Raw genomic sequence first — 107942 nt, 5'->3', positions numbered from 1 at the left:
GTAGTCTTCAGAGTTTTAGGTGGTTTTCTTGCCAAAAAGTGTCCTGACCTCACCCTAAGTAGCATAAAATGGAAATACTTAAGTAAAATACCTCAAAATACTTCAATAAATGTGCTGCTGTTAGAGTGTCTGACAGGTGTTTTCACTGATGGACATCCTTTGGAATGTGAGGATCTTGTCTCCATGTCCAGACCTCTGCTGTCTGAGCTGCATGTGAATGGCACGCAGAGGCAGCAGTGGAGGTGACATTTCTGAGAGGGTCTCTGAGGGTGTTGTGTGTGCGATTAGAGCCGGGGCGGGGCGGGGTGGAGCAGTGTGTGTGTGTGTATGTGTGAGGGGGGGTGTACATGAGATCAGAAGTGTCTCTGCCATTTAGAGTCACCAGCTCTTGTCAGGAATGTCCGTCCCCTGCGCGCACAGATCATGTACTGGATGCGCCCACTTTATTTTTAACCCGGCAGGGTGGGTCAGTCGCTGGCTTTCGGGAATGACCGTGGAGCGCGCGGCGCCTACAGCCCCTTTCCCTCGTCCCCCCGTGCAGGACCGTGCCCTCCTCGCGCTGTGGAGACCTCCGTCCACTCTGACCAGGACCCCCGCTGCTTCAATGGGATTATAATTGCTTTATTGGCAGGGAGAAGACTCAGCATAAACACTTTGGGACAGGACAACATCCAGAAGCAAGTAAGTGGAAACTGAAAGCAGAGCTAGTTGCGCCATTGTTAAATGAAATTATTGATCTTTGGCCAAAATAGTTTTTGTCGCGGGTCACTGAATGGCGCTCATTGCACTAACACTGTTTGCACTTGTTTGTAGTGGAGTTAAAAGTTTCCTCTGAGCCACCTGTTGGACCAGGCTGCCATGTTAAAGAGTGACGTCGTTTCCAAAAAGCTCCCAGACTAAATACTTTAAATACATGTGCTCTGCTATTAAAACTAACCGCCTTTAAAAAGTGAAGCTACATCTTGAGTTATCAGTGTGTTATCTGTCAGTGTAGACTTTAAGCAGACGCAGTGAGAAGTTGGAAGTGCGCACAATGACGTCAGTGGCGCAAGCAGACATTTTTCATAGGGGTGGCCAAATGGGGCCCTCTGAAAAATGTTGTCCAAAGACCAAAAAAACATAGTTGGATATCAAGTCATTTTATCATAGTATACATGCAATTTAAGAACAATATTTTTAATATTTATTTTTATATTTATTATTTGCACCAGCACTTTTGCTGCTGATGTATAGTTACATTCATATTTTATTCAAAATGTTGTTCTTATGTGCACTGTTGACAGTGTGGATTTGAATCACAAGTCTATCTGTCTATCTATCTATCTATCTATCTATCTATCTAGACTGATACCACTAAAGTTAACGTTTAGAGTTCCTTAACAATCCTTTGTTAATGTGTTGTGTATCTGTACATGTTAGGTGATGTTTGACTGGTTGTCCTTTCCCTTAACAACAAATTTACAGCTTTAATTTAAAGGAGCACATTGATTTGAAGGAACAAAACATTTACTACAAACAAGCCTGCTCAAGTTCGTGGGCGACTCTCAAGTTCGGCTCGTGGGCACCCATAGAACACATTTTCATTTAGATATCTTGAGGTGAGAGTTCAAGGGAACCCTGTAAAAGTGGCCGAGCCGGTTGTTCCCTCCATAAAAATAACCAAAATTTGGAACATTATTTAACACCTTTCCCGACAGGCTATAGGATGACATGGTTGGTACCAATGGACGCCTTGGGTTGTCTAGTCGATAAATCAATTAGTTGATTGAAAGAAAGTAGCTCACCAACTATTTTGATAATCAGTTATTTGTTTTAGTCATTTTTCAAGCTAAAATTTCCAAAATGTTGTAGTTCTAGTTTCTGTTTTTCTTCGTCATTTACAACAGTAAGTAAAGAGTCGAGGGTTTGGACTGGTTGGACAGAAGTAGCAATTTAACGACGTCACTTTGGGCTCCTGGAAATTGTGATGAGCATTTCTCACTTTGTTTGACATTTTATAGACTAAACAATTAGTTAATGCATCATGATAACTACCGGCACATTAATAAATAACAAAAGTAATCATAAGTTGAAGCCTAACTTTGCGTTCTATCTTAAAAAATGAGCACGCCACAGCCCCTGAAGCTTCACTGGTGGGTGGGGGGGTGGGCGGTCAGTGGAGGGGCCAGCAATCGTATCAGCAGGGCCATGGCAACTAGAGTTAAAATGGTGGTATTGTACTACTATGTACTATGTACTATTTTATATACTTTGGGGATAGTCTAATCTGTACATGTGCTTCATATTGTATAACCCTGCCATATGATTCTTATGTAAAATCTTAATCTGTGAAGTAGCCCTGGACGGATTATGAGACGCTGGCCCCTGGACACAGATATGCAAAAGGCTCCACCACCTCTCCTATATGGGAGCAGCACACTTAGAGTTTGTGGTGGTTTTACCTCTTTTTATTGTAGTTTTGTGTCTCTTGTATCTCTTTGAGGTGACCTTCTGTCTCGTTGTAGTTGTTTTGTGTCTCTCTGAGGAAACTTTGTGTCTCTTTGTGATTGTTTTACCTCTCGTTGTAGTTGTTTTGTGTCTCTTTGAGGAGCTTTTGCCTCTTTTTTATTGTGCATCTTTTTGTGTCTTTTTGCAGTTGTTTTGTATCTCCTTGAGGTGACCTTCTGTCTCATTGTAGTTGCTTTGTGTCTCTTTGTGATTGTTTTATCTCTCTTTGTAGTTATTTTGTGTCTCTTTACAGTTTCTTTGCATCTCCTTGTGGTCTTTTGTGTCCCTCTGGGGTCACTTTGAGTGTCTTCCTGGTTGGCACGTGTCATTTCGGGGGGCCCTGACACCTTGGGCCCCTGTTCAGTAATATAATTTAGCATAAAATGGTCATACTCAAGAACAGGTACCTCAGATTTGTTTCTTAGCTTCAGGAGTTGAGTAAATGTGTTAACCTCAGCCCGGGCACTTCCCGCAACTGCACATTTCCTCTCCTTTTCTATCTTAAAGCACCTATCCAAGCTTCTTCCCTCCTTGATCGGAAACAGTGCGGTGGCTTCTGAAAAAACAAAGAAATAAAATGTTCCCTGAGCAAAAGAGACGTTCCCCCTCATTCCCCTTAAAAGGACAAGTGTGTGTGAGTGTGTGTCGCCATGTCTGGACGGGCTGGGACTTTTGTGTAAACACACTCCAGAAATAGTTTACTATCGATTCCCTTATAACCAGGCTCACTATTGTTGCAGTCAAAACAATATTGACCACAACAAAGGAACTTTCTCTCACAGCTTGTGCACAGAATCAATGTACAGTATGGATTATGCTAATCAGAGTGTTTTTATGCTCAGTTTCCCTCCATGTTTGTCCTTATATCTTGTTAAAGTACATTAGTAATAGTTTAATGTTGTTATCGGCAGTTTGATGACGATTTTAGAGCTGCAGATTTTGGTGGTCACTCTGTCCTCCCTCCTCTTCTCCTCGTCCTCTCCCTCCATATTGATCTCTGTCCACTTTGTGTTTATGTCTCAGATTTACCCTCCGCCGGACCACAGGCCTCCGTCTCCTCAGTCCAGTTGCTGCTGCTGCTACAGTTTCACACACACACTGTAGGTCACACATCATGACCACACCCCATCTCTTATTTCATCCTCTCCATCTGACTCAGAATAATGTGCATGCTCCCAGCCAGCTAATGTGTTGTGCTCCTCAGAGTGCATGCTGCTTACTTACAGCTGGGAGTTTCAGAGTTATTATTCATCTCAGGTTCTGATTTGATGTTTACGTCGTACATATTTGTTTACCATGTAGTTTTGCAGCAGCAACAGAGGAGGGAAGCTGGCGCAGTCAATTAAAAATCACAAACAGCGGAAAGGTTATTATGAAAAAGTTTATTTCACACCTTTAGAAACAAGCAGTTGTTTTGTTTATGTCAAACTCAGCAAGTCTTGAGAGTACAAATCTCATTCGCACCTTTTAACAATTTCCACAAAACTTTACATGCAGAGCTGAATCCACAGATATCAAAACTCATGTTGCGCTTTGATAAAAAAGAAATGTTAACATGTTTTTTTTCTGAGGTCAAGCAGCACTTGAATATCTGGAGAAATTCCAGCCGACATTTTAATCATCCCTCTTGACATTTATACTGCTTTTGAGAAATTATCCAGCGCCTCTTAGTCACCGGCTCACGATGTGCAGCCAGAAAAATGATGAAATACTGGGCCGTGTGCTGAGGTCTTAATCTAAAGGTGATAGAAAGCAATATGAGGGCGCTGCCGAAGTGTTATGTAATTTGTCCTAACAGCCAATAATAACTTAAAAGTTTATTTGTGTCAACCTCATATCGAATGTGTATCCAATACCTCATAGTGGTGACAATGATTATAGAAAGATTACATCGTTTATGTGTTAATGATGTTAGCTTCGGTGAATTCAGACATTTTAGTGCTGAATCAATTCATTATTATATGCCAAAATATAATTGTTAGAATGCTGATCATTGATTTATCATCTAAAAGGAGTCATTTAACAAGTTTAAAGCCTGCTAGATGGGAGGATTTGCAGCTTTTTCTGCCTGATATAACTTCAAATTGCTTATAATTTAATTTTGGATTGTTAATTAGACATAGCAAACAACTTTTTAATCATTATTTGACATCTTACAGTGACAAATTAGTCAATTAATTAGGGCTGCAGCTGCAGGCAATTATCATTAAATGTCTACAAAATGTCAAAAAAGATATTTGTGAAAAATCATCAGACCAATCAGAATTTTCTGCGACTACAGATGAAGTCGTAAAGTTTCTTATTTTGTCTAACCAACAGTTCAGAACTGAGACATTTAATTTAATTTCACTTAAGACAAAGAAAGAGAGAAGAAAATAAAATTTTAATGTTTAGAAGCCGGAACCAGCAATTCTTTTTGGCATTTTTGCTTTAAAATTGATTATAGTTTATAGTTGTTGTTTTTTTTTTGCACAATTAAAACACAAAAAAGGCAAGAAAACTGACTAGCGAAATACAGTGCAGGGAGAGGAAAAAAACATCCAGATGGTGTATTTGAAGCCTGCACCTGATAACATTCTCACAAGGTTATTCAAAAAGTGATAACAAACTACTGATAGCAAAATATGTTTGATTGCAACAACAAAAAAACAACAATAATAGTGTCCATTTAAGAGCAGAAAATATGATGCGGGGGCGTTGGTGGCTTAGTGGGTAGAGCAGGCGCCCCATGTACAAGGCTGTTGCCGCAGCGGCCCGGTTCGAGTCCAGCCTGTGGCCCTTTGCTGCATGTCATCCCCCCTCTCTCTCCCCCTTCAAACTTACCTGTCCTGTCCATTAAAGGCAAAAAATGCCCTAGAAAATATGATATGTGATGTGTTGTGCGTGATTAAAACAATTAATCAGTTATCACAGAATGAGTTTCTGCTGATCAGCTAATCAATCAGTCGGCTACTCGTTAGCTATAAGTTAAAACTAACTGACAGATTAGTCCTGGGGTCGGCAACCTTTACTGTCAATAGAGACAACTTTGAGCCACATTTGAGCCTTATTATGAAGATAGTCGTCGAGATCAGGCGCTTGGGCAGTGACTTGGGGCGTCAAGCACAGACAAAAAAAAACGTCCTTTGTTGTCACCATGATACACAGCCGGTTGCTGTTATAGTTAATGCTGCTTGGCGGCATCAGGGGGAAAAGGTGGGACAAGGATGAAAGTTATCCAAGTAGGGTGGGTGTAAGGGTTGGTGGATGAGTCCAACAAACACTTATTTCACCTTGGAGAGCAGTGTTCGTACCCCATAACATTCTAAGGCCAAACCCTGTTCTTTTTTCCTAAACCCAACCATGTGCTTTAGTTGTTGGACGAAAAACAACGTGAAGTGGTGTCTTTGAACCAATGTAGTGCTTTTATTTTGAAAGAGACTGTATGTAAACGGTAAATTTCCTGTGAAAACAGAAGTGTATTTTGAAAGAAGACAATGCATGTAACAGGCAGAACTTGACACGGTGTCCCAGAACGTCAACAACCAACGCACCCAGGATACCTTGCACGTCGTATCTGGACGTGGGAGGTCCATGACCAACTGTCAATTTGTGACGAGGTCAGAGTGAGAATGTGTGTTGAGCAGCCTATTAAGTCTAAATTAACGAACAATAACATAATTAACATTATTAATAGGTCCAAATGAGCATTCGTTATTTTGTTTTACCACAGTGTGGCTACTCTGCGGTCGTCTATTTATGATCATCTTCAACTCATTTTGGGCATGCCCGAGGATGGGACAATTTTGGGACATGATTTTTGAGACATTTTCGTTCATGTGTAATAAAACTACAGACCCAGAGCCACAGTTGGCAATATTTGGTGTGGCCCGAAGAGATCTGGCCCAGACTCATGCTTTGGCCTTTTCATCAGAGCCAGATGTCATTCTGTACGACTGGAAGTTTAATCTGGAGCTGCAGGTTAGTCAGTTATAAAAACAACTGTAAGTTTCAGCTGTCGTCCAAACTGTAGTTACAGTGATGAATACTGGTTTTTAGACATCTGCATGTGCACTAATTACTGTAGGCATTTGCATACTCCTGCACAGCACTCTAATTATACTGATTTCATCTTTTTTTCTTTTTTTTTAGCGTAACTTATAGCTGACAGGGTGACCTGCTGTGAGTGAGGTATATAAAGAGCTCTGTCTCCTGCTCAAGGACACCACGAGAGGACACCTCCCTATTGACAGACACACACTGGCGGTGGCAGGCGGTGAACTCTCTGTCACAGGACTGTCTATAAGTGAGAGGCCAGCCTGCCTTCAATGCAGCTCTAAATGGAGCCTGCTGCAGTCTCACTGAGTCCCGGCTCACACTCTTAATTTGCTGCAGTTTGTGTTTGGAGGCGAGCAGTCAGTCAGCTCCTTCGACACGATTAGAGTCTTATAGGTTTTTGTAAACAGCTGACGGTTTGTGGATACGGGTTTGTACGGCGTGTAAAGAGGGGTTTGTGCAGTGTGACTGTGTTGGTGTCCAGGTTGTGTGTGAGGTGATAAGGGGATCCCTAGTGGTGGGTGGAGCATCCTGATAAGAGCCCTCTGCACAAGACTGATACTGAGCAGGAGGAGGAGGGAGACTTGTAGGGCGCCATCATTGTGCATCAATGTGTGAGGGCCTCTTCAGTAAAAAGGGACCAGTAAGGTCATGTCAGCAGTGATAGAAAGTAACTAAGTACATTTACTCCAATTCTTTACCCACAAAATGATCATTTTTACATCCGTTACATCCTGTTACATCCACAGTGGAGGAGTAAGTGGAGTAAAAGGGGAGCTGTGTTTAACAACAGCAAAACTATATCAAAACATCTCTTAACAGTCTCACACAACTTGTGCAGTATAATCCAAGTCATATTTATCCAGTCATATCCTCAGTACCTCCCAAACACATGCATTTTCGCTAACACATTACGATTTAAAACCAACTCAGTCCAACTCCTGTCTTGTCAAACACCAACGTTTGGCCAGTGGTTCATCAGTGTTAGACATTGCGACACAGAGGCGCCGTTAGTAGCAGTTGATGCTCTGGGCAGCTACTGTAGCAAAAGGAGCAGGAAAGTCTGCATCAAGTTCGTTAGAGTTGAGGTGGGTGGGTCAAACCAACTCTGGACTTTCACCCGGGAGACTGTTGTTTGTAGCCTCTGAGTTGTTTTAATAACGACACAATGTGCTAATACGTTTAGCATACTATTCTCATGATGTATATCACACATGATGTTATATTAGTAAGAAGCATACTTATTTTGAGCCAAACCATGATGTTTTTTTGTCTGAATGTAATCACGTTCTTTTGTGGCCTTAACCAAAGAAAGTAAACCTAAAAACGGTTTGTTTTTTCTGAACGTACGGAATAACTTTATCCTGAAAAAGACTGCACGCATTTAACGAGCAGAGACTGCACATTTTCTGTGAAAAAGGAGGTATATTTTGAAAAGAGATGATGCATGTAACGAGCATAAGTTGACACGTTATCCTTAAACCTCAAAAACTGAAGCAGGAAGGGTACCTATCCATCCATCCATTTTTAACCACTTATCCTGTTCCGGGTTGTGGGTAGAGGTGGGGGAAAACATCGATACAGCAAAGTATCACAACATTTTTGTGAGGCAATATCGTATTGTTACACAATGCCATGTACTGATTTTTAATGAATTATATGAATTATTAATATTACAAATTAAACTTAAGGTAGCCTGCTAGAGTAATATAATCAATTGCTTTTTCAGTCCACTGCTGCAAAAAACAAAAAAAAAACAGATGATGAAAAAGTTTTTCTTTGTGTACATGATTTACAGTTCAAAAAAGGTAATATATTGTAATATATTTTAGCGCAATACTCAGCATATTGCAACATATTTAGCTGTGGACCTTTCTTTGTGTCCTTAAGAGAGTCATCATTATTATTATTAGTGGTACAGTATTTAAAATCACAATAATATTGTATCGTGATAATATCGTATTGTGGATCCGAACCCCCAGTCGTGGGGGCAGCAAGCTGAGCAAAGCACTACCCTTGCATTGCTGAGGATGTCCCTCTCCCCGGCAACACTCGCGGTACCTAGCGTGTCATATATTGATGTTACGGGTCACTGACCAAGCGTCTGCATTTGATGAGTTTGGAGTGAGCCTGTGACAGTCTCATGCGTTGATGAGTGGCACACCTACGCTGTTTATACAGAAGGGTTTTAAATAGTAAGGTTTTAGTGTAAATGCATGTGTTTGGGAATCACTGAGCATACGTTAACATCTAACATCTAACATCGTTAACACATGTTTTGATATAGTTGCTGTTGTTGAATGTGGTCAGTTTTGGGATTCTCCATTCACGGAGGAGGCATGCGAAATAATCCTTTAAGTACAGTTATGAGGCACCTGTACTTTACTTGAGTATTTCTGTCTTCTGCTACGTTGTACTCCACTATAATTCTAATACAAATATTCTAATATTAGTGATTTTCCACCTCTGTAGATATACAGTAGAATAAACGCACATTGTTTGGCTTATCTCCAACTGTAGTTAAATGTCATCCCTCAAATCTCTGGTATAAAAAATATGTGGTTTTCAGCGGCTGTTGTACTTCGTCAGTGCCACATGAGGACACTGTCATGTCCCTTTTCCTCCATCTCTGTGTGCTACAGTATCAACACAAGTTGTACTCCACTCCTCATTTCACCTCACATGCTTATTTTCAAAAAAACACCCACCAACGAAAACACACACAAACATGCGCAGTTCAAACTAAGTTGGCTGCATCATTCAAAAGAAACTGGTTTCGTCATGTTCTGTGGTACAGAGGGGGTTACCCTCCCCCTGTGTGACACGATAAGAGAGCTATGCTGCTCCCAGATAGAGCTATCTGAGCTGTTACCCTTCAACCCGCCATTCCACATGAAGAATACACAGACACACCGACGGTTGAGCAAAGTGACACGCACAAAATGGAGAATGTGAGAGGGGCACTGTGGGGCCAATTTAAAAGCTTTGATAGGCGGGTAAAAATGTACCTGTACCACATCTGAGATCACATAGATTTCTACAAATTGTCAAAATGACATTCTCATGCCAGGTATAGATGCTGTCCCTCCCCAGTGGGGTTAATAAACTGAAGCTTAACATCAAAATACAAACTGAAATACAGCTAGGCAGGAAAAGCTGTAAGGAGCATGCCTCTCGTGCATGAGTAGATGCACACTTCCTTCTGCGTGGTGATACGGTTGGGAGGGTGTAGTTCGGTGGAAAGAAAATAGTTCCTACATGAAACTGCTCACAACAAGGTCTGTGAATTATCTTGAGTAACCAGGTCATGATTTCTGGAAAGACACATTGCTGTTGAGTTTTTCAAACTTATTTTTTTTTGCCGCTTTGAGCACCACAAACTGAGTGCCATCTAGTTCCATTATATCCTCCTGAGACCCTGCATGCTCATATGAGGACATCACATTCTGGGTTTGCTGCACCTTTTACTACATTCTGCTTAACTTAGATCTGTTGTCCTCGTTTGTGGACATTGTTTTGGTTCATCTAGTGGTAGCAAAAGCACAATACACTAATCCATGTAAAAACAAGATGGCAGCCATCTTTGCCAAGTCAGTCTGCAGCCGATCCCGACACAAAAGTGAGCAAGGTCCAAAACCTGATCACGTTTTATGGCTGAAACTTGTTTGTAGTTCGAGATGGCAACAAAGTTGGCCAATTTTAGCAACAAGCTAACAAGCTTCTATAATCGTCTCATTTGAGTACACTGGGACTTAATTATTGTCTCGTCTGAGGACATTGGGACCAATTAGGTGTGACAGACTGTTCCTACAGACAAAAGGACATTCCTAGCTCCGAGAATGGATCAAGGAAAATTCATGCAGAGTTTCTAAATGAACAAATCACAAGACTTTTAGATAAGTTGCATTATTTGTAATTTAGTTTTTCCACAACAATGTTGGTGAAGGTGAACAGTTTAATACTTTATCACACACTTGTGATTATTAAGATAAACCCATCATCCCCATATGACGACATCACTGTTTCTCTCCAAAACAACTTCCCATTCAAAGACAACATTTAGTTTTTTATACTTATCAGGTCTGACGGATCCCAAATAGCTAGGAGACATTAAAAATGCAGACCAAACAGAAGCTGAAATCTCAGGAGGATATTAGAGAGAAAGCAGACATCTCTACGGCTGATATCTCCAACACTCAGCAACTCGCACTAAAGCTATCTAGATTGATAAATAGCACTACAGGTTAAAGGAAAATATGTTTTTTTCAAAATATTTTGGGGTGAACTGTCCCTTTAAGACACATAAGAATACAGCTGGAAATAATAATGTGTGTCTGACATAAATTCTTAAAATGACATCCGCTCTTTCTCCATTACTTGAAACATTCAGAATCTATGAAAATGTAAATGTTAAATTTGTCATCATAATCACTCATAATCTCACCTCTGCTGTCTGTCTTTCCTCTCTGTTTCAGACTACCTCCTTTATTTGAGGTCCATCATATCATTTCATCCCCTCCATTTATTCCCCTACACACCCAGTTCACCTGAGGACGCCGCTTGCCGTCCCCTCACCCGCTTGCCACACTGGCTACCGCCATGACTTCCACCACGGACTTTGACAATGCGGAGATCACACAGCAGTACAGCCGCATCAACACCCGTTTCGATGTCACCGACGAGGAGCTGGACAATGACAACAGCTCCGCCAGGCTGTTTGAGCGCTCGCGCATCAAGGCCCTCGCAGGTGAGTGTGTGCATAGTAAACAGGCTGTGTCCTCTCTGAGGCGTTTGTGTGACACATTTTTGGGATGACGGTCTTTTTAAGAGTGTGGGGAGGGCAGGAAGGGCGAGCTATAATGAGCATCTGAATGTGTCACTGACCTTCACTTGGATTTAGCCCAAAAAGACAAAATACTCCTGGTGCTCCTTAATTTTCCTCCAAAGCTCTCAGTTTGAGCTCTGCAGGTGTTGTGTGTATGTTTGTGTGTACACGTCTCTCGTGGTGTCACCCCCCCCCCCACCCCAGCAGCTGAACCCTGACTCCACTCCACCCCTCTGCAAGTAACTGGCTTGCACATTCCCTGAATGTCCAGCGTCTGACTGATCTGGACAGCTGCCCTGTCCCTCTGCCTCCCCATAGCACACATCTCTGGCATTTCAGGCTAAGCTAGTAAGCTGCGGACCCACCTGTGAGGCGGCTGCTCGGGGTTTTAAAATAGCAGTGTTTCTGTGGTGGAAGGAAGCGTAACAGAAATGCAGAGCTGAGGGTCACACCACGTTTATTTCCGTGAAGCCGGAGACACAAGAGAGGTCAGCCACAAGGTGGTGAAACATGAATTCATTTCTGCGGAGAGGGCTTCTGGTGAGCACTGATTATCATCTCAAATCTTGTAATGACTTTGGGGATATAATGCCTGAAACACTACTGCTATTACAAACCTTTTTTAATTTAGCAAAAGAAGCTTGAATCTCTAAACACAAGCAGCTGCACAAGAACTGGTGTTCTTCTATATTTTTCTTATTGTTAATAAATCACATGAACTATCAATGAACTGATCGAACAGAAAAATATGGCATGTGTAGTCAAAACCTGATCTGGATCATTCCTCTGTGCCACAGAGCTCCATTATCATCCCAAAGAACACATCAATAAACCACACTGTTACACTGTGTGACATGTTCCTTCATTACCATAAACGTGGGCACTGTAGTTTATTTTGAGCCAATGCCAGGTGCACCTGCTGACACAAATACTGGCCACAGCACCTATGCTGTTTTTCCACACGTCTGCTTGGCTGTCTCGGTGTGACTCGGCATGTCAGCCCAGCGTGGCAGGGATTTGCGTCTCCATTACAACAGTGCTAAGTGAAGGTGTGTCTTAAGCTGATGACGGCTTGTCCTGAGTGATGACGCTGAGAAGCAGTGGGCAGCTCCACGGCTAAAGTCCCCCATTATTTTGTAGTGAGTGTTCTCCGCAGGTAAAGGAGTTGATCTGTTGGAAGTGAGCTGTTTGCAGAGGTGCAGTAAGAGCCTGTGGCTGTCTCTGCTTTGCTCTTCCTCTCTGTGGTATTAACAGAGTTGTTTCTATTGAAGAAAAGCTGCTAATAAAGTTCCACTAGTTTGGTGATAAACACATTTGATTTACTATTGATTCTTCACAATAAAAGTCCCTGTTATTTTGTTAGGTAAAAGCTTTAATTGTTGAGGAGCAAAATAATAATATAATAATGGTAGGATTTCATCAGCAGTAACTTACCAGGAATTCTGTCCAGCTGGTAGCGAACATGAAACAGTAAAATAAAGCAGATATCTGGAGTACAAACAGGACGCAGGAGATAAGCCAAACTCCAAACCACAGAGATTCAGCCTTGTCTTACTTTGTTCAGACATCAGTTGAGTGTCACAGCACATGCTTGTTTGATGGTGACTTTGAGGGAGAAGGTCGGTCGTCAGGGGTTTGCTACAGTTGGCGAGACGTCACTGCGAACCACTTAGAGGCGGTCAAGCGCGCTTTTGGCTGGACCCTGAAGACGGTCCATCTCGAGTGTGGCTCAACATGTTTTAACTGACAATGGAAAGGCAAAGCGATGCAGCATTGTTTGACTTGGCGCTGCCAAAAGTGCCAACAGAAACATGTATTCATCCCTAGCTGAAAATAGTCCCCAACAAAATCACAGTTTACTCCCATGTGAGTAAATGAGATGTTTAAAGGTTATTTTGTAATGCTGTTACAGGTCCGGCCAACTTTAGATCAAGTTGGGATGTATGTGGTCCGTGAACTAAAATGAGTTTGTTCCGTTAATGTAATGATTCTTACTTTCAGGTGATCATACACTAAAAAAACTTACTTACTATGTTACATTTCTGCCAATATATCCCCCTAAGTCCTACACATTGTACCTTTTTTGGCATTTTTCTACTTAAAAAATGTAATTTGATTTAATTTAATTGAAAGAAACTTTCACAGGGAACGTATTTGTCGATGTTCACACATGGCAATTAGAAGTGTGTGACACATTACATTATCTTACATGATCTTACATCACCATTTAATGGTGTGTTTGTGTAGATGTAATTTTAAAAAGTTTAAAATCGTTTTGTAAATAAACATTTCATGAGTAGTAGTTGTTGTCAATTGTTATTTGATTTTAGTAACTAAAAACAAACACAGCCCTGTGATAGTCTGGCGACCTGTCCAGGGTGTACCCTGCCTCTCGCCTGATGTCATCTGGAATAGGCTCCAGCCCCCCCGCGACCCTCAAGAGGATGAAGCGGTTAGAAGATGAATGAATGAATGAAAACAAACATTTATGTCGTGATAGAGTGATAACACACATTATGGTGAAATGGTAGTGCCTTTCTAGTCATCTGACCACTCAAAGCGCTTTTTACACTATGAGTCACATTCACCCATTCAAACACATACACACACACACACCACACACTGGTGGCCGAAGCTACCGTACAAGTTGTCACCTGCTAACCTGCTTTTAACACACTCACACACTGATGGAGCAGCCATTGGGAGCAATTTGGGGTTCAGTATCTTGCTCAAGGATACTTAAACATCCAGACTGGAGAAGCCTAGGATCGAACCGAAACATTTGATGCCAGCTTTCAGTACTCAAGGTCATGCTTATATTTCGGGCTGTAAAGACACGATACAAAGACGTATTGAGACTCGATATCCAGCCGTACATCTCAACATCTGGGTGGCCGAAATATTTTAAGTCGTGTCTGGACTGTTTACCGGGCAGTGCTCTCACCACTTTTCCTGCTGTCTCCTTCTGTCTCTTTAAGTGATGAAGGCTTCTGTGTGGGTGTTGGTGATATTGTGTTAGAGTGCTGCTGCACTGATGTTTCTGTAATGCAATCAGTGTTTCCTGTCAGAGAGGGAGAGAGGGAGGAAAGTCAAGAGAGAAAGGCAGGAGATGAGAGAGGCTCTGAATGACGCCCATTGCTGATTTACAGCTTGTGAACTCAGAAACTTGCATCCCAGCACGCCTTCAAAGCACATACATAACGTACTGAATATCCAGCCGTTTACACTGCTCCTTACATGAACCTAAAAATAAGACGCGCTCCTCTGAGATGGACAGTTTTATGCTGGATTATTGGCAGAGGAAATACACTTCACATTCAGTGATGTCATGACTGTGTGGGAGCTCTGGGTAGAGGGAGGGAGGCTTGTGAGCATGTGGACGTATTGAAACATATTGTATGCATGGATGGGGCTGGAGAAACCACTCTGAACTGAACCGAAGGCTGCCTGAGCCCTTGTGCCGCCTGAGAGTGGAGGCATAGCATCATCACGGCAGCAGCGAGGAGAGAGTGAGAAAGGAGGAAGAGAAAGGAGGGAGGGAGGGAGGGAGTGAGGGAGCAGGAGTGAACACGAGAGGGATCTGGAAAGGAGGACAGAGAGCCAAGAGACAGAGAAGAGGAGAGACGTGGAGTGCCAAGCTCCTCTGCTGGCTCCAGGCTGTGTTGTTGTTGTTGTCGTTTGGGGGTCAAGATGAGCAGCCCGTGCCTGCTGCGCGCTGCCCCTATAAGCCAACCCCGGCTCAGAGAGGTCAAGATCAGCCTGAAGGCCAGCAGCAGGGAGACCACAGCCATCCGGAGCAGCAGCAGCAGCAGTGGCGGAGGGACCAAGGAGGCTGCCAGCCGGCCCTTTGCCCCAGCGGAGAAGGAGGCCCCTGTTCGGGTCGGCATGAGCATGAGCCGGAGCAGGAGCACCCCGCCGGTCCACAGGGCCCAGCGACCTGAGAGCAGGAAGACGGCGAGGGTAAGCAGCAGCAGCAGCAGCAGCAGGAAGCAGCAGGAGCCCGAACACCACCCGGAGAGGAATGGCACTCTCCTGCACCTCCCACTGGCAGTTGCGCCTGCGGGACTGTCCCCCTTCTCCTCATCCTCCTCCTCATCCTCCTCCTGCACCCCCAGACGTCAGAGGCCTTCTCACCCCCACCCTCCCCCCGCCCTCCTCTCCTCCTCCTCTTCCTCCTCAGCTAAAAGTATGAAGCGGGCTCGCTGGCTGAGTTACAGCACCTCCAACATCTGTTTCAACTCCATCCTGGATGGACGCTTCAGGCAGTTGCAAGGTACAAGGTCCTGATGGAAGAGCGGTGTGTGTTTGTGCATCTGTGTGTGTTTGAGAGCCACCCTCACCCACCTCACTGATGAGATGGAGGGAGATAACACTTTCCCAACCATGCCCCTCCCTTCCCCAACTTGTGTTTGTGCTCAGGCCAGGACGGGAGCGCGGGGAGGTTGGGCTGTGATGTGAGCAAGTGTGAGGTTAATTTGTCATCCTGTTGTGAGAACTGGAAAAAGGTGGCGGCAACAAAAAAATCTGAGCTTCCAAAGTGGTGGCCTTTTTATTGAATGTATAGGGTAGTAATTTATTTATTTTCAGGAAGCCGTGGCTCTGCCCCAATTGTTCACTGACTTGGCTTTGAATAATTCATAGGCAAACTCCTAAAAAGCTTGTGATGTTTTCCCCCTCGAAAGGTGCACTCTTATGTGCTCCATTTTCTTAAAAATAACAAACATATTCATCATTTTTCGCTTGTCACCTCCTCTCCATATGACCCTAACCCTTCACAAACTGTTCCAAAGAACAAAGCACAAGTGTCTTTTGATCCCAACCTCCTTTTTTCCCTGCACGACTGCGTTGGCGGTGTTAAAAAATAATCAATTTCTCTGGCGGTTTAACTTCTCCCTGCCTGTGTTATTAAGGTTTTAAGAGAGAGGTTTGCTGTCACTGTGGATTTTTGTTAGCTTGCACTATGCTATCCAACTCCCTGATGACAGGAGTGCATTAGTGAGAGGAAGAAAATGGAGGAGACGATGCCGGAGCAGAGAGGGAAACATGCTTTTTTTATCTGCCTCTGCTAGATTTCAAGTATAGACTGATTCTGAAGACTGCAGAGTCAACTGATACGTGGAGCGGCAAACTTCTGAGGCTCTCCCAGATGAGAGTGGTTGTTCAGAGCCAAGCGTATTGATCCCCCAGTTGCATTCCATGAAATTTTATTTAGCCGTTATAGGTGGATCTGGTCAAGACCTCAGCAGGATGAAGTTGGACAGAACAATAATAACAGAAAAACAAAAGTAATAAACAGAGAAAGAGGAGAAACAGTCTGAGCTTTGCATTTATTGATTTTAAGCATTCGTCCGTTTTCTTGTGTCTTTTTTAGTGTTTGACACACTCAGTGGTGTCGAGTTTTTGTGCAGCTCTGGTTGCAGAAAAATAGTTTTTTCTCCCCATATTGGCTATTTGTTTTTTGTGACAAGTTGACCTTTAACGTCTTAGCTTTCTTCTTCAGTCTTCTTCAGCCCTCGATCTTCTCTCGGTACAACTCACCATCAGTTTGACCCTCATCTTATTGTAATACATGTTCTTTACACAGTGGTAAGGACACAGTTCACCCCAAAATCAAGAAAACATATTTTTCCTTTTACCTGTAGTGCCATTTATCAGTTTAGATTGTTTTGGTGTGAATTGCAGAGTGTTGGAGATATCGGCTGTGGAGATGTCTGCCTTCTCTCCAACATAATGGAGCTAGCACTCAGCTTGTGGTGCTCAAAGTGCCAACAAACTATATTTAAAAAAAATCAACATCAGTGTCTCTTTCCAGAAATCATGACCTGGTTACTCAAGATAATCCACAGACCTTGTTGTGAGCATATAAGAACTATTTTCTTTCTACCAAACTGCATCTACGTGCATCTACTCACAGATGAGAGGCTCGTACTCATGACAGCACGAGATGTAAACATCAGTGGTGTCTTTCTTGGCTGAGCTGCAACATAAGCTAGCTCAGTGGTGCTAGGTGAGCTAGCAGTACATCTACTGCTAGGTGCATGCTTCCCTCTGCCTAGTAATACTGCTGGTGGGTACCCGTAGTGCTATTTATCAATCTAGATAGTTTTGGTATGAGTTGCCGAGTGTTGGAAATATAAACCGGCATTCAGCTTGTGGTGCTCAGAATCAAGCAATTACATTTGAAAAACTCAACAGCAATGTCTCTGTCCAGAAATTATGACCTGGTTTCGCAAGATAATCACAGATGTTGTTGTGAGCAGTTTCATGTGGGAACTATTTTCTTTCTACTGAACTACACCCACCAACTGTATCCCTACACAGAAGGAAGTGTGCATCTACTGCTACCTCACCTAGCCCCACTGAGCTAGCTAACATTACAGCTCAGACGAAGAGGAAGCCATTAATGTTTACATCTTGTGCTGTCATGAGCACGAGCCTCTCTTCCATGAGCAGATGTACGCTTCCTTCTGCATGGTTTTACAGCTGTAAGAAAATAGTTCCACATGAAACTGCTCACAACAAGGTCTGTAGATTATCTTGAGTAACCAGGTATTGATTCCTGAACAGACATTCTGTTGAGTCTTTTAAATGTATTTTGTTGGCGCTTTGCTGGCACCACAAGCTGAGTACCATCGAGGAGAGAAGACAGACAGCTCTCCGACATTCACACCAAAACAATCTAGATTAATAAATAGCACTACGGGTAAGAGGAAAAATAATTATTTTTATTTTGGGGTGGACTGTCCCTTTAAGTTTTTCAGTTCATGTGCTCCTTTCGCATCTTCTTATAAAAGAGTATTCCGCTCATTTAACACTTTACTCCTGTAAGCTTGTCGTACCCGTGTATCAAAATTGATAAAGCAGAACTAGATATATGTTTCTTCATTCCATGCGTTCTACTACTTCCTCGTCCCACCCTGGCGCCTACATTACCCATAATTCAGCTCAATTGTTGACAGTTTGGTCTGAGACTCTGGTGTGTTCTGCTAGCAGTGGCTAACATAGCCTGAAGCAGAGATGAGAGGCGGGCTACAAAAGTCTAGTAAACTCACTATTTTCTGACACTACACCAGCAGATTTTTGTCATTTTCAAACTTGTAGTCTTCAGCCACCACTGACGCTGACTCAAGTGACATTCCTTGAGGCAAATATATCAGGGGCATGTTCCAGCTGAAAATGGTGTGAACCATTTTTCCTGGTTTCCTGGATGAATTACATATTTCCTTGAAACAGTGCGCGACACACTTTGGGGTCCATTTTCTCTCGGTGGGTGTATCAGAGTTATTGCCCAATCAGCAGCGAGGTGTGTATAAACCTAATTCCAGCAGATCTTTACTTATTGTGTGTACATTTTTTTATTTCACACATGCTTTGTCAATGTAAACTGAAGTTTACCCATGCCAGTAAAACCCTTTGAATTGGATTCAAACTTGCTGTATATGGACACTGCGCTTGTGTAACGGGATGTCCAATGCACCACCGTTTCCATTTAAATAAACATTTTGCTACATTTTGCTACATTTTGTACGCGCTGAACGTGGCCAACATTTCACACACACAAAAGGCTTTATACAACTTTTTTCCACATTGGCAACAGAACTCTTCAACACCTGACCTTCCTGCAGCTTCCCTTTAATCCTCTTAAGTCAAAATGCTGCCATGTTTTGCCCTTTACAACATCAAGAAACTCTGACAGTCTCTAATGTGCATTAATCTGGTGTTTAGCTGCTGCAGAACGTGAGTCCATTTAGCAAAAGCTCCAACAATTCATCTTGTCTTGAGGAGGCGTGTAATCAAAGCGAACAGGGGAGGCGTTTCGTCTAAACTCCTTGACGGGCCCGTTAATAAAGTCCTGGTGTCATGGCTGCAGGACAGGTAGCACTGGCAGTGTCGTGACTCAGGCATGTAGCAGGGTGCTGTTGGACCCGCTGGCCACATCCAGTAAGAGCTGACTGTGGGAAAAAGACGGATCGGGCCGTAAACAGGGAAAATCCATCAGCATGAATAAGTCATTGGGCTCTCACTGGAGTCAAAGAGTGGATGAGAGGTTACACAGTAAAAGCATGTGAAACAGAGGAATGTTTAGTAAGACTGGTACTGATATGCAGGAAGAGGAAAGTGGGAAGTTAGAAAATGAACGTAGCATAGCAGTGACAAGACGCTGCTGCTGTCCAGTCAGTCAAAAAACTGAGTCAGGGAAGTTGGATACTGTATGCTGCACTTAAAATATTTAATTCATGTAAAAAGACTGTGACAATAGAAGCTTCTGTTACAGCACCAGAAAGTAAAACCAGACATTAAACATACAGTAAAGTTGTGGTCGGCCCTTCGTATGAACTATTACAGCTACTTTCCTTTTTATGAAGTGTACCTAAATGTGCAATGGGCAAATATGTTGCAAAATGCTAAAGCTTGTCGAACAAAAATCTGAACTTGTATATTTAATTTTCACCTGTAAAAATACAGAAGACAATTCAGAGGTCTTCAGTAGATGACACTTCAAGTTCTGTTTCTTTGTGACTTCAGATTCAACTCACATGGGTGTGAATATTTTTTACAAGTGAAAATTTAAACATACAAGCCCAGATTTTTGTTTTTCAAGTTCCCACATCAAGTCTTTGCCTTTCGCGACATATTTACCTTCATAGCATACCAACTTTGACACAAAAACTTCCCACAACACTAGAGAAAGTTAGCTAATGCTTGTGTGCGTATTTATTTTCGTGAGGACGTATTCAGTAGGTCTTGCTTTTCTCCGTTTATTATTTTGTATCTACATAATTTAACGTTAACTACATTCATATATTGTTTACATATTTTATTTTGCTCTTTACGTCAAACTGGGAACTATTTAATATCACATACCTTACATGCAGGTAATTAGAGTTACGATTAAGTTTGGCGGAGTGATATATATAAATATAAGATGTGAGATGCCGCTATTGTTGTTGAAGTTCAGTTGTCCTACGTTCTTTTTTGGACATTAAAGTGAATCAAGTTACACAGAGAAGCTGTCTCTGTGCCCTTACTTCACCTACGACCCTTTGATAGTTAATTCAGTAACTAGTAAGTTTATAGTGAAGACAGTAGAGAGAAACCTGCCTTACACTCATATAGATATATATATTTTGCTTTATAACTGAGACTACTGGGTGATTTTGCTGACTTTATGACACTTCTCTACATGTGTTACTGTTAAAGTTAAGTTATAAAATGCCACAGATCAATAGTTATATCACAAAATACTGAATATTAAACGCACATACCTCACTGGGAGACTTATTGTGGTCTTGTTCGACTTGTTCTCAGTCAGGTTGCTCTATTTTGTGATCTTTAAAGAAACTGACACATGAGAATCTTTGTACATTAAAAGAAATCCCTTGAATGTGTTTAAATAGACATGAATATCCTCGTCATGAGGCTTATCCTGATTCTGATCATATTCAGGATGGTGTTCATGTGAGCACAGAGAAATCAGGTTACACATGTTCCCTGTATACATGAAAAATGCTACTAACCCAGTTACTGATTACTGAGTCTATTTGTGTTGGCACTGTGATGATTACACAGATAAACTGACAACAGGAGATGAGAGCGGAAGGAGATATTAAACACTACATTGTATATTAACTTCCTTATGACAACTTAACTGATAATTTTTCTCTGATCTGATTGCTAACAGCTGTCTGCTCTGAGTGCCAACCATGGGCTCTTTCTCTTTCTCTTTCTCTTTCTCTTTCTCTTTCTCTTTCTCTTTCACATACACACACACACTCCTTAGTAACTCACCTAAGATTATTCCTGAAAGCAGCTACGCTACTCTTGTGTCACTGTCCTCCACACTGGAGCTAGGCCGTCACTGTCACTGTGTACAGGACAGGAGACAGTTTATGAAGATTTGCAGCCTGAAGCTACACCTGTGCAGGTAGTTGGAGCCTATCAATAACCTGGATATGGTTTCTGTCAGAGTACTCCAGCTAGCATATTCAGGTTTCCCATTAACAGGATAAGGTCTAATCCCGGTTTCTGAAAACTGCATGTGGTGTTTGCATGCTCAAACATATAAATGGAATGCTGCTTATTAAGATCTGAACCTCGGGATATTATGTGATGTGTTCCATGGTTATGACTGTTTGGTGTGATTTTATGGGTGTGTGTTGTTTGTGTAGTTGTATGTCTTATTTGTGGGTGAACTTCTCGAGCAGAGCTGTCTGAGGATGCAAAATGAATTTCAGTATAAACCGACAATACATTGCTATAATATTGTATCGTATCGCATCGTACCGTATTGTACCGCACCATATGGTATGGTGTGGTATTGTATCGTATTGTACCGTAATGTGCTGTACTACATTGTTTCGTATCATATCATATTGTTTCACATTGTGTCATATCGCATTGCATCACATCATATCATATTGTATCGTACCATACCATATCGTATTGTACTGTATTGTACTGTTCCATACTGTACATTACCATACCGTATCATATTGTATCGTACCATGTCATATCGTATTGTATCGTATCGTATCGTATCGTATCCTGAATTATGATCATAATTGTTTTCCTCATGCCCATATAAGTACACTCAGTGTGTTCTGCTTAAAAGTTTGAATGCAGAACATTTGTTTTCCTCCTCTGGCAGAGTAATTACACAAACACTGTCGATATATCGCTTATGATCTGTGCCTGCAGGTGAGCTTGCTGCATGTTCACCGCCTTCATCGAAACACCCTTTTTCTAAAAAAAATTTTTTTCCCAAAGCATCCTATCGCCCCCAGAGGACACTCTCTGTATTTCTCAGTATACCTAAGTTGTGTCTGTGGTGACTTGCCCACATTGGTGAAACATAATTGATGCATTTACATCAACCAGTCAGAGCTAAAGGGGGCAGGAAACGGGGTGAGACCCTAGCGACGGAGCCGGAGCTGGGAGTATGGCAGAAGATATGGTGCAAAACACTAGGAAGCGTTCAAGAAAAGTTCCTGGAGTGGCTTTATCAGCACTGTGTGAACTTGTTTGGTAGATGCTTGAATCTAACGGCCATTCATTCATATTTTAAAGTCCCGCACTCCAGCCTCCAGTGGATAAAGGATATTTTATATAATTTTACATCACAAAAGCAATGTGCTATATCATATGTGTGTATACATATATATTATCATTGTCAGGAAATTCAATTTAGAAACAGCATAAATAACTAGATTGGAGTCAGCATTATGCAACAAACCCAAATAATGACACTCTGAGCAAATACCTCAATATCAATATATATAAATCCCATAGAAGAAGAAGAATAATTCACAGTTTGTGTTACTGGACTCTCACTCACACACAAGACAATGAAATCCCAGCAGATACTGAATCTCATATCACCAACTGTTAGATGTTGTATTGATTTTCTGCCCGGCTCTACAACACTGCTGCTGGAATTTTGAGGTTAAACAGAACTTAGTTTTCAGACTAGCGCTGAAGGCTCTGTTCAGCGGCGAGTGCACACACAGTGCTGTTGTCATATCGAGCTTGTTGAACTACTCATCTGGAGACGGCCTGGCGAGATGCATGCAAGCAACCATCCTGCTTCCCTCCTCCTCCTCCTCCTCCTCCCTCTGTTGTCCCATACTTCCTAAATGGCCAGGAGCATCACTGTGCACTCCTCTCAAGGTCTCATGATGTGAGACGATACGGGAAAAGCACATGCACGTTTCTGGGATGTGCTCGTCTTACTGCGTCCACTGTTAAACCCCTTCGGGAGCAGCACCCTAAATAGTTCAGAAAGCATTTGTCACAGGTTTTACTGCACATAGAGTCGCCTTGTTGTTTTGTTGTCTCTGCTGACAGATAATGATGTGACAGTTTGTGCCAAATCAACGCTGACACTCCTGCTGGAGCTCTGAGTTATTTGCATGTTTTAATTCCCATTACTTTTTAATGCGGTGGTAATCCGTGACGACGTAGCGGAGTGGTGCGTGCTGTTGTTCTGCTGAGGGGAGCAGAAAAGGCATGATTTATTTACTGTACTCTGCTGCACCATGTGTTTTACATACAACAAACCCTGATTTCTCCTCTTTGATGGTGCTAAGAATGGAGCTGGAGCTTGTGTGGTGCTTACTAGGTCATTTTTAGACACTGTAGGTAATGTATCTTGTTCTATTTTCCTTGTTGGGTCTCTGCAGATTAAAGCCTGCACCTCAGTCACTCTCTCCATTACTTGTTGGCCGATCCGTGTTAGCCTCCATCGCCTGGCCCCCTTTTTCTCTTCCTGCTCTCCTTTTGCGCCACTCTCCTCCTCCTTCACTCTGTTTTATTGTCTCCTTCTTAACCTTTAATCCACTACCTTTAACTCCTTCTCTCTTTCCTCCCTCTTCTTCTTCTTTGGCTTGTTCTTCGCTTGCTCTCAGCCTCGGGGTCTGAATCATTTATCACACCAGTCATTAAGGATGCAGTCCTTTGCACTCCTTAGTTTGCAGTCATATTTGGGTTCAGGGATAAACAGGGCAAACTGTAGCAGGCAGACAGAGGAGAGGTCACGTGTTGCAGGATGGGACGACAGAGGGGAAAATGTCTCATCACCGGTGCTGACCTGATAAACTTTAAGGAGCTGTGTGTGTATTTACAGTGTGTATACAGTGGGTTTTTGTTTCTGCTGGGAAGCTGAGGGTGCAATCAAGGTGACTGTAGTCAGCTTGCATCGTCCTTCCTAACTCCTTGCTCCAGATAACTCTGAAATACTCTCTCAACTACATATCCACCAGGGCTGCAGCTAATGATTAGTCACTGCTAGATCGATTGTTTGGCCTACAAATGTTAGAAAATACTAAAAAAATACCCAAGTTACCACAGATAGAGACAGATGATGTCCTTTAATGTTCTGTTTTTTCTGATCAATACTCCAAGAAGACTCAGAAAACCAAAAATATTCATATTTTATAAGCAGGAGCCTTTAGATTCTGTTGTCTAAATGAATGATTCCCAGCTAATTTGAAATAAAACTGCAACATAGCTTTAGCTAGATGTCCTGAATACATTACATCTGTTGCATTACTTTTCCCCAGTGGTGAAGAGTAACTAAGTACATTAACTCAAGTACAGTTTTGAGGTACTTTTTCTTTACTTGAGTATTTCCAATTTCTGTGCCTTTATACTTATACACTACATCTCAGAGGGAAATATTCCACTTTTTACTCCACTGCATGTATCTGAGAGCTTAAGTTCAATAATTAAAAATATATTTAACAAATAAATTATGATGTATTACATACTGCCAGCTGGCAGTATGTAGTATAGCAAAAACATAGGCTCCACATTTCTGGCTGCAACATTAAAGTGATGTCCACACTGAAGAAGTATTTCACTGCTGGAAAGATGGCCTTTTAATAAAATCAGGATGTTTCTGCAGTAGACAGACACAAATATTTTTGAAATTGGTGCCACAGAACCAGAGAAAACAGAGCAAGAGGGCGCTTTTGCTCAAGAGGAAGAAAACCTACAACTACCAGAATGCACTGCGCCACACCAGACAAATAAACACTCCTGCTGGTGGGTGATGTAAAGCGAACACGATCGTTTGAGACAGTGGCAGCATAGTATTACATGTAAACAAGTTATTTATTGTTTTATGATTGTTATTATTATGACATTTACCTTAATGATATTGCGAGGCCCTTGAGTCATCTACAAACTAAACATATTGGTTAATCCATAAGAGGATGCAAGTTTTCCAAAGCTTTTGTTCAATACGTTGGAATGAAACCTTAAAGAAATATTTTAAAAGCTAATGTAACTGTAAAATGTCCTGCTCAGTTAATGTATATATCTTGGTAACAATTCTTGTTTTGTTTTATATTCTGATCTTCACATGTAATAATAGAAGGTTTAAAATTACACAGGGCATTTCATATGCTTAACTAGATGCAGATACAACCCCCAGTCACAAGCACACACACCCTCACAGCGCCCCCGCTCCCATTCACACTGAGTGTGTCCACAAACAAAATAAACAAGAGTGTAGTACATTGGGTAATGCCGACATATGGTCCCATCAAAACTGGTTTTATTTTTGCTGCTGAGTAGGAGGCACATCTGCCGCACGCTGAGATATGATTTTAAGTGTGAGCCCGGCAAGATGTGTCACCATGTGGGCAGCGTTCATCCTCCCAAAAACCTGTCCAAGTCTGACGCTCGTACTCTCTGCCTCTCTCCGCCCTGTCAGCCCTGAGTTTTCAGGCAAAATTGCAGTAGAGGAATTTCGGTATAAATACTGTACACCTACGCTTAACTATGCAGAGGACTTTGTGTTTACTTTTCGTGCATGTGTGTGATGTTATTATGCAGCACCACTTCTCTATCCGCACTCCAACGAGGATCAGGAGATGTAGATGGTTAAAGTAAAGCTTTTCCTCAGGGAGCACCCTCCTGTGATGGCGTGCATCACAATTGCAGTGGGCCTGTTTACAAAAATACTGAAGTCACATCAGCACTACTAACTAATGAATTATGGATTATTTACAGATTAAAGGGTGACTTTGGTATTTTTTTTTAACCTTGACCTGATTGTTCCATGTTTTTGTGTCTAAATTTGGAACAACAATTTTTGAATTTCGGTCCAGCACTGAGTGAGAGCACTGCAGCTGGCAGCTGTGACACAGGCTGCAATGTAACCGTTTGGGGCATTTGGGCTCCTTAATTCACCCAGTTTTTGCCACTGACAGGCTCAGATTGCTACTCTAAATGTCTGACAACATTATGGAAATGATCCCTACAGAGATAAACCTTCAGTTTAATGAAATCATCATCAAACCCACCAGACTCCATTTAAATAAACAGTGATTTTATCATCCTGAAACACACGTCACTCCAAGTCAACAGAAACAAAATAAATCTCACACAAACTGCCTTGGTTCATCTTCCTATTGTTCCAACAATCCTTAACTCTTTATTGGTTGAAATAAACCCTTAATTCACCCAGTTTGACGTGAAAATATGCTGACTCTATACAGGCTAAAATGTTTTTTTAAATGGAGTCTGGTTGGTTTGGCCACAGCAATTTCATGGCTGTTTCTGGTTAAATAAAAGGAACTTTCTCTATAACAAAAAGGTCTATCTCTGTAGGGATTATTATTATTTTTTTAAAGATATTTTTGGGGCTTTTTGGCCTTTAATGGATGGGACAGATAAGCATGAAGGGGGGAGGAAGAGGGGGAGCGACACGCAGCAAAGGGCCACAGGCTGGAGTTGAATCCGGGCCGCCGCGGCAACGGCCCTGCACATGGGGCGCCAGCTCCACCACCAAGCCACCGGCGCCCCGCTCTGTAGGGATTATTATTATAACAATCTGAGCCTGTCTGTGGTAAAAAAAGTTCTTTTAGTGGATGTAAATTGACGGTGTGCACATATGTTGCTTGCTTGCACAATTTTTGCTTTGCAGCCTGTATCACAGCTGCCAGAGCCAGCGGTCTCACTTAATACTGGACCAGTTTAGAAAAATGTTCTTCCCACTTGTCACATAGACCCAAAAATATGGAAGAACAAAGTCAAGGTTAAAAAGAATACGTAGCAGATAAACAGCTATCCAGCAATTTATAAAGTAGTTAAATTAACTCTACCAAATTGGGCAAATTGGCTTGATTTCTTACAAACAAACAAACAAATAAGGAAAGTTAAAAATAAACAAACAAGGAAATAACCTGGAAAGATTAAATTAATTATTAATAATTCTGTGACATAGTTTTAAAATGATAATAATTATATATCATTATAACAAAAACAATAAATATACTGTAATTTTTCCTAGCTTCTTTCTTTTTTCTCTGTTTTTTTTTTTTTTTAAATATTTTTCAATTTGTTTTTTTTAATTTGTGGGCATTTTTTCACGTTTTGAAAGAAATCACACCAAATTTCTCAGGGTTCAAAGGTTTAAATACTTGCGAAAGGCATCTGAAAGCAGCACAAGAAAAGTGATGTCGCTCCAGGTTTCAAGGGGTTAATGCATCTCTAATTGTAATCCAGTGATACAATACTATATTAGTCTGAAATAGGCCATTCTGCATAATGAGAACCTTTACTTTTGGTAACTTTTGATACTAATACTGTTGCATTTTTGTGTCTTTTCTTTCTTTTACGTGTGAATATTTTTACCCTGTGTTATTGCTATTTGACTGCAGTAAGCCATCTGAAAACTTCTTCCATTACTGTCAGTGGTCATGTTGAACATTTCCGTTGTGTATCGCAAAAACAGGAGTGACCAATAATGAGTCCTCCTGCTCTAGTAACTGAACAGAAGGTAAAAACTTACAGCATTTTAACAACATTTTACTGACTTACATACTGCTCTAATTCCAATAAATAAGATGAACTGTACAAATATACAGTGGGAATTATGTGGCTAGTGTGGCCTAATTTTTTAACGTGTCCCCATTTGACATTAAGTGTTAACAGTGAAGCTGTCTCTGGCAGCACTGTGATGAGGCTGACTATTTAATTGACTTTAATTCATGTTTTGGTTTTGGACACTGATAGATTACTGAACAGTCCTTTAGGGCACTCGTCTAGGTCAGTGGTTCCCAACTGGTGGGTCGCGGTCCAAAAGTGGGTCACTGGCTCATTCTGAATGGACCGCAAGTGACTCGCAAATGTGTCAAGTTTGAAAAAAACACACTTTGTTTTAGAGTACACTGAATTTCCAGCACAAAGCTTTTATCTTGACGTGCCATTTCCTGCTGTAGATTGAGTGACTAACGGTGAGTTACTTGATAGAGACAGACAACTAGCTTGACGACATGGCCAAAGACAAGTATGTCGCTTAATCAGAACAATAGAAGAACATTTCAGAAAATAGAACTCGACCATCATGTGGTTTCCTTTCATATCTTATTATACTTAGTATATTGCTCTGTAGTGTTTTCTATAATATGTGTGCAGAGGAGTGTCAGTGTGTGTCTGCTGTGGCGAGAGCCTTTGGACAGGAGTCAGACAGCCTCTTCATTTCCTGCATGAACTGAATACTTCTGGTTCACCTGCAGAATATCAGGCTGTCACATCAGTCTCCTGTCTGTGCCGAGGGCCCCTCTGTCTCATAATAGCTCCATGGTTATGGAAATCATCTTTCTTGGAGGCAGAGCCGATGTGAAGTTAGAAATACTATTATTTGGTAGATTAAATTAGTGGAGCCAAAGAGTCATTTTTTACAGTAAGTGCATGTTTTTGCCGCAGATAAAGCTCACTAGCTAATATAGATAACTGGGTGTGTCCAGGCTTTACTTTCCCAGTAAGTGCACAGCTTAACTCTGCACAGAGGATTAATTTAACCAGTAAGATTTCCCTGTTTCCAAAGCAGACTCGACTTCATCTATCTGAAGAGCCCTTGAGCAGGACGAGTTAATCCCCACCAGCTCCATTGGTGCTGTTCTGTAGATTTGAAGTTATTTCATTATTCATGGAGCTCATGTTCTTTCTTTTAACTTTGTGCTCCCATCAGATGAGCGTGAGGCAGTTCAGAAGAAGACCTTCACTAAATGGGTCAACTCGATCTTGTCCCGGGTTGGCTGTCGCATCTCTGACCTCTACCTGGACCTGCGGGACGGACGCATGCTCATTAAACTGCTGGAGGTGCTGTCCGGCGAACGACTGGTAGGAAGCTCCCTTGTCAAATCTTACATTTTATATTTTTCTCTGCTTTTTTTACTCTTTGTATTATGCCTCTCCCTCTCTTGTGGTCTGTCTTACCTTTATCATTCTTCCTTTTCAATGTTTTGCCTTTCTTTCTTATATCTGTCTTCAGCCAAAACCCACTAAGGGCCGAATGCGTATCCACTGTTTGGAAAATGTGGACAAGGCACTGCAGTTCCTCAAAGAGCAGAGGGTCCACCTGGAGAACATGGGCTCCCACGACATCGTCGACGGCAACCATCGCCTCATCCTCGGCCTTATCTGGACCATCATCCTTCGCTTCCAGGTAAACTAAGACCTTGGCTCAAATTTAACATTATTACCTTATTTTATTTGCTGATTTCAATCACTTGTCACTCTTGTCTTTTTACATCATTTATCGACTCAATCCCAAGAAAAAAAATTGGCGTTGTATGTGTCTGTAAACCACATATGTTACATTTGTATGTTATTATGTAGTGAATATGTTGAAATTTTAAGTTTCTTTAGGTCTCAGAAACACTGCAGTTAACATCTTGTTAGGTTTAGGCACAAAAATCACTTAGCTGTGGTTAGAAAAAGATGATGTTTTGGCTTAAAATACAGTTTTGTTGGCACAATCCCCACTGGAAATACAGTAATATCTCTGTAAAAAACAACCACTTATGCTACATTATCAGTCAGAAATGCATTTTTTGTGGCACAATACCCGGTGGAAAAACAGCAAAGAGACGCTTAAATACCCCTACATTTGGTGGCTAAAACGCCGCTGGAAACACAACGATGACTTACTAGAACTCAACTGATTTTGTTGTTTGTTGGTCTTGAATAGCAGGCTGCAGTGTCCACCTCCTGATGCCACTTCAGAAATGCTGAAATGATACACATGAAGCGTACAAATGTAACATATCTTAAAATACCCAGTTTTGGTGGCACAGTCCCCGCTAGAAATACTGTGTATGTGATGTATCTGCAAAAAACAGCTGCTTTTCATAGCACTATCCCGGCAGATAATGCAGAGATGTCTCGCTAAGAAACACCCACTTTATGCTGCATTATCTCAGCCAAAAATGCAGTGACGTCTCAGTAAAAAACAACCAGTTTTAGTGGCTCTATACCTGGTGGAAAGTCATCGAAGGTTCGTTATAATACCCTCACGTTTGGTGGCAAAAACGCCGCTGGAAACGCAACTCGCTAGAATACAACCAATTTTGTTGTTCGGTGGTCTCGTATAGTAGGCTGCAGTTTCCACCTCCCAGTGACAAAGTCAACTCATATGCTACGCCACTTTAGAAAAGTTAATATGACGCATATGAAAGGTACAAATGTAATGCATCTGTGGTTTGCAGAATTGACAATGCCAACATTTCCTTCTGCCGACTGTGCTGCAGTTGTATAAAAAGTTGTATTGTTCATAATTCAGGTCATGTGTAAATGTAAAAGCACAAGAACAGCTTCCTTAGTGTATCTTAGTCTACTTTAATGACTGCCCCATAACACTGGATAATTAAATATTCAGTACATCACTTCACTCTCCCTGTTAGAGACTGTGTGAGACGTGTTTTGCAGTTCTCATCAAAACACAAAAATGATGTTCCTCATTACAACAAGATATGACTTATTGATCCCGAGAGGGGAAATTCATGTTACAGCAATATGAGAAACAGGCTGAAGAGGTAGGAAACAGATCTGAAAATCCAAATAATAATGATGATAGACAGTACAATACTTATGTGTGCAGAAGTAAAAAGTCCAGTGCAACTCTGTAGCGTTATTAAAGTAGAAATGTGACTTCTTAAGAGTCACACTGAGATATTGTTTGTATTATACATAAATGTATATGTTGTGGTATATAGATATAAAAGTAAAAGTAAAATACATGAAATATACACTCACTGGCCACTTTATTAGGCACACCTGTACACCACAGTATGTAGGGTATATTGCACCCTAAATGTACAATATAGCATACACCACAAAATAAAATATGTGATAGAATATATAGCAACAGATACTGTACTCTAGTCTGTATTCACTCCTCATAATAAGATAATAATAGTCACCAACACAATAAAGATCAATATAGAGAGTTATTCTGCACAATAAATCACATGATATTAATGTTTTGTTAAATATGTATCACAGTCTTCACATAGTATGTTGCGCTGGTCACATGTGCAGCCCGACTACAGCTCAAACATGACTCTAGTTAATAAATATGCAGCCATAGATTAAAATATGAATAAAATCAGAGTACATTAACGCTTGTTTTTATTGCATTTAAATGTAACCACAGTCTACAACCTGCTGTGTCTGACAGAGAACTCTCTGATTAATTGATTAGCTGTATTTGGGTGTGTACGCATGCAGCACAGAAACAGTTTCAGCCGGCAGCCTTGGGATGTTTTTGACTTTTTCTTTTTCCTGGAATGAGATGCCTTCAGGTGGCAGAGCCATTATTATCTGCTGTAAGAAGCACTCCACAACATCAGAACATGTCTGTTTGACTCGTTTTATCTTTTCGGAGGGGGGCATATATTTATTTTTAATTTGACAGCAACACTGTTATTTTTAGACACGTTAGTTCAAACAATATGGCCTCCTGCATTATTCAGACTTTCAAACCAAAGAGAAAAAAAAAAGAAACAGGAAAAGAAAAAGAGTTGACTTGGTCCTGTCGTTTTTTTTTTCAGTCTGCACAAACCAAGGAGAACCAAAGCTGGCTAAATTTAGCCCTCTCTCAGGGCCTGTCTCTCAGATCACATCACTGCTCTAATTACTGGCCCACTGTGTGGGAAAATAAGAACTTCAATAATTACCACCCCTCCTTCTATCAACTGGACCCTCGGTTTAGATGTGTGAGAATCCAGTCGGCTGATAACATCGATGATATATCACTTGAGATGTTGTTGAACACAAATAAAAACCTCCTCGTATTTCTGTAAGCTGTAATAAATGATGTATATCAAAGGAGTATTTGTGCCACTTTGCCAAAATGTTTCCCTGCTGCTGCGCCCTGTTAGCGACATGTTATTATCAGTTAAGTTTCTGTTCTCTGCTGTGAATTGTTCTTGTTTGATTGCAAACCTCACAGTCATTAGTTACGTTCCATTATTTATCATCCAGCTGCGCATGTTGTTTTTAATCAGATCCAGGACATTATTGTGGAAACGGGCCAGGAGGACCAGAAGGAGACGCGCTCGGCCAAGGACGCTCTTCTTCTGTGGTGTCAGATGAAAACGGCAGGGTAAGTGGGATGTGTGACCTTTAGCATCACCAAGCTGTTGTGAATATCCTTTGGGAATCCACGTCTGTGCACAGCTGTAAATCTGTTGTGTTCAAAGATATTTTTGTGCAGGGTGTCTAGGTGTTAGACACTTAAATTTAATGTGTTTTTAAGACCTTTTTAAGACATTTTTTAACCAAATTTAAGACAGATTTTCATCTTCCTTCTCTTATGCAAGCATTGTAGTAAGTACAAAGGTAAGTTGTACAAATATGGTGATGTGCAGAAGTAGGTTTTATGTAGGGTTATGGTAATTAGTGTAATTTAGGTTGATCTAAATTTCCATTTTAATCTAAAACAGGTAAGTGCAACTATAAAGTATTAGGTTCAGTGATAGGTTGGAAAATTTGTAACATCAGAAATGTGAACTCTGACAAAAAGAAATTTAAAGATGAATAAATGAAATTAGATGATGCTTATGGCAATGGAGAACTCAAACATTCAAATTTGAGACTATTTGTTGACATTTAGGGCTTCATTTTCACAGAAATATAGTTTTTACATTGGGTATTTAGTAGTATGACAGTCCCTGTCACCATTATTTTCAGTTCTATCATAATGTATAATAAAAAAAAAATGAAGCACTGTTTAGTTTTTACTTTGATTTGAAGACGTAATTTTTATTTTAATCAACCTTTATACAATATATTTAACCATTAAACCATAAATTAAGATCTTCTAGAAATACTTATTGATATATGATATTTTGGAGAGTACAATTCACTTATTTCCACTTTGCTAAATATAAAGTTACTGCTAGGAGACCGTTAGCTTAACTTAGCATAAAGACTGCTGGAAATGGGGAAACAGCTAGCCTGGCCCTGTCCAATGGTGTTAATCTGCTCATCTCACACTCAGCAAGAAACAGAGTAATTCTTGAAATTTAAATCATTTATTTAATTAGATAGCCTTACAAATGCTGGTAGCGAATTTTGTCACCTTTGGACGGACTCAGGCTAGCTGTTACATCTAGTTCGCTTATGCTAAGTTAAGCTAACCGGCTGCTTTCTGTAGCTTCATATTTAGCATACAGAAAAGAGAGTGGTATCAATTTGCTCATCTCACACTCAGCAAGAAACAAATACTCATATTTGTCAAAATTTCAAAGTAGTTTTTTAATGAGTGAGCTTAATAGGAGCTGGTAGGGTGAAATTCTTACCCCTACCAGACTCAGGCTAGCTAGCATGTCCTGTTTCTAGTCTTTAAGCTAAGCTAAGCTAACTGGCTGCTGGTTGTGGCTTCATATTTATCATATAGATATGACAGTGGCATTAATTTTCTTATCTAACTCTCTACAAGAAAGCAAATTACCATTTTCCAAAATATCCAAGTATTTCTTTTTATTAGTGAGCTTTAGGCAAACTTGGGCTAGCTGGTTTATTCAGTTTCCTTATGCTAAGTAAGGCCAACTGGCTGCTGTCTGTAGCTTTATACTTATCAAACAGACATTAGAGTGGTATCAATTTATTTGTTTCACGCTCAGCAAGAAGCAAATAGGTGTATTTCTTAAAATTTCAAAAATATTTCTTTGATAAGATAGCTTTAGAGGTGCCGGTAGGTGGATTTTGTAACCTTTGGACAGAATAAGGCTAGTTGTTTCAACCTGTTACCAGTCTCTATGCTAAGCTAACTGGCTGCTTGGCTTGATATACTGTATAGAAATGAGTGTAGTTTCAAATTACCCATCTCACACTAAGCAAGACACAAATAAGCATATTTGTAAGTATAGTTCTTTAATTAGTGAGCTTTAGTGGTGCTGGTAGGGGAAAAAAGTTAACATTGGACAGACTCAAACTAACTGTGTCATCCTATCTACAGTCTTTACGATAAGCTAAGCTAACTGGCTGCTGTCTGTAGCTTTATACATACCAAACAGACATAAGAGTGGTATCAATTTACTGATCTCACACTCAGAATAATAAGAAAGTGAATAAGAGAATTTCCCAAAAGGTTTAACTGTGTTTTAAGGTTAGTCTTCATTTTAAGGTTAAATTCTATCATATTTCAGAATAGGCCTACTTGTCTCTTAATTTCCTTCCTCTTAGGATTCTTGAATAAATGTTATGATCTCTTGAGCAAATCACAAAATACCACTGGTCTGAGTCTGCTCAGGCGTTATGCCACACAAATATGTGGTTCATATTTACACGCATGGAGAAGCAGAACAGATCCCAGACGCTGATTTAAAACAGGAGCTTCTCAGCTATGTCCCTTATGTTCAGTCAATGACGTCCCTTGGCTGTTGTTTTGCAGATATCCCAACGTCAACATCACAAACTTCACCACCAGCTGGAAAGACGGCATGGCCTTCAACGCGCTCATACACAAACACCGGTAAGGAGAGATGAATGGCCAAATCCACTCTCACCAGCTCTGAAATGTAAACACGCAGGAAGCCCGTCTGCTCAGTGTCTCTCCTGTTCATTCTGCTTCATCTCTTTCACTGTCTCATTTTCCTCTTTTGCTATTCTTACTCTCTCCATCTTTCTCTCTCAGGCCAGATCTGGTGGACTATGGCAATCTGAAAAGGTCCAACCCGACTCATAACCTCCAGAGCGCCTTCAACGTAGCAGAGCAGCAGCTTGGCGTGACCAAACTGTTAGACCCTGAAGGCGAGTGACTGACGGAGGCTGAGCCTTCATGTAGAACTAAATGTTTATGAGCTTTAAGCCTGGTGGAAAAAAAGACCTCGGGACCAGAGATGGTCTCTGGCTTGGCTGTGACTGACTTGTCTGCCGTTTTGTTTTGTAGATGTGTTCACAGAGAACCCAGATGAGAAGTCCATCATCACGTACGTCGTGGCATTTTACCACTACTTCTCGAAGATGAAGCAGCTCGCCGTCGAAGGCAAGAGAGTTGGAAAGGTAGGATGGAAAGATGACGCACACGTATGAGGAATTTGTTAACATAACTTTGATCCTGTGTCCCTGATTGTCTTTGACCTCCATTTTTCAGGTTCTGGATCACGCCATTGAGACGGAGAAGATGATCGATAAGTATGAGACGCTGGCGTCAGACCTGCTGACGTGGATTGAGCAGACCATCATCGTGCTGAACAACAGGAAACTTGCCAACTCTCTGACTGGAGTTCAGCAGCAGCTTCAGGCCTTCAACACCTACCGCACTGTCGAGAAGCCGCCCAAGTAAGTCGAGCCAAGACACCTTCACATTACATTACCAATGTTCTGTTTCTATTTTAATGTTCTCTTTGTCCACTGTTTTTTGACTCACCTTAACAATGATTCATATTCATAAAATATCAGTTATAAAACAGAAACAAAATTTAACACCTATTTTCGGCACACCATCTGAGCAACTGGATTAAGGCTTTCTGTGAAACCTAAAATATACTTTTTTACTTTTAAATTTTTTCTTGTTGGCCATGTAACATCATCAATCATCATCATCAATTCTTTTGTGTGATGTTGTGATGCTGTTTTTAGTTGGGATCTTTCAGCCAAATTTAAACCAATTTATAGAAAAACACTTTGAAAAAAAGGTATTCGCACATTCAACTGTCTCAGATGTAGGTGCGTTGGAAAATATACCTTGAATCTTTGAACAGAAAATCCCGCACACTGCTCTTGTTTAGCTCTTGTTTAGGCATAATGTTTTTGGATTGTCCGCTGTCTGAATTGGACAATTCCTGGGAACATTTTTTAAAAAGGCCTTGGGGGAATTTCCTTAAATTTGGCACAAACGTCCACTTGGAGTCGCAGATGGACTAATCAGATTTTGACAGTCAAAGGTCAAGGTCATTGTGACCTCATGTCTATCCCATTGTTGGAAATGTGACATCTCAAGAACACTTTGCATAAACATCCACTTGGACTTGAAGTTGAACTATTAAGATTTTGGCGGTCAAAGGTCAAGGTCACTGTGACCTCACAAAATACATTTTCAGCCATAACTCAAGAATTCATACTCTAACTATGACAAAATGTAATGTTAAAGTAATGACATTTTATATCCAAATGTCAGCTTCACTGTGACATCATAACATTCTGCAAAAACACTTTTCTTGCTGTTATTCAGCGTCAGGAACGAAAAGGGGAGACATTTGGTTGGATATGTAATTAGTGACACTAATCTTGGGTGCCCACCCTTAACTGTGCTGATTTTAAAGATCTTTTGTGCTGCTGGGGTGAAGATGTGCTTGAAGCATCCATGTCTTAGAACTTGTAGCTTCTTTGCAGCAACATTCATTTTTGAAGTATTGTCAACTGTCATGGCAACGTGTAAGTTGACAGACATGGATGTAAACTGCAACTGTAACTTGACTGGTTGGCAGAAGCAAATAACCGTGAGGCATTAATTCTAATGTTCACATTATTTGTCATTTCCGTATTCACTATATTTCCCTCTTCCACATTTACCTACTTTTGCATTTTGACTTTTCCAAACAGGTCACTTTGACTGATTTGTCATCTGTACACCAAGAAACAGGAAATCCAATTTTAGAGCCGTTGTTCATCAAACATTCAGTATAATCACATATAAGTGAGCACAATTAATGTGCATGTAGACAAATGGAAAAATGAATACATCAATAATAATAACATTACTAAGACATTAGACAGAAGATAGATAACCCAGGGAAAAAAGACACTAATCATTATTGTCCTTATTAAAAAAAACATTATGAGTAGAGACTCAATTATAGCAAATTGTTGATCAGCAAACACTGATCTTCAAATAAAATGCTCAAATATAGACACAACTGTGCACAGTCTACTTACTGAACTGTATCTGTGTGTGGAGGTGGATGTGGTTTACACTTCAGTGTGGGCGTCACTCAGGTCTTGTAAAAGTAGAAAGCTCTTCCACATAGGTAAAAAAAAGGTTGCCATTGGAGAAGGATATCTTTAAACCACAGAGTGGGATTGAGCAACACCGTCACAAATGCTTAAAATTTTCAAGAGTGGTTTAAAGATCTCTCTGAAGAGGGGAGGATGTCAAGCAATGCCAGAAAAACTGCTGTAAAAATACAGTTTAATTGTATCTTTTTGTGTTTGTTTTCTTCCAGGTTTCAGGAGAAGGGGAACCTTGAGGTGCTGCTGTTCACCATCCAGAGTCGTATGAGAGCCAACAACCAGAGGGTCTACACGCCTAAAGAGGGAGCTCTGGTTGCTGATATCAACAGAGTGAGAGGGATCAGGATGTCTTATTCTTATCAGTTCATCTTAAGGGGGGAAAGGGCAAAGAAAAAAATTAATTACAGGATTGTGTTAGTGCAATATAATTGCAAAACAAGTTTAAGTAAACGTAATATTGATGTACAAATTTTGACAACAATTAACAAAGAAAAAAACTTTGACAGATTTGAACACTGCAGAGGGTCACTTACAGCATATCCCCGAGTACTTCCAACATGTGGATTAAGTCTGTCCTCTCCAGATAACACATGAAGGGACCCAAGAGGTTGTGAAAGAGTGATTGATTACCCCTGATAGCATATGCATTTTTTTGTCTGCAAGGGCAGAGTTGTTGATAGTTCAGAAGTCCATTTATCCATACTACTGGCCTTCTTCCATAAAAGAGCAATCACTCTTTTAGCCAATAACAGGCCCCTTTTTTCATTCTTACTTGAAAATAACTAATCAATGATCAAAATCTAACCAATTACTTGACTCATCACTTCAGCTGTCATTTTATTAAAGAAAATATTTGGCTTTTTTCATATGACGATCATCTCTCTTTTGACCAAAATGTAAACATCTGTGGTTTGAAGCTGAAGCACACAGCTCAGTTTTAATGGCCCAAATGAATTCATTTAGCAGAGCACAATGCCGAGGCAACAAATAAATTGAATTATACCGGTAATACTATATTGCAAGTCTGTGAACTGCACAGTGAAAGCCATCTCTTGAAGAAGATAGAGGTCTGACATCACTGCAGACGAATGAATTTTTAGAATCAGTATTGATTTAAATCATACAACAAGCAAAAAATGTCAAAGAAAGTGAGAATTTGCAGCTTTTCTGTGTTTTAAATCATTTTAAACTTTATATCTGCGACTATAAGTTGGGCAAATCAAGACATTTAAAGACAGCACATCGGGGTCTCTGAAGCTGTGGTGGGCATCTTTCACAATTTGTCCTTGAACATAACACGATACTGACTTGACCTGTTCCTCTTCGTTGATGGGATCAAGCAAAGAACTTCTAAACAGGAAATAGAAAGTATCACATTGCCATCACCCCCCCTCCCCCCCCGCCCCAACTACCAAAAACAACAAACCCTCATCTCATCATCTGTGTGCAGGCCTGGGAACGTCTGGAGAGGGCGGAGCACGAGCGGGAGCGCGTCCTGAGGGATGAACTGATCAGACAGGAGAAGCTGGAACAGATGGCGAGAAGATTCGACAGGAAGGCTGCCATGAGGGAGACCTGGCTCCTGGAGAACCAGAGACTCGTGGCTCAGGTAAAACATCAACAACAACACTTTGGATATTATACAGTGTTTTTTATCTGATGTCAGTTCTGAGGCGTCTCCTGGAAAAGGTCCTGATCTCAATTAGACTACCTAATTAAGTAAAATTACATGAATAACAATACAAAGTTTCACAGTATTTGCATTCATTAATGGACACAGCTGGTTGTTTGCATAATGAGTAATGATACTAAGTTATTATTTTTAGAACAATTCTCATTATTTTGTGCAACTAAAGCCTCAGTTCCACCGAACACTATGGTACAGTTCAGTTCAGTACGCTTTTTTTTTTTCGTTTCCACTGTGAAAAGTTGTGGATGGTACCAATGGAACCGTTCTGTACCATCCCCATTTTTGGTCCCCCCTCTGTTGGGGTACCTAGCACACAGATCTGGTACTAAAAGGTGTTGTGAACACTGCAGTCTGATTGGTCAGTAGAGGATGGTCATTCTGCTCAGGGCAGAGTGGTGGCTGGTTTTGAGGCTCATGTAACCACTGTTCATACCGTGGAGAGTTTTATTACTGTAGCTATAAAATGAAAGGATGTTTTGCTGCCTCTCGCAGCAGCTGGAATCGGAGAAAAAATAACTTAATTCACTGGACTGACTGCCGGCAACTTTTAAGGTGGAATGTTTACTTGTAATGTTACTCGATGCATTAGTTGACAACGTGAATCCATCAGCACACCTTAAATGTCACTGTGACAACTTTACTTTAGTTTTTAATGTCTCTCTTGGATGACATACATTTTTAGCAGTGAGTGGATTTTCAAGTGTTTAAAAATATACAGTACAGGCCAAAAGTTTGGACACACCTTCTCATTCAATGTGTTTTCTTTATTTTCATGACTATTTACATTGTAGATTCTCACTGAAGGCATCAAAACTATGAATGAACACATGTGGAGTTATGTACTTAACAAAAAAAGGTGAAATAACTGAAAACATGTTTTATATTCTAGTTTCTTCAAAATAGCCACCCTTTGCTCTGATTACTGCTTTGCACACTCTTGGCATTCTCTCCATGAGCTTCAAGAGGTAGTCACCTGAAATGGTTTCCACTTCACAGGTGTGCCTTATCAGGGTTAATTAGTGGAATTTCTTGCTTTATCAATGGGGTTGGGACCATCAGTTGCGTTGTGCAGAAGTCAGGTTAATACACAGCCGACAGCCCTATTGGACAACTGTTAAAATTCATATTATGGCAAGAACCAATCAGCTAACTAAAGAAAAACGAGTGGCCATCATTACTTTAAGAAATGAAGGTCAGTCAGTCCGGAAAATTGCAAAAACTTTAAATGTGTCCCCAAGTGGAGTCGCAAAAACCATCAAGCGCTACAACGAAACTGGCACACATGAGGACCGACCCAGGAAAGGAAGACCAAGAGTCACCTCTGCTTCTGAGGATAAGTTCATCCGAGTCACCAGCCTCAGAAATCGCAAGTTAACAGCAGCTCAGATCAGAGACCAGATGAATGCCACACAGAGTTCTAGCAGCAGACCCATCTCTAGAACAACTGTTAAGAGGAGACTGCGCCAATCAGGCCTTCATGGTCAAATAGCTGCTAGGAAACCACTGCTAAGGAGAGGCAACAAGCAGAAGAGATTTGTTTGGGCCAAGAAACACAAGGAATGGACATTAGACCAGTGGAAATCTGTGCTTTGCTCTGATGAGTCCAAATTTGAGATCTTTGGTTCCAACCGCCGTGTCTTTGTGAGACGCAGAAAAGGTGAACAGATGGATTCCACATGCCTGGTTCCCACTGTGAAGCATGGAGGAGGAGGCGTGATGGTGTGGGGGGTTTTTGCTGGTGACACTGTTGGGGATTTATTCAAAATTGAAGGCACACTGAACCAGCATGGCTACCACAGCATCCTGCAGCGACATGCCATCCCATCCGGTTTGCGTTTAGTTGGACGATCATTTATTTTTCAACAGGACAATGACCCCAAACACACCTCCAGGCTGTGTAAGGGCTATTTGACCAAGAAGGAGAGTGATGGAGTGCTGCGGCAGATGACCTGGCCTCCACAGTCACCGGACCTGAACCCAATCGAGATGGTTTGGGGTGAGCTGGACCGCAGAGTGAAGGCAAAGGGGTACAAGTGCTAAACACCTCTGGGAACTCCTTCAAGACTGTTGGAAAACCATTTCAGGTGACTACCTCTTGAAGCTCATGGAGAGAATGCCAAGAGTGTGCAAAGCAGTAATCAGAGCAAAGGGTGGCTATTTTGAAGAAACTAGAATATAAAACATGTTTTCAGTTATTTCACCTTTTTTTGTTAAGTACATAACTCCACATGTGTTCATTCATAGTTTTGATGCCTTCAGTGAGAATCTACAATGTAAATAGTCATGAAAATAAAGAAAACGCATTGAATGAGAAGGTGTGTCCAAACTTTTGGCCTGTACTGTATATTAATTTCGTCCAGAGTATGTGAACTGCATATATTCTAATCCTCACTTGGAGAAAAAACAGAAGTGTCATGAAGCGGGAAGCATTCCTGTGGGCTCTGGCAACACTAAACCCCTGAGCTTGCCTGAGAAGGACTAAATGCACAAACCCGCTATTTTTAATTATCCCATGGAGAGAGACTCTCACTGCAGCCTGTTGTGCAGATTGATAAAGGAGAAAATACAGTGAGTGACAACAACCCCGCCCACATTTAAGTAAGTGCTGTTTGCGGTGAAAACACTAGGGTCTAGGTACGATGTCTGAAGGGTTCCTTTTGGTTCCAAAGGTACCATACCGAAAGTGTTTGGTGGAAATGGGGTTTTACTTATTTTTAATAAGCAAGTAAGTAATACTAAAAAAAAAAGTTGAAGTTTTTTTCCATTAATCTGGCAGAAATGGGCTTCTATAAGTATGTAACCTTTTTTTAAATTGGTTCTTTTATTTTGTTGCTTATATCATGCACATGCAACTGGATGATGTGATACTCAATCCTGCCAAGGGTTTGACAGTATTACACTGACCTACAGGGGGCAGTAATGCATCAAGTTAAGCTGCAGTGAGCCATCAAAGGCATGGAAGAAGACTGCAAGTGAACATGTGCTAGAGCAAGTGTGAACCTGGATGTAAACATTGCATGGCTTAAAAATCAGCTTGTGTTTTATAATGAAGAAAATGTTTTCAGCACATTGGTTTGAGCTCAAGGATACACACCATATTGGTGAGAGACACTAAATGTACACTTAACCTTTTTTTGTTTAAAAAGAAAACTACATAGGGCAGCTTTAAAAGTAGCAATACCTTACAGTATAAATACTGAAAGGATGGCAAGTGGCAATGAGTAAAAGAGCAGCAGTATTATAAGCCAAATGTATCCACAGTTTGTGCCCTGAGTCCTGAGCCTCTCTCTGCTCTGCTCTCCTCAGGATAACTTTGGTTACGACCTGCCAGCTGTGGAGGCAGCCAAGAAGAAGCATGATGCCATCGAGACAGACATCGCTGCGTATGAGGAGCGAGTTCAGGTCCTGGTGGACATCTCAAAGGAGCTGGAGTCTGAGCGGTACCATGATGCCAAACGCATCGACGTGCGGAAAGACAACATCCTGCGCCTGTGGGACTACCTGCAGGAGCTGCTGAAGGCTCGCAGGGGGCGTCTGGACAAGAACCTGACCCTGCAGAGGATCTTCCAAGAGATGCTGTACATCATCAGCTGGATGGATGACATGAAGGTACAACATAGGAGGCAATGTTCATCAGCTTTTAACATTTATGCTTCAGACACTGAACTGATCAGACTGCTCTTTCTTCCTCTCCTCAGGCTCGACTCCTGTCTCCTGACTTTGGGAAACACTTGCTGGAAGTTGAAGATTTGTTACAGAAACACGCTCTGTTAGAGAACGACATCGCTCTGCAGGCGGAGAGAGTGCAGAACGCCAGTGCTGCCGCTCTCAAGTTCGCCAACGGAGATAGTAAGTGCAGTGGCTCATTGTGGCCCTTGTTTTGTTTGGAGTGAGAAGACACAGATGGATTGCAGGCCACAGACCTTAACCAGACCAGGGCCAGCTATTGAACCACAATATGTTTTGAACACCGACCAAAATGTGCCTGTAGCATTGAGTAAAACTGTCCAAAAATACTGAACGTTATCATCAGATGATTCTAAGATCGGATACTTGCAGATATTATATTTTGTAAAAGTTCATGAATTGCTGCTTGTGTTAAAAAACATAATTAAATACGGCCGTGCTAATGAAGGTTAGCTTGTTTGGTTAAATTTATGGTTCTCAAATATTGTTCAGTCAGACAACTCAAGTTTTAGATATTTATTTCAACAGCAGAACATAGTTAGAGTTTGTCGTCTGGACTCCGGCCTCATCGCTCCCTGCAGATATGTTCAAATGAGATATTGGGGAGTGATGATTAAATATTCCCTGCTTAGCCGGAGCCTGCAGGTGGATGCTGGGGTGGAGGTGGGGCTGAGAGAGCAAGCAGCAGCACTGATGCAGGGAAGCAGCGGCACTGACAATGCAAAGGGAGAGCTGGGAAGATTTTGCATCTTTAGTAGACCACCAAATTGAGAGGGTGTGTTTGTTGATGACATATAGAGAGTGATGTATGACCTGTGTGTATGAATTAGTGCAGATTGAGATGACTGCCTGAACTAGCACACCTGCAGTCTAAGTACGTTAAGTTCAATTAATATGGATTTTCTTTATTTTTTACAAAGCTGAATTTAACAAACTTTGTAAAGGTCAACATTGGCTCTTCTGTGAAGCAACAACAAACACAAAGTTTTTAATGTGGACCTCATGTGTGGAGTCTGCTCTCTACGGGGTGGCTTGAGACCCGTTTAAAACCTACCTCATTTACGGATTCTCAGACTTTTGAGTTTGATTCAAACCAAATTACATGTGTGAAATCTCCCTCGGTCTACAGTCCAAACCAAACAGCAGAACTTTCATCTCACTTCTTCATCTGAATCAAGCTGGACCATGGTTTGTTTCTAGCGTGAAAACATCTTTTGGGTGGTTCGGGCCTTCAGATCAGTTACAGGAAGTTTTGGCAGGCTGTCATCATGTGATAAGAGTAGTCTAGCACCTCTTGCGTAGCGCGCACGTGTGTGTGTGTGTGTGTGTGTGTGTGTGTGTGTGTGTATATATGTGTGTGTGGTTGAGGTGTGGTAAGAATTAAGCAGGTAGAGGAAGTCAAATAAATACATATGTATAACAATTCCTTAATTTCCCCCCCAGGCTACAAGCCATGTGACCCTCAGGTGATCCGTGAAAGGGTGCAGCATCTGGAGTTGTGCTACCAGGAGCTCTGTGCCCTGGCGGCCCAGCGGAAAGCTCGCTTGGAGCAGTCCCGCCGCTTCTGGAACTTCCTGTGGGAGGTGGCAGAGCTGGACAGCTGGATTAGAGAAAAAGAGCACATTTTCTCCTCGCTGGATTATGGCAAGGACCTGACGAGCGTGCTGGTGCTCCAGAGCAAACACAGTGCCTTCGAGGACGAGCTCGGGGCCCGCCGAGCCAACCTCGACCAGGTCTTGGCTGAAGGAGATAAGATGATCAGAGCCAAGCACTTTGGCTCCCCGAAGGTTCAAGAATGCATGGACGACATCACGAGGCAGTGGCAGCAGCTGGAGGAGCTGGCTGCGTTTCGGAAACAGAACCTCCAGGACACCCAGAGGTTCTTCCAGTTTCAGGGAGACGCTGATGAACTCAAGGCCTGGCTGCTGGACGCCAAGAGGCAGATGAGCAGCGACGACGTGGGCCACGACGAGTACACCACCCAGCGGCAACTGAAAAAGCACAACGACCTGAAGAATGAAGCAATCAAGAACGGAGCCACCATAGATGCTCTGTCCAAACAGGCCAACGCGCTGCCAGAGGAGCTACAAAACACCCCTGATATCCAGAGACGCCTGAAAGACATTAAGGACCTGTACATGGAGCTCATGTCTCTGGCTGACCTGAGACAGAAGAGGCTGGATGACACTATGGCCCTGTACACTATCTTCAGTGAGACAGACGCCTGCGAGCTCTGGATGGGCCAGAAGGAGACGTGGTTGGTGGGTTTAGAGGTGCCTGAGAAGCTGGAGGATCTGGAAGTCGTACAGAATAGGTACACAGATCAAATCATCTTATTATGAACTCCAAACTTATTGGATTCTCTTTGAGATGGTGTTTATGCGTCATGTACATTGTACTGTTTTCATTCCAACTGGCACGTTTTTGTTTTCAGGTTGAGCATTCTGGCTCAAGACATGGCAAATGTTCAGTCGAGGGTTGACGATGTCAACAAATCTGTGAAACAGCTTGAGGACAGCAGACACCCTCGCACCAAAGAGGTCAAAGAATGTCAGATGCGATTGAATAAGAGGTGCTTCACACATATTATATATCTGTCTTACACTTCATGAATTTCACTGTTATTTGTGCATCAATATTTTTAAAAGGATAAACATTTAATAACAAAAAAAGAAAAAAATATACTGTATGTTTTCTCTTTGCCGTGACAAATCAAACCTTTCTTTAACACTTTATACAGGTCTATAATTTCTTTGTCACTTTAAAGTGTCCTGTAATTAGCACTAATTAGAGGTAAATAGAGAGAGTGTTCAAGTGGTGTACACTTACAATTATTTTCAGTTAATTGCTGGCAAGCTCTTTTAGTAAGTACACAGCAGGCCAGCTGGAAATGCAAAAACAAATTGTGAAATCTGCCGACAGGGAAGCACATAATTAAAGATATATGTAGGGTAAAGCTTCCAATCATAATTGAATTATAGATACATTGAATATATTTACTGGAGTTTACTGTAAATGAAGCAGTTCTTCATTAGATGAAATTATTACTTTCTCTAAAATTAGTGTAAATTACATGGACAGGACCCCAAAATCAATGATACATATTTTTACCATCATATACCATCATACCATATCTCACACTCGGCAACTCACACCAAAATAGATTGATAAATAGCACTACAGTTAAGAGGAAAATATGTATTTCTGATTTAAGGGTGAACTGTCCCTTTAAAATAGTCATACTAATACTATCACATGTTTCAGGTGGGACGCCTTTAAGGCCATGGTGGAGGACAAGAAGAGGAAAGTGGATTCTGCCGTCAGTCTGAACAACTACGGGCTGGAGTGTGACGAGACAGAGACCTGGATCAAAGACAAGACACGGGTGATCGAGTCCACTCAGGAATTGGGCAATGACCTGGCAGCCGTCATGACCATGCAGAGGAAACTGTTTGGCATCGAGAGAGACTTAGCCGCCATCGACAGCAAGCTCACCTTCCTGAGGGCAGAGGCCGACCAGCTGGCTAAGGACCACCCAGAGAACGCAAACGACATCTTGGCCCGCAGAGATGAGCTGGACGCCGCCTGGGACACACTAAGAAAGACTCTGACAGACAGAGAGGACTCCTTGGGTGAGGTCAGCAAGTTACAGACCTTCCTCCAAGACATGGATGACTTCCAGTCCTGGCTTTTCAAGACCCAGAAGGCCGTGGCGTCAGAGGAAATGCCCGCCACGCTGCCGGAGGCTGAGGAGCAGCTCAGCCTGCATGACGCTGTGCGTGAAGACATAAACAATCACGAGGAAGACTATCACCGTGTGAGGGACACCGGTGCTCAGGTCACCCAGGGTCAGGAGGATGATCCTCAGTACCAGCAGCTGGAGAAGACGCTGAAGGGGCTGGACCGCGGCTGGGTGGAACTGCAGAAGATGTGGGACAGCCGCAAGAACTTCCTGGATCAGGGTCTGGGCTTCCAGCAGTTCATGAGGGATGGAAAGGCTGTAGAGGCCATCCTCAACAACCAGGTACTGTCCTGCAGAGTCACTCGTTTCCATAGAGTTAGGGATTTAATGATGGTGTTAGTGATGCTATAGGTATTTAAAAGATGTGGTCTGGAGGAATGCAGCATGGTCAGGTAACCACGCCACTGAGAGTTTGTCTTTGTCCTTCTTCGCTTTGTTCCCAGGAGTACACCTTGGCCCACATAGACAAGCCTGACACGTTGGCTGGTGCAGAGAAGGCTCTGAAGAAGCACGAGGACTTTGTGAGCACCATGGAGGCCAACGAGGACAAGATCGACGGCGCTGTGCAGGGCGGACAGCGGCTGGTGGACAGCAACAATCTGTACTCTGGGAGAGTGCAGGAGAAAATGAACTCAATCGGAGACAGGTCAGTCAACATGATTTTTTTTTTTTTAAATTTAATTTCACGCTTCTAGTCACGTTGTAGGTTTGCTGGAGAGAATACTGTAACAACCACAGTTTGAGAACCTGTTGATTTTCGTCCCTGTTGTTTCATCTGTGCAGCCTTGGTTCAAAATCCCACTGTAGATCTGTTTTTTCTTTTTTATAGCTTCAGTACTTAGGTAACATTGAATTTATAGTTAACAGAGATTGTATTGTTTTAAACATATGGTATGAAAGGTCAAGGTCACCGTGATCTTGCATCTGTCTTATTCTCGTGAATGTGATATCTCAAGAACACCTTGAGAGAATTTCTCTAAATTTGGCACGTTCACCTGGACTGATTAGAATTTGGTGGTCCAAGTTCAAAGGTAAAGGTCACTGTGACCTCACAAAACATGTTTTTGGCCATAACTCAAGAATTCATTTGCTATGCATGACAAAATTTCACACAAATGTCTATTAGGATAAAATGATGAAGTGATGACATTTAATATCCAAAAGGTCAAAGGTCAGCTTCACTGTAACATCATAATGTTTTGCATAAAACACTTTTCTGGCCATGACTCAACATCATAACTGGGGAACAGAAGACGAGACATTTGGTCAGATACTGAATTGGTGACACTAACCTCGGTTGTCCACCTTGAAACTGTGCTGATTGTACAGATCTTCAGTGTGTGAAGCATTTATGTTTTCACAGACATGGATGTAAACTGCAACTTGACTGGTGAGTGGAGCCATACAACTGCAAGGCTGTAGTTCTCATTAGTGTGCACACAATTGAGTTAAAGCAGTGGGTCCCAACTGGTCTAGCCACGGGGTCCAATTTTTCTTCTTAGTCATTAGTTCAAGGTCCACACAGTTCAATATATTCAGCCATGTTCTCTAGCTAGTCTGCTGTCTCCTTCAAGTAGCTGTCAGCACTTCAGAATAAAAGCCCTGTGCCAGAAATTCACTGTACTTAAAAATAAAGTGGATTTTTTACAAACTTGACATGTTCGTAATTCATTTGCGGTCCATTCAGAAGCTCCACTTTTGGACCTTTACCCACCATTTGGAAACCACTGAGTTAAAGAGTGAGTCTGTTGTGTTAGCGTCGTCTACCCTCTATGGGAGAGTAACCACTGCTTGTAATACTGTAAATGCAATGGCCTCCATCTGTGGGCCATAGACTCAGTCACCATTGTGTTACCTCAATTGGCAATTGATAGTGATTTAATAGAATTTTTTAATGTGAAAACCTTTGAGATCATTACTTTAATATCTCTGCTTGCAATTAACATGTGAATGAACTGCAATCCATTATTTCTATAATATTTAAATGGGGATTCATATTTGGCTGAATGGAAACCAAATCAAAACAAAACAGAGGCAGGAGAGAAATTCTGCAGCTGATAGACAAAGTACATCAGAGAAAACATTTAATAAAGAGAATTTAGTAACACACTGACACGTTCAGACAGTGAAGACCTATGCAAAGTGATTGCAAACAAAAGCAATGCCAGCTTTATTTTTGCTGTTTGCACATTTGACAAATACAGTCTACAGCCATGCCAGCAGCTCTGTGGACCTTGTTTCTGTACTGCAGTCATCTACTATTTGCTCTTCACCAACTTTAGAGACTTTTCTCATCTCACAGTCCAAAATTCCACTTGTAGCAGTCTGATAAAAACTGTACAGGCCCTGATCTCGTGTAGAAAATAATAATCTTTTCAGTTTCAACCAGCTCAGCAGTGAAACAGCTTTCTTATCACTGTATCATTCTTGACAACAGAAGGCTGTAGAGAGGCCATGGGAGCTTGTCCCATTAACTCCCACAATTCAGCTTGGTAGACCCACAATAATGGATATTGATCTTTAAGTGAGAGCTATTCTTCACGGCGTCGCAGAGAAACAGACGACTGTTTTGGGTTACTGTGTCAGGTATTTTTCTGTGTGGTGGAGGAGCTCATAATGATTCACCCTCTCTCTGTCGTTCAACGATGCCTCCTGTTATGTCACAGAGAGAGGTGTCAAATTAAGAGGTGGAGGAAGATATACTGAAGTATGGAGTTGTATTTTTAATGTATTTTGTTGTGTTTGGCCTTCAGGCATAACAAGAACAAGAGGAGAGCCCAGGAGGTGTCAGAAAAGCTCAGAGACAACCGCGACCTGCAGCACTTCCTGCAAAACACTCAGGATGTGAGTTCACCGTCAGTTTACTGTTCATGTAATCGCTGGGTAACATCACGTAGTACTTTAATTATTTGCTTAATTATTCCTTCACTGAGACGTGACACCGCAGTGTTTTTCCTCTATTTATTTCTTGATGATTGTGGTTAATTTGCAGAACACACTCTGCGTTGTTTATATTAACACAGTTGTACTTGATGAGACTGAATTTATATCTTCCCTATTTAGGATAGGGGTCCCATTTGGCTAATTGGTAAATGCTCTGTTTTCAAAAGATAAAGAAGTAAATCCTGCTCAAAGAAAGTCACCTCTGCACGAATGTAAAATGCTGACGTTTCCATGACTTTCCCAAGTTTGTTTTTTTAACTGTACGTGCTTAAATCTTAGCTGTTGATTTGAATGTTTTTTTTCTTGGCTAATCCCTAATACTCACTCTTTCACTCCATGCTTCAGCTGACTGTATGGATCAATGAGAAGATGCTGACGGCTCAGGACACGTCGTACGACGAGGCTAGGAACCTCCACAGCAAGTGGCTGAAACATCAGGCCTTCATGGCTGAGCTGGCCTCCAACAAGGACTGGCTCAACAAAGTAGACCAGGTCAGTGATACTGTGTATGAGCGAGGGATGTTGATATAAAAATACTTTTCCTGACATATGTATATGGGACATAATAAAAGATACTTAAACAATGAGGGACACTTGGGATAATTTGGAAAATGTATTTTTTATTTCACTGTGCCTTTAAAAGAGCACTTATTGATAAAGTATTAATCAAGATAAGGTTTTTATTATCTTTGTTTTGTAAAAGATTATTAACACAAGATTTTAACAAATGATGCCATTTCTTATCGATCATACATTTTTAGGGGTTTAAGCCTGAGAGTTAGAACCCTATTGTTTTTATGCTGGTTTAATATTCGTTATATTCTTCCCGAATGTTTTAGCAAAGTCCTGTGAGATGGTATACCATAAATACATGAAATGTTTGCCGGTGATTCAAATATTTAAACCTCCTATGCCATAAGTCCGATTTACACGAATCTTGGTACAGACATCCGTCTATTTACACTCTACAAATTTGCCTTAAGAGCCACCTGAGTCAGTCTGACTAGATTTTGAATTCTTTTGGAAAAACACATTTTTGACATCTCCTCCTAAATTGTTAGTCCGATTGCTACCAAATTTTCTTGAATCAATACTGGACCAAATTATCATGAGTTATCGAAAGTATTTTGAAGATACTGACCATTGAACACTAAAGGGGGCATGGCTCAGCACATAAAAACACCTAACTCCATATACAATCATCACAGATCTTGCAGGGTGTGTCGACATGAGTACCTGAAACACACCCTGAAAGTTTCATTCTAATCAACCACTAGGGGGAGCTTGAAATGTCCCCCCAGAAAATGGGCGCAGCATAACACAAATCAGACTATAACTCTATTTTTTTTTCCCAACCATTACAAAACTCACAGGAAATGTTTCATAAAAATGTTAAACCATGTGTGAAAAGTTATTTTGATATTGCCCAATAGGGGACAACACCAGTACCAAACATGTACTTGAGCCAGGAGCAAAATGTGACCATACTGTACATCAACGACAGTTTGTCCAAACGTCACCAAATTCTGTGGATTTTTTTAAATTAGGCTGTTGAAGCATGTCCACAAGCATGCAAGTATACAATTGACCAATAAGAGGTGATGGTGCTGCAGAAGAAGAGGGTGGCCCCGGGACAGATTTGGTTGTAAAAGAATGTGTTATCGTCATAAAACTAGTTAGTTATCTTTAATGTAGGTGTCAGAAACTGTTCAAGGTCTTGATCCTTCACAGCTTTCAACTTCTGAACAGTCTGTGTTGACTTGGACCCCACAATCGCTGCTTGCAGAATCTTTCTCAACCTTTTAATGACTCATTCCTCCTCCATTGGCAGCTTCAGTGAAACCTTTGCTAACATCTTCTCTTTGTGTTTTTTGTTGGATGCAGGAGGGCCATGAGCTCATGGAGTCCAAGCCTGAGTTTGAGCCCATTGTGACGGAGCGTCTGGCCAAACTCCATGAGCTGTGGGACAAGCTCGAGTCCACGACTCAAGAGAAAGCCCGGTTGCTGTTTGACGCCAACCGCTCCGAGCTTTTTGACCAGAGCCTAACTGATATGAAGAAGTGGCTCACCGGGCTGCAGCAGCAGCTTCAGACCGGAGATGAGGACATCAAAGATCTGACTAACGCCAACATCCTGCTCAAGAAGCATCAGGTCTGTGTCTCTGTAGCATTTACTGTATGTACTTGAGATTTGTATGCTTTGTATGCTTGTGTGTGCACTTCTTAAATTATGTGTAGTTTAATCTCACCACGGGAGTGAATACATTATAGTTTTAGCTTGAGCGCTTTCTTAGGATTAACTCTGAGTGAGTGAGCACCTGCGTCGGATCTGTATTTGTGTTTACTGTTGGCATCTGAACACAACAAACAAAGAAGCATTATATTTCTTGGAGAGAAGAACTAGAACACCATAAATCTTCTAAATTATATTACAGTCGGTTTTACATTGGTAAAAGTTAAATGAAATCCGTAGCTGCAAACAAACTGCAAGACAAACTAACTTTTGGTGGGTTTACCCTCCACTACATCCTGATTAGACTCCTGAAAGGCTATTCATCTTTTCCTCTAATCGTATCTCCCTGCGCCAGATGACAGAGAACCAGGTGCGTGACCGGGCGCGGGAGCTGGAGGAGCTCCAGGAGGCCGTCAGAAAGCACGGCGGAGGCAGGGAGGACCAGCCGGAGCTTGAGGCCGAGCAGCAGGCCCTGCAGAGGGACTTCCAGCAGCTCCTCACACCACTGGCCCAGCGCAAGGGCAAACTGGAGGCCGCCAAGTCTGTCCATCAGTTCTACAGAGACCTGGCCGACGAGCTTGTAAGCATGGATCCAATTTCTGAGCAAAATTAAACTGTTGAAACTCCCTGCTCTTGCAAAAATGATTGATAGCACCAAATGTGAATAAAGGATGTTGAATTTCTAAAAGAGCTGGATTAATGTTGGCTTTTGAATGACAGCGAGATAACACCTTCAGGGAAATCTCCAAGCCTGAACTTCAGACGGTGTTTTTTCCACCCCAAAATGATAACTTATTAATTTAGAAATGAAGTTTTCAATTATAGTATGTACACTTAGTATGCAAGGCAGTGAGACCACCAGCTTTCTCCATGAAATTGACTCTGCAGGTGAATCTGGGTAAAAAGCTTTAATCCCTTATTGGTTTCACAGCCTAAATCCACTTTAGTCAGGTGGAGGAGACAGCTTAGAGGAGGATTTTTACTGTTTGAGATGTTGGAGACATTTTATAAAGGGGGTAAAATTCAGCACAAAGAAAGGTGGCCTTAGCATTTTGTTATACTCTGTGTACATCTGAGATCTGTAAAGCTGTTTTTCAACAGAAACCAGCCCCTGCTATTCTGTCTTTTCTTTGTTACAACCTTCTTTTTCTTCTTTCTCTCTCTCAGCTCTGGATCGAGGAGAGGATGCCCCTGGCAATGTCACAAGAGCACGGCCACAACCTTCAAACTGTGCAGATGCTGCTGAAGAAAAACCAGGTGAGAGGTTTGTCTGTAGAGTTGCGGGTAGCTGTACGGTAGATTGCCAGCTACTTTTTAACAATTTCTTTCCATTGTTGATTAATCTGACATTATTTTCTTGATTAATTGCTTTGATTAAGGTCTATAAAATGTCAGAAAATCGAGAATCGTGCCCCTTTCAGTCTCGTAGAGCCCAAGGTGACTTCTTCAAACAGCTCATTTTGTCCCACCAACAGTCCAAAACCAAGGGCAGAAACCAATGCAGACAACCCTCTTATAGAGGCCAAAACAAGAGAGAGTTTGGTTATTTTTTACCATCTGAATGAATGAAAAAGAATTAATATGTTATCAAAAAACTGTCAGTCAGTTGCGCAGTGAACTAATTTCAACTGTCAGTCAAGATCGGATCTTTCCTTATACTGTAAAAGCAAAAAAAACCCAAAACATATCCTCGAAAACACTTTGTTTTTGATTCCATTTATATCACAAAAGAATACAACTGATGTTTGAACTTCCTTCAAAAAAGCAGCTGCGGAGGGACTCGCTTAGATACCATCATATCATCTCTCATGCAACGCTGTACTGTACACTCACTGTCTTCTTCTTCTCTGTCCATCAGACGTTGCAGAGGGAGATCGAGGGCCACCAGCCCCGCGTTGACGAAGTGCTCGAGCGAGGAAGGAGGATGGCGGCGGCCGCCAGCGCAGAGGGCAGACCGGAGGCAGAGCGAATCACAGAGCAGCTGAGGGAGCTGGAGGAGGCGTGGGCCCGGCTGCAGGACGAGATGGCCAAGCGCAGGGAGAGGCTGAACGGCTCCAGCTTGGCCCAGCACTACTACAATGACGCGGATGAGGCCGAAGCGTGGATAGGGGAGCAGGAGCTGTACATGATCGCGGATGAGAAGGCCAAGGTGAGGAGCAGAGCCTGTCACACACACGAGGAGGGTGGTTAATCAGGGAGGTGACCGCAGATGTCTGAAACAGATCTTATTATCTGAACCAGAACATATCACACTGTGAAGATAACAAGTGGCACTGCATGCATTACCATGATTACATGCTTTGGCTATTCTTCAATTAAGTTGACATGCTTTTTTTTGTGGCACCCTCTATTGAGAGCTCATTTGGAGTGTTTTGTTTTGCTTTGATGTGTCTCCTCGTTCTTTTTTCCGCATAATTTCATAGCTGTGTTTCTTCCTCCTCCTCTTCTTCTTCCGTCTCTCCAGGATGAGCAGAGTGCCATGCTGATGCTGAAGCGCCACATGATCCTTAAGCAAGCCGTGGACGACTACGCTGACTCCATTCAGACGCTAGCTGACCGTGCCCAAAAGCTGTTTGCCGAGGACCATCCTGATGGGTTTGTGCTTCCATAATTTGATGTAAACACTGAAGGAATTACATCTGAAGATGCTAATTCACTCATGTTGTCCCGGTCAGCTGTGGTTTGGGGCGATAAGAGACACAAGCACGTAGAAGTGCGATAATTCCTGCTTCCTAATCGCACACCTCATCTAGAGTAAACCCAAATCCAATCTGTTTGCCATTTTCTCATTTTCTCCGTCTTCCCTGCATCTCATTTCCTTTGCACCCTCTCCTTTCACCTTGTCTGCAGTGAGGAGATCATCAGACGACAGGGCCAGGTGGATAAGCAGTATGCGGGGCTCAGGGAGCTGGCGGAGGACCGCAGGAAGAAGCTGGACCACACCTTCCATCACTTCCTGCTGAGCCGAGAGGTGGAGGACCTGGAGCACTGGATCGCAGAGAGAGATGTGGTGGCCTCCTCTCAGGAGATGGGCCAGGACCTGGACCATGTCACGGTATTATTCACACAAAAAAGATTCACACGTACGAGCATGATGGTGCAGTGGTTAGCGTTGTTGCCCTACAGCAAGAGGGTTCCTGGTTCAAACCCAGGTGGGGGAGCCCTTCTGTGCAGAGTTTGCATGTTCCCCCCATGTCAGTGTGGGTTTTCTCCAGGTACTCCAGCTTCCTCCCACAGTCCAAAGACATGCAGGTTAATTGGTGACTCTAAATTGTCCGTAGGTGTGAATGTGAGTGTGAATGGTTGTCTGTCTCTATGTGTCAGCCCTGTGATAGTCTGGTGACCTGTCGAGGGTGTACCCCACCTCTCACCCAATGTCAGCTGGGATAGGCTCCAGCCCCCATGACCCCCAACAGGATAAACGTTTACGGAAGATGAATAAATGAATGAACATATGATCGTACCTTTTGAGAAAGAGAAACAGAGAGACACTGGCCACAACACCAAAGTCTAAGAGACTTAATCTGCACCAACAGGCATGAAACTTCAGGGCTCATACTTCACCAAAATCATCTCGAAAATACAACTGAAGTGCGACCATTTGTCTCTCTGAGCAACACACAGACAAATGCTTCTGTATCAAGGAGGCTTTTATCTATTTAACTGTTTTATTATTTCATTTTTATCATTTTTATGTCTTGTGTCCAGGGGTCTCAAACTATTTTACTGTTTACATTTGTCTTGTTATCAGCTTAGTAAAGCACGAACCTGTATGAAAGGTGCTATAGAGTTTGATTGATAAAGTAGAGGTGCTCAAATACACGTAAAGCTGCAAGTGGTAACCCATTTTTATCTTGTTTTGGAGCTGTGTTAGATAAGACAGTTATGCTCACGGACGACAATTTCTACATTAAAGGGAACTGAAAAATCAAAACTAAAGAGCAAATGATAGAAACATCTCATTAATAATAAGAGACAAGCAAGAGGATCGTTTATCTGTTTTATGTTATCTTATGTTTTGCTTTAATGCTTTTGCTTCTTTTGGTTTAAAGTGACTGATTTTGATGAACACATGTAAGTTTACAGTCCTTGACTTGGAATTTTCATGGTCAAATCTTATTTGTCAAGTCCTGCCTATCCTCAACTGCTATTTTTTCCTGCTCATTGATTCATATTCTCAGTTGCATCCTTAGTTTGTTTTCTTCCACACCAGACAAAAGAGCTGAGACACCCAGTTAAACAATTTGTCTTCATGACTTGGCATAAGAATTAAATTTATAAGAGGATGTATTCCACCCGGATCTGTTTGTTGTTTGTTTGGTCAGGGGGTGTGTGTGTGTGTGGGTGTGTGTTTTTAGGTGCGGCAGCAGAGCTGTCCACAGCGCTGAAAGGGAGCGGAGGAGATCAATACACAGACAGACAGAACACGTCACTTAGTTTGGTTGCTGCTTGCTTTCCCTGGTTGTAAACAGAACTTTCGACTCTGTCTTAGAGACAGATGCAAACTGCAAATAGCTGATTCTCCGCACCTCCCCCCACTGATTCTGACAGAGAATCGTTCATAAGTTCAGAAAAATATTTAGTGCTTTGCAAGCACAGAGACACCAAACAATTCTAGTGTAACCAAGTTGAACTATGTCTTCAAAAAATTGTGATAGATTTGCGAAGATCTTTTGTAGATATTGAAAATGTTTTTTTGAAATCTGGACAAATGGAAAAAGTTTGTATTTTAGTACTGGATGGATCTCACAGATTAGTTGTGAGGAGCTCCACTCAGGATTCCTGTGACCATGATGCTTTTAACGTTCAAATTAGGTTTAATTAATTCATCCATCTGTTTTGTTATATGAATACCAAGTACATCTATTGGTTCATCTCACCACATGCGGACTGAGTTGCAAGATAGTGTAAATGTAGAACCATGTTAAGAACCTAATTGCATAATAATACATGGCTTCAAAACCAGACAGAGCTGCAAAACCATCCAGATCCTTACAACCAAACAATTCTATGTAAAATCACTCACACTCAGAGCCCCCTTGTAGCGTAAATGGAGTAATACTTTGTTTCATAACCACATTTTTCTGCAACTGCAAGGATTCGACTGTGAAATCGGCACTTGAAATCGGTTCCTTGAATCAATATGTGGAATAATTGACCATGAGGGCTCACCCCTTGTATAAAGATATCGTATTGCATGATTGTTTTTAAGAAAATGTATGTAAAAAATAAATGCTTGTGAGCCACATAGGCATAGCTGTGAAAAAATAACAGCATGGAAATTCTGGAAAAGATTATATAAATTGCTGGAATTGAAATACAAACTCTGATTCTGTTGTTACCTGTAAAAAAAACAAAAACAAACGTATCTATCTTTTCTCTCTAGCTTCTGAGGGATAAGTTCCGAGAGTTTGCACGGGAGACGGGGATGGTGGGTCAGGAGCGAGTGGACATGGTCAACGAGACGATAGACGAGCTGATCGAAGCGGGCCACACCGAGGCAGCCACCATGGCAGAGTGGAAGGACACCATCAATGACAGCTGGGCTGATCTGCTTGAGCTCATCGACACTCGGGCTCAGCACCTCACTACATCTTACGAACTGTTCAAGTAAGGAAAACAGTATTGATGCACCAGAGATACGAACAGTTATCTGGATTGATGCCGTTTAGATTCATGTCTAATCCTGTAATGCAACAAAACGTGTCCAAATAGGTCGATTTCTATAAGCAGGATGACAAATGTGTGATAACACACACAGATCCAATGAGACTAAGAGATCAATCCCTTTTTCTTTAAGGTACTTTGACGATGGGAAGGAGCTAGTGGCTCAGATCCACGAGAAGCAGAAAGAGCTGCCGGAAGATGTGGGAGAGGACTTCAGCAAAGCAGAGTCCTTCCACAGAATGCACGCCGCCTTTGAGAGAGACATCAGCGCTCTAGGCAAACAGGTACAACACAGGGGATCAGCCCTTTTGCTCTGAGGGAACACAGCAGGTAGCGGCCAAGAGGCAGACTTTGATGATTCACATCTGTAGGGAGGAGAGAGTGCTGCAATATTTGGGGCAACTGTGAAAAGTTGTATCAAAGGGCGAGAAACCATAAATGGCGGTCCAGTGGGGGAACTTTAACATTTGTTTCAGATCCTTAATCTCATTGCTCTGGGAGGAAATACCAGTTGATAAGATTTTAAAATTAAAGCTGCAGTGATCAATATTTTTACATCAACAGTGGGTCAAAATAATAAATGTAATATTAATGTGAATCTTATCACTCTGCTCTGCTGCTTCCTGTAGCTCTATCCTTTAAATATCCTTGAGTTACACTAGTTGCATATTGGATTACAATTGCCTTCCAAACTGGTTGTGAAGTCACAAAATCCTCCTCATACAAACACGTGTTAAACTCAGATTTAAGGCGAGCTCAGAGAAAACTTTCCCCCTTTAGCACACAAATGCGAAAGAACAGCCTTCTAATGTTGAAACTACGGACAATTAGCAATAGCTGTGACCTCAATGCCAAATTTCAGCCTCCCTGGGCAAAAACTGCAGCTGCCAAAGGTTGGAGAATTTTTTATGGGCTGACCAACCAAACAAAGCTAAAAATAAATCAGACTGAGAACAAAGTTGAAAGGTTAAGAAAAAAGTTAACATTTGGAGCTTCAAGTCAGAGTTTTGAGAATAAATCAAGGTACTCGCCTTAGCGCATATGGCTGCCTGAACAAAATACTTTGTGTATATGAACTGGTGTACTTCAGAATTGTTTGGTAACAGGGAAATTATTATTGGGCTGTTTAAAGATTGTGCTGTTCAGAGGGAGAAACCACAAAAACTTGGAAGAGCTGGCGGCAGTTGTGCAGCCTGAAATAGCCGGTAATGGACAGATGCAAGCCTGTGTGCAATATAGAGAGGATATGTTGTATGACGACACATTTGATAAGCCAGAGGAGTTGACTTTATTCTTGACATTTCAACTTAATTCTCAAAATCACATCATACAAATCCCCCTCCTCTTTCACTTGGCCCTAATATTTATCCCTATCAATCATCCATGTAAAGCAAAACACATATTGACTCTCCTTCATTCTTCTTCCTCCAGGTTCAACAGTTCCAGGAGACCGCCGCACGGCTTCACGCCCAGTATGCAGGAGGCCAAGCGGACGCCATCCAGGCCACAGAGCGAGAGGTAGTGGAAGCCTGGAAAGGCCTGCTGGACGCCTGCGACGGCCGCAGAGCGCAACTGGTGGACACAGCTGAGAAGTTCCGCTTCTTCACCATGGTGCGAGACCTGATGGCCTGGATGGAGAGCATCATCCAGCAGATAGAGACGCAGGAGAAACCCAGGTGAGCACGTTATGGACCTCACACTTTTAATGACACATACTCTGACTTAGTATCAACATTAATTCCTGCAAAGTCCATCTGATGTCTGATTCAGACAGCTGACAAATAAACCTGAAACCTTGCAAAAATAGTATTTAAGTTTTACTTTATATTCACATAAATTTCAATAGCCTGTATAAGTTTGGAAATTAATTAAGTAATATTTTTATATGTATATATACATATTTTATTTTTTAATCTGTTTGTTTATGTGGAAACGAAAGAAAAATGTCGACTAAGTGAGTTTAGATAAATTAATAAAACTTGATTTCTGCCATTTCCAAAAGCTATATTTTCTTTTTTCTAAAGAGAAATATGATTCACGCACCCCAAAACTTGCCCTTGACTATTTAAGTTTTATTTTTTATTCAATTTATAAATTTCATGAGTCACTAAAATAATGTTTTAGTGTGAATATTCTTGACTGAGTAATAAAATATAGCCTTGAATAAAATGAATGAATTAAAACTATATATTTCATATTATTCACTGTATAATTAAAGTGATAAACACAAGTTTTAAAGGGATTTTAATTTGTTATCGGGGCTATTATTCTCACACTTATTGTTCAGTAGTTGGTCCCAGTTGGCCCAAATTTGTTAGCTTGTGTTCACCACGTGATATGAAAGTTATAGTAACTGTAATGAAGAATATTCAGGTTATTAAATGCAGTTAAAAACTGATTTGTTCACAAGCAGAAAATATATGTTTTGAGCTTTAGCATATTTTCTCTTTATAACTGTTCTTCTTACTAGTTTGAGTTTATATTGTACAACTCCAGTATTAGATAAAGAATACTGTAAAGTTGCCAGAGGCTGGTCATTACTGTTGCAGTTCCTGTCCCCACCAACAGAGGTAGATACACTTCATGCATTACCTGTTATCACTCTGTATCTTTTCCTCCCCTGCATCAGGGATGTCTCATCTGTGGAGCTCCTGCAGAAGTACCACCAGGGGATCCGCTCAGAAATCGAGGCCAGGGGAGCAAAATTCACTGACTGCATAGACCTCGGCAAAGCCCTGCTGACACGCAAGCACCGAGACTCTGCTGAGGTAAGGCTTCAGCAGTAAAGACAGCTTCTTTTCATCCTCAGCTGGGCCTCAAATTGCTGCTTTCATTAGATTTAATTACTTTTCTGGGAGTGATTGTTCTTGTCTGGCACAATGGAACCAATTGGATTGCCACGAAAGAAAAATTTCCACTCATCTTACACTCATCAGGGAGACTATAAAGCAAACACTAATTAGAAATGGAAAAGCCAAAAGAATTTAAATGAGCAATTGACCCCGGCCTGAATTTAACGTGTGGTTAATTACTTCACAATACTAATTCTTAGAGGATAATAGCCAGTCTTGGGGCTGAGTTGTTTAATAATGCTGATATGTAACTGTGACTGTATAACTGCTTGTGTCAGATCAAAGAGAAGCTGGTGCAGCTGATTGAGAAAAGGAAGGAGATGATGTTCAAGTGGGACGACAGATGGGACTGGCTCAGACTCTGTGAGTAAAACCACACTGACCTGCAACCTAAAGACAAATCCTGTACATTGTTCTCCTCACAAATCTATACTTAAAACGACTGACATGAAAGCCAATATATTTAGAAACCTTCCATTCAATAAGGATATTTTGTTGCAGTTTTAAAACAGTCTCACACAAAAACAAAAATGATCCATGTACAATAAAAAATTGTGTTTTCTTAAACACCTAAGTGAATCTTACAGCTACATGTTGAAAATATATTTTCACTTTTAAATGTCTTCAGTATGCCCCTCTGTTTTATAAACCTCCATACTCAGCCTGTACAGATTTAAGTCTGGAGAAAATGCTGCTTTATAAGATTGAATCTTTTATTTCTACATTGTCTCAGCTTCTAAACTGTTCTCCACATGTCATTTTGTTATAACTTTCCAGAATATGTCCTTCTGTTTCTAAAAACATTCTTTGTTTGAAAAAAAAAAACCTTTTTAAAACTGTCCTTACTTCTAATTAATGTCTTCACAAAATGTCATCCCTTTGCAAAAATGATCTTGCTTTCTGAAAATGTCCTTACATTACTAAAAATGTCCCCACTTCCCAAATTGTCTTCACTTTCTAAATTTTCCCCAAAATTTTCTTGTTTTTTTTTTTAAAAAATATATATATATATACTTTTTAAAAATGCCCCCCCTTTACAAAAATCCCCCCACTTTCCAAAATGTCTTCATTTTCAGAATTTTCCAAAAATGTTTCTTGTTTTCAAAATAAAATATACTTTCTAGAAATGCACCCCCTACAAATAAATCCTTATTTGGTAGAAAACAAATCTTCATACTTACCCAAATTTACATTCTGAAAATGTCCCCACTTTCAAAAATGTCCTCTGATTCTTAATTAAAAAAAGTTCCTGTTTTCAAAATTAAAATATACTTTCCAAGAATTCACCCCCTTTTACTAAAAAAAATCATTAAAAAAAAAAATCTTCAATGTTCTCAAATGCCCTTTCTATCTACAAATAGTTTTGCTTCCTGAAAATGTCCTCACTTTCAAAAATGGCCTTCAAAATAGAATATACCTTCTAAAAATGCCCCCCACCCCAAATGTCCTTATTTTGTAAAAAAAAAAAAAAAAAAAAAAAAAGCTTAATATTTTCCAAAATATCTTCACATTCTAAAAATGCTCTTTCTATCCACAAATAGTTTTACTTTCTGAAAATGTCCTTACTTTCAAAAATTCAAAAATGTTGCAACTTCCCAAAATGTCTTCACTTTATAAGTTTTCCAAAAGGAATTCTTGTTTTCAAAATAAAATATACTTTCTAAGAATACCCCCTTTTTACAAAAAATATACTTTTTTTAAAAAAATCTTCATACTTTCTAAAATATTTTCACATTCTAAAAATGTCCATTCTATCTACAAATAGTTTTGCTTTCCAGAAATGTCCTCACTTTCAAAAATGTCCTCTGTGTCCTACAAATGTCCCCACTTCCCAAAAAGTCTTCACTTTCTAAATAAAAAAAAAGTTCTTGTTTTCAAAATAAAATACACTTTCTAAAAATGCCCCCCAATTAAAAATGTCGTCCAACTTTAAAAATGTCCTTATTTTGGAAAAAAAAGCTTAATATTTTCCAAAATATCTTCACATTGTAAAAAAGTTCTATGTACAAATAGTTTTGCTTTCTGAAAATGTCCTCACTTTCAAAAATGTCCTACCATTCATAAAAATGTCCCCACTTTCTTTACTTTCAAAATTTTCCCCCCAAATTTTTTGTTTTCAAAATAAAATATACTTTTTAAAATGCCCCCCCTTACAAAAAAATCCTTATTTTGTAAAGAAATCTTGTCCACTCTATCTACAAATATGAAAATGCCCTTACTTTCTAAAATTGCCACATAATGCAATTCCTAGCCACTTAATGTAACCTAAATAATAAATAAATACATAAATAAATAATGATAGTAGTAATAATAATAATAATAATAATAATTTTAATAATAATAATAATAATAAGTTTTCAGACAAGTTCACAACGACGTGAACAGAGTCAGCTTATCTGATGCTCAGTGGGACACTGTTCCAAAGCAGAGGAGCAAGAACTGAAAAGGCTCTATCACCCATTGTCTTTAATATGGACTGTGGGACAGTTAGAAGACCCAGACTAGCAGACCTGAGAGGCCTGTTTGGACGACACGGTGTGAGAAGCTCAGTTATATACTCTGGTGCCAGATCATTGAGAGCCTTGTATGCAAATAAAAAGAATTTTAAAATGGATTCTAAAAGAAATGCAGGGAAGCCAAAATAGGTGTGTTGTATAGCTCTAACCTTAAAGATACACTTTCTCAGCTTTACTTTGTTTGTGATTGGTTACTACTTGTAAACATTATGGCCAGCGAAACTCAAAGTGCAAGCCAGCCCCGGATTCACTGCTGTATGCTTTATCTGCAGGGGTTCATTTCATTGCTGTGTCAGTGATTTTAATAGCTTCCTCTCGGATGTGTGCTGCTTACTGTCTGGCACCTGGTCGCTACCTTTTCACAAAGTCCTGGGAAGGTCACAAAGAACTTCAGAAAATACAGACAGGGGGCAGTGTCTTTGCACATAAATACACAGTCACACATTTCTAGTAGTTCATGAGTAATGATCAAGAGGTATGCATTTTGTATGAATCTATACATTGCTTTTTATGAAACCATAAAACCCTCAAACCAAGTCTTGTCTCTAAAAAGTATTAATGTATTCATGTGACTGTATGAGCAGCATAGTTCATATAATGGCCAACATTAATATTTATGGAAACTTGAAGGTTCTTTTAAAGTCACACTACTGTAAGATAAAAACTACACTATAAAATCCTTATAATGACCCCTGTCTTTGTTGCCTCCAGTGCTGGAGGTGTGTCAGTTTGCACGGGACGCCTCAGTGGCGGAGGCTTGGCTGATCGCTCAGGAACCCTACGTATCTAGTAAAGACTTGGGCCATTCTGTAGATGAGGTGGAGAAACTCCTCAAGAGGCACGAGGCCTTTGAGAAATCCACCGCCACGTGGGAAGAACGCTTCTCTGCACTGGAGCGCCTCACTACGGTAAGGACACAGCTGAAAAACATAGGATAAACAGTAAAGCCATGTCAGAAATATTGATTGGGAAAAATCTTACCTGCACGCTTATACAAGTACTTTAAACAAAAATAGTTCTTTCAAAAGGGCTGAAGATAAAGGAAGTAATGTGTCATATATTTATCTAAATCAAATAATTGATTAGATACTGATTCCAGTTCACTGTTGTGTTGCAGCTGGAGTTGTTGGAGCTGAGAAATCAGCAGCAGGAGATGGAGCAGTTCATTAAAGAGGAGCAGCGCTCAGATAAGGAGAGCAGGTACACGCACTGCAGCATACATGCAGGCTTTAATATACTGTGCAGCAGGAGTGCTCAGAGTTTTGATAACTTATGCCACTACTTTTTTGAAATAACCTAGTTATGAGATACTATGCTATGGCATTTTTTATGACATATTTTTGGTGCATTATACTATGACATATGACACTTTAATAACATTTTTATGGCAGACTATACTATATTTTAAGGATGTTTTTGACATGCTACAGTATACTACGACATCTTTATGACATTTTAATGACATACTACACTATGACACTTTTTGTGTCATTTTATCTGACACACAATACTATGACATTTTTTCATGATTGTTGACGACATACTATACTATACTATGACATTTTTTCATGATTGTTGACGACATACTATACTATACTATGACATTTTTTCATGATTGTTGACAACATACTATACTATGACATTTTTTCATGATTTTGGACGACATACTATACTATGACATTTTTTCATGATTGTTGACGACATACTATACTATGACGTTTTTTCATGGTTTTTGACGACACACTATACTATGACGTTTTTTCATGGTTTTTGACAACACGCTATACTATGATGTTTTTTCATGGTTTTTGACGACATACTATACTATGACTTTTTTTCATGATTGTTGACGACATACTATACTATGACATTTTTTCATGATTGTTGACGACATACTATACCATGACTTTTTCATGGTTTTTGACAACATACTATACTATGATGTTTTTTCAGGCTTTTAGACGACACACTATACTATGACTTTTTCTCATGGTTGTTGACGACACACTATACTATGACGTTTTTTAATGGTTTTTGACGACACACTATACTATGACGTCTTTTCATGGTTTTTGACAACACACTATACTATGATGTTTTTTCATGGTTTTTGACGACACGCTATACTATGACATTTTTTCATGGTTTTTGACAACACGCTATACTATGACTTTTTTTCACGGTTTTGGACAACATACTTTACTATGACGTTTTTTCATGGTTTTTGACGACATACTATACTATGACATTTTTTCATGGTTTTTGACAACATACTATACTATGACTTTTTTTCATGATTGTTGACGACATACTATACTATGACTTTTTCATGGTTTTTGACAACATACTATACTATGATGTTTTTTCATGGTTTTTGACAACACGCTATACTATGATGTTTTTTCATGGTTTTTGACGACACACTATACTATGACATTTTTTCATGGTTTTTGACAACATACTATACTATGACGTTTTTTCCTGGTTTTTGACGACATACTATACTATGACTTTTTTTCATGGTTTTGGACAACATACTATACTATGACGTTTTTTCCTGGTTTTTGACGACATACTATACTATGACTTTTTTCATGGTTTTTGACGACATACTATACTATGACTTTTTCATGGTTTTTGACAACATACTATACTATGATGTTTTTTCAGGCTTTTGGACGACACACTATACTATGACTTTTTCTCATGGTTGTTGACAACATACTATACTATGACATTTTTCTCATGGATTTTGACGACATACTATACTATGACATTTTTCTCATGGTTTTTGACGACACACTATACTATGATGTTTTTTCATGGTTTTTGACAACACACTATACTATGACGTTTTTTCATGGTTTTTGACGACACGCTATACTATGACGTCTTTTCATGGTTTTTGACAACACGCTATACTATGACGTTTTTTCATGGTTTTTGACAACAGACTATACTATGACTTTTTTTCACGGTTTTGGACAACATACTATACTATGACGTTTTTTCACGTTTTTTGACGACATACTATACTATGACATTTTTTCATGGTTTTTGACGACATACTATACTATGACTTTTTTTCATGATTGTTGACGACATACTATACTATGACTTTTTCATGGTTTTTGACAACATACTATACTATGATGTTTTTTCATGCTTTTAGACGACACACTATACTATGACTTTTTCTCATGGTTGTTGACGACACACTATACTATGACGTTTTTTCATGGTTTTTGACGACACACTATACTATGACGTTTTTTCATGGTTTTTGACAACACGCTATACTATGATGTTTTTTCATGGTTTTTGACGACACACTATACTCTGACATTTTTTCATGGTTTTTGACAATATACTATACTATGACTTTTTCTCATGGTTGTTGACGACATACTATACTATGACGTTTTTTCATGGTTTTTGACGACACACTATACTATGACGTTTTTTCATGGTTTTTGACAACACACTATACTATGACGTTTTTTCATGGTTTTTGACAACACGCTATACTATGATGTTTTTTCATGGTTTTTGACGACACACTATACTATGACATTTTTTCATGGTTTTTGACAATATACTATACTATGACTTTTTCTCATGGTTGTTGACGACATACTATACTATGACTTTTTTTCACGGTTTTGGACAACATACTATACTATGACGTTTTTTCATGGTTTTTGACGACACACTATACTATGACGTTTTTCATGGTTTTTGACAACACACTATACTATGACGTTTTTTCATGGTTTTTGACGACATACTATACCATGACATTTTTTCATGGTTTTTGACGACATACTATACTATGACATTTTTTCATGGTTTTTGACAACATACTATACTATGACGTTTTTTCATGGTTTTTGACGACATACTATACTATGACTTTTTTTTCATGATTTTGGATGACACACTATACTATGACATTTTTTCATGGTTTTTGACAACATACTATACTATGACTTTTTTTTCATGATTTTGGACAACATACTATACTATGACATTTTTTCATGGTTTTTGACAACATACTGTACTATGACGTTTTTTCATGGTTTTTGACAACATACTATACTATGACTTTTTTTTCATGATTTTGGATGACACATTATACTATGACATTTTTTCATGGTTTTTGACAACATACTATACTATGACTTTTTTTCATGGTTTTTGACGACATACTATACTATGACTTTTTTTCATGGTTTTTGACGATACACTGTACTATGACGTTTTTACATGATTTTGGACGACATACTATACTATGACTTTTTTTCATGGTTGTTGACGACATACTATACTATGACATTTTTTCATGGTTTTCGACAACATACTATACTGTGACTTATTTTCATGGTTTTTGACAACATACTATACTATGACTTTTTTTCATGATTTTGGACAACATACTATTTACTATGACATTTTTTCATGATTTTGGACGATACACTGTACTATGACGTTTTTTCATGATTTTGGACGACATACTGTACTATGACGTTTTTTCATGGTTTTTGATGACATACTATACTATGACTTTTTTTTCATGATTTTGGACGACATACTATACTATGACTTTTTTTCATGGTTTTTGACGATACACTGTACTATGACGTTTTTTCATGATTTTGGACGACATACTATACTATGACATTTTTTCATGATTTTGGACGACATACTATACTATGACTTTTTTTCATGGTTTTTGACAACATACTATACTATGACTTTTTTTCATGATTTTGGACGACATACTATACTATGACTTTTTTTCATGGTTTTGTCAACACACTATACCATGACATTTTTTCATGGTTTTGGACGACATACTATATGTCAATCAGGAGAGACTCATTTTCATGGTAAAAGAATATTTATTTACATGTGAATGTACAAATAATAATGTGAAAAGTCTTTGGCGATTAGACCCCACAGAGATGGTTTGATTTAAGGAGGGTGATGAATCCATAGTCGAATAGGGAACCCCCCCCCCCCCCCCCCCCCCGGGGTCCAGCGTGGTCGTTGAGGTGGTGAAGATGAGATGAGAGGGAGATGGAGAAGTGCCGATGATCTGGATGAGTGGAGGAAGGAGTCTTAGAGAGCTATGACCTTTTTTCATGGTTTTTGACGAGACACTATACTATGACGTTTTTTCATGATTTTGGACGACATACTATAGTATGACATTTTTTCATGGTTTTGGGGGACGTACTATACTATGACATTTTTTCATAGATTTTGACGACACACTATTGTTATGACCCAGGCCTAGGGGCACCTGGGCCACACATGATAAAGTGCCCCCGCTCTTCCCACTCCCAAGAAGGTCAGCCAACTTCCATGTAAAAAGTTCAAAGTAACAGTTTTATTTTTATAACTTCAGAGAGGAGCAATGCCACAAATAACAAACAAAACAACTAAGTCCAGATCCCTACCTTACCTGTCAGAAAATAAATGTGGAAACAAAAGACAATCAAACTAACCTACCTCCCAACTGAAATAAACAGGAGAAAAAGGGATCAACAAAAATGGCTTTTCCCTCCTACTTTAAGGTTGCTACTGAATTGAGCAAGATTATTTACAATATTACAATGCTTACAATAAGCTGTTCTAATCACAGTCACAGGTAGCTTTAACACACAAACTAAAGTTCAAGGTAACAGCTTCTGCAGGCAGATGCTCTAAATCAAAAATGCTACTGCAGCACACACAAGATCATACACAGAATACTACCGGCTGCTGTCATGTTGGGAATGGGGAAAGTGAGAGGCCGAAGGCCGGCGTCAGGTAGAGTTTAAAACTGAGCAGTCAGCCAGTCAGCGGCAGCAACCCGATCACGTGGTTGACTGGGGAATCACACCTCCTGCAGCTCATCGCACACACACAGACAGGCTGATTGCTACTGCAGAATAGGGGAGGAGAGAGAGAGCTGTCAGTACAGACAACATAAACAACCAAGTAAATGACCACAGTCATAACACTATACTATTACTTTTTTCCATGATTTTGGACGACATACTATACCATGACATTTTTTCATAGATTTTGACGACACACTGTACTATACTAAGACTTTTTTTTTATGATTTTGGACAACGTACTATACTATGACATTTTTTCATGGTTTTGGACGACATACTATACTATACTATGACTTTTTTGCATGGTTTTTGACAACATACTACACTATGACATTTTTTCATGGTTTTGGGGATGTACTATACCATGACGTTTTTTCGTGATTTTTGACGATATACTATACCATGATGTATTTTTCATGATTTTGGACGACATACTATATACCATGACATTTTTTCATAGATTTTGACGAGACACTGTACTATTACTTTTTTCATGGTTGTTTGATGACATACTATACTATGACTTTTTTTATGACATATTATACTGTGACTTTTTTTCATGGTTTTTCACAACATACTATACCATGACTTTTTTTCATGATTTTGGACAACATACTAAACTTTGACTTTTTTTCATGATTTTGGACGACATACTATACTATGACTTTTTTATGACATATTATACTGTGACTTTTTTTCATGGTTTTTCACGACATACTATACCATGACTTTTTTTCATGATTTTGGACGACATACTATACTATGACATTTTTTCATGGTTTTGGGGACGTACTATACCATGACGTATTTTTCATGATTTTTGACGACATGCTATATACCATGACATTTTTTATAGATTTTGACGACACACTATACCATGACAGTTTTTCATAGATTTTGACGAGACACCGTACTATTACTTTTTTTCATGGTTATTTGATGACATACTATACTGTGACTTTTTTTCATGGTTTTGGGGGAAGTACTATACTATGACTTTTTTCATGATTTTGGATGACATACTATACTACGACATTTTTTCATGATTTTGGACAACATACTATACTATGACTTTTTTTCATGGTTTTGGGGGAAGTACTATACTATGACTTTTTTCATGATTTTGGATGACATACTATACTACGACATTTTTTCATGATTTTGGACGACATACTATACTATGACTTTTTTTCATGGTTTTGGGGGAGGTACTATACTATGACTTTTTTCATGATTTTGGATGACATACTATACTATGATGTTTTTTCATGATTCTGGACAATATACTATACTATGACTTTTCTTCATGGTTGTTTGATGATATACTATACTATGACGTTTTTTCATGATTTTTGACGACACACTAAAGTATGACATTTTTTCATAGATTTTGACGACACACTATACTATTACTTTTTTTCATGTTTGTTTGACGACATACTATACTATGAGTTTTTTTATGAGATACTATACTGTGACTTTTCTTCATGGTTTTTCACAACATACTATACTATGACGTTTTTTTCATGATTTTTGACGACATACTATGACGTTTTTTCATGATTTTTGACGACACACTAAAGTATGACTTTTTTTTATGATTTTGGGGGACGCACTATACTATGACATTTGTTCATGATTTTTGACGACACACTAAAGTATGACATTTTTTCATGGTTTTGGGGGACGCACTATAGTATGACATTTTTTCAGAGATTTTGACGACACACTATACTATTACTTTTTTCATGATTGTTTGACGACATAATATACTATGCTGTGACTTTTTTTTATGACATATTATACCGTGACTTTTTTTCATGATTTTGGACGACATACTATACCATGACATTTTTTCATAGATTTTGACGACATACTGTACTATTACTTTTTTCATGATTGTTTGACGACATAATATACTATGCTGTGACTTTTTTTTATGACATATTATACCGTGACTTTTTTTCATGTTTTTTCACGACATACTATACTATGACTTTGTTTCATGCTTTTGGACGACATAGTATACTATGACTTTTTTTCATGGTTTTGGGGGACGTACTATACTATGACTTTTTTTCATGGTTTTTGACGACATACTATACCATGACGTTTTTTCATGGTTTTGGGGGACGTACTATACTATGACATTTTTTCATCAATCATGATGTATTCAAATCATTTTTATGCTATACTATATAATGATTTTTTCATGACATGCTATACTATGCCTTTCTTATATTATTACTCTTTCATGACATACTTTAATATGGTGTTTTGTTTAATTTTTTTATTGCTCAATATAGTGCAACTTTTTTTTAATATCATTTTTACAATATACTATACTATGATTTCTTTGACACTTTTCTGGTAGTGTTCTCTGACTTAAAAAACCATGTTGTTTATACTCTGAAAAAAGTCACAGTAAAGTGTGCCTTAAAAAAATCTGTAGAAATTGTACTGTATGTCATAAAAATGTCAATCATATTTTTCTTGCATACTCTTGTATTCTGTTTAATGATTTAAAAAAAAAATACATGATGACATACTGACTTTATCATCAAAATCTGTTGGCAAACACTAATGTGACTCACTACTATGACTTTTTATAACTCTTTTTAAATAACATTTTTATGGCATACTTTTTTATGACATTTGTTATGACACACTACAATTTGACTTTTTTTTTGTCATATTTGTATTCAATATCATAATACTTATTATACTTATGTTTTAAGAGGGTATACTATACCTAACCTGACAAACACTTTTTAGGGGGCACAGTAGCCAAATAGTGTATTAAATGTAAGCTCTTACGAGTATTGAAATGGGTCATGGATGATTAAAATCTAATGCATACATTTCATGTCACGAGGGCAGACATTGGCCTTTGGGCTGCACTTTGAGAAACCACGCTGTGCGTGCACTGTTGCACCTATAAGCACAGACATACATACAAATAGACAATCATCACAGAATTCCTTTTAAAGGATAAGTCTGGTGCTGTTCTATATTTTCTTACAGTCAACAAATCCTTTGAAAACATGGTGTCACACTTGGTTCCTGCGTTATAACGGACATGGGCACTGTAGTTCACGTTGAGTCCATCCCACATACACTGTCTGCTATACTATAAGTAAATTATCAGCAGTGCAACAATGACAACTAAAAAAGTCCCCAACAAAAACACTTTGACTTACGTTTGGGTAATGTTGCCAAAAAACTACAGGACTCATCTAGAAATTATTTAGCTATTTTTTACACAGACAGGCTTAAAGTCAGAAAGTTTTAGAGACAGACAACTGCAATGTATTCCTTTCATAGGATTTGGTGACAATAACAAAAAAAACCCTGAATATTCTGAGCCATACCCTTTAAACTTACTTGAAAGCACACTGTCTCTCTGTCTCTACACACATTGTTCTTCACCCGCTGCTCTTAAAAGTCTCTCATGTAGACCCCATGCTGCCCTCTTTCCTCCAGGAGAGAAGACACGGGTTTTGTGGAAGAATCTTCGCAGCTCGGCACTGTTGAGGAACAGACTCTGGTTAGTAACTACACGTACTGAGCTCCTGTCCGCTCTGCTGTATCATGTTGTGAACCCTGTAACAGCAAACCCAAGTTCTTAAAAAGTATTTTCTTACTAACTCCTGCATTTAAAAAGCTCCTTTCTATACTTACTCAAAACAAACTACATTTGACTACAATTGACACTTATAAAACTAATCATATATGCATACATTAAGGGTACATTCTGCTCTGCTAACCTCTCCAGCTATGCAGGTTGATTTGTAGATCTATCAATATTTTTTACCACTGTCTCTTTTTTATCTTTGTCTCTATTTTTTCTCCCCCAGTCTGCTTCTGGTGCAGTGGAGCCCAGTTCAGGTCTGCTGGAGGAGACAGCTGGTGACTCCACGGTGCCCATAGTGTCAGAAATGAGAGAGAGCGGTTCTCTGGAGCTGGAACCTTCTGTGTCAGTAGTGACCCCTAAAGAACCAGAGAGAGCCGCTACCATGCCCGTTGAGACCGTCAGAGCCCAGACTGTGCTGCAGGAGGGAACGCTGGGCCGCAAACATGACGTGGAAGGCTCAGGGAAGAAGGCATCAAATAGGTAGATAACGGGAAAAAAAACAAATGTTTAGCCCATTTATCATCTGCAATACAGTCTTTACGTCACTCCACTACCCATTCTATACATTCATTTCTGTGTAATAGCACACTTGAAAATTTGCTTACCTTCTTTCATGGATTGAAGGTGGACTATGACATTTTTTTAATGAAATGTTATGATATACTATACTATGACATTTTGATCGAGGGTTTTTTTTTTAATATACTCTACTATGACTTTTTTTAATGAAATTTTATCATACACTAAACTTTGACATTTTTCTGTAGTGTTTTTTTTAAATGAAATTTTATGATATACGAAACTATGGCATTTTTACTGAGTTTTTGAAAAAATAAATAAATAAAAAATAAAAATTCTATACCAAGACATTTTTAATGAAATTTCATGATATGATATACAATGGCATTTTTATCGAGTTTTTTTTTTTTATACTAAACTATGACATTTTTATGGAGTTTTTTTTTATATACTAAACTATGATTTTAATGAAATTTTATGATTTACTAAATTATGACATTTTTATGTTATTTTTTTTAAAAAAAATATGTTATACTATCACATTTTTACTGCGTTTTTGGAAAAAAAAAAAAAATTCTATACCTATCTATATATTTTTTTAATATACTATACTATGACATTTTTATGTAGTTTTTTTTAAAAATATACTGACATTTTTGTGAAATTTTATGATATACTAAACTATGACATTTTTATCAAGTTTTTAAAAAATATATATATATTTTACTATGACATTTTAATTGAGTTTTTTTTTTTTAAATATACTAAACTATGACTTTTTATTGAGTTTTTTTTTTTTCTTCATGTGTTAAACTATGACATTTTTTCCCCCTGAAATTTTATGATATACTAAACTATGACATTTTTCACACTTACCCTGCTGGGGTCGTGGGGAGGACTGGAGCCTATCCCAGCTGACGTTGGCCAAGGGGCAGGGTACACCCTGGACAGGTCACCAGACTATCACAGGGCTGACACACAGAGACAGACAACCATTCACACTCACATTCACACCTACGGACAATTTAGAGTCACCAGTTAACCTGCATGTCTTTGGACTGTGGGAGGAAGCTAGAGTACCCGGAGAAAACCCATGGTGTGGAGCATCTGTGTTTTAACTTAAAAATGCCAGCTGCTATTATTTAATTTATTAATACACAAAAAGCCCCAAAATGTTTCTTTGACCTCATCACCCTGATGGAGGATCTGGATGTGTTTTTGATATTAAACTACCTACAGTTGTCAGAAAGCAGTGAGCTGCTCTGACTGCTCTCCTGATTTCTAATTAACTGAATTAAGCCTTAATGGAGCGGTGATGTTGTTGTGGCTCTCATAATTGGGATTTAATTCAATACATTTTTATATTATTGGCGGAAATTTTCTACCTGACAATCAATATCTCTCTACTTCCTACCCCTCCTCTTCCTCTCAGGTCATGGAACAACCTGTACTGTGTGCTGAAGCCAGGCCAGCTCTCAGTCTACAAAGACGCCAAGAGTTTTGGCCACGGGGTGACGTATCACGGCGAGGACCCCTTGTCCCTCAGTAACGCCAGCTGGGAGATCCTTACCAACTACAAGAAAAAGAAGCACGTCTGCAAACTACGGTGAGACGTCCTGTTTGGCCACTTATTTGCTTTTTTTTTTTTTTTTATTTAACCAAGAATTAGATAATATGCAAATTTTATTATCATTATTTGCCAAGTGCAGCAACTTCCTAGAATTTTATCATCGCTGTGGACTCTCTAAGCAACCGGCGATGACTCCAGGAAGTCACTGCTCATGGCTAAGAAATAACACCACATATAACCCACCATAAAACCTGAGAGTTAGAGCTTTGTTTCTTAGAAAAATCTATTTTAGGGAAACTTCGTCTCAGAACAGAAGTTTAAAACAACCACTTGTTCTTTTTGTGCTTGTCTGCATAATATATTTTAACTTAACTTTCTTTTCTCTCTCTCAGACTCGGAGACGGCAGTGAATATTTGTTCCAGTGTAAAGACGAGGTGAGTTTGTGTAGAACTTTTCCTGATTTACACCAATCACCGGACTTAATGTTCTGGACTTGGCAAGTAATTATCTGACCTTCGACCTTCTGTACTGTAAAGCAGCAGTCACGGGGTGTAATGCTGCATATAGAACAAACATATTTACATTTTATTTTAGAAGATGTTTCAGCTTGTCTAAGCTAAAATAATTCTCAGTGAGGTTGTCTTCGTCTAGATCGCCCCGATTTAGCCTCACAAACACATTTACAGCGTCACTGCTGAGAGCTAAAAGCGTGAATCACCTCCACTCTTTGATTCACTCAAATATAGCAGCAGACACAAAACACACACTGCCCCTCTAGAGGTGGACTTCCCTTTTTAAACCTCTGTGGTGTGTGTGTGTTTAATTTTAGGAGGAGCTCCAGCGTTGGAGCCAGGCCATGGAGAAGGCCGTTCAGCCCCTGGCAGCAGAGGAGGCGTCGGGGCCCTCAGGGGCCAAAGCCCACAGCCTGCCTCCACCCTCCTCCTCAACTGCCCTCTCTGAACCCAGCTCTGCCAAGAAAGACAAGGAGAAGAAGTTCAGTCGCTTTGCCAAGAAGAAGTGAAAGGGGATGGGAAGGCCATTTGGGGGCGGGGGGGGGGGGTGTTGCCTTGGTAACCTGGAAAGAGAAAGTAGTATTTGTGTACAATCAGTCAAAGCGAGCTTTTTAATCACCAGAATTTTTTATATTATTTTGCGAGAATTAACATGAATATTGTAGTTTAGGTTGGAGCCATCACTCTTTGCCTGTATTTAAGCCAGTGTATCTTTGCAAAGGTCCAGTTTGTTTTTTTCTTTGTGTTCTTTTTAACAAATGCCAAATTCAGAGCAATTAAATTAAAGCACAGGAATGCTCCTTTCACATTCAACCAAAGAATGTTTGTAAAACTTTTCTTTTCATGCTTTTCGCTGCAGCGTTTGCTTTAGTACGGCATGCTTTGATAGAGCCATGTACAATATGAAGAAGGCCTGTAATGAACACGGGGAGACTCAAGAGTACCGAGGAGTACTTTTATTCATCTGCCTTATACAATGGTTGTGAACTGAAATACTGTGCTGTTTGAATTTGGAGCTCTGAACGCTACTTATACAACCAGAGTGAGTTTAACGGGCTTTAAAAAGCTTTGTAAATGCGGTGTAAAGACTTGCAGTGCTGTATAGTGCACACACACACACACACCAAGTGTAATTGCAGGCATGCAAACTAAATGCTCTATGCACTGTGAAGGGTTTGACTGTTGAGATTTTTAAATGGATGACATACGAGCAGTCGTGAGACGCCACGTCGTATTCTCGACTGGACTGTGGCAGTAGTTATTTCTGTGAACTTGAAATATATCCAACACTTGTGTATTGAACCCTAAATTTCATATCTATCCATCAACATATATATATATATATATATACACAGTATATATATCTACAGATGCATGAAGTATGTTTTACGTTAGTTTGATATGGTGCTATTGTGATATTCTTGAACCTACAGTCAAGACCAGCTTGACCTGCCTTATTTGTCTTCAACTTTGGCTCGTAGAGACACATATCAAAATATATTCTTTTAACATACCGTATATCTGCGGGGTGTTTCATAAAGGCAGATCAGAAAAGCCTGACTCAAAATGAGCCTAACCAACTGAACCAGGATTAATCTGTTTAGAGAAAACTGCAGTATCTGCACCCACAGAGCAGCACATAAACAAAACGTGGAGTAAAACATTAAAGTAAACAAGTACAAAATCACTGCCAGCACTCTACTTGTTATCACGAATTTTAGAGTTCAAGTCCTGTGTGAGCATCATGAACTTTAATTCTTAAGTGCTAATGGTGCTAAAAAGATGCAGTCAAACAACTTTCAAATGTACAAGACCCCAGCTAGGTAATTCATTTTATTATATAGCACAACAATAAGATAATTAACTACAGTTTTCTTTGACTTGGATTTTGCTACTTGGTTTAGACAAGTTCAATAACAGCCTCCATATGGTGAAATTACTGCTGTAATACCTTTGGATTGGCTGCCTGCCTCTTGCATCGTTAATAGACACCCATAATACAGAAAGTCTGTTTCTTTAATTGTATTTAAGTGACAAATTTAAGGGAGAACAAATGGTGAAAATGCTGCTTGTTATGAGTCAGAGTTGTTTTGGCTTTATTAAAATTGCAGTGCAGATTAATTGCGACACGGACTACGTTTATATGCACAAAAGATTCTGGTTTCTGTACTTATTCTAAAAAAGGCAATACTCCTACTCAGCTATGTACGCGGCTAATGAAGATGAATATTCCACTGATATTCCTATTCACATGCAGCCGCGCATACTCTGGTTAACATGCCCTAACATGTCGTTTATAAGGTCAAAATATGGAAAAGTGGAACACCATTTTGCTTCTTTGCGCCAAAGTTTACCACTGCTGGCGGACTTGCAAACACAACTTCCTTCAACCACCTTTTCGTAAAATTGGCATTGCGATATTTGCGCATATCCATAAATCTGTTAATATCTAAGTTTTAAATAAGTTTTAAAGTAGGATGTTTCTCCTTCCGACCAGAAATGTGGGTTTTTCTTGCATCTCTACCAATCTGTTCGCTGCTGGTTTGTGTACAATGCATCCATGACAACGCGCAAAGAGGCAAGAGTCTATGCGTTGCAACTTTAGGTAAAACCCCCAACTGAGTCACATACTCCAAATGGGTTGTATACACTCACCGGCCACCTTATTAGGTACGTGTTCGCTAATTGGCCAACCACATGGCAGCAGGTCAATGCATTCAGGCATGTAGACATGGTCAAGACGACCTGCTAAAGTTCACACTGAGCATCAGAATGGGGAAGAAAAGTGATTTAAGTGACTTTGAACGTGGCATGGTTGTTGGTGCCAGACGGGCTGGTCTGTCAGAAACTGCTGATCTACTGGGATTTTCACACACAACCATCTCTAGGGTTTACAGAGGATGGTCCGAAGAAGAGAAAATATCCAGTGAGCAGCAGTTCTCTGGGTGAAAAAGCCTTGTTGATACCAGAGGTCAGAGGAGAATGGCCAGACTGGTTCAAGATGATAGAAAGGAAACAGTAACTCAAATAACCACTGGTTACAACCAAGGTCTGCAGAAGACCATCTCTGAAGCAACAACACGTCCGACCTTGAAGCAGATGGGCTACAGCAGCAGAAGACCACACCAGGTGCCACTCCTGTCAGCTAACAACAGGAAACTGAGGCTACAGTTCACACAGGCTCACCAAAACTGGACAATAGAAGATTGGAAAAACGTTGCCTGGTCTGATGAGTCTCAGACTGGTTTCTTGAACATGACAATGACTTCACTGTACTCCATTGGCCTCCACAGTCAACAGATCTTAATCCAATAGAGCACCTTTTGGATGTGGTGGAACAGGAGGTTCACATCATGGATGTGCAGCTGACAATTCTGCGGAATGTTTCCAGCACCTTGTTGAATCTATGCCACCAAGAATTAAGGCAGTTCTGAAGGCAAAAGGGGTCCAACCTGGTACTAGCAAGGTGTATCTAAGAAAGTGGCCGGTGAGTGTATGTGTCCAAAGACTGCTTCTAAACCTGATAATACCAACACGTCTTCGTTGGAAAATCCAGCAATCAGGAAAAGGCCTAGTTCAGAATATCTAAGCGTATTGCACCATTTACATGACTTGTATCAAATTCAGAATATTGTCATATTTGGAATAATAATGGAATATAAGTCTGCGTGTAAATGTAGTCAATGGTTCAGCCTGAAAACTAACCTGATGAAAACCAGGCTAGGATGTAAGGGTACGCGTCCTGGTAACCTAGGGCAGCCTTATTTAAACCTAATCTATGATTATGAACTGATCTGTCTTTATGAAACACCCTCGGATCTCACAGACTAGATTTATTCATCAGAAATGTTGAGCAACTACAATTTAAACCAGGCTGTCTTGTGACAGCAGAAAAGGCGCCTGGACCATTACACAACAAGTTTTTCAGCACCAGCCAAAGTCTAGGACAAGCCGTGGGTCGGATGAATCTTGACTGCTTTTCCAAACCACACAACAGGACCTGGCATGCTCTTTATCTAAGGCGAGGATGATACAGTAGCAGCATGGAGCTGAGGGAATGTGTCTTTCATATGAATGTAAAGGAGGAAGAGAAGAGAATTTGGTAACAAAGCCATTATAGAACAAGAAATTCTAATCGATATACGCGTACAGGGAACATAGAGTATGTACAGTATATTGAACTGCATTTATAGATGTTAATTATGTCACACACACACACACACACTGTCCCACTGCCGTCTTGCCTTGTACCGTGGGCTCTGTCCCTGAACTACGATCCAACTCAAGTGACCTCATTGAAACGAAGGAAGTCAGGTGTGGAGAGATAAACGAGACTGATCAGCTCAAGAGGAAATAAGGTAGCATCACGACCAACTCTGTCTATTTACATTTACAAAACAATTAATTACATCTCTGATCTTCTTGTGGCTGTCGAAATAAGAAATACAGACAGCCACAAGAACATCATCTCTATTTTTTTTTGTTAAAACACACCTCAAAATGGTTTGGGAGACTTGCATCACGTGTACTTGTTTTTATTGGTCACTATATCTACAGTAACTCAGTTTCTGACACTTCCTACTCTGTCACCTCCATCCACTTTGTTTATTCCTCCACTCCTTTCCTACCTGCCTTTTCTGTTCAGTGGTTTTTAATCTGCATTTTGTACTCTCTAGCTATGTAAAATATCCAAAAAATGTTGACAGGAAATAGCAAATACATTTTGAGAGAATAAACTTTAAAATAAACTCCTGAAACTAAACGATCTGGGTTTATTTATTGACATTTGAATTGTCATGTCTGAAGTTGCACCTTTGCCGATTTTAAATGAACACTCCGGGTTGGGGGAGAGTTACTGCCCCACGCGACGGAGTTCAAGAATCTCAGGGTCTTGTTCACAAGTGAGGGTAGAATGGGGCGTGAGATGGATCGGTGGTTTGGTGTGGCCTCTGAAGTGGTGCTGGAGCATCATGGTGAAGAGGGAGCTGATCGACAGGTGAAGCTTTACTGGTCCATCTACGTCCCAACCCCCAAGAATGAGACCATGGATACAAGCGGCCCAAATAAGTTTCCTCCATGGGGTGTCTGGAAATTAAAGCCTTAGAGATAGGGTGAGGAGCTCAGACATCCACGTTGTGCATGTTTTCCCCATGTCAGTGTGGGTTTTCTCCGGGTACTCCAGCTTCCTCCCACAGTCCAAAGAACTAGGTGTGTGTCAGCCCTGTGATAGTCTGGTGACCTGTCCAGGGTGTACCCCGCCTCTTGTCCAATGTCAGCTGGGATAGGCTCCAGCCCCCCCGTGACCCCTAACAGGATAAGCAGTTATGGAAAATGAATGAAAAAAATGAATGAACATCCGGAGGGAGCTCGGAGTAAGGGTGCTGCTCAGTTGAGGTGGTTCGGACATCTGATCAAGATGCCTCCTGGGCGCCTCCGTTAGGTGTTCCGGGCACGTCCCACTGGTAGGAGGCCCTGGGGCAGAGCCAGAACACGCTGGAGGGATTACATATCTAATCTGGCCTGGGACAGCCTTGGGGTCCCCCAGGAGGAGCTGGAAAGTGTTGCTGGGGAGAGGGACGTCTGGGGTGCTTTGCTTGGCCTGCTGCCCCTGTGACCTGACCCTGGATAAGCTGGTGAAAAATGATGGATGGATGGATGGATGGATGTAATTCTAATTGTTTAAACATTGAAAATGTGCAATAACATGACTTTCAGAATACATTTATTGAATACAAACAATTAAACAGAGGCAGGTGTGAAACAAGAGGCAGTTTTGACTTTGTTGAACAGTCACCTGTTCACCAAGCTAATTTCAGATAAGACGAGCTGCTTATGAACATATTCAAAAATCGACAAAAGAACCGGTTGGATTTACATTCCAGTGGCTGTTGGTAAAACAATGAATAAACAGCCTCCAGACAGCGAGTCAGCCTCAGGCTGGACTAATTAGATCTCAGCTGACAAGTAACAGAGTGAGGATGATCACTTATAGCAATACAAAGCCCTGAATAACAGTTCATCTCAATCTTTACAGACTCAATAGGTGTACGCCTGCGGCAGAGCATACAAATTATTTTTCTTCAAAACAAATAAGCCAGAAGATGCATACCAGAGATATGTTCAGCATACGGTACTACTTTATCATTAGCCAATTTTGCACAGCGAGAGGCCTTAACAGCGCCCGCCAGGACTTATCCCGCTTCCACGTTTACCCCTTAAAACATCATTCATTTACATGTATGCTTTTGTATCTTGCTGCCAGCAGTAATTTCTCAGCCTGGCTACAGCGTCGACAAAACAAATTATGCTTTCCATTGTCAGATATTATGATTTTACTGCAGCTCTGCTGTGAAAACTGGCTATTTACAGAGCAGATGCAAGAGGAGCCGTTTGTGACACAGTGGCTGTTACAACACAACCATGGATCATCTATGAGGCAGTGAGAGGGCTCCTACACACACACACACAAACATTTCTAACAGACTCATTTTTAACATTCCAGGTCGTTTTCATTATGACAAAACTGCTGCATATGCCGTGATGACAACAACCTAGTGAGCTGATATCAGAAACGAAGGCGGCTTAAACAATGTACAGCCGTGCATTTCCGAACTGAACATTTGTTTTCATACTTTTACAGACCGTGCAATTATTAGACTTGAGGAAATTAATTTTCCGCACATTACCAGACTTGTGTAGGAGCCCTGCATAGGCTGTTAAATCTCCTCTTGGGTGCCATAAATCTCTATTAACCAGGAGGTGACGAAGAAAGAAGAATGAAATTAGATTAACAGAATGACTAAAGGCAATTAATACACAGCGACAATATGTTTCAGTATTTACACCAACACTGCGGCGAGAGCGGAAACCAGCGAGAGGCACTAAACAAGAAGTACAGCAGTCGATTCACTGATGACAAATCTGTTATTCAACCGCTGTCATGCTTCACATATTCAGCGTTATAAAATAAACTAGATGCTTTGGAGGAGTTAACGATGCACATTCCTCCCGATGCCTACTGACCCTCCTTCACATTCTGAAGGACAAGTGATTACTAGCATATATTAAATTCTCACACCAGTTCAGCACCTCACAATCTACTTGCGAATAGTTACAACAACCTTGACTTATTATCGTCGGAAAATTTTTAACAACATTAAATTGCCATGACTCAGGGGTAGGTGCTTTGAATTCCAGCATGAAAGGATTTGCCGTGACTCACTCCAAAGCACATTTAATTTTCTTTCCTTTTTTTGAAATAGCTTTTACATCTGAAATGGCAAAAATGACATGAGAACAAAGTGTTAAAAAACAACTTTATTCACAAGTCATTTCTGCTTGATAAGGAATTATTAAATAAGCACATCATCTCAACAATACACGATACAATAAACTTAATTTATTACACGTTGAACCAGTAAGGATTTGAATAAGATGCTTTCAAAGTCTATGTTTTATGATTAAACTAGATGTAGCTGTATCAAGATGTGACTGACAGGAGGGACACAGTAATTAATGCTGTGCTGTATATCACTAAACGACAGCTGATGAGCATGTATCCATGCCGTCATCCATACGAACCAGAGACGCACACTTCATAGTTCCTGAAAGGCAAAACTGAGAAACAATAAAGAAAAGCAGCTGACCTGTGCTACTTCCCTTCACGTGAATATTGAGATATGATACAACAGGCCTGATGCATATTTGGTATCGCACAGCAGTGATAGGCAGTCAGTCACTTCTTCTGTGGTGCAGTTTCTGATGCCCACGCTGCTTCTCAAAGTCCAGCATGTCTATGAATGCGTGTGCCAAAGGGTAATGTTGGTGTTGTCCAATTTATAAAATGTGGAAATGTCTGTGTGTTGTTTTCACATCTGAGTGCAGCATAGGGTCAGCACACTGCTGGCAGAGATATTCTTTCAGACTGGATTTCTTTTTTTTAATGTCAAAGTGTGTGTGTGTGTGCATGTGTGCAAATATGCAGTGTGTGTATGAGGGTAGCGACAGAGGCTCAAGGTTGATGGATAAAACTGGCAGAAGCAGGGTTCCTTGTCTAGTTGATGAGCTTGTTGGCTCTCTTGTTCGCTTCGTCGATACGAAGCCTGTTCATGTCCGCCTGAAAGAGCAAGAAGACACAGATCAACAGGGGCTGATGTACAAATATTCATACTTTTAAGTATTTGTTGAGACATTTACTGACTTTACATGCATTTTAAAATATATCAAAGTGTCCCCTCTGGAGATTTTTAAAAAAAATCTAGTGCCAATGAGCAGTTTATCATGGGTGGGTCTCCGTTTTGTTAGTCTTGTGCACTAACTCCAGACGAGAGTGTCCTGCCAATATTTTCACACTATTCCACTGATGTGCAGGTGAAGGTAAGGCACCAACATGTGCAGCAGCAGCGCTGTAACAACAGGGATGAAGAAGGCTGCTACCAAGTAAATATGAATGTAAACAATGCAGGACTCAAATACTGAAGAAAAAATCTGCTTTGCAAATGTATTAATTTGGTAGATATCCTCACAGGGCTCCTCACTTGAATGCTTTTACTTGCTAGTTTAAAGGGAAGTGGAAGTCACACATAAAATATACCTAGAACTTAGGGCTGCCAAAAACAAAACAAAAAAGATAAAACTCCATTAGGAGCTGCACCTAATCAAAATAAATCAAAACCTATATGACTGGACCATGAGGGAATTTAATTTGAAAGGACACAAACAGGAAGTGGCCACACTCAGCAGTCAGACAGGAGTCAGGTTACAAACCAATCACAGATATCTTTATCTTCTTCTGTAAATATTCATTCTGATAAATATGTTCATATTTAGTACAATGTTAGTGCAGGGCTACCCAGAGCTTTACATCTGTCCCACAGACGACAGGCCTACACACTTATAAACAGCTCCTGGAAGAAGATCAGCTCTGCTCTCAGGATTTCAGGTAAGTAAGCCATACGATGCGTGTAAACTTTGCTTAGCAACCTCAGACGCAACCTGCCGCAGTGCTCTTGAAAGTTGGCACAAAAAAGGCTCAAGAGCAGCGCCCAGCGCCCGACCTCACATTTTCCAGGTGGTTAAAGATGCAGCATGTGTATGGCCCTTAATTTCCAGGGCTGGTACCTGCGGTTATTCCACAGGCTAGTTAATAACATGTCAGGCAGGTAATCCAAAGTGTGGGATCATTGTGAGAAGGTGAAGGACGAACCCAAGGTGATATGTAAACTCATCTTCATTGGTCGACTACAAACATGACGTATCATCTGAAACATGGAAGTAGCTACATGCCCATTAGCCCACAGCGTCATTAACAGGCGGCTCGCTCAGTGTGTGACGTGCACTTGTAGATAAAATATAGGCCTATATTAATGAAGGTTCATTAGTACGGTTTTGTATTTCTCTGTAATGTAGCACAGTGTTAACAATGTTACTGATACTATTCTTTCTCACACCTTCAACTCAAACCATTGTGTTGCCCCGCCCAAAATATATCATTTAATAATTACATAGTAATTGCAAGTCACACTGGTGCTCCATGGTTGCAAAATGCAACTAAATGGTCGCTGTTAATGGTCCTGCAGACATAAAATCACAGGCCTTGTGTGTTGTGTGCCAGTGGATTTTTTGATCTACCAGTCTCCCTGGCCTGTGAGTCACAAAGTTAATTTCAGACACTGTCCTGCACTGGTTTGCCCAATTACAAAGTATAATTCATGCATCGCCAACGATGTATGAGGTTTGTATTTTTACAGTTCTTCCAATGTTTGTGCTGAGAATACTGAGCTAGCTATACCTACCTACCTACCCACTCAACAAAGTTACACAGCATAGAAACAGACATTAGGGCCGTAGATTAGGGAGGAAAGAGGCGCCAGTCTCCCAGTTACATATCAGCGTATCATCTAAATGATTTTCAAACTGTTATCTTAAGAGGGAAAAGCTGCATAAAGTTGCTTTAAAGATGCTGTGTGGGTTTTCTTGACAACAAAGTTATGTTTACATTCGTTGCTTCTCACCATAACGCAAAGTGTGTATCCTTCAGGCCAAACAAATATGTTGAATGCATTTATTTTTGTCCTTGTTGCAATACTGATTTTTAAAAACATCACATCCTGTATTGTTTACATCCATGTCTGCACACGAGCAGTCTTCTTCTGCATTCAACAACACAGTCAATCAACTATCTATTAGTGGAACAGTGTGAAGCTGTGGGGAGGATGTGTTGTGTTGCTTGTGCACGAGCATCCTCGTACAAACAAAACAGGGCCAAGCTTGAAAAACATTTCTCCATGGTGCTACTAGTGGTGAACAAACTCCACAGGGTGCCTCTAATTTTGAAGGGAAGCAAGTCTGAATGACAGAACGTGCTAAAGAAGTATGATCACACAAATAAAAATACAGATTAACAGGACAACCCAACTGACTCTCACCTTCTCAGTGATGTTGTCAATGCTTTTGTTCTGCCTGTCGATCTCGTTGCCCATGTCCTGAGCCATAGTCTTCAGGTTGCCAATGATGCTGCCCACTGCATCCAGATTCTCCTCCATCTCATCCTCGCGTGCATCGTTGGTTATCCTGCGGATGTAAACTAAGTTTTTATTTGTCCACGTCTGTCGAATGTGTCTTAATCTGTAACTTTTGACTAGGACAAGTGGAAACAATAGATCATTTCTAAATCAACAACAGTACAGTAAAAGATTTTCAAGGAAGCAAAATGACCAGGACCCCACCTCTTGATGTAGGGCCCTGAGGGCGCCGGGGCATTCACCTGGCCCGCCTGGCCGTTGCGAACACCTGAGGGCTGCCTTGAAACAACCTTTGAGCCATTGGAGTCAACGTCTCCGTCACCTCCTTTAATACCCCAGGTACGCTTGTATCGTGAGTCATTCTCGATAGACGACACCCTGGAGAATTAAAAAAAAATCGAAAGTTAACACAAATCGGGAAATCCAGAGGGGTTAAAATAAAAAATAGACGAATGTTAACTTAAATACAACAGCATAGCCCTCTAAATAAAAGCATCCACAAGAGGTTTGTGCAGTGAAAAGTCAGCTATCAGTGCAGTCACAGATGTTCATCAACCAACCGTGAGGACAATAAAAAAAGATTCCCTACCTTATCTTATGGTATTCATCAAAGAATCCTCTTCTCCAATGTGAAAGCATTTAGGGGAGATTTGTTTTCCGTGTTTAGAACCAGATATGATCTTACTATGCACACACACTGACACTGCATGTCCATTTGGGTTTGATGGAGTAAGCTCAGCACAGAGCAGTAACACAATTGCGTTCTTTGCCCATTCATAACGATTGGGTATACAATTTGTGAGCATTCCCAAGGATATGGAAAACTTGTATGTTCCTCTCATGTGAAATCACACAGATCAGAGTGCTATCATGAAAGTGTTCAATCACATGATAATGAGTTGTGGAGTTGTGAAGAGGGACAGCCTGCTGGCTCTGGAAATATATTTTCCCAGTTTCAATATTCCCATTTCATTTGTTTCTTTTACTGATATTCTCAGTGTTACTGCACACAGACTCTCCTGGATGATGAAACAATCCTATAGGTTCATGGACTGCCCACCAATTAGCATGCTTTTACCATTAGTTTGGCATGGTGGCCATCTCTTAATACCACAATACCCATGAGCATCGGCTGCTGTTGCTATATTGAGGGTGCGGTGGAGAATTCAAAACACTTACTTGTTGCAGTTAGGAACAAAACACTGTATTACAGCTGCTGATTTAATGAAAACTGACCCAGAATCCACAAGTGAAATAATTCCAGCTCATAAACTGTATTATCAGTTTTATCAGCATCATAATCTTTATCTTTCAACAGCTGTTAACAGCACTCAAAGAATTCTACGCCAAAATGCTCACAATTGTTTTTATGTACAACAGGGCTGGGTAAAAGAGCCTATAAATAATATTGCATACATTTTTAGGCTATATTGTAATACATGATTTATATCTTGATATATTTAAAATCTCTTCTAAACTACTCTAAACGACTAAAATACTAAACTACTAAAAAACTAGTGTTACAATAAATTTTAATAAAGTTCTGATGTAATCAAGTTAAATAAAGTACTGTTATAATAAAGTAAAAAAATGTTCCTTCATATTAAGGTTAAATGAAGTATTGTTACAATAAATCTAAACAAAGAGCTGTTATAATAACGTTAAATTAAGTATTGTTATAATAAAGTTAATTGAAGAACTGTTATAACAAAGTTAAATAATGTACTTTTATTAAGATTAATACAGTATAATAATTAAGTGAAATAAAGTAGTCAAAATAAAGTTTAAGTACTATTTCAATACATTTGAATAAAGCTCTGTTTTAATAAAGTTAAATTAAGTATTGTTATAATCAAGCTAAATGAAAAACTTGTAATAAAATTTATAAAACACTGTTACAATAAAATTAAATAAAGAACTGATATAATGAAATAAATCAAAGGGGAAACACTGGTGCTTTTCTTGTGATGCACTCAGGCCGCTAACTGTTAGCAATTAGCACACAGTTATACCTTAATAATTGTGAGGACTTATTCACTGTGAGCTGGAAACAAGCCAACAGCTCTGCAGTTCATATCATAATAATATTTGCAAGTCACACTGGTGCTCCATGGTTGCAAAATGCAACCAATGGTTGCTGTTAAGGGCCCTGCAGACACAAAACAACACGCCTTGCCTGCTTACACCAGAGTCTGAGATCTAGATGGGCGGAGAGTTCATGTGGCTTATCATGTATGTGAGTCTTATTTTTTTGTGTGTGTCTGTGAGACGGAGAAAGTGTTGGTGGCTTCAAAAGAAAGACGTGACAAATTATACTCAATGTTCACAATATAGTCATTTTAAACATCCTGTGTGGAACAAGCCAGGATTCATCGAGTGTAATTAATATATGACCCATCCCTGACGTACACAAGCCAGTATCTTTGACTTTTTAATCCAAGGAGCAGATATTTTGAAACACACTGGACCAACTCTGATTTCACAAGGTGAGTTTCATCCCTAACCAAGCTGCATCGATGCTCCACCTGACAGTCAGCTAACACTGTCTACAGTGAAAATGACATGAATTTCCTGAAATAACTCGACCAAAATTACCATGATAGATACAAGCACAGCACACAAAAAGTAGAGAAAAGCAGAACAACACACTACAGTGATGCGGGGGCTTTAGTAGCTCTGCGTGTTCGGTGTACCTGTCACAGGGGCAGACACAGATGCCGCAGCACTTGGAGAGGTCAGTCAGGTTCTTCTCAGCCTGTCTCATGTCCTGGTTGATCTGGTCCATGCCCTCCTCCACACGCTTCAGCTGCTCTGCAACACAGACACACAGGCACACCACACCGTGTCAGACTCTCCTTCTCTGTATCCAGGTACACTTCATACACCAGGAGATCTCCTTACTGTTAATTTTGTTTTGTGCATCACCTTTATTTATCCATTTTTAGACCAGATTCAATTAAACTTTAATGATCCCTGAGAGGTTTCCTAAATTGGGTCAATAACTGGGTCATTGCTGCAGTGAAAAAAGGGGGTAAAAATAACAAAAAAGAATATAATGCAGTACAAGTAATTACACATGCCTGTTTCTAAAACAGGGAACGTGAATCTTGTTACAGGGAAAAAACAAAAAACGATTTTGGCACAAATACAGACAAATAATTAGTCCTGAGGAAAAACTGAGGACCATTTGTTATGTGCTATGTTTCTCACTGCGCATGTGTGAATTATGTGGATGTTCTGAGGGAGGAAGTGCGGAGGCTATCGTTGTTGTTGTCGTGCTGAAGTTGGAGTAAAGTCTTGAAACGCACAGTTGTCGTTGTAGTTATTGAGCTAACACCATTAACAAACACTAGTTTGGACAATATTTCAGGATGCACATTACAGAATTTACAACCAATAAAACATCTTTCTAGACAACACTGATACACACTCACACACAGATATTCACAGAGTTTAAATATCAGCTCCTACAGTGATGTGCTGCTCTTATACTGTATACTACAGTTACTTTAGTAAACTACTTGTTTTTGTTACCTTATTGTAGGGCTGGGCGATATGGCCTAAAAAAAAAAAAATTCTCCAATTCACGATTTAAATCGATTTTTTCCCCTCCTAGTTTAAAAAAAATATTTGCGGCCTGGTAGCACATACCTGGGGTCCAAAACTTTCAGCATGTGAATAAACCCCAGCTTTTCCACGGTAGCCTATATATGGGCACCATATCACTTGCAATATACATGGCGACTGCATCTGTGATCGCTTTCCACCACACCCCTTTCTTATCATATGGCAGTGTTTCCCCTACCATCATATTGGATCACAACAGAAGTCATTTAAGGTTACCTTTCCTATAGAACAGGTCTATACCTTGTCCTTTTCTTAAACAAACTAAATAGCCTTATGTTACAGGCTGAGCCTGATGTGTGTGGCTTGTGTGTGTGGAGTTGTGTATGTGTGTAGTTGATGTTGGAGGTATGAGACGTTGCGCCGGGTGTGGTGTGTGACGTCAGACGGATGCGCCCCAGGAAGAAAGTGAGGCATGTGTTATGTTGTTTACATCGAGCAGCCACAGTGAAGAAGCCTACGCAGTTCTGCATGCTGTTTATGAGTTATTTCCCTCTATGTAAAAGTCAGACACTGATGAGAGAGGCTGTGCATCATCCCTGCAGTGCTGAAAATAAAGTGCCGTTCTTTAACACAGACGAAGTCCCGTTGTTTATGTGTTGTTGCCACAACGAGCTAACACAAGCTAAAGGAGCTAATGGTCTTCGGAGGTCCCTTTACAGTTCGGGGGTCTGCCAGCTTGGCGTTGTTTACACTTATTTATCTTATATACACAACAGCATGTCATTTATGTCCCTACACGGTGCGTGTCTAAAATCCTCCTCTGCTCTCTGTGTCGCGCACGGTGGAGTTCGGCCCTGATGCGCACACACACAGACACAGGTGAGCACACACACACTCACAGACACAGGTGAGCACACAAAAGCGCTGAAGAACTCGTTCCCTTTCTTGAGAACGAGTTCTTCAGCGCTCGCTGCCATGTTGTTTGTGTATCAAGCGCGCAGGGGGGATGGGTGAGCCCACTCTGAACTACGGGAGCCCAGCTTGGAGCGGCGGTGGCAGATTTTAAATAGAAACTCGATTTTCATTAAAACAAAATCGGCCTAAACTAAATCGATTTTATCGATTAATTGCCCAGCCCTACCTTATTGTGAAGTGTTACCCAAATTTTGAAAAGGGGCGTAGTTCCCCTTTAAACAACAACTCAACTTCACCCACCCAGCTCTGTGCTGATTGCCTGCCATATGTCAGTTTTTCTTGTAATATCTTGATAGGATTTTAAGCACTGGGTGGTGCTGGAACAAAATTATTAGCTTCCCATTGTTCAGATCACCCACGTTTCCTCCCTGTGTGAGTGAGCTACATAATATCTGGTTGTAAATCTGTCGCACAGGACAGCAAATTGTGACAATCACTTTGGACATCAATGCTGTCTACTGTTGCCAGTATTCTCTGCTGGCTTCACCTAATTTTACCATCCTCTTCTTGGCCACTAAAATTTTATCCAGTTTGCTGTCTGCCTGAGTCCACATTATCACAGCACAGTCACACAGGGAGGTTAACGCAAATTCCTTTAACTCAAACTTAAATAACATCTCTTCGGGCAGTATATTGTCCTTGCAACCTCTCTACAGACACCACTACAACTAGTTAAGAGCTTCCCTGTGCAATACTGACTGCCTTAAGTGGGGAAAAAACTGTTTCTGTAAAAATCAAAACAGGAAATCTGTTCCCTTAAATCAGTTCATAACTTCTTTGAAATACAAAGCTTATTGACATAATGAAATCTGCACGACATTTATATCCTAGCACGATGACATCTGGTTCATTTCAGCTGCAACAAACACTTGTGCATATTAGTGTATTTTAGAGAAACCTTTAAATTGTAATAGCGTCAGTGTGATGTATTTCATTACTCACTTACAGTACATTCCTTTCAAAACAAAGAAAGACAAATAAGAAATGACTAAGGGTGACGCTTTCAACTTAACCATTACCATTCACTCTTCGCCACAGACATAGAGAAACAAAAAGTGGGAACATCTGCATCAAAACAAGTGTTGGTGTTGTGTATCTACCTCCTTGCTGGTCCAACATCACCATGGTGTTGATGCCCGTCTGTTTGCTCTGAAAACACGAGTCACACAAAATCAGAACCAAAGAAAAGATCACATGATGTATTGTAAAGAATGGAAATAATCAGGGTTGGACATTTTAAGAGCTAACTGGATATCAATGTTGCTCAAAATTTCAAAAATGACAGGCCTGTATAATTATTTAAACAAATACAGTTAATTTATAACAGAAGCAACCTTTTCAGTGTAAAACTATGACTTTAAATATCACTTTATTGTCAGAATCTAAAATAATAAACAGTTAGATGTTACTATAATTAACAGTGGCTTTAAGACTGTTGTGAGAGGTGATTTAAATAAAATGTTCCTAATCCTCGTCCAGGTAGGGCTTCAGTTATAAACAAACACTTTCTGGTCATTAAAAGCAGCTATGTGTGAGATGATATTGTGCTTTTGTGACAGCAGCAGCAGCAGCAGCAAGGTGTCAAAGTCTCACCTCCTCTGCCATCTGCAGCATCCTCCGTGTGCTTTCCAGTGACTGTGGAGAGGGGAAAAAACAGGAGGTGTTAGAAAATTAAAAAAAGAGGTGAGCAAGTTTAATAAAAACAAATTTAAAATTCCAAAACAGCAATAACCAAAACAGCATTTATGTGAGATTCATCAATTTTTGTTTTAGTGAAGTTTATAGAAAAACTCCACAAACAGTTCTTGTAATATTATTTGTTTATGGGTATGGCTCCACCAGATGGCCAGCGCTGACATGCATTATAACCATGATTAAAAACAGTTAATACTATTTTTTTTATTAAAGAGAGTGTGGTGTATAATTTCAGATGGCATTGTGCATGAATAACTGAAACTAGTTTTGAATTTAGCCAACACAATTTAGTAAAAATCATTGCTAATGCATCTCACACACTTAGCACAGAAAGAAGAATGAAGAACTCATTTGTTCTGTTTTGTTCTGTGCAATTTGAATTTCTTTTAGTGTGTTTTGCAGCAGTATCTGACCAAATGACTGAACTCTGGGTGTGACCGAACAAGAGATCTAACAACGTCAGTTATAACAAGAGATGGAACATATACTGCAGATCATTTCCTTGTAAACTGCAATGCCCTTTCCCATCATGGAAACAGTGTAATTAATCTGGTCGGACCATGACAGTGAATTATCTCACTTAACATCCAGTAATTTGGTTTTAATGACCTTATATCCTATAAGACAAGCACAAGGAGGAAATCCTCTCAATTAAGAACAAGAGAGAAGGGCACTGCTGCTTAGAAATAATTTCAAGTATTGTGTTAATCAGTTAATTATTGAGGTAAATGATCTGACGATTTACTTTAAGGCTGCCCCCTAATAGTCGACCAGAAAGGTCATTAGTCGACAAGATTTCATTGGTCGCTTTGTCACAGAAAACAAAACAAAAAAACAATCAAAAACCCCCGTGAAACTCAATTAGGAGCTGCATCTTGCCAAAAGAAATCAACACCTATATGACTGGACCATGTGGGAATTTAATTTGAAAGGACAGACACAGGAAGTGGCCACGCTCAGCAGTCAGACAGGAGTCACACTGATTTACACATCTGGTACCTGCGGTTATTCCACAGGCTAGTTAATAACATGTCGGGCAGGAAATCCAAAGTGTGGGATCATTTTGAGAAGGTGAAGGACGAACCCAAGGTGATATGTAAACTCATCTTCATTGGTCGACTACAACCATGACGTATCATCTGAAACATGGTAGTAGCTACATGCCCATTAGCCCACAGCGTCATTAACAGGCGGCTCGCTCAGTGTGTGACGTGCACTTGTAGATAAAATATAGGCCTATATTAATGAAGGTTCATTAGTACAGTTTTGTATTTCTCTGTAATGTAGCACAGTGTTAACAATGTTACTGATACTATTCTTTCTCACACCTTCAACTCAAACCATTGTGTTGCCCCGCCCAAAATACATTATTTAATAATTAATATCGTAAACATGACTAGTTGACTAATAGCCCTAAATGACGACTATTAGAAGCATGCAGAAACTTCAAGTGGCATATAACAATGCCTTGAGAAGACTGCTTAAAAAACCTAGATGGTGCAGTGCGAGTGAGATATTTGTGGCTGCCAGAGTCAATACTTTGAAGGCAGGAACTTAATCTACAAATGCATACGTAGACTTGACGAGTCAGAAAACGTCATCACTGTGGCCTTCCAGGGAAGAGCTGTATTCGCTACACATCTAGCCTCAGGGAGCATTGGCATAAAACCCTGTATTTGTTTTAATTTTTGTACATTTTATATAGGACTGCTGTCTTTAATGTGGAATGTATATTTTGTATTTTATGTTTTTGTATTGTATTCTTTTATGGACCACTGAGTCTGCAATAAAGACATGACTGACTGATTGATTATTGGTCAACTAGGAAATTTCTTAGTGGGGGGCAGCCCTCTCTTGTGTCCTTACTGCATCTTGCTAACTCGGCCATTCTGGATGTCACTAACTCGGCTTCTTCTCCAGAGCCTTTGTGCTCCACTGTCTCTCAGGTTAACTTGTATCGCAGCGGTGCCTGGATAGTGTGACGTGTGTGGTTGTGCTGCTGCTGTGGTCCTGCCAGAAGATGCCTCCTGCTGCTACTGTTATCATTAGTCATACTTCTACTGTTGTTATACACATATGATTATTGTCACATATGTACACTGCCAGATATTAATATATACTTTCAACATATTGTACCACAGTAGCTGGAATTATAACTATAATATTATTACTTTCATTAATGTTGTTGTAACCTACAGTCATTACCATCTGTCCTGCATCTCTCTCTCTCTCTCTCTCTCTCTCTCTCTCTGTCTCATTGTGTCATACGGATTACTGTTTTTATTATGCTGATCTGTTCTGTACGACATCTATTGCACGTCTGTCCGTCCTAGAGGAGGGATCTCTCCTCAGTTGCTCTTCTTGAGGTTTCTACCGTTTTTTTCCCCTGTTAAAGGGGGTTTTTGGGGAGTTTTTCCTTATCCGCTGTGAGGGTCCTAAGGACAGAGGGATGTTGTATGTTGTAAAGCCCTGTGAGGCAAATTGTGGTTTGTGATATTGGGCTTTATAAATAAAATTGATTGATTGATTGATTGATAGTCCTATCTGTGATAGAAACAAAATAAGTTGTTTCAGTATGTTTTGGTGCCATTTCAAGAGGTTTAAGCACATTTGATGATTATCAGGATAATACAGTGAATCAAAATTGTTTTGGCTGGGATAATCATGACGTGATATTTTCTTACCGTTCCATGGCTATTTATGACTGTTCAAGCTTAGAGGAAAAAAAAACACTAATTGAAATTTGCTCCACATAATATCCACATTGCTGATAATTTTCTATTTCAATTTTTTCTTTATATATTGTTTCCACTATTTGCTGCTTCCTTTAGTCTTCTGAGATAGAAGGTAGGACAAAACAAGCTATTTGAATATGTCAACTTGGAAATTGTGTTTGGTATTTTTCATTATTTTAAATTGACATTTTATAGACCAAACAATTAAATCAATAAAATAATTGGACAGCTTAATTTTTCCCCAGCCATGAGCAGCTCCTCTACTTGAGCTGTCGATTCGTCAACTGTTGTGATAATTGATTCATTGTTGAAGTTGTTTTTCGAGTAGACAAAAATGTTTTTTATTTCCTGCCACTCAGCTGTGAATATTAACTGATTTTCTATACCTTATGTTAATAAACAGAATGTTACTGAGTTTATCTTTAGTGTCAGCACACTCTGTAGTCAGTGTTCAGTATGCATAATGTCTGGTTGGAGTATGCTTCATTTTGTCACTTTTCCAGTGCAACCACACTACATACTAAAACCTTCTCAGGATTAGTATGTAGCGCTGGTTTATGACACAGCTACAGTGTTCCTGATTCTTAACTCTGACTGATCAAGTGACGTGGGCATGACTGGCCTAAAGTTAACAGTCTATAGAAAGACAGACAAAAACACACACGCACAGACAGAAAAGACAGAGAAGTTGTCGACAAACTGGAATGCAGTCAGTTCAGGTGAGCTGCGTCTTTGTGTCACTATTAATAGCGCGTGCTGTACAGTCAGAGCACAGAGCATCCAAAGGAGCAGAGCACGAACGTGACTCAGGGCATGACTCTATTGTTACCATCACTAATGAACTGTTAACAAGAGAGAGTGGGGACCTGATTCCTCATTCTCTCTGTGTTATGTTTGCTCTGAATACATTAATCAGCGAGTTGAGAAACAGACAAACAAGGAATTGGCGAGAGAGCCATGTTGAGCTCAGCCAGGTTTTTGTTGGCTTAGCCAGAACATCACTTGGGTGGATAAACATTACGTTATGTCTCCTGAAATCCTTGAACTTGGCTAATTAAGCCAGAAATCACTGTCTTTGCCAAATTTTCCAGATTGGGGTGCTGTGAGAGATCTTTGAGATCTTACAATGGCGAGTTATTTTTATGATTTGCTTGGGGTGGCTTAAATGGAAGTATAGTTAGATGAGGCACGTGCAGCTACATGTGAAGTGTTCTTAACATACATAATTCAGGTGCTAATATATGCCAAAAGCCATTTTAACTGGACACAAGAAACAGCCTTGACATCCAGGGACAGCTTGTGTTCGAAAAACAACGTTATCACACCAGATTCCAATGTTGCCCTGATACATCGCCATGCTCTGTGTGTTTCAGGTATGAGTGGTTACCCAAAGCCAGAGTGTGAAGCAGCATTAGCAGAAGGGCCCTGCCATGCCCTGCCTCTTCTATGATCTGCTAAGTTAACCAGGCAGCAGCAAAAGGAGGAAAGAGAAAAAGAGAGAAGTGCGTGTTAAGTCAGAAAGCACACACACAAAGTGAGAAATTACACAGGCAAGAAAAAAAGACAGAAGAAGAAAATAACACAGAGACAATTAGTGCAGTCAAAATTACAGGAAGGTGAAGTGCACGGCTACGAGCCCAGCTAGAGCAAGTTAATATGCCTCCATTTGAATCAGATGGCTGATCATATGATGCCCTGGAGTGCTGATGAAACAATTATCTCCTTGATAATAAAACGCTTAGATATAGCTGACAACATTCAAACTGTCAAAACCACAGAGGGGAAAGGGAGCTATCGGGCTAAATTAGGCGTAAAGCCTCACACACTTCCTATTAATGCTTAGCTTAATAATCAACTGTGAACGCAATGAATCTAATTACCCACCCTCTGCTCTCTCAGTGCTACTGTATTTTGAGGCAATCTCAGGATTATGTGTGTGTGTGTGTGTGTGTGTGTGTGTTAATTTTCTCCCTACTGATGCTTCTCCAGCTAAACCAAAAATTGCATCACAATATTGATTAATCTGCCTTTTTTCAATTATGGTTGAGTCAAATAGTACCAAATATATGATGAAACTGAACACACACATTTGATTTCAGTTGGTCACTGTTATGAAAACAGCTTCTTGTCATATTTGTTGAAACTGTCACCACATCCTCAGATGAGACAAACTGTCTGCGAAAAAAAATCATGTTCCTCCTCTTCCTCCTCATAGTGCTTGTGGTTGTAATTCCTAGAATCTACCATGCTTGTTGGGAAACAACGAATCAGAGCCAGGGTGTCTCTGACGCAGCTGTCAGTCACTGTTCAAGTTTGCTCCAGCTGAAGGGCAGTGCTTGGTTTTCGCTCATCTGTTTTCAACATGATGGCAAAGTCACAAACTTTCTCATCATACAGCTAAACAGTAGGGGTGTAACAATCCATCAATCTGGATTAACATATCGATTAAATGATCAATGATCTAGTATTGTTGATGCAAAGTGAAAACCTCAATCCATATTGTCATCTTTAGGATACGCTTTTATTTTTAAAGTCTGTTTCAACATCAAACAGCAGCAGGCAGGTGGCAAACAGCCGAGAGAAAGACGATGAGGATGACATTATTTACTGGGAATAAATCTGCAGAGTGGAAATATTTCAGATTTCGGAGAAATAGGGGTCAATAGACAGCACATGGTGTATGTAAACAATGCTGTCTCACTCTGCTAACTTCTCCCTACAGCAACATTAGCTGCTCTGTTTCAACAATGTTCAGATGTAAAAAACATGCCTGCAGGCTGAAATCCAACTGTGCTGCCCTGTCAGGAGACACAGTGACTTTAACTAATAACAAGTACGAGAAATAATGACGTTACATATAGTTTATTAAGCTATGACTAGAGAAGAAAAAGTCCACTCGCTGCTAGGCTAATTTATGCAATATAAATATGCGAATAATGGGTCACAAGCAGGAAACAATTGTTTTGTCCATGAACCTTGACAGTTATTACTGAGCTGAATTTGATACTTATGTTAAATGATCCTGTTGTTAATATGTGTTTTATGGGAGAAGACTGCATTCAGGGCTTTAAGCCAGATCGACCTGAAGTTTTATGAAAAAGATGATGGTTTGGATTCAAATGAAAAGATTTCTTTCAGAAAGGTCTTTCTGACAGAATTTGAGGCAAGAAATGGACAATGCAGTAACAGAATCTTGGGTCATATTTGATCTGCGCTGCCTAGTTTGACCGCAGTTCAGGAGCAGTGATTGACAACTGGTTGTTTTCATTCATGTTTGGTGGGTTCTTGCAAATGCCATAAGAGCACTAAGAGGAGAGTATGACATTTTTTTTTAACAGATTATCCATCTCATGTACTACTGTGTGGATGTGGTGACAGTTTAAGCAAATATGACATAAAGTTATTTTCATAAAGTTACCAACTGGAACTTTAATGTCCAAAGTGCAATCACTAAATCAAATGTATGTGCGGTGTCATAATGTCATTTGTGCATTAGTGTTGTTGAAATATTTAATTCAACCATAACTGAAAATAATCATTATTTTATCATTATTGTAATGAAATAATAATTTCAGCCACAAGCATGTTGAAAACAGCAAATTTGCTTAGAAAAGCACCATTTTTTTTGTTTTGTTTGTCACAGTATACAATTAATTCTATTGTTTCTGATTTCCAGCTTTATCTTATAATTTGTAACTGAACCCATGTTTCTGCTACTTCACATGTGAATCTGTCAGTATTATATTCACTTCCTTGTTAATACTTCTCATTGTTTTTTCTTTCAAGTGGTTTCCTTTGAGTAGGTGCTACCAATATGTCATGTGACCTTTGTCACATGACATATTGATTTGTTTATAATTGACACCCCTGTGCCAATGCACTTTATAACCAGACAAAGACGGTCTAAAGTCAAAACGCACTGGTCTATCCAATGTGAATTAAAGATTTTAAATTATAATTCGAGTGCTTTGTATGCCTTTTAAGGGGCCATACACATGCCACGTTTTTTTCACCTTCAAATGAATTGTTTTCAATGAGGATGTGCAGCAGGCGTGCTCACATGCTAGTGGAATGGCGCACGTATTCCCGAGCGCCTATTTTTCAGGGTGCCACGGCCACACCCCGAGATAAACAGAGTTCAACTTTTGGAACACAGCAGCATGCACCACATGTCATGAGACGAGGAACGGCCAAATCACAGCCGACAGATATCTTTCCCTTCTTCCATAAATATCAGTCTGTGGTAAATATGGAAAAGTTGATCATGTTAGTGCACGGCTACCCAGAGCTTTACATCTGTCCCACAGACGATAGGCCTACACACTCAAAAACAGCACCTGAAAGAATATCAGCTCTGCACTCAGGATTTCAGGTAAACAGGCTACAATATAGTACTTCTTAAAATAGCTTAGCAACCTCAGACACAACCTCCTGCCGCGCTCTTGAAAGCTGGCACAAAAAAGGCACAAAAGTAGCACCCAGCACTGGACCTCGCATTTTCCAGGCTGTTAAAGACGTGGCATGTGTACTGCCCCTTAGACTGCCAGCCAACACCATGGACTTCTACACTGAATTAGCTGACAGTCATTGCTTTTTATTCCTATACACCAATTTGTTACTTTAAACAGATCCAGACTAATTGTTTACCCTAGTTCCCAGTTTTTATGCTTAGCTAAGCTAAGCTAAGCTAAGCTAACCGCCTACTGACTATAGCTTCTTATTTAGCATGAAGGCCTGAGAGTGGTCTCGGCAAGAAAGCAAATAAGTGAAACGTCAAACTTTTCCTTTCTGAATGTCTCAGCTCATCAGCACCACCCATTGTCCCGATTGCTTGTTTGTGGATAATTAGCATATGTGTATTAGTCTTTTTGTCATTAATTAAAGTATCAAACAGGTGAAAGGTGTTACAGTTGGCAGTTTCATCTACAACAGAGAACAACAGCTGTGGTCAATTTAAGATGGGTTTCTATGAGTTCCAATGTAGGATTAAAAAAGGGTTATGCTTCATTGGGGGAGGGGAGGTTGGGGAGGTAATCCTGGGATGTATTCTGGAAACCTGAGTAATTTTGTACTAACTACTAGAGAAGATGTATTTTCTTCAGCGCTTTCTTCGTCATCTACATTGAATTGTTTGCTAACCTGTAGACAAATGTCACATTTTCACATGTTCAGCTCATGTTTTGTACACTGACGTCCAATTCATTAATTGGAATTAATGATTTGAACGTGCAGTTCAGTTAGTACAGCAATACATAATTCTTTCTTATTACAAAATCATACAGAAATAACTGACTCTTAAAATAAAGTTCTACTGGAAAAAAAAAAATTACAGAGCAACTTTCCAACCTACTCCGGCTACATTATCCACTTCCTCCCTGTCCATCTGTATGCTCAGTATGTTGCAAACACAAGGCTTCTGCCTGTAGCCTGCACGGGTCTGGCATCTGATATGAAAACATTTTGGGCAGACTATCACTTTAGGGAAGTTTCATACTCACTCAGAGAGAAACACACAACAAGAGAAAGAGGGATGTGAAAGTGTGTAATGTGTGTGTGTGTGTGTGTGTGTGTGTGTGTGTGTGTGTGTGACTCAGTCACCTCGTCAGTCACTTGGTTGGCCCTCATGGTGATCTGTTCCACAGTCATGTCTTCCATGTTGCTGCTGTCCTGTTTGGCGGCTCCCCCCGTGGCACCGAGCTCGATTTTCTGCGGCCTGGAAGAGGGGCACATTTCAGAAGGTCACATCAGAGGGCGTTGATTATCATAAAGCTCTGTGACTGAAACAAATCTGAGACACAGCTTTACTGTGGGCGGCTATAAAAGATATTCAACAACTACACAAGACCAAAAGCAAAATACATTCCTGTCTTAAGAAGGAAGAGAATTACCTTCAAGAGGGAATACAGCCGACCAATTAGTCAAACAACAGAAAACTGGTCAATGACAAGTTTAATTATGGCCCAACAGTATTTTTGAGACCAACACTGATATCCATATTTAGTAGGTTACAGAAGTTGATAACAACATACCCCTGCTTGAATCAATTTTTAAACAGGGCTCCTACAGCTTAAGGCGAGTTCGATTTAAGACTTTTTAAACGCCACTAGAATAAATTTTAGACTAATTTTACAATAACTTAAACTGAAAAAACATGAACTGACATCAAGTACCTGGGGACAATTTCACCTAAATGTTTACTGTAACATAAAACATGCCTTTGTTGGGAAATACCTGCCATTTGTTGGCAAGTTTTCTTGGTGATTTTGTCTTTTTCACTTGGCATGTGGGATTCCACTGCCTGGATTCCCATCATGCTGTTGGAAAAACTTTGCATATAATACACTGAGACTATTATGCATTGCCTGGTAATGGTTTTAGTCATGCCGGAGTACAGTCACAGCTAGCTAGCAAACAGTGAATCCTCTACTTTCAGCATCCCAGCTGGAAACAAAATAAATAAAGTAATAATTTACCAATTATTTTGAGATTTTACAATGCATCATCAGTAAAAAAAATCAGAAATTCTTGCCTCCCATTAACATTTCTAAGATGTTTGAAAGATTGATTGGAGACATTTTTTAAAGATTATTTTTTATGCTTTTGCCTTTATTTGAAAGGACAAAGTTAAGCATGAAGGGCGGCGAGAGGGGATGACATGCAGCAAAGGGCTATGAGCTGGAATCCAACCCAAGGACAATGCCTTTGTACACGGGACACGAACCCTAACCACTGTGCCACTGGGCGCCCAATCCAAGACATTTTCATGCAATTAAAACCTTACTTAGATTAATGAATTCAATGCCTTTTAAGACTTTCTTGCGGATCCACAGGAACCCTGTCTAAATATGAACAAAAAACAAACACATCTGATAAATATCCCATCAGTAGGTATCACTGACCTATCATTACCTTTAAAGTTGATATGGTAACCTTCTTAGTAAACAGCTGCTTATTTATACGTCATGATTCATTTGGAAATGTATTTATGACCACTTGGCAAACGCAGGCCAAGTCCAATATTCACTTTCTGTTTAGCTCTGCTGCTGCTCTCTACCAACTCCTCCTGAGGGAAATATCGGACTCTTTTATTCTATGTACATCAGGGTCAGCGTCTCAATGCCTCAAGCTACAGCACATTATGTCACAGTCGCAATCAGCGCTCACTGCTTACACTATTGTCTTATTGACTGTTGTGTATTTAGACAGTATGCGATTTTAAAGACCTAAAGACTCAACATCAATGTATGTTCATGTCACTCATATGGAGAGGGAAGACGGAGATGCAAAACCTAAACAAATCAGCCTCATTTCCTGTCCCTGGAGGAGTGTTGGGAGTCTGAACACATACAGAAGGCTTGCTGATAGAGGAAACACAAATCTGTTTCAACGATGAAGCAAAACTATCCTCTGTGAGCCGGGAGCAGTTCCTTGTTGGCGTAGAGCTTAGCTGCAGCGTGGCTCGCAGAATGTATGCTAACAACGAGGGAGCAGAGATGAGGAGGCAGTAAGAGAAATAGAAATCAGAATCATGAGATTGGATGATGGTTTACTGCAATACTAAAACTTAATTAAAAGTCAGTACTAATTGGACATTAAAAAACAGAGCAATGAAATGAGAAGTTCAGGTCACTAAACACCTTTGAAGGTGAAGATTGTCAAAACTCAGAACAGTTATATCTGTCTGTACGTGTAAAACAAAGCATGTGGGAAACAATGACATCATCTCCTCAATTCCACATGCCCATTGTTTCTTTGTGTAATGAGTACGCACCAGATACAATAACACCGCACTACCGGTTTGTGTGTCTTTTGTCTGCACTGCTTGGTCTTATGACTACCTCACACTTTTATTTTTTATTGCTGCACCATTTCATGGACTAACGAAAGCGTCTGCTGCACCCAGTGTTACTTGGTCCACCTCAGAGTCCGCGGTTTTAAGTCCAAACCTGGTCAAACCAGCAGATGGTGGGACAATTTCTAGAGAGGTACTGTATCAATGAGGAGTGGAAGGAAAACTATCGCATGTCCAGAGAATCACTCCTGTCTTTCAGTGAGCTCTTTCATCCTTTTATTGAAGGGGAATCAACGGTGATGAAATCTCCAGTCAGTCACATTACCTGTGTGTGACGAGAGGACACTGCTACAGACAGCTAACACCAGCGAGCATTTGGAGTTGTTCTAATGTTCTACTTTGGACGGAGATATCTTGTAAAACGCAAGGTCAAGGATCAATATTTACCAATGATTCTTTCTTTTGCAGTTTTTGCTTCTCATGCTATAACCATAGTCACATATCTTGTACAACAAAATTCTAAGATGATTTATCATGCAAACCACTATCACTAAATGTGGACATAGGGACTGTGACAGTGGAGATGATACACTACACCAGGGGTCTTTAGTGTTTTTCAACCCAAGGACCCCTTAGCTGAAAGACAGACAGAGCTGGGATCCCATGCATGTTAAACTGGGCAGACAGTTGTGAGTAAGGCGGTCTAAAGTGCCATCACTGGCAGATTCACATATCTATAAATCATGTTTGTTTCTGATGTTTGCATCTTCTCGGTTGCTTGAGAAGTTGTAAAACGATCCATTGTGGCTTAAGTTGTACACTTGAAGTAATAATACAGCTAATTGGCCGATATGTTTTAATTTAGGCCTCTGTAACGGTTAGCTAACTAGATTGCCTCGCTGTTATGGACAGATACTGCACAGCGATTTGGCGTTAGCTAGTGAAAAACCCTGACACACCAAGTCAACAGTCGGCCATTGGTCAATGCTGGGCTGTAGGCGAGCATCTGTCACACTAGTCAGTGCGGTGTGTCCCACACTGTTGCCCTTTTTTTTGCCTGATTCAGTGTGTTGAATTAGTGTTGACAATGGTAGTGTCCGTCGGTGACTGAAATCACTCTGACTGGCAGTTCAATAAATAAAGAGCTAAATTCAAGAGGGAGTGAGATCAAAACAAACTTGTACCTACGGTAAGATCATTTTTCTTTAGCTATTGAGCTCTTTGAATAAAGGTTTCATGATGGTTTGTGTTATCGTTCAGTGGCACAGAGTAAACATTCTCTGTTCTTTCAACATTGGATTGCATTGTTAAAATGCTAACTGGCTAACCAGCATTAAGACGGTCTTCTGGTTTCCTGTTTTGAATGATAAATATAGCTACTATCTCTGTCTGCTGTTGTGGAGAGTTATTTCTTTCTTTCGATTATGTGCAACTTTTTGGCCGAGACACAAGCAATGTGAAGGCTTACGTTGCTGCTAGTTCTTGACGTCAATTTGGTGTGACTGGGCTTTAACATGATTGCAAAAGGATTCATGGGTAATCAGTGTTGCGTACTGTAAATTAAATGTTTTTTTTCTGTTGTTGTTTTTATGAATAGGTCAATTTATGTTTGCTAATGTTGTTGGATTCACTTAAATGTGTATTTTTAGACAAATTTTAATTTTTGAAAACAACAACAACAAAAAACCTCAAATTAAAACTTTAAGTTAGCAAACAATAATTTGGTGGTCCACCTGCTGTAACTGAGGACACCCCTGTTGAAGATCAAGGCACTACACCTGCTTTATTGGCTGAAAGCATTGTGGAAAGTTTGCAAAATTCACTGTTGCTCCTCCTTATTTCCTAAAAAAATTAACAAAGTTAAGTGCTTTAAAATGCAACAAAGTTCAACTTTGGTTCCTCAGCGTTATAAACTGGGTCCTTCAGAAGTCTCAGTGTCAGCTACTGAATCGCACACACACAATAAAGTTCAGTTTAAAGCCACAGCTACACTCATCTAATGTGACTTCTGGAAAGTGAACTCCCACATCTGATTATGTTATACAAACTGAGTTGCATGCTGATATGTCAGCTGCGTGTGGCCTCTGTGTTCAGATTAAAATTCAGATTTCATCTTGCACAACATGAACAGAACGGACATGATGTCAGAAAGCTAAGAAGCTTTTACTGTGAACTCGTAGCAGGAAGTGCTAATCGTGGTTGGCCACTGAGGTCCACTCGCTGTGAAATGTAATTTGTATGTGCTATCGGTTAGTTTTAAAAACATCGCAAAGGACTTCATTAGTGTTCAGACAAATCATAGCATAGAGAGGTGCGTCAGAGTTAAGTGCCCACATGATTTAAGGGAATGTAAAGCAGGAGTATATGAAAAATACAGCAGAACTGAAACTCTATGGCACTTTCCACACACGCTGTAAACAATGCTGGTGCCTCATGAATGCAACTGACACTGACAGGCGGAAGCAGACAGAACTTGAGCAATAGGTGTGGTTTCACTGTGTTTTCCAAGTAATCCGTTTGGACAAACACTCTGATCACAACATGAGCCACGCTACCTTGCAGGACGGTTTAGCAGATACAAATCCAATCCAGACAATATGTGATTTTGTGCATCAAGTGACCTTCACGCAGCCCAGCGTCACAGGATGCACTAAAATTACCGGTGTAATGGCAGCCTCCGACAGCCTTTGGTGCACAAGGTAACGTGAGATCAAGCTCATAACAGGCCAAAGACTTAAGCTTGTTTTCTGTGATTTAAAAAGACTGCACTTTCAAGGACAAAGCCGGTCAGCCATGAACACAAAGCTCTTCTTCCAAAGATACCATTCAGGAAACAGCTTTATTCCCTTTTCCTTTTCCTCCTCTCCTGTCATCCTCTTTCCCTTTAAAGTTCAAGTGGCGTTTTCTTGTTTTTCAAATAACCCCCTGAACTTCAAGTTCCCTTTCAAACCTGCAGCAACTAAACATCCTGAGATAAAAACGACAGGGAAAATAGATAGTCGGCTTGGCAGACAGTTCAGAGGATTTAATGTTGTTGACTCTGCATCTTTTCTTCTTTTTTTTTTGGAAAGAGAGCGCTTGGTTCACACAGGCTTGACTGCTTTCTCTAACTGATTATTGGACTTGGCAAGATACTGATCTGTAACGCTGAAGGAGGACTCATTCACACACACTGCTTTCTTTTGAAATACCAAGCCACAACAAGAGCAGATGAACATATCAGCAGTAAAAAGATCAATTACATGTGCCAGTAAAGCAGGCCTCTGTATAACTGGATATTGATTTATCCTCATGACACATTGATGAGAACGTTACACCTAAAGCACACATGGGTAAATATTAGATTTTCTTTTTTTTTTGTTCCCGTGCAACACGATCCCATCATCACATCACAGTAAGCCCTATATTTCCAAACCCTCACTCTCAGTAACAACACTGTGACAACACTCCACATGTGCTCACAGCCACAAGGAGAATAACTTAACAAGCCGAGAGGACGTACCCATTCATGTTGCAGCTCCTTCCCAGCACCAGCAGCAAATGTCTCAACACAATAGCTCCTACGGGGAAGCATTTCTTGCTTGTCTACCCAAACCTGTTCCTCCAGACCTGACAGCACTGACGTATTTTCTTATTTCCATCATGTTATGTTCATATCCTCCTTCCTGATCTCTTTTTGCACAAACAAACATTAAGGCTACTTTCCTCCTTACACCCTGTCTTCACTGGTGATCACACATTTATTTTGGTTAGGTGTTAGATATGTAGGGCAGGGTGGCTTGCTGATAAAGCTGACCTGTGTGCAATAACAAACAGCATGAGGGACAATGACACCATGCTGTATAGACCAAACAAAACCATGGCATTTTGTTGAAGTCAGAGCTTCATTTATAAGGCACAAAAACAAGAGTCAGCTGTTTTCACTGGTCATAACTGAAGAAACAGGACAAAAAAAGACATATAGTTAATCATTTCCGCTGTAACATTTAAACAGGAGCCGTGCTGTATCCACACACCTGACCTTGGTTATCTCACAAGCAGAGAAATAAAGTTAAGTGCTGAGCAGCTACTTAACGAGGGTCACTTGATAAACAGGTGACGTGAGGCTGAATGAGAAGCACTTACAAACAGGCAGTCACCCACACCCATGACACCAAAGTTGTGGCTGTAAACTCTCCAAAACACCACTTTTAAACTTTTAAGAAGTTATAAAAAGACAGTAAACAGTCACGAACAGGCTGTCAAAGCAGCTTAAAGTTGTCTTACATTGTCTGAGAAGTTGCTGTAGTGTTAGAAAAGGACCGTAAACCGGGCAGGCTCCGTGGGGCAACTCGTTAAGCTAGCTCAGGGTGCTGCTAGCTTGCTAGTTAGCTAGTTCCGCTTTCCTGTCAACTACCCAACGCCACAATTCAAACAAGTATGTCCAGGGGGAAAAGGGAGGGGAGTGTTTATCTAGGGAGTCAATACTTACAGTTAACCCTCCTTGTCTTTAAAAAGACGAGCTCGTCACTCCTCCTTCTTGACGGTATGTGAACTTGGCTCTTGGTAACTTCTGGATTCCTTCAGTTGTTTCACCGTCTGGCTGTCCGAAGTGTGTCGGTTGGTGCGTTTAAGTGCCGTCGGAAATATGGCGATTCCAAAGTTAGTTCAACAAACTCGGAAAAAGTAGCTTTCTCGGGTCTCTTAAGGACAATTCAAAGTTTACTCAGGTTTACTCAATTTTGAGGAACTTTACTTTATACTTCTACTCCACTACAATTCAGAGACACATATTATCCTTTTTAGCCTACTTCACTATATTTGTCTCAACACTTTTTTAGGCCTACTAGTTACTTTACAGATTCCTTTTATTAATAATAATAATAATATGATTAAAAAACATTTGATGTGTTATTGTAGATAAAACTACCCAGCAGTACAAAAGTAGTTAAAATTAGCTTCAGATGATGCACACAATTATCAGAAAGCAGACTTATTTATTTTTTATTTTTATTTTTTTATCTACTTTAACTTTTTACAATACCTCTTTTTTTTTAAGATTAGGCATGAAGGGAGAAGAGAGAGGGGATGACACGCAACAAATGGCCATGGGCTGGAATCAAGCCAGTGGCTGCTGCAGCTAGGACTTTATCTTTGTGCATATGGGATGCCAGCTCCACCCACTGAGCTACTGGGCGCCCATACTTCTTAACTGTCATACTTACATACTTCTGTTATTATTATTTTTTGTTTAACCTTATTTAACCAGAAAAAGTCCTAAAGAGAGTCAGAATCTCCCGGCCAAGATGACAGCGCGAAGAATTTCACGTAAAAGCACAAAAAGACTAAAAACATCAAAAAGTTGAGGAAACAGCATAACAAAACAACAAACAATTGAAAGAGCTGCGTTAAATAGCCGACACCAAGACAAGCAAGCAAAAAAATTAAAGGCACTTTCACCAAAGACAGTGCGAGTTCAGGAATTGACGTACATAAGTTGTCCATACTTAAGGAGTCTTTTAATACCTACAGGGGCAACTGCAATAGGCTGCATGCACGGTTGGTGCATACATACTATGTGTGATATATATGATATGTGTGACTATGATACAATAATATAATATGCAACATACTGCATAATGAATACATTTACTTTCAGTTCTTTGGGTGTATTGATGCAAATACATTTGGGCCTTTAATTTTTTTTATTTTCATTTTTTAAAGGTTGAATGCAGTGCATTTGTACACTGTTGTATTCCTACTTTTTCTTGAGTGAAATATCTGAGTACCTCTTCCAGCGGCATCGAAGTGGGGGTAAAAGCATAACTGATTACCCAGGGCCCAAATGAGAGGGGGCTCCTCGAAAAGCCTTGAATGTAACATTAAGTTTTGTTTGCAGTTTTTTTTATCTCTAGGTTTTTAATGCCTTAAATAAATTAAAATTGGTCAAATAAATAATTTTAAAAGATTGAACTTTGTCACCCCTTAAAAGCACAAAATGGTTTAGTCCGCCCCTGCAGGATTCATCTCTGAACACAGCTAGAGCTGAGTGAGTGACTGTTTCTGCTGCTGGAGCACCAACGTACACTGTCATGTCTTTCCCCAAGAAAGAAACATTGTGGTTTCA

At 40.1% G+C, this 107942-nt stretch overlaps 2 protein-coding genes across 5 annotated transcripts; one reads left to right on the top strand and one right to left on the bottom strand.

Moving 5' to 3' along the window:
* Positions 1-346: 346 nt before the first annotated feature.
* Positions 347-79311, top strand: sptb (spectrin, beta, erythrocytic). 3 transcript variants are annotated; one of them, XM_078175192.1, is made up of 38 exons: positions 347-681; positions 3511-3587; positions 10998-11269; positions 28827-28978; positions 29130-29303; positions 32146-32243; positions 34536-34616; positions 34779-34894; positions 35034-35146; positions 35238-35425; positions 37309-37426; positions 38547-38705; positions 42093-42395; positions 42485-42635; positions 43917-44787; positions 44908-45045; positions 45738-46497; positions 46659-46861; positions 48969-49059; positions 49504-49650; positions 51043-51309; positions 51746-51970; positions 52558-52647; positions 53249-53539; positions 53855-53985; positions 54241-54445; positions 56777-57000; positions 57191-57341; positions 58489-58733; positions 59687-59825; positions 60188-60272; positions 63137-63333; positions 63543-63625; positions 71797-71860; positions 72171-72427; positions 73899-74072; positions 74429-74471; positions 74867-79311. In XM_078175192.1, the coding sequence occupies exons 3-38, from the start codon at positions 11122-11124 to the stop codon at positions 75056-75058; spliced, it is 7074 nt and encodes a 2357-aa protein (XP_078031318.1). In that variant the 5' UTR covers positions 347-681; positions 3511-3587; positions 10998-11121; the 3' UTR covers positions 75059-79311. The 3 variants fall into 3 exon arrangements, with proteins under 3 accessions (XP_078031318.1, XP_033499406.1, XP_033499405.2); XM_033643515.2 differs by lacking the exon at positions 3511-3587; XM_033643514.2 differs by lacking the exons at positions 347-681; positions 3511-3587; positions 10998-11269 and adding an exon at positions 15023-15620.
* Positions 79312-80254: 943 nt separating this feature from the next.
* On the bottom strand, positions 80255-106466 carry snap23.1 (synaptosome associated protein 23.1). 2 transcript variants are annotated; one of them, XM_033643192.2, is made up of 8 exons: positions 106308-106466; positions 99643-99757; positions 91208-91249; positions 90715-90763; positions 87766-87883; positions 85277-85450; positions 84977-85121; positions 80255-82665 (listed from the first exon to the last, which is right to left on the bottom strand). In XM_033643192.2, the coding sequence occupies exons 2-8, from the start codon at positions 99697-99699 to the stop codon at positions 82603-82605; spliced, it is 648 nt and encodes a 215-aa protein (XP_033499083.1). In that variant the 5' UTR covers positions 99700-99757; positions 106308-106466; the 3' UTR covers positions 80255-82602. The 2 variants fall into 2 exon arrangements, with proteins under 2 accessions (XP_033499083.1, XP_033499082.1); XM_033643191.2 differs by lacking the exon at positions 106308-106466 and adding an exon at positions 106103-106259.
* Between the last annotated feature and the right edge of the window lie 1476 nt (positions 106467-107942).

Source organism: Epinephelus lanceolatus, chromosome 15 (assembly GCF_041903045.1).
Source record: "Epinephelus lanceolatus isolate andai-2023 chromosome 15, ASM4190304v1, whole genome shotgun sequence".
NCBI lineage: Eukaryota > Metazoa > Chordata > Actinopteri > Perciformes > Serranidae > Epinephelus > Epinephelus lanceolatus.
Note: the sequence above shows the minus strand (reverse complement) of the source record. Positions and strands in the feature narration are given on the sequence as shown.

Bases quoted from the DNA above. Each gene is read 5' to 3' on its own strand.
- sptb (XM_033643514.2), top strand. From the start codon at position 15,038: ATGAGCAGCCCGTGCCTGCTGCGCGCTGCCCCTATAAGCCAACCCCGG. The intron at 57,001-57,190 runs GTAAGGAAAACA...TTTTTCTTTAAG, and splicing joins ACATCTTACGAACTGTTCAA to GTACTTTGACGATGGGAAGG. The intron at 63,334-63,542 runs GTAAGGACACAG...GTTGTGTTGCAG, and splicing joins CACTGGAGCGCCTCACTACG to CTGGAGTTGTTGGAGCTGAG.
- snap23.1 (XM_033643191.2), bottom strand. The intron at 85,451-87,765 runs GTACACCGAACA...TTAATTCTCCAG, and splicing joins TGTGTCTGCCCCTGTGACAG to GGTGTCGTCTATCGAGAATG. The intron at 85,122-85,276 runs GTGGGGTCCTGG...TTACATCCGCAG, and splicing joins TCAGGGCCCTACATCAAGAG to GATAACCAACGATGCACGCG.